Below are 144,179 nucleotides of genomic sequence, written 5' to 3'. Positions count from 1 at the left end.
GTGTGAGAGGCAGATTGCTCGTTGGCCAGTGGCAGACGTTTTACACCCTCCCTTGGGCGGTTGCACATTTAGTACCTGCCGTAACCAAGGCAACTGGGTCAAGATTGAATAAAGTTCATAGAGAAGTGTTGAGATTCAGTGCACTGATGTGTTGTTTGTATAAGTCCATGAATTTGGAACGGTAAACAACACATATCTCCACTTAGCTAAGGCCTGTTATGTGTTCAGCCCAGAATTCTGCTAGCATTGAATCACTGCTGCTCACAGACTGACTGATTGATTGTTTGAGGAAAGAGATTACAGTGATACAGTGGACTTCCCAAGATTCTTCTAAAATGCATCCGTTTATTACTCAATTAAGAAAGTCAAAGCACTTCAATCCAACACTTTGAAACATAAATTCTGAGGCCCACAGAATTATAATCAACATTTAAACTGAGACACGTGTTTCCAGCAGATTTTACACCTAAATGGATTTTGAACACCCATTCACATGTCCATCAGTCCAATAGAGTCGCACCTTCCATTAAATATTTGCTTTAAAAATTCTGAAAATTCTGTCATCATCTACCCACCCTTAATGTAGCTTGAAACTTGAAAAACGTTGTCTTTTTGAACACAAAAAGGTTTATAAATTGAAACTATATCCATACAACATAGATAGACAGACAATCTGATAGACAGACAGATAGAAAAGATAAATAGTTGCATAACATTGCTGGCCACAGGTACATACTCATTCATTCAGTGTAGAGCTGAGATATTTGTTGTCTTGCACTCTATAGCTTGTGTTTGTGTTTAATTGGATGTTAAAAAAACATAATGGGATACATAAAAATGCAGAAGTCCCTGTTTTTGCTGCCAACCGAAACCTGCAGTTACATTATTTGCTGTTGACAATTCTCTCTCTGTTGTTTTTTCTGCTCCATTGAAACAGAAGACAATTCATGTTTTTTTCATACATTTTAATTTCAAAATTGGATTTCTGTGTTTTCAACAGCCTAGAAACTCTTGTTTGGCTGCAAGATGATGACAAAATCTGACTGGAGGTCTTTTGACAGTCACCCAACAATTGAAATATAATGTCACCTTAAGACTGAAGAAGTTAAGATGGCATTTCTCACAGTGACCGGGATTCTCGTTTCTCAAATGTGGTGTAACGGTACTAGCCATTTGGAGATTCATAGGTCATAAAGGGCATTCTGCTGTGAAATTAAATGCTTTTCTTTTTAAGAGAATTGTTCATGCAAATATTACAATAGATTCTTTAAAGGGCTGTTAGAGTTGGCATGGCAAAGGCATTTGTAAACCATGGGCCGTAGAGCCATCAACATGCTCGCCAGACGATGACATCACTCCCATACTGGCATCAGAAAACCAAATGTATCGGTAGACAGGATGAACAATACAATTATGAAACCAGACACTAGAAGTTCCTTTTCCAAAACCTGGCATAATAGCCATGTTCCCAACAAAAAAAAGTTCCAAAAGGTAGGCAGCTTAATTTTATTGTCTTCTAAGATAACTCATTTTAGCCATTTTCAATATAGGCCTACAGTTCTTATAATAAACGATGCAAATCCAAAATATTTGTGTGTACTATATATCTTTTTTGCCTTTTAGAAAATCAATTAGAGCATATACTTCCAAAAAGCACCCAAATTTGTCTGACATTACCTTAGCAACATGCTAACGCCTAACTCTGTTGGAATCAATTATGAGTCGAGTCTCCCATGCTGAGCGCTATTTGTGTGTCACATGATAATCTATTAATTATTAACTTATGAGGATCTAATACTGCCGTATTAGGGAGCTGCCTATGTAGGCAACAAGGCAGCTCACTAGGTTTTACAACAGACCCTGAATTCCCTAAATTTTTGTCATTCAGTTTTGCCTAAAGTGAACCCGTGTCCTTAGAGGTTACTCGGAGTATGTTTTTCACAGCTGTTCCCACTGCGTCTGTGTATGTGTGTATGAGGAGAGACAAAGAGAGAAAGGGGCTGGGGATAAAATAATGGTTTTACATAATTAAGCAGATAGTAGCGATTACAGGAGCTTAGCTGCAGAGCTCTGAACTCTGCACACTCTGGCTCATTATGAAGTTAAATACTCCAAACTGTCACTGATGGTTTAATTACAACTCTGCAATGGAACAATCACTTCAAACCCATCGGCACATTCCACAATCCTGCCCCGAAACGCACAGCATCAGCCCAAAACGAAGCAGCATTTCTCTCACTTCCTGCATTTCTTTTACCCCAGAGATAACGTGTGAGTAATTATATAGTCATTATGATGCACTTCCCCTGCTGGCTGACTGTGCTGCACTCCACTCTGATGGAGGGATTCCTCCACTTTTACTTTCAGCTGTTTTGCATCTCTTATGTTCAGATGTAGCAAGTAGCTGAATATTTGTTATGGCATTAAGTAATCAGGATACAAAAACGTAACTGTATTCCATTACATTTGAGATGACTCGAGATGCTGAAAAAGTAACAAGACTTATCAAAACAGTCAAATACATTAGTCTAATGCATGTTTACATTGAAAAACTATTTCAAACAAAAAAGAGGGATGCAAAAACACATCCTGTGTGAATCGCTAACACAAGACACATGAACAGCTTCTTTCTCAAAGTCCCTACTTAACATATAAGAACTCTACACACTCTCCAAGATCATAATACCCAAACTGTATGGAACTGTACATATAATGTAGCTATAAAGTGATATGTCAAATTCCTTGTAAGAACAATTCAACCTGGCCAATAAATGCCTATTCAGATTCAGAGAAAAAAACAAGCATATTACCATTATATTTCATAAAAAATGGGATTACTAGCAGGATAATAAATGTTAACATATAGAAAGACATTTAGTGTAGAATATAATGTCATAAATTAAGTACTATCACCAATAGTTGATCTTGGTATTGAAGATATTAGCAACTCTCATTGAAAATTCATTGTGACCCAAGTTTTTCCAAGCAGATTTCCGGGTCTTCCAAGCACTCTGAACTCATATAGTTGCCAGTCCATTTCATGTTGGTGGCCACTACTGAAAAAAGTGGTTTCATTTTGTGATTTTTTTATTTTGTGAAAAAAAGTAATGTAATGGTAACATTATTTTGACATACAAAAGAAATGTATGCAATCTAATTGCTCTTGTTTTTAAAAGGTAATTAACAACAGACCTTATTGAGAGCACCATTTTAAATTTTGACGGTAATGAAAACATGACCGTGAAGGACAGATAGGCTTACATGTCTCTTCAGTGTCTTACAGGTCTCTTAGGAGTTATGCTTCTGTTGTTTAAAGCAGTGTTGATTTTTCAGTTGATGAAACGGTGAAAAAGCACCTTTGTTAAACATTACATCACATCTAATTCTCGAGTTATGAGAATTAGATGTGATGTAGGAGCTTTATAAAGCTTTATACAGTGCATGTCTTTCTATGTCTATCCCTCACAGCCTAGTTTTTATTCCCGTCAAAAATCTAATGTTTTTGCTCTGAATTAGGTCTATAGTCACATTTTGTTACTTTCACATAAGCAATTACCAGCATACTGGTTACAGTAGTTAGTCATTTCCTGTTTCCTCCTACCTTATTTCTTGACATTTAATCATGCTTCATTCTCACTTCTATGTTTCTCTTTCAATCTGTCTCCCTGATTGTATTTTAGGTTGAATCCTTGACAGTCACCTCTGGCCAAGAAGCTTCAGTGGTCTGATTGAGCTCTTGGCTCTGGCATCATTTCTCTCTCTCCCCCTCTCTCTCGTCCTATCTTTCTTTCAGTAACCCTGCAGGTATCAGTGTGTAGAATGAAGCATCAGCATTTCTTAAGGCTTGCTGTCTGAGGACAACTGCTGTCTTTTATTCCCTCTGGCATTATTGAATCAATGCTTGCATCCACCTGAAGCTGGACATTGCCCAGGCCATATGTAGATTTAGGCGTTCAGTGTATTACAATACACTGCTGTGGAGAGGGGCATTTTCATTATATCCTCGTACAATCCACAAAAGTACAGTGGGCCAAAAACTATTTGGACACTTAAGCCACACTTAAAAATGTGTAAATGCCATTATATTAGATATCAAACAAAACGTGAAAACGTGACACTTGTTTGATATTTTACAGCCAACTATAGAGCACAACAGTGCCTGCCCACTTTATCAGCTGTCTGGGTTCCGGAAGTATTTTTCCCATACATATTTTGAACAGGTTAATTTAAGTTTTACACATTAACAAATGAATTGTCTTTTTGTGAAGAGTGATCTAAATGGTGCACACTCACATGAGATGAGGACTGTGATCATAATTATTTTCTATATAAAGTGTTTTTATTATTCATGGTGCGGGTCACCCCTTCAGTGTGTTTCACCATTTTGAAATGGCATGGCCCATTGAGTTTCACTAAACGCCAAAGTTGAAAATCCTCGAACTTCTTGTATGTATGTTAGCAATGGACCATTTTCAGCTGTGTTTACAAACGCAACCAGAAAGCAAAGTGTAATTTTATTTTCTTTGTTATCACAGTTATAGTAAGGGTGGCCCATCTACCTCTGACATGTGTTTTTAGGAAAAGCATTTACATAATAGTAGTAATAAATAACTTACTTCAAACTCCTGTCGATTCATTTCGATAGATGGCAGTACAGTGTCTAATAACACCACTGTCATATCGGTACTTAAAGTACAGTACACAAAGAAGAGCAATGCCAATGCTAGCAAGAGAACTAATGTATACCTCTATAAATCCTCAATAAAAGAGTTGTAAGCAATGAGCCAAGCCAACCATCTCTGACGTGAATCACAACATTATAATCTTTGTTTTGAGACAAAAAAGTATTTGAAAATTGGACAAAAAGACAAAGGTACAAGACTGTGTACTTACCGCCTTTTACGAGGGCACGATCTACAATCCCATGAAGCAAAGTCTTTCTAGAAAGTCAGTCCACTGGAGGCCATCTATGGAATGCTCTCAGGATTTCTAGTCATGAAAGTGCAGCTCCTGTCTAATTGAATGGGGGAACTTCGAAATCTCAAGATTACGATCAAAGAATATATTCCAAAATAGAAGTAAAATTGGAATCATAAATTGTGCTTCTTTACCTCAGATCACGCTAAAATACGCAATTTTCCCGACTTGTATAGCTAAGACGCATGTGCGTTCTTGAGTTGATTGACAGGCGATGTCGGTGATTGGCTCTCTAAAGCGGGACTTCCTTGTATAGAAACAATATTTTTACATTTATTTTTTTTTTTTTATATTCCAATATCTACAAATATATGAGTAGTTTAAGATTGAAGGGAGACCAACTCGATTGCATCATTCACAGTGCATCATGGGAGTGGACAGTCAATCTTGGACTAGTTTTGAGGGGTTTGTTGGCCATGGATCCTGATTGGTGAAGCCTTCACTTTTTTACTTACGGAGTCAGACTGTTATGTTCTATAGAAGATATGTACATGAGGCTCATCGACTCAAATGTGAAGTCATACTGTGAGCAGCCCATAGACAAGTGTGAAGTCGCAAAGCAAAAAAAAAAAAACATTTTTACAAGCACTCATATCTTAACTTTTTATGCCACTCTAGGGCCTTTCCCACCTACAGTCCTTGTACTTTTCATTTTGCAACTTCTAGATGAGAACAACGTGGAGCAGAACACATTTACATTTATGCATTTGGCAGACGCTTTTATCCAAAGCGACTTACAGTGCAGTTATTACAGGGACAATCCCCCTGGAGCAACCTGGAGTTAAGTGCCTTGCTCAAGGACACAATGTTGGTGACAGTGGGGATCGAACCAGTGACCTTCTGATTAACAGTTATGTGCTTTAGTCCACTACGCCACCACCACACCTGAGGAGACTTTTCACCCATTGCATTCGCATTTCCAAAACTTACCACCATAGTGATGTAATGTAGTATCGGCCATTTTTCTTCTGACGTGGTTTAAACGCAAAATTCAATAGCAACAACAACAAAATCAAAAACACAGAAATCAACAACACCGATGGTGGATGCCGGGATCGGAGTTACACTTTTGTTAGGGCTGTTTTACATGAGCAGTAGTGGTTCTAGCTTGTTTGGCACCCTTGTATGCCTAAATCCCCCAATGTACATGAGCTTTGGCTGCATCCGAAAACATAGGCAGCTGCCTAATGGTTTAAATTACAGCATTTTTGGAAGAATAGAATTTTAAAGGAAACTGGTCTCTGAACAGTTTATAAAGCACCTTATTTCATCCTACCTCAGCCCCGAAGGCAGCATTTTCCCATTTTCGGACACAGTCTGTGTCTTAAGGTTACAGTTTAAACTGGGCGTGAGAGCTGTGTGTGCTGCAGCAGTAGTGAGACATGAGACAAGCAGTCAGACAACTGAATTGTGCTGAATTTAGAGGACAACATGTTGAAAGCACAATAAACCTTTTTATCGACAATCTTTCACAATAAAGGCTTTTATGACTCAACATTATTTACTGTACTGAAATACACTTGATGCAAGTTATCACACAGTAACAAGTGTGCAATACATCCCTCATGTAAACTAAATTTCATGACGGTTTAGTGTACAATAGAGTTCAATTACCCACTCTCAATAAACATCTGATTATTTATATCTGTCATCCCAGGACAAATTTGTTGTACAATACTGTGCAAATGTCTTAGGCACATTAGATGTTTCAGAAAAACATTTATCTTAAGATGGTTATTTATATATTCAGCTTTAGTGTGCTAATAGGATATAAACATTTTAGACTTCCAAACATTATTTTTGTAAATAGAATAGATTAGAATGGAAGAACAGGGAGCCCTGCACTGAACATCGTGTCAGACTGAGATTACATAAAGAGACAGAAGCAACTGAGATGGCCTAAATAAATAAAAGAACTGTGGTGAATTCTTCAAGAAGCTTGGAACATCCGATCTGCCATCAACCAAGAAAAACTGTGTCCAGGTGTAAGTAGGAGAATTGGTGCTATTTTGAAGGCAAAGGTGGGCACATTTAGCTTTTTTCTGTTTACTGGACTTTACATGACATTTGCTTTAATTGATAAATTAAAACTATTTATTTCATTATTTTTGAAGACATCCTCACTTTGCAAAATTTTTCACAAGTCCCTAAAACTTTTGCACAGTATTGTAGTTATTCAGAAAGCACTTTATTTTTGTATAGTCAAACAGTGCAAACACAGATGCGATGAAATCTCAAAGCATGTCTCCCGATGAAGTTTCACACACACATATGTGAAACAGGGGATCCTCTTTGGATACATTGTTGGTTTTATTTTATTTCTGTTATGTGAATTGTAAAATCCTCTGAGTAGCATGCGAGCAGCTAGTTGTTAACTAATGGCAGCTGTGGCTGTGGACTCCTCTCCTTTTTCAATGCTTTGTGCATCACAGCTTTTTGACAAATCACATGCTGTAGCACCTCCCATAGTCTCCCAAAGTCCCTATAAGCCCCCAAAGTACCTACTCTAGAGGAGATAAAAATCCCCCCAAAACAGCTCAGAGGAACTACAGTTACTTAGGTGTGAAAGAGATAAAAAAAGTACTAGTCTCGGGAGAAAGTGCCTAAAACGGGCTTCACTGCCAGTGGGAAAGGGCCTATACTGGCCGTGTCTTCCCAACACCCAAATATGTTTGGCCCATTTCTTTTTCTTGGAACACAGAGTAGCAGCAAAACAACAACAGTGCATCCATGTTATTTACAATTGGCATACATGCGGCTTCTAGGGAACTTTTGTTTTCAGGTAAGTTTGTTGTCAAATTGACTTAGTGTGTGAGATGACCAGTTTTTTTCTTTCTTTAGCCATTTAGTTGCAGAGAGACAGTACCTAGTATTATTAGAATATGTTACAATTTAGGACATCAAGTATTCACCCTCATATGGTTCCAAACCTATTTGACTTTCTTTCCTTTGGGGAAAACAATATACATTTTGAAGAATATCTATGCTGATGTTTCATTACCATTCAATGAAAGTGATATATATATATATATATATATATATATATATATATATATATATATATATTTGAATTGTGGATTTAGTGTCTAAATACATTTAAGGGGCCACTGTATACACAGCTCCCCCTTCCCTCCACGTAATGACTTCATTAGATAAAAGGAAAACAGCTCTTTCCAAAGCTGCAGTGCAATTATTCAGTGTAGTCGTGCATGGCTGGGAGTGACAAAGCAATTTGTTTTTTCAGTTTGCTGTTCCTGATGCAGATATGGGTTTGAAAAATCTGCAAGAGAAAGAGAAAGAGCGCAAGTGATGGTTCATTGCCCCCAGTGCAGCAAGCTATCAGCCATTATTTACCATGTTTATGGTGTGCTGTGTGGTTCGGTGACTGCCGATCAACTGTCTGCTCAAGGTCTCAGAATGTTGAATGCTGTTGAGTTAAAGGAAGGCCTGCGGTGGAGAGCTTCTGGGGAATGTGCTAGGTGATTCTCCTTGAATTTCAAGGTGAGGTGTTGGTTGTAAAAGATCTCTGAACAGCAGGGGACTGTTAGTGCAGGAAAGTTATTATTTTGCCCCGTATATGATTGTAAGTGAGGAGAGCGTTCATAGTCATTGACTTCTGAATTATCTTCTCTTACCTGTACTCTCCCCGGCCAATCAATATAGGGGGATTTCGATTGGGAGAGGGATGGATGAGAGGTGAGCAAAGATGGAAGACCACAGGACTTATTTCCACTTACATTGTCCCTCTGTCATTAAACACTTGAATTGAAATCCATAGAAGACCTCAAACAACACTCTTGAACATAATGGTTGACTGATGATTATGGTAGACTGATGCCATAGAAGACATTTTTTAAGTTCTACTAAATTTCTTGAGAAAGCTATCTTTGTACTGGAGCTTCACAAAACCCAGGAGAGGTTTTTTTAGCTGGATCTCAGAAAAATATGTGACTGTGGCAACATTTTTGCAAAATGGCATTACATGGTTCATTACAAGTATTGCGGCAGTTCAGAGGTGAAATGTCCCCTGAGGGGCGCTAAAAGTGAGTTAAATGTTCTCACAAATGTATGAGGTTTTTAAGATTAATGCTTTATCGAGTAAATCAACACAACCTTCCTACCTCCCTACCCTAAACCTAATCGCTAGTGTCATAAAAGCAAATCTGAGATAAAAAATGGCAGTTGCTTAAGCAACCACGTCATTTTTAGTAGTCTAATAACACTTTTGGCTCATGTTTTGATTCATATGCTCTTCTGGACTCATCTGGCTGTCCTTTTCTTTTCAAATGCAATGTTTTTAAATTGAAATAAATCGCAACTTGACTGTGCTTGAACAAGTATTTAAATGTAGTTCAGTCATGACAACTCTCTAAATGAATTTAAAAGATGTTTATTAATGATATGACAACTTAGTAGGTTTGGTCTTGACAGACTAGAGCTGCTTATGCTGCTGCTGCTGCATACACAGGTATTCTAAGACAGCAGGGCTGGACTGGAAATCTGGCACACTGGCATTTTTCCAGTGGGCCGACCCACTTTGGGGGCGATAATGGAAAGACTGGCCAGTGGGAGAACCGAGCGGGCCGGTGGTGCGTCCGCAAAATGTGGCGCGATAAGCAAAAATGACCCACGTGTTAAGCAGAATGGACCACAAAATGGCGCCGCAATATGCAGAAAAGGACAGAGAACAAATTTTGGGCCAGTTGCCATGTGAAATCCAGGACTGATTTCTCTTCCCAGTCAGCCCTGTACGACAGCATGTAATATATGCTGTTTCGGCTAAAACAAAACATCCATGGAACCCTGTGAAGCAGATCTAGACAAGTGATGCTGGGGAGGAGGTGGGTAAACGCAAGTAAAACTCTCATAGCTTGCGCAGTGAGACCATCTAATGGTAGCGTAATTCTATGAGAAATGGTTAGGTTTTTTTATGGATTGAATGGATAGAACCAGATCGTTGTTTAGAAGAACCTACACTACCAGTCAAGAGTTAGATTTTTTTTAAATAATGGTAAAATCAAATAATGCAAATGGAAATATGGAAATTATGTAGTGAACAAATATTTTTCATAAAAAAATTATATTGTAGGTTTTCAAAGAAGCCACCGTTTGCCTTGCTAACAACTTTGTACTCATCCATTAAAATGTCATTAAAATGTTATATTTGTGAATAAATGTATAAATAGGCACATTTTTTTATTAGTCTGCAAAACTAACCCATCAAAAGGTTGTTTTTTTTAATCATGAGAGTATGTCTAAAATGTTTTTTTTTTTTTGTCTCCAAAGAACCATAAAGTCAATGCAAGACTCAAGGTTATGCAAAGAATCATTAAAGAACCTTCACTCATAAGAGTGAACAGAACATTTTCGGACTTGACAGTTGAGTCCATAATTATTGTTCTGAGAAGAAAAGTCCATAAATCTCCATAAATTGACGGTTAATTGTGCTAGATATTGTAATCCCCTAGTGTGGGCAGATGCTCAAAAGATGGGATATTATTCTCACAGGTAAAAACCACAAGAATATGCATCTGAAATGCTGTTGTCATGGAGACTAGTTGCTGTCGTGTGGACATGCTGGTGGGGACGGGTGTTGGGATCAATAGGCGATCTGAAGAGAGAATGTTTTCTCTCATTCCTGACTGAGTGCCACGTGGAGTGCTCACTCTACCCTCGACACTGCCCTCTATTTCTGACGGGAGAAGGATGAGAGACCATTTTAGCTCTCACAGCTGAACTAGGGGAGGGAAGACATGTAAGTGCTGCCTGTTTTAGCAAAATTGGTTTAAATTAGCCCCCTTGAAGAGAAAGTCAAGAGAAAGGTAAAGGCAGTAAAGTGTTTTTTTTCTCATTTATATTGGTGCAGGGAGATCTTCTGCCTATTCTTTGGAGTGATATGTATTCACTGTAGTCTGTATCATAAAGCACTCATGGGAACTTCAAATGCCAACTGATTTATGACTGTCAGAGTGTATATGTGAGTAGAATTAGCTATCTTCTGCATATGATTGTGTGTGTGTGAGTGTGTGTGTGTGTTTGCATTTGAGAATGAGAAACAGAAAGAGAGAAAGAGAGAGAGAGAGAGAGAGAGAGATGTGTGTTCCAGTATGAGGAAGGTACTGACCACTCCAATTATCCTCTATTTTCTTTAAACATGGGGAGCTTTTGTGCGCTTGTCTCCTGAGATTCGCTTCCCCCTCTCATTTTCTCTGAGATTCAATTCCACTTCATCCCTCTGTCTTCTACATATAAAACACCTTTTTCAATTATTCTGCTGCTGCTCATGTGTATATTATTTGCCATCCAGGTCCGGTCAAAGGGGCCATTCACCTCATGCTTCTGTCTGTGTCTACATTCAATCTGAAAAAGGTCCATTCTCCCAGCATCTTTATGTTTGTGAGTGAGAGAGATAGTGAACATAAATAAGAACAAAATGGAAAAGTGAAACTGGGTGAAGGAGGAAAGTGTTTTTTCGACGTTGGGGCGGCACCCCTGAATAAACAGCAATCCTTACAGCACTTTGAATCCTGGCAGCCGATTATGTGCTTTTTGCAACAAGCTCTATGCTATATTAAGGATCAAATTGAGCTATAATTACGCCCTGAATGTTTCAGTCAATAAAGCAACAATAGAACATTTCTGTCAGCACTGTTCTTGTCAGCAAGGAACGCTTCGTTTCTTCTTCATGGCTGCGGTATCTGTAAGTGTTGCATATTCTCTAATGCCCCATTCACTCTTTTTATTTAGTGTTTTTATCACTGGAGGTTACCAGTTCACTGTACAGTTGGTTGCAAGTAGGTGTTCCTGCTGTTGGATGGCTTAATGTTATTGGTGAGCTGCATGATTGGCCATAGTTTTGAAAATCTGATCACAAATTAGATTTTTGCCATAAAACTTCTCTTTTAATTTTATTTTGACATTATCTTGCTGCTAAAAATTAACATCCTCATTTAAATGACACCATATTCCATGCATTTTTTTATTGTATCATTGTGTGTGGACAGAAACAAATCAATATGTGAAATCACTGAGAGTAACATTAACTTCTTGCCTACACTGGACTGCAGTATCTTACCAGAGACAAATTACCCCAGCTCCTGTGTCTTCATTGCTGTTGGTAGTCACTACATCCCAGCGCTGCTAATTTGCAAAATTGAACTTCTCTCAGTTTTGTCACATCACTTGACGCACCCAGAACACATCATCAGCGGTCACTCGTGTCACTAGAAATCGGCAACTGTCATTTAAAATTAATGACTTATGGTCACCTTGTCAGCTGGGACAGAATGCAAGTGTCACAAGACATGTTTTTAAATTGCCTTTAACTTAACACGGCACAAGGGTGTAGATTCCAGGGGGGAACATCCCCACCCCACCAATATTTATACCACGATCAATTTGGTGATTCACATTCTTCTCTGCATATCGCCCCCTGCTGGGAAGGGAGAAGAATGTCTAGCAAAAAATAACAAATATAGATTTTTTTCTCACACACCTCTATCATATCACTTCTGAAGATGTCGATTTAACAATTGGAGTCTTATGAATTACTTTTACAGTCTCAGTCACCATTCACTTTCAAAATATGGAGAAAATAACACATTCACTGAAAGTAAATTGTGGCTCAGGCAGACATTCTGTGTAATATTTACTCAGTGTTGCATGGTAGAAAGAAAGACATACGGGTTTGGAACAACATGATGGTGAATTTCCATTAATGATAATAATAATAATAATTCTGTAAAACTTGTTAAATGTGTATTATGCAATGGAATACAAGGTAGATAAGGTCTGTTATGTCTTTTGTGAAAGTAAGTACGTTTGAACATGGGGGGGTGTAGAGTTATTCACTTACTTGAGTACTCTTTTAATTGAATACTTTCTTACTCTTACTCAAGTAATTATTTATGTTAGTTAGTTAAGTACTTTTCCTTCTACTAGAGTAACAATATTTTTAAAGTAATTGTACTTTCACTTGAGTACAGTTTTTGGCTACTATACCCACCACTGGCGCTGCAATATCAGTGGCTCGTGAAGCACGAATGGTTTGCACTCGTTGCGCTCATGTGTTGTTGACTAGCGAGTTGCGTCACACTTTAAGTTTTTAGCTTTACAACAAGTGGTAGATTGGCATGCCTCATGCAGTTGTGAAGGACTTCATGCACTGAAAAAAAAATTGTGGTGAAGAAAATATAGCAGAAAAGCTTAAGCACTTTCTAAATTTTTTATATATTTTTTTCTCTTTTATATTGAGTTGAATGTTTGTTATTGAAAAAGTATATAACATTTAACATTTTAAGATTTTTTTTTAAGATCAACTTTTTAAAAAATAATGTGTGCTGAAACTTATGAAATAAAAATGAAGTAAATCTCACTAGTCATTTCTTTCAGTGTGTAAATAAAATACATACTCCTCTCACTGTTGATCACGTACCAGTGATTAACCCTGCCCTAGGTTGCCGACCCCTAGTCTAGCGCATTACAGAGGACGTCAAGGGATTAGAAATAATAGTTCATCATTTCAGTTCGTTCTGAGCAGAAACTGTGGTGAAAGTCTGGAAAGTTTACTTTGATAAACCCTTTGGTCTTTAATTTCATGAACATGTTTTGGATCAAAATAATATCTTTATTAAATGGTTACCATTTTAAAATAATATTTTCACTTTGTATAAAATTAAAGGAACTTTAGGTTCAGCAAAAAATAAAAAAATAAATCTTCCTTGACCTGTTTAACAGTTGAAATCCCTGAGAAACAATTCTGAAACAAGTGCAGATGGATTCTAAAATGCATTCTGTGTGAACAACTCCCAAGACATGTGAGATTGGGCATGAATAATCAAATGCTTGAATCCTATAGAATCTATCACCAGAGTGAGTTTTCCTGCCTGCTAGACTGAGTTTGAGAAAGCACACATTTCTGGTACGTGATGCTTGAGCCTATCTCTGTCCAGGGTCAGTTCAAAGCCAGAGAGCCTGGATCCATCTAAGGGGATGCCAAAGTTTAGGGAGATAAAGGGATTATGAACATATGTTTGTGTGTTGTTTGTGGGCGTTCATTTATTGCGTGTGTATGTGTGTGTGTTGGCAGTTCCAGTCTGTTTGCTGACAGGTTTCCTGTTAATGAGCAGCTGTCTAGCATCACTATTCATGAGACCTGCCTGTCACACCTCTCACTCAGAGCTGCAACACATGAACCCTCTTGGCTCTTATTACTGGAGTACTTCAGCAATACACACACACACACACACACACACACACACACACACACACACACACACACACACACACACACACACACACACACACACACACACACACACACACACACACACACACACACACACACACACACACACACATCTGTACTCTACAGGAGTAAGTAGCCCATTACAGTTGCACACTTTTGCTACCCTTCACAAGACCGTTATTCACCTTAGCTCAGTTCCAAAACCTCATTAAGGCAGCATTTTTAGGTATCATAGGTGCTCTCCAACTCTAAGGTTCTGAAAGGCAGGAAGCATAGTCATGATACCTTCTTTACGAAGACACATGCTATTGTGGAAGATTGAGATAAACTCATAAGGCAGTATCACATGTACCCTTCAGAGTGAAGACACTCACAAAATGTGTAATGAGCTCAAAGATAAGATTGTTTCCCTTTCATGGTCATTGTGGATGAAAGACATTACAAACAACATCTCTTCGCTTAACCTCAGCAATAGTGAGCGACGATGCTCCCTGGTTTTCACTTTGCATTCTGCAAATTTTTAGGGAGTTTACATTTTAGTGCACTGGAACAATTTTGTGATTGACACAGCTCTAGAAATGGCTGACTCCATGATGAGTGCCCTGATTACTGAACTGGGGAGCTGATGGAGATGCACTGAGAAGATTTAAGTCCATTTCAAGGCAAGACAGTCCACTTGGCGGACATCTTGGGAACACTCCCGGGCAGCTATTTTCAATGGATACAAGTGTGAAGAAAGTACAGCTCCTATCAACTTGAATGGAGCAAGACCTAAATCTCCAAAACAGTTGGTCAAGACCACAATCAAAGAGTATATTTCAAATCAGCAGTAAAATCTGCCAACAATCTTTACCTTGGATCACACTAAAATTGCAATTTATCTAGCTGGTCCAGCTAACGCACAGGCAAGTTCTCAAGTTGACTGACAGGCGATGTCTCTTTCTAAAAGGTGATTGACTCTTTTACCTGTAAGGTGGGACTTCCTTTTCTACACTGGGTTTTCCCATTTCTCCCATTCATTTTAAAACAAATGCTGCACCTCGGGCTAAACAGTCTCTTCAATAAATAAAGTATCTATAATCTGATATTTGTGTGTGTAATGGATTTTTTTGAGAGTACTGCATTGTTAGCTGAGCAAAAGGCTAACATCAATCACCACTGGAATCAATTGTAGGTCAGGTCTAGGGTTGCCGACTGTCCCGTATTAGCCAGGACATCCTATATTTTGGCCAAAATTACTACATCCCGCATGGTATGCTTGATGTTCCGTATTTTAGGTCCACTTTAGGGGGACCCCCATCCCATACTGAAGTGCTCAAAATGCTCAACCGTCCCAATCATCGACTTGAATACTTTGAGGTAGGAAATTAAATGTAAACATAACAAGATGGCGCCATGATTTGTTTTGTACCCAAGACAATACTAGGAATTATTAAAATAAAATTGTATCATTTTTGTGCATTATGCATTATCAGAAAATAAGTGTCGTCTGTGGGGTGATGCATTTATTGCACACTGTTGTATAATACATAATTAATCAGCATATTAATCACTCTCTAATAAACATGACAGCGCTTCAGACACCTAACACGCTGACAGTGTTCGGCACTTTGATGCCTATAAAAACCAGCATTGCATGTGACATTCTTCTCAGGAGCCCTGCACTTTCATCTTAAGAAGCAGACAAGCTCTAGAGACTTCACTAAAGCTATTTTTCCTGATGTCCATGAGGGGACAGATGCACATTTGTGTCACACCCCACAGAATAACCAGTGTGTGTCAGTGTCTGTGTTAGACATCTAAATAAAGTAGTCTATCTGTGAATGAGTTTGTCTAAAAATCCTTGAGCATAAAATTGAATGTGTTTCCAGTCATAACTGAGCAGAACAAAATGCTGCAGTATTGGTGAATGAATTTAATAGTGTACATTGTATAGCAGCTTTTGTCACTCACTAATTGCAATAAGTTGCTTCCAAATCAGTGCAATGAATGGACACACATACAGGCTTTAAAGAGTGAGTGATACAGCAAAGGAATAAAGAGTGAACATCTTGTTTTTTTTTCTCCATATGTGACCTCTAAAACGGTCATGGCTATACTCAGAAAAACGTATCATGTGTTGTGAGATGATAGTACACATCTGTTAGCAGAGGTACTAATTATTTGCAGATAATACCTAGAAAATATATTTTTACTTATTTTATAAGAACGTGTGAGTGGTGTTTTCAGATGTAAAGGTCATCGCAACAATGCTAGGGTTTGTGTTGATGGTTGCCAGGGAATTACTTTGTGGTTACTACTATAGGTTGCACTTGGTGGTTGCTAAGGTTTGTGGCTCAGAGGTGAATCACAACCTTCCAAACGTTGATTTAAAACAGAAACGTATTTTAAAATTGGGCAAAAAGACAAAGGTACAAGATTATGTACTTAACGTCTCTCATAAGATAATGAAGTGCAATCATGAAGTATTGCAATTGACGTAATCAAATTAAAAAAAAAAAAATATAGAACTATTGATAATAATTAGTTGATTATGAGTATTGAAAAAATATAGTTTTCTTTAAAAGTTTAGTGCAAAATATTAAGACATATACAAATGGTGGCTAAGTAGTTTGAGTGGAGGGAGACTTGATTGCGTCATTCGCAGTTTGTCATGGAAGTGTGCGGTCTTGTTTGCCACAGTTTGTTTGCAGCGTTTCTCTGATTGGTGCACACTTTCAGGCTCAGTCTCACACTTCCCAAATAAATCTCATGCCAAATAGCAAGGCAACGTAAGAAAGACTAGCTACATTGATCTAACCAAGGTAATGAGAAGCCATCCATTGTTGTTATGGCCTTGCTATTACAAAGCCAGTTAAACAGTGGAAGAACTATGGCAGGCTAAACATTCATGAGGGCAAGGACAGTGTATGAAGTGGTAAATGTCTGAACTTTCAGGAATTTTGGACAAATTATGGACAATGTTTTCCTCCTGTTTTAATGATGTCTGATATTCAACAAACTGGCCATGATTGCCTTTAGTAATTATGTATTCAGACTTAATGTAGTGTAAATTATTTAGAGCCTGATGCAAGGAAAACAAAATTTAAGAAGGAAACACATTTTCACTAGAAGCACAATCCCAGCTCAGTAAAGTGATCTACTGTACTCATAGATACAGTCAGAATATTATAACTAGCCCTATAAAAAAAGGTTTAAGTTAAATTATTTACAAATTCAATAGGGTCCAGATATACAATGTCAATTTGAAATGCAATTAATTATGTGAATTGGTAATTATTGCAATTATGTAATCAACCAACATTGAGCTTATAGGTAATGTTTGTAGTGGTACCTCAGCCACCAATGAAGACCATTTTTGGACCCAGGAAAAACCCTGGTTGTGCCATAGTGTATGTAATTTTGTTTACATTAGAAAAACAAATTATTTTATGGTTTGATTAGGTCTAGTTATGTTGTTAGAAATTAAATATAGTACTATTATAAAATATGCACACTATGTCCAGTGCCCCGGGGCTTAAACGTTTCTCCTGTAAATTAATGCAACCCTGGCCATGTCATCAAAACCTCACTTCAACCAGGTAATCAAAGTTGGCAACCCTGTTGATGGAATTGCACTGGATTCAGCAGAACAATTTACCATCATTTAACAACCTTGGAGTTTACGGTAGGTCTGTCTTTGAAGGTTTATAAGTCCTATTTAATAATCAATTTACCTATGGAAAAAAGTATGGGATTTTTATTTCTGGAACCAGACTGTTGCACTCTATATGGCTCGGCTCCTTCCTTCGGCGTAAGTCTATGACATTTTTTACACCAGGTAAAAATCTTAAGTCAAAAAGTAATAAAACGCCTCACCTCAGCATACTGCATGATTTGACTAAGTTTTAGCCAAAGTTATAGAAATACTTCAATAATAAAAATATACTAAATACTAAAAATACTAATACTAATAAATCTAGAACTGAGCTCGGTACAATCACTTTTGTCAGTCCTTCCCACTATCATTTATATTAATCCATCCTTTGAAGTAGATTTTTCAATATGCATTCTTTTCCCAAACAAAATTGGGCAAAATTAGATTTCAAATTCAATCCACCGCTCACTGCTGCCTGGTAATAATGATGTATTACTGTAGTCATTTAGGTCACCATCTCTTGTATGCACCAAAGAAATCTTCCTACAAATTACATTTTCAACAAGCTCTTTTATCAAGTTCTCTCTAACTAGGCTCGAGCAGTTAGGAGCTGGTGTCTATTCTAGCACTATGTTGCATATACTGTATTGTCTTGGATACCAGCATGGTTCCTAAATCTTGACTGAAAAATAAAATAAAAAAAACATTTAGATAATTTTGAATATTTAGAGTGCTTTTTACATCATATATTTGTAAGATTTCTGTTCTCTGTTAGTGTACTAATATGTGAAGAAATGATTTGTTACCACAGAGCAACATTGTGCAGTAGAGGTTTCAGGTTATGAAATGTATTTATTTATTAATGCCTAGCTCTTCGTGCTGACCTTTTGTAGCTGATGTGACAATTATCATGATTATTGCAAGGGACATCAACAAATCTTTCCTGGTCCTGACAGAAACAAAAGACATTCTTAGATTTAGCTTGATTTATGGTCTGTTTTACAGCATTTTCTGTCTGTCTCACTCGGCTATAGCAGTGAATGCAGCACAGATCTCCCTGATTAGATGTCTTTATGCATGTAAATGAAAATCAAAGAAGTGTGGGTAGTTTTAATTCTCCCCTGAAGATCAGAGGTAGCCCATTTCTACTAAGACATACTAAAGCCACAAAGTCTCTCTGTCCTTCTACTCCTTTGCATTCAAAGATTTATGGGGAATGTCCCTGCTCTTCTGAAAAGATACCATGTCTGATTCTTTCTGCTAGAGAACCAGCCATGTCATTATTGGTTCTGGGCTATATGATTGGGTTTAATTTGAGATGAAGGTAAATTGGGAGGAACATTGCTGTGAAAGAAGTATGCAAAACCATTTTGAACACCAAAGGTAATGGCTTTTCGATGTATCTACCACATATATTTTCACTTCTGATTAAATATACACAGGCAAATGTCAGTTTGAATATGGCTGTCCGTGGCCTTTACTGGCCAGCTAATTGGTTGGCTTTTTTCTCTATTGTTCCTGCCAGAAACGTTTATTTTTTCTACTGTGCAATATTCATTGTACAACAATTGTGCTTACCATCTCTAAAAAGTGGAGAGAGACCTTAGAGTGCCTTCATTTTACACAAAAAACAAACAAACAATTCTATAGTAACAATAGTTTCCATTTCAGATGTTGTGCTGTAAAACTTTAATATGGGATCTCTTTCAAACAGTGTAAGAATCTTCCAAATCTTTCTGTCCTTTCATTTCATTTCTTTTTTTGATGGCAGTGGTGATGACTAATACTGGTATGCCAGATTCTACACATCCTCAAGGGGTTATGAGCCTATATTCTCAGCAGCTTTTCCACTTTTGTGTTTTGAGCATGGTGAGTAACGGTTCCAGTAGCATTTCCACTTGAGCACAGTTCAGGATGCTACGATTACAAATTGTTCCTGGCCCGGATTTCTCGATGTGGTTAGTTAACCGTATTTAGGACAGAGAACCATGCTGGTGGAACACTTTTTATTATATGGTGACTCATACACTCAGTAAGCCCCAAAGCCTAGAAAACTTGATGAAATAACAGAAAATATAAATACAGTCATCTCTAGCACTCTTGACAGTGTCGTCGCCTCGATTAAAGAAAATTAAAGAAAAAAGCCCTGCACCATGGTACAATGATCACACTCATACTCTCAAGAGAGCAGCTCAGAAAATGGAGTGCAACTGAAAGAATACAAAATTAGAGGTATTTCACGGTGCATGGAAGTATAGTGTCTGTAGCTGGACCAATGATGTGACGTCCAATTTTTATGTCCAAACCCCTTTATGGAGTAAAAATAAGAAAAAGTTTATTAAAAAATGTTAATCTATTAATCTCTGTTTATCAAATTATATGAACATGTAATGAGGGTTTCACAAAGTTTAAAAATTATTGGACATTTTAATCACACAATGTCATACCGGATAACTGTCCGGACCTCATGGTGAAATGCAAAAAAAGCTACAAAAAGTCTTACAAATCAAATAAAACCTAAATCTCTGATACAGGCATTATTGTATGAGTGTTGCCAACAATATATTTCAATCTAAAAAAAAAATGACATCCAGTTGATTATTATGCTTTGGAGCATTCTGACCCAAAACTGGCAGTCAGCCAAAGTCATCCAGGATAACAAGCAATCTGGAGCAATTTTATGAGGCATTTTATTTTGACACGTTATCAGACAGGATGTTACACAATCAGGAAGACCCTAAAGAACCCCCAAACAATGGTGAAAGGTTGTCTCTCTTAAAATGTGTTCAATTTACCCTTTTTGCTCGCTGGTACACTATGTCATACAAACCTGTGTCATTAATGCTATAAAAACATATATAATGTTTATTTTATGCAAATGTGTTTATTTAATATGAATTTACACACTTGGAAGTTGAAGGTCAAGGTTGCAGATTTCTATAGGTAGCCAAAACAACTGCCTGATTAAGGTTCAAACTGAGTTTTACATAATATATATTAATTTGGATAACAATTTTGTTATATAGGATTACAATTACTTTCTGTTAGCCCATAATGTCATCCGTTATACCGGATGGCACATGCTTGACTTTATATTCTTTATATACAGTTTTCAGCTTTTATTTGTATAATTCCATTCTTATCGTTATATTAACATGTTATTATGAACATTGTTTAGATAAATACTAACAAATTATATATTAATAATTACATTTAATTATTAAATTATAATTAAATAAAATTATTGTCCAACCTGTCATATTGGGGAATCTGCCCATTTAAGAAAAGACCATCCACTGTAGTGACAGCCCCATGCAGATTTGTTTCTCTTCAGTGGCGGGAAAAAAGGTGAGTAGCTTACTTTCCTACTGACACATTTCCCATAGGTTTGCTTACTTGCTTGCTCTGCCCAAGCTTAACATGTTAAAACTGTCATTATTGCAAAATATGTAAGTTGAACTAAACCAAATTCTCTTAAACAACCAGATTAGCTAGTTAGCTATTTCCAGTTTGTTATAAGCTAATATGCTAACTAAAGCTCAAAATGTTGACATATGGTCTAGGAGGACAAGGATTTGAGTGTTTTGAGGCTCCTTACTGGCCCACTCGGACCTGGTTCTCAGATCTCACGCTCCTCGCGACAGCACCTTCCTTGCAAATTCCCCTGAGGAAGGACCTCCTTTCGTACGTGCTACGTGCCCAAGGTTCCTATGACTCCCTTCAGGGTTTAGGTTGTGAACCTGCAAGCGAAGCTGCCTCTTCGTTGCTGTGTCCGGTGCGTGCTTTTCGTACCCATGTGAACCGCACGCAGGGCTCTAGATGCTCTGAACAGCTCTTTGTCTGCTTTGGCGGTCATTGGGTTTTTGATGGTATCCCCTAGCCTATCACACCGTGGCCGTGCCCTCCTTGCGGGTTCGAGCACACTCTACGAGAAGTGTGGCATCCTCGTGGGCACTGGCCCATGGCACCTCCCTAGCAGACATCTGCAGAGCAGCGGGCTGGACAACACCCAACACATTTGCTAGGTTCTACAACAGGGGTGGGCAACTATTTTGGTAAAGGGGCCACATCGGGCTTTAAGTAGTGCATGGGGGGCCACATTGTATTCCTTTTGAGATACAATGTTATGCATATTTCTACAATATTTAGTATTTTTCTAATTTAATCGTTTATTTTCTTATTTTTAATCATCAGGTTTTCACTCAAACTGTTATGCTGATAATATCATTTGTAATAAGTAAATAAACGATTAAATTAGAAAAATGCAAAATAGAAACATTTTCAAAAGTGGACTTCATATACATGCACATATACAGTATATACAGCTCTGGAAAGAGACCACTCCTAATGCTTCTTAAATCAGTCTCTCTACACAGGGGCAGACTGTCCTTAATTTTGCTGACCCCTGGCCTATACTATTGCTGATTCATTGTTGGGTCACATTGTATATTAAGTGTATCGTCATTACACATTAAAAAGCCTTAATAAACATTAAATAAGTTCTCTGTGAAAGCATACTTCATCTTACACAGTGAAATTAGTTATTTCATAGCCTAATTAATTTCCTTGAAAAAACTATATTCAGTGTAACTCCCTTTGCACAAATGTATTATTTATGAACATCAATTATGTTTAAGTAGTGTAAAAATAACTATTCATCCTTAAACTCATAAGGTGTCATATTGTTACGAATGGAGGCAGCGAAGCAGACGAGGAGATGCGGATCCAATCGCAGTTCAACTTTATTAAGTAAATAAACAGGCAAAACACAAAACATGGGAACAAAGGAAAAACCCTCAATGGGGAAATAAAACATAAAACTAGAAAACACGGGCAGGGAACACATACCAGGCTAACAACAACATTCAACGAACGACAAGGGGTGAACAAAAAGCAGGGCTTAAATACACAGTGAGTGATGACTGAATGAGATACAGGTGAAAACAATGAACAAAATGGCAGTGAAGATGGCAGGTGGATTCTGGGAAGTGTAGTTCTAAACAATGACAAGTGAACACGAAGGCTAACCAAAAGACAAAAGTGAAAACTAAGGAATGCAAAGGTGGCAGACAAAGGGCAACAGTGAAACAAGACAAGGAATTCCTAACACATATAGAGTAACAATTTTGTGTGATAATGCTGATTTTTTTTTCCCTTTGAGTTGAGAAAACAATGATAGTATGATGCCAAGTACTGTAAAACATTTTCAGACATTTTGCAATATAAATCACATTGCAGCGTTAAAATCTGGGTAAAGAATTTTAACAAGTAGGGCCATGTTTAAAGCAAACACATTATAATGGAAAAAATAACTGTGCAAGTTTTATTTTCTGAGCACTAAATATTATTTATAACTTCACTTTATATATTCATTAAGTGTTATTGATTAAAAAAGTTTTAATATGAGAATATTTTAAAATATATTAACGTCATCCCGTATGACTGGTGTCGTCACATGATTCTCAATTAAAACACTTAAAGTACATTGTTTGAATATAAGATTTTAGTAATAAAGCAATAACATCTGCATAAAGGCAAAAACTACTTTGATGTGCAGTTTTAACCAATTTTAATTTTTGGTTCATTGAAAACCTTATTCGTCACTGGAAAAGCTGCCAGGTCAGCATATTTTAGCAAACTCATGTAAAATAACAACAACAAACCTAGGTGTTTATTCAGTACTGTAGCTAAATTGGTTAGGAATAAAGCCTCAACTGAACCAGATATTTTGTTGCAGCACAAGAGTAAAATGGCAGTTAGCAAGCTGCTTATTAAGAAGCCACAACTTGTTCCTGGAGAACTGGCCAAATATAGACCAATTTCAAATCTCCCGTTTATGTCAAAAATACTAGAAAATGTAGTATCCTCCCAACTATGTTCATTTCTACAGAGACATAGTATATATGAACAATTTCAGTCAGGATTTAGGCCACATCACAGTAAAGAAACTGCACTTATCAGAGTTACAAATGACTTGCTCTTATCATCTGATCGCGGCTGCATTTGTGCTTTTAGATCTTAGTGCTGCATTCGACACAATAGATCACGACATTCTCTTGAATAGGCTAGAGAATTATGTTGGCATTTGTAGACTTGCATTAGCATGGTTTAGGTCCTATTTAGCAGACCGCTGCCGCTTTGTCTATGTAAATGAGGAATTGTGAAATCAAACTAAAGTAAAGTATAGAGTGCTGCAGGGATCAGTTTTAGGGCTTCTGCTTTTCTCTTTGTATATGCTTCCCATGGGAGATATTATCAGGATTCGTGGAATAAGTTTCCACTGTTATGCAGACGATACCAAACTTTATATTTCTTCAAGACGTTATGAGATTTCACAATTCTCCAAATTAACAGAGTGTATCAATGAATCAAAGATTAGATGGCCAGAAATTTCCATCTACTCAATTTCGACAAAACGGAGGTAATAATTATTGGACCAAAAACCTCTAAAAACAAGCAGCTAAAATATAGTTTGACTCTCGTTGAATGTACTGTTAAATCGTCTTCAGCAGTGAAGAACTTGGTGTTATATTTGAAACCAATCTGTCCTTTGAAAATCAAATTACCAATGTTTGTAGAACAGCATTCTTCCACCTAAGAAATATTGCTAAATTGTGACACATGCTCTGTACTAAATCATAAAATGATCATAATATGTTATTAGAGACATAGGAAACATAAATTCAAATTAAAATACTCTGATAACAATGCTACAAACAGTATTTTCTACTTTGAAGTTTCTTTTCCGGGCCGGAATTTCTGTTTATGTTTTGACCTGTGTGATCCCACCCATAGCCCACTCAACAATAGTATTTAGACACAGCCGGGTTGCCAGATTTGAACAAGTTTGTAGGTAAACAACTCTTCGTGCTGCAGCCATGGAAGCCAGCAATTGAATTGGATCAGAGATAACAGATCCAGTTCCATCTTTGGAATGCTCTCGGGCAGCAATTTTTCTATGTAAAAAGCGGAATACAAGTGGAGCTCCTTTCTACTTGAATGGGGAAAGACCGAAATCTCCAAAACTATTGGTCAAGATTATGGTCAAAGAACATAATTCAAATCAGCAGTGAAATTTGACAACACTGGTATCATAAATTTTGCTACTTTACATCAGATTACACAACATAAACGCAATTTTACCAGCTTGTATAGCTGATGGACATACATGTTGTCGAGTTGATTGACAGGCTGTATCTAAAAGGTGATTGGCTCTTTTACCTGTAAGGCAGAACTTCCTTTCTACATCCGTTAATCGTTGGGCATTCCAGTTTTTCCGATTTATTTTAATAGAAGTGGTCCATCTCTGCTAAATAGTCTGATATATTCCACAGATACATGAGTTTACATTTTATTTTATTTTTTTCAATAACATTATTTACACTGGAATCAAAATTGTGGGGAATCAGGGTTTCAAAGAATTAAAGAAACTATGGTTATCCTGCCACATTTTTTCTAGGGTCATAATCATCTTGCAAATATGCCATCCTCCAGTTTTAAATCAGTACAGTTGATACAGTTAAATAAGGAGGGCTGTGATGCTGCCACTCAGAGGGGTGGTGCACCCTTCGTGTTGGAGACTTCATTAAGTGAGAATGACACCAAGATCCCTCGCTGTTAGAACTCAAACAGAAAGCTGGGAGTCTGGGCCCAGGCCTTTCCGTCTCAGAGATAATAATCTGATACTGTCCCTGTCAACGACGCTGTCCACAGGGTTTACTGCTGCTGTGCTAATTTCAGCTCAACCCTGCTTCCTCTGTTCTACAGTGTTTGCTTTGTTGATAATGATTTCAGATGGCACAAAGCCATAGAAATGATTTCTATCTTCCTAAGGCATGCAAATATATAGCATAAAGAAGATAGTAAAGTCGAATCCTGTGCAAACCAATGAGTGTCTTTTCATGTTTATCCACATTAACATTCAGGTTTTTGTCTTCTTAACATCAAATATGATAATAGCTGGAAATAGCAATGACGCGTTTACGCCGTTTTGACATATGGATTGAGACCTTCCAAAGCAGTACCAGCTCTGAATATAAATAGGCATTGCGCTTCAGTGTCATGAATCTGGACCTTCGCACAAATTTGTGGAATTAAAGTGAAATATTTTCCAGCATTGATGGTGACACAGGGGTCTGTGGTTCTGGGAGGCGATGTTTGAGACAAAGTTCCGTGGGGTCTCTCAGATAACGAATGCAGAAGTCTTCTCTCAACCACCCCCATCCCCATCACTTTCTATCATTAATCTGAATGCCTGTTTAATTTGTTCATTTCTCATGTGCCATGACAACACGTTCAGCCAGATTAGAATCAATGTCACACTGAAGTGTATAAGCAGGAGGCAAAGAACACATAATGTGAGAAAAAATGTAGAATGCATGAAATGTTGTAGAGATGTTGACAGAGAATAAATAACTGAAAAGAGGCTCCTTGCTGCTCCAGAAGAGCTTCAGTGGCTAAAACACATTAGCTGAGCTTATACTAGAGGAAAATCCATTCATTCTCACTCTGCTCTGCCCTAGAGCAGGTGTGTCCCCCATAAACTTTGCCGTTGTCATGACAGTTGGTGTTGACTAGGGATCGACCAATATATAGTCGAGGTTGATAAATCAGTCAGTTTTTTATATTATCAGCATCGGCCAATACATTTTCCAGTTTGGTCGAGTAGGTTCTCAAGCTGCAAAATGCACTGAGAATTGCCTGCTTACACACGAAAGAGCCATCTAAGACATGTAAATGACCAATCGCAGTTCTTTTTGTTGTTACTTGCCATTGTGTTACGATAAAAGACCGGTGTTCTACAACATCTCATTTAAACAGTCCGCATATCAGAACGGCGGCAGTCGCGTATGAACATATGATGTAAAAAGTGCTCTAGTGATTCATTTTAAAAGGCAAATATCAATAAAACTTCTATCATATACAATCTGAAAATATGTGATATCTTATAAAAACAGATGTAATTTACAAACCTCACAATTCTTGCGCAAATACAATGTTTTCTTCCTGTGGAGCGCTCTTATCTCTACCTCTGAAGCTCTTATTCTATCAGTCTGGATAAAATCTGTGTCCCTCTTACTCACGAATGTTGCATGATGGTCACTCTGTGACACTCCAGAAAGGTGATCCTTTTAACTTTCTATAAAAGGTAATTATATAGTGTAATTATTTCCTTTTTTAAGATGAGTTTCTCAATATTGAAACACATTACCTTTAAAAGTAATGTTCCCCTGCACAGCTCATCTATCAGATCTCATTAAGAGGCCAGAGGATAATAGCTTGGCTTATATGTGGAGATTTAGGTAAAAGACAAGACTGGATATCCCAGTGCCTGTAAGCCAGAGCTCTTTTAGCATCAGCAATAGAAATCCTACACTACCTACTGATAAGAGATCAGTGTAAGGGACTGGCCAGCTATCAGCCTGTGCTGAAACACGGTACTGCTAGTACAGGTGGAAAAATGCGAAGCTGACACAAGCTGCATGTGGAGAGGCACCTCCACTTCATCGCTATTCTCTGGCAGCCGTGGGGAGTGACCTTTCCAGGCAGAGTGCTTAAAATAGTTCCAATTTGATTGGATTAAAGGAAGCTAAAAGAGGAGAAAATAGACCCTTTTTCTTTCATTGATGCTAACCTTGAGGAGTGTCCCAGTGAGAAAGAGAAACCTTTGTCCATAAGAGATGAGGAGAAGTGAAAGGGGAGAACAAGGGTAGTGAAGTCATTTTACTGCATTTGAACAATATACATACATACCAATAAATGTGAGGTTATTGTAGAGTATACTTGCACTGTCATCACACTACATGGCAAAAAAAAGTGCTTTTGAACATTTGTCCTTCATATTCTTTTTGGGGTCTCAGAGACTAACCCCAGGTCTGGACTGGGAAGAGAAATCGATCCGGGATTTTACATGGCAACTGGCCCTAAAGTTGTTGTGCGGGGGGGTCAGGGGTGGCTGCTGTCCTTTTTCTGCATATCGCGGCACCGTTTTGAGGTCCATTCTGCATAACGCGTTGGCTCATTTTTGCTTATCGCGGCCCATTTGACATGTTTCGCAGATGCACCACCGGCCCGCTCGGTTCTCCTGCAGGCCAGTCCGCCCATGATCAGCCCCAAAGTGCGTTGGCCCATCTGGAAATGCCAGATTGCCAGTCCAACCCTGACTAACCCTGAAGGTATTCGATGAGTCTCAGGTCTGGATTTTGTGCAGGATGGTCACGTTCTTCCACACCAGACTTTGTAAACCATTTTGTATGCCTTGCTTAGTTTTGCTGGAAAAGAAAGATCACACCCAATTCTACTAAAAAGATTTTGTCTAAGTAATTTAATTGATTTTATGCACTTGTTAGTAATGGGGTTTCAGAGCCATCCATCCATCCATCCATCGTCAACCGCTTATCCTGTGTACAGGGTCGCGGGGGGCTGGAGCCTATCCCAGCTAACATTGGGCGAAAGGCGGGGGACACCCTGGACAGGTCGCCAGTCCATCGCAGGGTTTCAGAGCCACACCCATTAATTAGAAGGTGGTGTGTGCACATGCTTTTGGCCAAATAGCATTGTGTCAAAGAACAACTTGACTGACATCTTTTTAAGATATTTAAATAGAAATTGAATTTCACACTTTCATTTCTGAAAAAGTGTTGTAGTTTAAAAGTGATAATAAGATAATAAATAAGGTGCTTCTAGGAAGTGTTTGTTGTACCAATAGCATGAAGGCAATTTATTCACTTTCAAAAGGTGAGCGGGTATCTTTCCCTCAATTCAGAATCCTTCGTTTGTGTGCTTATAAATAATTGCAGATGTTGAGTGTAGAAAAGAAACAATGCATTAGCAAAAACACCGCAAACAGGGACAGGCGAAGGGGAGGTGAAGAGGGTGGGTTGCCAATTCCCTCCCATATTTCATTCTGTCCTTCAACAGATATGCTTAATTCTCCTTGTCTCATTTTCTAATCCAGAGCTATTTCATTATTTACGCACATACGCGCTCACACGTACACACAAAAAGGCTGTCTGCTTCCCCTTCTCTTCTGACTTCCTCCCCTGGGGATGGAAACAAAAGGTAATTAAAATAAATGAACTGGGGAGGGAATCAGAGTTTACTACATCTGCGATGTAGGAAGTGATGTTGATTACAAGTGCAAAGAGAGCGAGAGAATGTAGCTGCAGCTAATGAAGAGGCATGCTTGTTTGTTGGCTTCAGAGAAGACATCACAGTCCCCCTGATCCTTACCAAAAAGAACCGAGAAATTGCTTGCACACAGAGATGATGAACAGGTCTTCTTTCAAGAGTTTTTTAATTCACTCATAATTTTTTCACATATGCAACTGTCAGGCAACAGATTATTATTATCAATCATACTTTAGATTAACTGTACACTATGTAAAATTAGTAGCATAGACACAATACACAGGAGAGGTCAGAGTTCAGGATGGATGGGATTGAAGTTAGTATTGATCTTATTCACAATAGTGCTAGGGCTGCAACTAACGATTAATTTGATAATCGATTAATCTTTGATTATTTCTTCGATTAATCGAATAAAAAACAACATTTTATATCCTGGATTTCATTAAGATAACATAATTTTTTTTTAAGTAGAAATGATAAAGGGTGTAAGGATTTGGTTTGATTTACAGTACTAAATTCATGATTCTATACTCACAGAACGTTGAACAAAGCCTGAATCATGATAATTAACGTTTGAATTTTGTATTATTATTATTACTTTCAGGACATATACAAAACATTTCCTTTCATTACTTTTCTCCCCTTTTCTCTCCAATTTGGAATGCCCAATTCCCAATGTGCACTAGGTCCTTGTGGTGGCATAGTGACTTGCTTCAATCCGGGTGGTGGAGGACGAATCTCAGTTGCCTCCTCATCTGAGACCGTCAATCCGCGCATCTTATCATGTGTCTTGTTGAGCACATTACCGCAGAGACATAGCACGTGTGGAGGCTTCACACTATTCTCTGCGGAATCCATGCACAATACCCCACGTGCTCCACCGAGAGCGAGAACCACATTATAGCAACCACGAGGTTACCCCATGTGCCTCTACCCTCCCTTGCAACTGAGCCAATTTGGTTGCTTAGGAGACCTGGCTGGAGACACTCAGCACGAACTGGATTTTAACTCGCGACTCCAGGGGTGGTACTCAGCGTCTTTACTCGCTGAGATACCCAGGCAACTTTCTTTCATTACTTGTTAAACTTAACAAAAATGACTGTTCATTAAAGAATACAATGATCCATCAGGGATGGAGTGCAAATGGAGCCATCTGAAAAAAACTAAATTATGTTTGAATCATATGCTTGTACACTGTCACGGAATATTTACATTTTAAGTATGCTTATCCAGTAAAATAATGTTTGCCATAGTATACATTTAATTACATTTGGCATTATCAGGACTACCAAATATCAGGATCCTTCAGATTATTATACATTATATTCAGCATTATATACTGTTTGATATAGTACAATCATCTGTAAACGCAGTGGTATCGTGGTATTATGTTGCATGGTTGGTAAACTGCAAAGCACAGTTTAATCCAAATGATTGCGCTCCCTTTCTCCATTTCCAGTAGCGGTTTTAACCACCACGCAAACCATGCAATTGCATGGCGCCCCCTTTGTCGGGGGCCCCCGCCCCGGTAGGAAAGTTCTGCAAAAAACGCTTCAGGGGTGATATGTTGTCTGGGTATACGCATGAATATGCTGTTGTCTGTGGTCTCAGAGCGGTTCACAAAGCTGCTGGGGTTGGGTCAGCAGGATTTTAGGTTCGAGTTTGTAATTTATGAAAAAATGTAAAGGCCTTCTGAACTTGTTTTACCCATGCACTCTCGCTCACAGACACGTGTGAACGGATGAGGGGCCGTTCACTACTGTCGGGCGTGGTCGGGTTGCAGACCTCTAATAGACATACAGTTTCTTCAGTGGGTTGAACTGTTATTTAAAGTTTTCACTAGACACATAACTCCAGACAACATGATTTGTGGAAAATTAGATGCAATCTAGGAGCTTTCTGATAGCTTTTTACAGTGTATGTCATTGAAGAGACCGTACATCTATCCCACAGAGCCTCGTTTTCATTCCTGTCAAAAAAAAAGATGGGGGTACTGTTAATAAAGTCTCGAAGGATAGAGATTGACCGATATATCAGACGATATTTGGCCATTTTGAGATTATCGGCATTGGTAATCAAACCAATAAAAGAGTGCATTTACATGCAAAATCTTACATTAATTATGCTTAATAAGTCAACAATGTAATTTTAACTTCTTAAACTTTTTTTTTTTTACCTAAAACCGATCAGCACGTGTAGATTTTTGCACAGTATCGCGGATTCGCACTGCATGTAAACACCATTACCGCCATTCTTACCAGCTTATTCAATGTATACAAGTGTTATGCACAAACCCGTTTACATTTTGACATCAAAAGAAGATTTTTTGATAAAGCTGTTTTTTTGTTAATTACAGCGTATTGCTGTGCATGTATACACACTCAGATAACCGAACACGCTTAGCAGATAAACAGATTTGCTAGTTCCCCTTGGCTATGTCCAAGAGAATAATAACATTTATTAATTTATAATAAAAAACAAACATTTTTGTTTCCAATATTGTTTAAAATGTGAACATGTAAAATTTTATTTCAGCAATTTTGTGTATGTTTTTTGGGAACATTTGTAATTGCATTAGAACATATTTCCTGTAACGCAACTGGTAGAGCAGAGCATTAGCATTGCCAATGACATGGGATTGATTCCCAGGGAATGCACAAACTGCTTAAATGTATACCATGAATGCACTTTAAGTCACTTTGATAAAGAATCCTATATATATTATGTGTACTACATCAGCATTTAATTGTCCAACCTGCTCTTTAGGCATTGTATTGGCCATTGAAAAACCTATATCGGTCGACCACTAGATTTGCACCATACTGGCTTTATATTACAGCATTAGCATTTCTGAGAGTATTTATCTCCCAGCTTCTATTGGTATTAAGCACCACAGATGTAATTTTCCCTTTTCCTGACTCTGCCCTCTGAGACAACAAACAATTAACATTACATATAGCAAAAAAAAAAATAGCACCACGGTATTGTAACACATTTACATCACAACAATCAAGGTGACATATCAACACATATAAACAGCAAAACAAAAAATAAATCCCTCTGAGGTTCATGATCAGGCATTTGAACTTATCATGAATTCATTTGGATGAGTTTACACAAAAAGGAAGTATAATTTAGCCAATCTTCAGTGTAATGCTTGTATGACACCCCTCTCTCAAAGCAACGACATCATTCTCATTCATTACCACATACATATGAACCAACTCAACTGTGTGGAGCAAAGGCTGATACGCTGGCACCATGGAAACATGGATCACTGACAGGCAAACATACTAGACGGCCCGCTAACAAGACAAGCAGCTTAAGTGAGCGGACTACTTTACATATTAATAAGCAGCTGGGCTCCATTTGAGTCATTCACATAGACTGCTTTGCATTTGGAAAAGCTCGGGCCGTATTTAATATTGTTTATGTATGAGTGTACACTGATTAAAGATGAGTAACACTGCAAGTTTGATGTGACAGAGAATATCCAAGGATATTCTTCTTATATTATGGTTCTTGTCAAAGCTAGTAAAGAGGTATTACTTTGCCTCAGTTGGCATCACATTGCAATCAAGCAGGACATTTTTTTTTTTTTTTTGGCAAATAATTTAAAATCATTACTTTCTATTAAGATAAACAAACAAGAAATCTGCAACAATGACAGTAAATTCAACAAATATGCTGTGGGGGAAAATGGCCTTTACTAAACTAAAATGATATATTTTTTTGGAAACGTCAGGTTCAGCTGGAGCAGTTCTTTTAACTATAAAGGGTCACGCCTCATAATTTAATCCACAGGTGAGTAGAGTACAAAAAGAGACAGAAAATGAGATAAAAAAATGAAAGACTTCCCTTTGATAAATGTGCTTGGTTCTTCCTGGCTGGCATCCCTGAATTGCCACCATGAAAATTGTGGGTTTTTGTAGTCCATCAGATATTCAAAAGTCATTTAAAAATGGTCACAAACCTACCGCTTACATATTCCATACATAATAAATACCGCTTGTGGCTTTGATTCTTTAGTTAATAAGTCTTTCGATGAGGTGCTTGGCGTTAGCCGTTAAAACAGACTGGTCCAATGTGGAATCCAAACTTCTGGTTGTTATTTCCAAAGTCCGATACTGCTATATCTAGGATTGGAAGCAGCTCTGATCGTGGAGAGTCTATCTGCAGCACTGTCCTGTCTTGACCCTTACGTGTCTGTGGGAAGGAAATTGCATATGAGTTTAAAAGAAGGTTTCTGGGTTCGAGTACCTACTTTGAGAGAAAAGGGTTTTAGAGTGTAGTCTTTCTCTAGGATGAATTGCTGAGTGTATCCCTGTGAGGCATTTCTATTGGATAATGCATTATACTCCTGCTGAAATAGGCTTATTTTAGTGCTAATTTAGAATTAGCTGATTGTTTTTAGCTCCTCAGATTGAAGGCTGATTGGGTGAGTCATTAAAACTGCAACAAACTAACTGTGGGAGTTTCTTCTCTTTTGATTAATGAAGTGCTAAACTAATACACTGTATGACCAAATGATTTGGACTCCCAAACTCCCATGTCATTTCAAAACTAGTCCTCCTTAACAGCTTGCACTCTTCTGGGCAGGCTTTTAACTTTATGTTAGAACATGGCTGCAGGGATTCTGACAAAAGAGCATCAGAGCAGTCAGGCATTGATGTTGGGTGATGGGCCTGGCTTAAAGTCAGCATTCCAATTCATCCCAAAGGTGTTCAGTGGGGTTCAGGTCTAGGCTTTGTAGAGGCCAGTCATCTCTTCCATACTAGACTTACTTTGAGCACAGGGGCATTCTCATGCTGGAACTAGAAAAGGGCCCTACCCAAACGGTTGCCACAAAGTTTGAAGCACACAATTCTTAGAATACCATTGTATGCTGTAGCATTATTTGTCTTCATGGGAATAAGGGAGCTAGCCAAACTTGTTAAAGGGATAGTTTATCCAAGAATAAAAATTATGTAATAATTTACTCACTCTCATGCCATCCCAGATGTGTATGACTTGTTTTCTTTTTCTGAACACAAATACAGATTTTTTGGAAGTAAATGGCGACCAAAACTTTGAAGCTCCTAAAAGCACATAAAGTCAGCATAAATGTAATCCATAAGACTCCAGCAGTTAAATAATTTCTTCAGAAGCAATATGAAAAGTGTGGATGAGAAACAGATACATTTGAAATCCTTTTTTCCCCATCCAGTTTTATTTTCACTTTCACATTCTTCTCCTTTCGTTTTTGGTCGATTCCCATTCTATTGCCACCTACTGTGCAGGGAGGAGAATTTGTTGTAAAAAGGACTTTTTTATACAAATAGGAAATAAATAGGAAATATTTATTGTTATCTCACCCACACCTATCATATAGTTTCTGCAGATATGTATTCAATGACTGGTGTTTTATGGATTACTTTTATGCTGCCTTTATGTGCTTTTTGGAACTTCAAAGGTCTGATCACCATTCACTTGCATTTTATGGACCTACAGAGCTGAAATATTCCTCTAAAAATCTTCGTTTGTGTTCAGCAGAAGAAAGTCATATACAGCTGGGATGGCATGAGGGTGAATAAACATTTTTTGGACAAATAGTGTAGTTTCCCCTTAAAAGTCACCTCACCTGACAACCATCATACAGTGATGTGATAAAGGATGATTTGGCTTGTGTCATCTCCTCGTCGTTGCCTCCGCGGAACCTCACGGCATGCTGGTGGCTGTGGCTGGTCAAGTCGTACCAGCCGATGGAGTTCTGGCAGGTGTAGGTGAAGGTCTGCTTGCCTGTAGCACTGAGGAGCTTCAGGAAGGTCAGCTGCACCACGGGCACTGAGTTTCCATCAGCATCAATGTACGAGAACTACAGAAGTGGGCAATTATGGGTTAGAACCACTCGACTTAGCACTTAAACACTCACTAGAAGAAATACTAAAGGAAAATTTTATTTTTCTTTTAAAAAAAAAAAAAAACACACAAAAAGTTGAAGTAAGTTATTGACCTCAATCAATCGGTTGAAATAAATTGTGTTCTATGTAATAAAAACGTATAATATAGAAGATCAAAAGACCCATTTAAGATACAGTTGTTTCATGCTTTTATGACACTGAGGGTGGGGATTTGATTATCATCAGGCAGAAAATGAGCAAATCAGATCAGTTTTGACATTTATAATCTGCTACCAAACTATGGTCTTCCCTTCAGTTAAGAAAACTGTTAATGGGTTTAGTAGGGCCCTATTAAATCCATTGTATTTATTCCCAAATTCTGTGTTTTCCGTTTTGTTTTCTCTAAATTGTGGGTTTTAAAGTTTAATTAAATGTTTTCATAAAAAAAAAAAAAAAAGAATAAAATTCATAGAATTTTAATACAATTAAATCAGAACAACTGCTTTCAACATACCATTGCATTGATTTGTATTAAATGAAGAGCATCTATACTGATCCTCACACAATCCAAAACCCAAATTGGAGTTTTTATTATTATTATTAATAATAATAATATTATTTGATAAAATACAGTGCTGCACAGTAGAGCATCCCAGTATTAATGAAAGCAGTGATGAAACACTTGTTTGAGATATTGCTTAAATACAATGTAATTATTATTGATATATTATTATGATCACTACTACTACTACATTGAATATTGCTTTTATTTTGCCGTTTTGGTGGAGAACCAGTGTCACGTATTCCCTGTTTTTGTGCCTAGTCTTTTATTTTGAAATTCTTGTTTAGTTCCCCGTTCCTGTTTCCTGTTAGTTTTGTAGTCCTTTGTAGTTTTCTTTCATAATTGTTTTTCCCCTGATTGTTTTCCCCAGGTGTTCCTCATTCCCTTGTTTACCCATGTGGAATTAAGCCCTTGTTTCTCCTGGTTTCTTGGTCAGTCTTCACATGTGTTTTCATATTCTGTGTCTGGTTTCCTGTGTTTTGTTTCCTTTTATTCTGAGTTGCTTTGTTTATCTTTTGTTTCATTAAGAGCTGCATTTAGATCCTCATTCCTCATGTGCTTTGTCACAACCAGATGTTTTTGATGGCTTCACTTCTCACCTCCATATAAGCAGTTTGCTATATGGGTTAATGTGCTTATTAATCTGCAAAAGGCTATGATTTATATATAGAAATATATAGTCTGCATGTGCTACCCATTTCACAGTGGATAAAGTGATCTGCTCTTTGTCATTAATATGCTCCAGAGGGCACGTGATGTTCATGATATGGTTAATGTGTAAGCAGTGGCTTCTCACATTCACTTACTGTTGAAACACGCAGCTCATGCAGACTGTAAATCTCACCCCTTTTGTGGTTTGATAATCACACTAGGATATATCACGAATCACAAATTTTTATTTGATAAATTGTGCATTTATACATTAATTTAATTCCAATTGTGTCAAACATTTTGCATTTTATAGTTCATTCCATTTTTATGACTGGATTCTGTGATTCCGTCTGTAAAATCATATGGCCCTAGTTTAGAGAAATGTTCTGGGTTCAGTATAAGTTGATCTCAACCAACAGCATTTGTTGCATAATCTTAATTACCACAAAAATATTTTGACTTTTGTTAGAGCACTTACATATATTCTTATGTAAACAGATATTTTATCAATTAATCTGTAAAGTTATATAAATCGCCATGGGACAACTGTTTTAGGTGGAAGAACTTCCAGTTAGTCGTGACCGCATAATTCCTGTCATGTTGCCAGCACATCAATGAAGAGTCTCGCACCTGGTGTCAGGTAAATATGCGGCATACATTCTTTTAATCAAAGTTAATTCTGTAGACACTTTTACTGTTTGACATCTATCCAAACTTGCAATCTCCTACATTTTAATTTGTAACGAAGGCAGAATGACATCTGTCTCACTGGATCTCCAAACAAGGTCAGATGTCACAACTTATGAATGAGCTCCAAGTGAAATAGGCCTTAGCTGTTAGTTTCAACCATCATGTAATGAGTCAAGACGGATGGAGGTCGCTAGTATGCACTCAAGTTTGTTTGGCCCGAGGCATTTCAGATAGAGCCGCATATAAATTCCATCATATCCCTTATTCAGACCAGACATATACATTTATTATTTTATTTTCATCAAAGACACATATCCATTGAGTTCTTCTTCTCAGTTGATTGTTTGACAGTTTAGAAAACCTCTTTTATCAAGTTACGGCATTAATTTGAGAGCAAAAAGCCTCCACAGCAACTGATCTATTTATTACACCAGACACATTGCAGAAACAAAGTTTCTAACAGAAATGTGTCCTTAATCTGCAATAAACAATTTTGTGAAGAACTGCTATATGAAAAAGCTTCTAGAGCTAAACTTAGAACTCCAGACATGTTGACAGAAAGACAGTTAAAAGACAAGACTGAAACATTTGAAGAGGACTGCACCTGCTTGCCCTTTCTGTACTGGCTGTACCAACTGTCCGGTTTCTCTTTGTTCCAGGCGGCCAGCTTCACCTGTATTGAGACGAGGAGACATATCAGACATGTTTTTCTCCAGACTCCAGAAGGCCTGTTGAACTGGAGATGGCAGGAAAACGTGTGTGGTGTACATGAGTGTGGTTTACGATTTACCATTTCAAAACGTTTATCAGGGTGCAGACAGGTCTCCCCCTCTGCGGTAAAGTTGCACAACACCTTGATGGAGTCTTTGTGGCACCCTTGGTTTGGGTCAATCCAATATTCACCTGAGGGGGTGGATTGCAGGATTTCTTTTAAAAATAATTTATTTACTAATTTGGCATAATACATAAGTGTACTTATTCAACAAATTGAACAATTGATTTGAGGTATCGTTTATGTCCACAGCACAAATGGTACAGGACACAGACAATTAGTTTAATACATGGGGTTAGGGTTCATTCAATTCCCAATGCCAATAAGCAATAGTAAAAATGATACAATAGCAAACACTTCTAATATCTCCCCATATTGCGTCTAAAACGTATGATATTAACTTCTTCTCATGTGATATTGCAAAATTTATTTTGAGAATATTAGGCTATGTTTTGTTACAAAGTAAGATGGTATTTGGTTTTAGCTTTGTGTGTGGATCTCCTTACCGTCTTTGTATTCTGGGTGACACAACATCAGCTCCTTGCAAGTGCGAGCGGGACTCTCAAAGGTCCCAAGTGGCTTTCTCATGAGCTCCACCTCTGTTTTCATTGAGTTGAGTGATGCAAACACCTCCTCCATGCCCTCTGGTTCATCCAATGGCTCGTCTGCCTGTAGGAAGTCCTCCATGTTCAGTTGAATTTCTTCCTCCTCCTCAGACTCTTGCCTGGTTCCAGCTCCTTGTCGATTTGAGTGTCTCCTTCGCTTTTTACGCCCATCTCTAATTGGCAGTGGCTCAATCATGGTGGCTGGCGGGCCCTAGAAGAATAGAATGTTGGGAGACGTGAGGAGAGGTAATGGGCAGAGGACAAACAAAGCAAAAAGGAAAGTAAGGAGAGATCATGATGGCTCACAGGTGGGCCAGGCGGGCCGTAAGGTCCTGTATCTCCTTTTTGACCGATGGCTCCCTATGGGTGAGAGAAACAGAAACACTTTAGTCAGACATCTCTAAAATTGACCCTTCTCTCAAAGAACCCTGCCAGCTCAGCACTTCATATGGCGATTCATTCAGAGGGATAATCCAAGTAGGAGCAGCATGATAGAATTCAAGCACTGCCAGTGTCTCTCACAGATATCATAACAGTAGCAAGTTCTCACTGGTAAAAAATAGTTCTAATACAGATCAGAGTAAACAAATACCACAGAAACATAGATATAGCTCAGAGTTTGTAAAATAAGGCTGTAGTGAAAAAATCTACCAACCTCATCTCCTTTAGACCCTTTCTCACCAATGACACCCTACCAGTTCGAGAGAAAATAACAGTAATGAAAAACAGGTATTATGATGCCTCAAAGCTGCTGCATCTAAACACAATGGTAGCTTAGTACTTTTATAAGCAGTTGTTATTCTACAACAAAGCTGAGGTTTAATCATTAAAGGAGTGAGGAAAAAGTGATATGAAAAAAAAAACAACTCACAGACAACCCAGGGGGTCCCGGTGGGCCGGTAGGGCCAGGGAGACCAGCAACACCCTATTATCAAGAGATCAAATTGATATCATCAATAACAACATCATTAATAGGATACATCCATGGCAATTGTAAAAAAAAATAAACAAATCTTCATAACTAACAGACTCTAAATCTATATGCCAAATCCATCTTGTGGTAAAGAAAACATAAATATGTACTAATGGTAACAGAACCATTCAAATTTCAAGAAAGACTAGATAATAATATTTAATTTTATTCAAAAAGTCAGAATATTACTGAATCACTGTCATGTCAAGAACATTCAAGAAAAGTCTTCCACTAAATAATTTAATAAAATAATGTTATTATTCATATTACATACAGTAGTTTAAAGATTTAATCTTTCAATTTGTTCATACAATTTTTATCTTATAAAATATGTTGCAATGGTCCCTGATCTCACACCCAGGACAAAATCTTCTATGTCAACTGAAGACTTTAGAAAGTACAAAAAATACTGGCCATCCTCCAAACAAATTCTCATAAAGTGAAATGATCCTACTTATTTTTCTCAGGTTTCTGTAGAACTCTACTGAGCATGTGCTGAATAAGTGTCATCACTTTTGCTTGTTTGTGTATGTTTACAATTGCAAATTTACTGGCCCTCTTAATCCTTCATAAAATATACACATACAATCTAAAAGCATTGCTCACACTAGCAATATAATGCTGATAATAAATAAATAAATACATATATATATATATATATGTTTAGAACAGATGTATACATACACCATCTCCTTTGGGGCCTTGTAGTCCCTGATTTCCTGGCAGCCCTCGATCTCCTTTCTCCCCCAACTCTCCTGGAGGTCCAATCAGTCCAATAAGCCCACCATGACCCTGGAAGGCACAGAGAACAGTGGAACTAAGGTATATGGCCAGAGCACCAAGCCATTACAATTTTGCAAACACAAAGACTTGACACTATATCACTGTGATGACAGTGCTGGTAAATTATGCTTTTAGAATTTGGGAGTTATTGAGATGTTTACAAGCTGTTTTCCAGCTGCACTGTTTAGGTCTCATGTGAAGAAAGCACAACCATGATGCAGTCAGGTAATCATACCTCACACTGTCAAGTATTTTGGTTGCTCTCATACCTTATCCCCCTTAATGCCGGAATCTCCTTTCAGCCCGGGTAATCCAGCTGGCCCCTATATAAAACAAAGCCGGTCATATTAGCACTTAAATTTCATTGTGCAGCAGAATGTGCGGCAAGCCCCAAATCATTTGTCTTCTTTTCTTAAAGCTCTATTTGATACTGTTGTAGATCGATATGGGAGAGAGAGAAGTGGTGGAAACCCTACCATAGGGCCAGGGGGTCCGGTTTGTCCTGGGGGCCCATTTAACCCTTGTTCCCCCTGGAGAAAAAGCAGACAGAGTGATCAATTCAAGATAGATTAAGTGGTCAGAGAGGTCGGTAACAAGCGTGGTTAGATATCAGTTATCTACAGCAGACGCTGTGGATAGATATACTGAGACTCACAGCAGAGCCTGGAATCCCACGCAGTCCCTCTGGACCAGGATTTCCAGGTTGTCCCTGAGGCCCCACAGGCCCTGTCTTACCCATCGGACCCTCAGTGCCAGCAGAACCCTGGAGAGGAGCACGTTGACTTGCTCATATTTAAATGCCAGATATGAGAGTTTAGATAAAGCATATTTTAAAAGGACTCACCTTGGCCCCTTTCTTCCCCTGTTTCCCTTCTTTTCCTACAGGACCTACATGACCCTGTGTGGAAGCAACAGAGATTAGTATTGGTCACAGTTTAATAAGACTTCAAACATTGCCAAAATAAACAAAACAGTGGTGAAACCCACCCTCCGTCCAGGTGGTCCTGGAGGGCCAGGCTCCCCTGAGGCTCCATGGGGCCCCTGTAGAATATAGAATATGAATATTAATTAGTTTTCCATATTTTTGATACATTGAAATCACTGATTAATCAAGTGCTGTAGAAAGTAACTTACAGCTTTACCAGGATCTCCATTATCCCCTTTGGCTCCTGGTCCACCATCCATACCCTATAAAAAGCAATAATGTATAAATATGAAGCAGGTTAACATGTGAGTTCACAGTCAAAATGCTTGAATCTTGAATCTATGCAGGTCATATTTGGTGTACTTACATTAGCACCTGACACTCCAGAGGGGCCCGGGTCTCCAGGGAAACCAAGGGGGCCCTATGGAAGGAAAGTTCAAATTAAAATGATTCTTACATTATCATTGCTTTAACTAAGGGGAAAGAGTAGCACTCACTAGGTTTCCTCTGGGTCCATCTGCTCCAGGGATGCCTCTGATTCCTGGGGGTCCTGAGGCCCCAGGGGGGCCAGTATCACCCTTCTCACCCACCTCACCCTTTTCTCCCTTGAAATCAAGACAATGGGGAATTTAGTGATACATGGTGAATAAAAGATTTGGAATTAAGGGGGTGGGGGGAGGGGAGTAGGGAATACGTACGGGTGGGCCAGTTTCCCCTGGATTTCCTGGACTTCCTGCTTCTCCGTCTTCACCCTAGACAAACCATAAGATAAAGAGCAAAAGAGACTGAAAAAGGGAGAGCCTAAGAAGCGATCATACATCATACTTAGACTTACATGTTTGCGTAGTTACAGAGGCAGCACTTTCCAACAAATAAACACAACCTCCCTCATAAATCACAAAAACACTTGTACTTATACACAGAGAGACGTCTACCTTTTCTCCCACCACTCCTGGCTGGCCCACTCCGCCTGGAATGCCTTGAGGACCCTAGCCTCACAGGAAAAAGTCAGTCAGTTTCATACATAATGCATTTGAGGCAGACTGTTGACTTTACAGTGATGAGATTTCAGAGTACTGAGCACTGTCACCATGTATATGTAATCACATTTTATTAAGCTAAAATGCCATATTGCTCTGCTTTTCTAGGCTGAGGCATTTATGGCTGCGGTGCCTGTGAACGACTCTCTTGTTGAGTCTAAACTGAAGTGGCTTCCCTGGTCACTGTAGTCTTTGTGCTGAGTGCTTTTATGTCAGGAGCATGCAAGAAACCAAATGGATGACCAACACATATATACCTGCTTCTTTCCCCCATCTCCTTTCTTGACTACCTCCACTGCCTTCACATTGCTACACAGCAGGATCGCCCCCTGAAGCGCATATCTTCTCATCTCCAACTTTGTGAGTGCCGGCATGCGTGTCACTTCTATGCCTTGGCAGGTCACCATTCTCTCACTTTTCAATTATTAACACATGGGAGATGTTTAAAAGCGGCGATTAATAGAGGTAAATATAACTCTCTCTCAGGGATGACAGTCTAATATTACTTAAGCCTTCATAGAGAAGTAAATATAACTCTAGTAGAGGGATTATATCCTTGTTAATAATTTAAAGCTCAAAATCAGCAGAGGGTGGGCAGAAAGAGATACGGAGAGGACTGAGGAAAAAGAAATGAGGTGTCTGTATGCGACCTCATAGTAGTCTGGGGGGTTGTCATCTTCTGTACATGAGCCACAGTGCGGCCAAGCGTTGATACAACAGGTTTTTGATGGCTTTTGAGTCGAGAAACAGAGGCTGAATGCGAATTTCCGTATCTTCATGGTATTGTACTGAATTCAAGCAAGAATTTCTTGACCATTGATGAGGTGCATTCTGTAGGTATGCAGGTGTATTGGTATCACATATTGTATGGGATAGCAAAGTGTCCACTGGTTACTCACTTCAGATTCTCAGCGGATGGAGTACATCATCTGGGTATTGTTCACCAATTGTATCAATAATACAGAGTATTTCGACATCCTACTCATTTGACATGATGCTTATGGCATACTGTGCAACAGGAAAGTATGCATATTCAGATTTATTATGAGTCAGCAGTGTTGGGATGTTAAACCACAACACAGCCCCCAATCAGTGCTAATCTACTGTCCTGCGTTTGAACCCTACAGCACCACAGTCTGACAGGCAGGAGGAAAACACAATGACACTTACCTCTCCCCCAATAGGTCCCTGGGGGCCACGTGGACCATGTTGTCCTGGAGGGCCCTGATGAAATGGAGAAAGATTAAGCATTTACCACATATCATTAGACATATACTCACACCCCATCTTTCTCTTTTGCTCTCTCTCCCCCTCTTTTTGTACAATCAGCACCTTTCTCTGTGTCAGAGAGGTATTTTTCAGTACATCTCTGACAAGGTGGTGACAGGCTATTACAGACGGGCTGATTTCCTCTCTACGTGCTGTGTCTGGGTTTTAATGAGTACCATCTAACTTCTCCATTCTCCTGTTACACTGCATGGATTCTGAACTGCTGAGGCATCCCTCTTACTTCTGCGCAAGGCGTAACACAAGTCATTAATCTAACTGGCCAAACTCGATGCTAGCAAAGGTAGTGCGCAGCAAACAATCTCCACTGAGAGATATTACTGCTGTGTGAGGAATCCAGCTGGATAGACTACAGTGATGATCAACACCAAGACGGAGTGTGTAGTTTAGAAAGCTTACAAATAACTCACAATCTAGAGCAGTGTTTCCCAGTTCTGGTCCTGAAGTACCCCCAACAGTGATAACTACTTTAAGACTACATGGGAAGCAAGGCTTCCCTTGAATTTTAAAAAGAAAGGCAGCAACGATGAATTTAATACATATACAAATATTCACACTGGTGGCCAAAATTTTGGAATAATGTACAGATTTTGGTGTTTCAGAAGGAAATTGGAACTTTAATTCACCAAAGTGGCATTCAGCTGATCACAAAGTATAGTCAGGATATTACTGATGTAAAACAGCACCATCACTATTTGAAAAAAGTCATTTTTGATCAAATCTAGACATGCCCCATTTCCAGCAGCCATCCCTTCAACACCTTATCCTTGAGTAATCATGATAAATTGCTAATTTGGTACTAAAATCTCTTGCCATTATATCAAACACAATTAAAAGCTATTTGGTTCTTTAAATTAAGCTGGCAAAAAAAGAAACAGCTTTCTCTAGAAACTCATCAGTCAATCATTGCTTTGAGGAATGAAGGCTATACAATGCTTGAAATTTCCAAACAACTGAAGATTTCATACAAAGGTGTACACTACAGTCTTCAAAGACAGGACAACTGGCTCTAACAAGGACAGAAAGAGATGTGGAAGGCCAGATGTACAACTAAACAAGAGGATAAGTACAACAGAGCCTCTAGTTTGAGAAATAGACGCCTCACATGTCCTCAGCTGACAGCTTCATTGAATTCTACCCGCTCAGGTAAAGAAACAGTAAAGAGAGGACTCAGGGGTGCAGACCTTATGGGAAGAATTGCAAAAGAAAAGGCACTTTTGAAACCAATAGAAAAGGTTAGATTGTGCAAAGAAACAGACATTGGACAACAGATCATTGGAAAAGAACGTTATGGATCTTAACCCCATTGAGCTTTTGTGGGATCAGCTAGACTATAAGGTCTAGCTGATCCGGAGTATCTGGACAAACTGACATCTAGAATGTCAAGGATCTGCATGTGGAGGATTTTTTGATAAGCACTCTTTGAAGTAGTTTAAGTAAAAACAATTTTAATTGTAATTGTAAATTTTTCACGTTATTAATGCCCTGACTATACATTGTCATCAGTTGAATGCCACTTTGGTGAATAAAAGTACCAATTTCTTACCATAAGAGCAAAATCTGTACATTATTCCAAACTTTGCTGCCAGTGTATATAAATTAGATAATACTCATTGCATAATTACATAATTTCTGCATTTAAATATTTTATCGAAAATAAAATATCACACATCACTATTGTGCTGTTTGTTCAAGTTATAAAATCCAAGTTTTTTTCTACATGAAAATGTCCATCGAAGTCAGTGGACGCATGGCCTATAGAGTGCTAATAATGCTGTGCTTCAATAGGAGTCTATGGCAGACAGTTTACCTGTATCATTAGATTTCAGGGGATTTAAAGTCTATATTTATTGCACGAGAGGGTCTAAACACGTCATTTTGGGTTCCACCCGGAATCTGTGCTTTCTGGGAGTCTGTGAGAGCTTTAGGAGCGTTATTTGCATTTAATACATTCCAATCAATTCATTTTTATCTCATCTGGCTCTATATGATTATTGGTCGATCTCTCAAAAGGGCATGACTTTGCAACAAATGGCCAATAATTGAAATGTTGATGTTCATGATTGACAGTGTGTGAAATGTAAGCATAATTGTTGAGCACAGAGTGTTTGGTGGCTCAGAGATACATGAGGTAATATTCAATCTGACGTAACACATTTATTTCAGTTTTTATTATCGGATATTTTGTCCAAAACTGTTTTGAGCTTAAGTATTTTGAGCAGCTTTTGGGAGCAACATTGCAGATACCAAAAATAATAGTCTGTGCTTCCCCACTCCTGAAAAGCACCAGCCACCACTGACCCCCAACCATTCTTATTTTTTCCAAACAGAAATTGTAGTCAGTTTTTCGTCATTTGACAAAAAAAGTCCTTTAAATTTAAAAATGTATCATGTCATCCATAACTTTTTGTCCTTTTTACAATCTGACAACATTAGACAGCAAAATATTTTAGTCTACAATAATGCACAAAATGACAAAAACTTGTCAAGCAGTAACAGACAAAACTTTATATTTATCAACATAAAATACAAAATAAATTGTCCATGTGCAAACTTGAACTCCTGAAATAACAGCATATAATGATTATTCTGAAGTATTAGCCACAGTTAGTGTGTACCTCGTGCTTTAAAATACTTTTAAAGTTCTTCATTATTAAAAGATTGTTTAAGATATTACATTAATTAAAATTGCTGAATTATCGTCATGATGCTACTTATGACATGATGAGTTGAATCAGGAGTTTTAGATAAGGCAGATATGCAAAATGTACAGTGTTGGGCAACACTGCTCTAGAATCCATCATAGAAGCTTAACACACACTGGTGCATGCAAAACAGGAAATTCGCTGGCTGTGGATTAGGGCCTGGAAATCCCACGATCCATGGCATTCACACATGGAATGAGAAGTTTCCAGTGAGTTCCTGTGGCTTTGTTTTTGCTCAGTTTGGATGCACTTTATCTAATCGCACAAGTGTGTGGAACCGTTGAGAATCATGTTTTGCATTCCTTCATGGTTGATGAAGCTGCGAGAAGACTGTCACAAAGGAGCGAGCTCATTAGACAGCCCGGGCTCACAGTAATCAGCTATGCTGCCTTCCTCTTCAGAATCAGTACCACTCTCTCTCACTCCTGTCACTCTCTCCTCACATGGACCAGTCACTTATACACACTCACACACATACGTAAATAATGCCTCTGTCTCACACAAGCTCTCCAATGGTCTTTGTCATCCTAATGTATTACAGTTATCTTTGCTGACCTTCATCCTACATACACTCTGATTCCTGTTGAAAGAAATGCTGTGCACCTTTGGAATGCTGGACTGAATGAGTGTTCTGTGCAAGTGAATGACTTTGTAATACAGACCTAGATATTTACAACACTGCTTTCCCATGCAAAACTCACCACTATAATGCTATGGTGTTTTGGGGGTTGCCAGGGCATTATTTTGTGGTTGCTAGGGTGCTCTGGGTGGTTACTAGGAGTTTGCTTACTGGCCCCAGTCAAAAGAGCCAATTCCAAGTCCCTATGAGAGATCTATCAATATCCCTTGAAATGGCTTCTTCAGTGTAAGTCTATTCAGTTTTTTAGTTTTATTGTCCGCCAAGCAAAAATAGAAACTCTGATCACTTAGAAAACTAATAGCATACCTCTTAAGGTATGGATGAGTTAGGTATGCATTTAGGTGCAGGATGAGTTACAGGTGAAACTCGAAAAATTAGAATATCGTGCAAAAGTTCATTAATTTCAGTAATTCAAATTTAAAAGGTGAAACTAATATATTATATAGACTCATTACAAGCAAAGTAAGATATTTCAAGCCTTTATTTGATATAATTTTGATGATTATGACTTACAGCTTATGAAAACCCCAAATTCAGAATCTCAGAAAATTAGAATATTACATGAAATCAATAAAAAAAAAGGATTTTAAATACAGAAATGTCGGCCCTCTGAAAAGTATAATCATGCATATGTACTCAGTACTTGGTTTGGGCCCCTTTTGCATTAATTACTGCCTCAATGCGTGGCGGCATGGATGCTATCAGCCTGTGGCACTGCTGAGGTGTTATGGAAGACCAAGATGCTTCAATAGCGGCCTTCAGCTCTTCTGCATTGTTTGGTCTCATGTCTCTCATCTTTCTCTTGGCAATGCCCCATAGATTCTCCATGGGGTTCAGGTCAGGCGAGTTTGCTGGCCAATCAAGCACAGTAATACCATGGTCATTGAACCAGGTTTTGGTACTTTTGGCAGTGTGGGCAGGTGCCAAGTCCTGCTGGAAAATGAAGTCAGCATCTCCATAAAGCTTGTCTGCTGAAGGAAGCATGAAGTGCTCTAAAATGTCCCGGTAGACGGCTGCGTTGACTCTGGACTTAATAAAGCACAGTGGACCAACACCAGCCGATGACATGGCTCCCCAAACCAACACAGACTGTGGAAACTTCACACTGGTCTTCAAGCATCTTGGATTGTGTGCCTCTCCATTCTTCCTCCAGACTCTGGGACCTTGGTTTCCAAATGAGATGCAAAATTTGCTCTCATCAGAAAAGAGGACTTTGGACCACTGAGCAACAGACCAGTTCTTTTTTTCTTTAGCCCAGGTAAGACGTTTGACATTTGAAGCCCATGTCCAGGACCCGTCTGTGTGTGGTGGCTCTTGATGCAGTAACTCCAGCCTCAGTCCACTCCTTTTTCTTCCACACTTTTCCCTTCCACTTAACTTTCTATTAATGTGCTTTGATACAGCACTTTGAGAACATCCAACTTCTTTTGCAATTACCTTTTGAGGCTTTCCCTCCTTGTGGAGGGTGTCAATGATGGTTTTCTGCACAACTGTCAGGTCAGCAGTCTTCCCCATGATTGTGAATTCAACTGAACCAGACTGAGAGACCATTTAAAGGCTCAGGAACCCTTTGCAGGTGTTTAGCTGATTAGAGTGTGACACTTTGAGACTACAATACTGAACCTTTTCACAATATTCAAATTTTCTGAGATTCTGAATTTGGGGTTTTCATAAGCTGTAAGCCATAATCATCAAAATTATATCAAATAAAGGCTTGAAATATCTTACTTTGCTTGTAATGAGTCTATATAATATATTAGTTTCACCTTTTAAGTTGAATTACTGAAATTAATGAACTTTTGCAGGATATTCTAATTTTTCGAGTTTCACCTGTATGCACTGAAGTTTAATACTGACTGAAGAGTTTGTTCAAATCCTTAAACTTGAGTATGAGCAATAGTGCACATTTTTAGCTACATTTATAGTTAGCAAGGGGATGAACAACTGAATATTTGTTGTGAAATGACAATCTCACCATAGATCCAACATGGCCACTCTCTCCCTTATCTCCAGGAGGTCCTGGCATTCCCTGAAAATACACATTTAAATGTACAGTCTAACAGTAACAGAATAAGAGCCCTGCACTGAACGGTAAAAACTATACAACATCTGGATGAAGATGAACTGAAATTTTGCAAACAAAGTGCATTCATGCATGCAGCACATAGACTATTTTTATCAGACAGATTGTTCAATATGACATGGAAACAACTCAAGACTTAACGTTTAGAATTACAGTCTAGTTCCAAACTTTCTAGGGTATCAAACAACCCTCTGTTATTCATTATTGGGTCATTCTTTGACCCTTAATGGTAGAGCCACATTATGGGAAGATAGTCTGGCATATAAACGGATGTGGTGTGTCTGTGTACCTGCAACCCGCTTGGTCCAGTCCCCCCCTTAAAACCTTGTGCTCCTTCATCTCCTTTCGGCCCAAACATCCCCTGTTGTCCTCGGGGCCCAGGCTCTCCATCCAGACCCTGAAAGAAACATCAGTAAGAGACTGTATACACAAACATTACACACACAGAATTCCAAACAACTTTGTTCACACATGCCATACCGGTAATCCAGGATGTCCGGCTGGTCCTTGGCTCCCGAGTGGCCCTGAAGGCCCCTGCGAGATAAGAAACAGAGATACATTGTTATAGACCTCTGAATATTGAATACTGAATGAAAGTTCATGCAGTATTCATTGGTTATGAAAAGATACAGTGTGAAGACAAACTCACCGCCTCTCCCTTGTCTCCTTTGCCGCCTTTCTGCCCTGGTCCTCCTGTCTCACCCTTAAAAATATTCAAACCCATAAATAACACCTAACATGATCATGTGCACTCTCAGAACTGCTGAGAAAGTAGACGAGACTGTACCTTATCTCCATCCTCTCCAGGTGGACCAGGTGACCCTGCAGGCCCAGGTAAACCCAGAGGCCCTTGTTCTCCATCTCGCCCAGCAGGGCCAATAGGACCTTTCTCACCCTGCAGAGGAACACAGATAATTGGAAATTACTCTAGAAGCCAACACAGCAGTACAGCTTCTCAATTCAGAGTACAATATCTTATTGACTCTCACTGGCTCGCCCTTTTCTCCCATTGGGCCAGCAGGGCCGACGCCTCCTACACGACCTGGCTGCCCAATCGCACCTGCAGATCCAGAAGGCCCTCTCTCTCCCATGGCACCCTGTGAAGATAGACAAATGTAACACTTTTGTTAGGTGAACTATATTACGTAACACCAATTCACTGCACTTGCAGATAATATAAAGGTGGAGACAGTTGCAGGGGTAGGAAGATGAAAAATCGCCTACACCTGTACAGTGATACTGGGGTTTAGGGAGGTGCCACAATAGTCTAGTCATAATAGTTTCTGCCATACAATATTTTATCAGAAAATTATATTCAATAGGTCTATTACATTTGGGGGGGTCTTTACCCCATTGTAACCTATCATATAAAATCATGTTAGTAAACTTATTTACGATATATATTACCTGTTCAAAACAGTCAGATAAAACTGTGTGTGGTTATGTGCATGTGTGCATAAACCCTGTTTGAGAGGAAATTATGCAACTTGTGGGAAAGATGCAGTACCCAGTGAAGCAGATGGCGAAGCTAGAGAACAGTATGGGGCTAGGGGCTAAATTTGTGAAAAAGTGAAATATCTTTTTGGTCATATTTGAATCATAAATTACAAAAAAATATTTAAAGCTGTATAACATCCAGAAAGTCCGAAGTTGAAAGGTCACAGCTGGCTATTCCCATACGGGTCAAAATTAACCCGTTAAGACAATGGAAGGAACATATGTTTCACATTGTTATTCCTCTTAAACAGTTTCATACAAGAATACATTTTAATTTTTAAGTTTGTTTTGATGTTCTTGACAAAGTCACCATGTTTGGTTCCAGTACCAAAAACGTTGCTGTATTTATACTGTATTCTTTACCTCTCCCGGGTCAAAAATGCCCCTTGCAATAGGATAGTTAAACCAGTTTCTCATCAACATAAATCATTTTAATTATACATTGTTTTGTATGTAAACATTTAACAATGAAGGTTCTATATGTTAAAATTAGTTAATGCGTTTCATGGACTACCCATGATTAATGTTTTTTACAGCACTTATTAATATTGGTTAATTTTAATTTATGTAAATACTATTGATCATTAATAATGTTCATTTATAAAAACTTTAATACAAAAAATAAGAGTAGTTGTAGAAATTAGAAATTAATCAAGTTAATTAAATTAAACAAACATTAAATAAAGAATTGAATAAAGAATTATTATTTATTGTTAGTTCATGTTAACTAATGTAGGTTAACAAATAAAACCTTATTGTAAAGTGGAGACATTTTGTATGTATTTGTATATAATATATATATATATATACATATGCAATTTATTCATTTACGTCCTTGTTTCCTTAGCATTGTTTTTTCTTTTATTCACGTTCTCATTTTGTATTTATGATTTATTTTCCTCTAGAAAAGGTACTCAGTGTGGGGTGATAAAATAACTGTTAACAATTCTCAGTGTGTGAATGAGATAATAAAAATGGGCCTTGTGAAACACAAGCAGAACAAATTTGTGTGAAATCATTCATAAGTCCATTCTTAAATTGCCCCATTCAATTCAATGGATAATTTATGTAAAATTTGCTTTACTAACTATTTACACAGAAATTTGTTCTGCACGTGTTTCATTAATAAGGCCTAATGTAAAAAAAAAAAAAAATGTATATAGAAAAACAAATGTGAATGTATATTCACATTTACAAATGAAATATAATTGCAAAAAAAGTGCTTACAATTGGTCCTGCAACTCCAAGAGGGCCCTCCCCACCTTTCAGACCAGCAGAACCCTATTAAACCAGAAACATTAGAAAAGGGGCATTAGAAAATTTGTCAAAACCCTACAACAACAAAGTTTGCTTTCATACTGAAACACTTAGCTATGTAAAGACAGCATTGATCACAGTGGGGCATATAATAAGATATTTTCTCAGAGTACTGAGTCAGATGAGCTGAGGTGTGTTACCGGAGTGCCAGGTAAGCCTCTTTCTCCTCTAAATCCACGATACCCAGCAGGGCCACTCTTGCCTGGCAGCCCGGCAGGGCCTGGATCTCCCTGGGGACGAGAGAACACAGAAAGATGGATCTCTGTTTCCACAACTCGCTCACTCATTAGGAGTCATCCATCACCCTTTATAGGCACTGAGCCATGCTGGGTGCTTTATTCATATTGAATGAGCAGAAACATATGGAGCATAATGAGCAGTGTTACTAAATGAATGTGTTTGGTGTGTTTCATAATTATAAAGGTTATGATGATGATTCTGATGCTGATAGATAACCTTGGTTCCCTCTTTTCCTGCAGACCCTGGCAGACCTTGCTCTCCAGGGGGTCCTGGGGCACCTGGATGTCCTCTGTCACCAATGGAACCAGTTTCCCCATTGTTTCCCTGAGATGGGAGACAAGATGGATTTATTGGCTCAGATCAAACACATTCATAAATGTTGCATAGTTTCATGGAATTGAACGAAGACGGTGAAGCAGGAAGGCATTGCTAATTCAAGCCTTTATGATCGACTCACCTGTGGTCCAACCACTCCAGCAGGCCCGGGGGGACCGGTCTTACCTTGAAATCCCTACATGAGAAAGCATAAATGTAAGTGCAAAACAAAAACATCTTTCTGAAGCAAAACTAATTGATCCTGTAGCTTGCAGTGTAATTAAATAGCTTTTTAGCTGCTTTCAAACTTGCTAGTCAGTGCATCTACTAATGGCAATTCTAGATGCTTGTTTACAATGGCTCGCAAGTTTACGCAAGATTAAGACTGAGAAAAAATATAGATTTTCCAATGCATCGTGATCTTCACTTGAACAATCACGATATTGATTCTTAAATCCCAAGGTTTATCTTTAACTATATGCTCAACTCTCTACAATGCGTGTAAATAACGGATGAGTTATTTATCTCTCATTAATATGAACTCATTTACAGAACTGCCAGTTGGATAGTACCCATTTTTAGCACCTGTTCTACAAATACCTGTAAATAGTATAAATTATGCATTGAACAATAAACATGATAAATCTGTAGGATATTATCTGTAGCGTGCATTGTATGGCACAAAAAACGGTGCCAGTGCTCACGTGAACAAGCAACCCACTGTGAACGAGCTTCTCTCATAGTGGTAATGAATGCGCAACATACGTCAATATTTTAGCTGAAAAATCATACAATTTGTGCTGTTTCTCACCAAAACCTATAATTTGCCTTCAGAAGACTATGTAATATAATGCACTAGCCACATGGACCAATTTTATGATTGGCGCTATTTTAAGTCTATTATAAAAGGAGTTCCTATCGACCGCTATTATATTGAGAAGACAGACTCACCGGCTCCCCGCGCTGGCCTGGATGACCTGGCACCCCATCCTTTCCTGCAGGGCCCTGAAAAGAAAGAACAAATTGTCCTTCTCTCTCAGTCTCACAAAGAGATTTCTTTTGGAAATAGGGGTCACTTACATTGGGTCCCTTTGGTCCCGCCTCTCCATTTCGTCCTTGTGGCCCTTGAGGACCCTGAAACGCAGTGCAGAAAAAGGACACACTGTTATTAACTTATCTCCAACAATGAATTGCAATGTGAAATCTCACATTAGACTGGTCGATTGACCATGTAATATGGGGGAATTGTAATAGATAACACATACTCTGTCTCCTGTGGCACCTTGAGGGCCATCATGACCAGCAGAGCCCTGAACATAATTGAGAGAAATGAACGTCAAATTGATATGAATTTAAACACATTCCTAATCTCAATGATACTATAGTCTAGACATTTTGACCTCATTACTACAAAATCAGGAGGAAATTCTATTGCTCAGAGGTCACTCTTTCCAAACTCAGGAGAATGTTTAGTATCAATATTGTCTCAGATGCATCTTCTAAAATTCCTTAGGAGATGGACATAAATGAGACAATTGTTGGCATACAGTAAGAGTATAGAGCCTTAAAATGAACATGGATGGCATATAGTAGCTCAGATTAGTTGGTCTGTTTTAGTACAAATTGAAATTTCTGACTTTTCATAGCAGATTTTGATCTCTTGACAAATATACGCACAGTTTGTGAAATTGTTCAGATCCATTCTGAAACTCTACAGGAGACACAAGTAATGGCACTTTTCCACTGCACGTTACGGTTCGACTCGACTCTGCTCACTTTACTTTTCTGAGCTTGCTTTTCCACTGCAGTTTAGTGCCACCTCAGCGTGGGTGGGATTATAGGCTGATCGTCATTGTTACGGCACCTCTACTGCCATGACATCATCTTAAACGCGACACAAACATTACTGACCATGAACAATAACACGACTGCTAACTGTTAGCTACTAGCTCATTGTGCTGCATAAAGCAGTTGTTGTATGGTGAATTTACACAAGTGTGACAGTTAAAATTACCTGGTTGTTTTAGAAGCAAGCTTCCAGTAGCTGGTCAACTAAATAAAGTGAAGCTTTCAAGCAGAATATAGAGTTACGTCTGCACCTCGTTTATTGATCACGGCGTGGTTTTGCACACAGCCATTTCTTTTTGCAATTAGAAAGTCGCGTGAACAAATGATACTGCTATCGCTGTTGCTAACTTTAAAACTATCGGGTTGATGTCCCGTGTCGCAAATCCAGAGATGCTGGTAGTGACAATTCTCTCTGACCAATCAGTGACCTGCAGGGTTTTGATGTCACATTTAGTATCGGCTCGGCTCGCTTGGAACCTCGACCGAGGTGGTACTAAAAAAAGTACAAGGTACCAGGTATCCACAGTGGAAAACCCCCAAAAAGTGAGCAGAGCCGAGTCGAGCTGTACCGTGCAGTGGAAAAGCCCCATAAAATTACTAGGGTCATTTTTTTTCTGGAGCAACATCTGAGAAAACAGTTACTTAAGCAGACCTCTCCATTTGTTCTACATTTAATGTCATTGCATTTCAGGAGAAACAATTGAGCTATTAAAGAGTTTTGTGATTTTTCTTTCTTACTGGAATGGCAAGAAAACATTAATAAGTACACCAAAAAATTCTCACCTTGGCTCCAGGCTTCCCTGTCGGCCCTCGTCCTCCTCTTCCTCCACGTGAACCCTGCAGGTAGAACAACAGGACTCGCATATTGGCTATTTGCAACACACTTGTATAAGGAATGTATAATTAAAATGATTGTTCATGTATTATTATTGGCTGTCCACCCATTAATCATTAATGCATGTAGTAAAACAACATTTAACTACAACATTTAAAGCTAAAGTATGTGACGTTTTCTGTTTTTCTGTTCTTTTCGAGATTAAAATGCAGAGACAACTATAAGTAAGCCATTTTGTTAGTTAATTTTTCTGAAAACTGTAAACGCAATTTTAAACACTAATTCACACAAAAATTTTAATAATGCCACAGTTTACTCAATGTTGTTCCAAACTCATATGACATACATAAGGAGATGTTAGGCCGAATTTCAGACTCAGTCATCATTCTCTTTCATTGCATCTTTTTCCAAACTATGAAACTAAATAGTGACTGATGCTGTCATTCTGTCTAACACTTTTGTGTTACACAGAAGAAAGAAAGTCATATGGGTTTGAAACTACGTGAGGGTGAGTACATGATGAAAGAATGTACATTTTTTGGGTGAAATTTGTCTTGAACACTTACATTTGGACCACGTTCACCATCTAGACCAGGCTGCCCAGCAGGACCCTGTAAATATAGAATATAAAACATGAGGAGACACACACACACACACACACATTCATTCAGCAGGGTGTGTGTAATCCCTTGGACAGTGTACTAGACACAGGCCCCTCACCCTCTTCCCTTTCTCTCCTGCCAACCCAGCTATTCCGAGAAAGCCCACCGATCCCTGTGGAGCAACACAAAGGTTAATCAATTATCACATTCCAGTCATTAATCAACCACTACATTTAATTAACCACAAATTAACCTCTGAAGTCCCATTAACATAAGTAAGCCAAATATTAATTGTAGCCTCAGATAAGCTATTAATGAAACAGCCACTAAATGGCAATTAATCATTCTCAGTTAAAATGTAATTTTCAAATTTTAATGATCCATGACTGAGACCAACAGCTCTCAGACTGTAAAGTAAAAATCATCTTATTGTTATTTTTACTACGCTTTACCTTGGAGCCCTGTCTGCCTGGATATCCAGGCAATCCTGGAACACCAAGTTTGCCCTGAAAATAAAATAAGGAGGCATTAAGAAAAACAAAGATTATTGGAATACAAAGAATACCCAGTGGTACTGAAAAAACGGCAGTTACCTTTTCTCCAACAATGCCTGCAGATCCAGACTCTCCCAAGGGACCTGACTGACCCTTCGGGCCCTCTGGGCCATCTTCACCATGATTTCCAGGAGCCCCGTTAGCGCCCTTAACACAGACACATACACACACAAAGTTACTATTAAATATAAATGTCATCAATAAAACTAGATTTTAATTTTTCTGAAGATGATAAACGTGCTTGCCACAATGATTAGGTGTGGGTGTTTCTAGGGTGGTTTTTGGGCGGTTGCCAGTTCCTACGATGTTGCTAGGCCATTGCTATTTAGTTGTTATTATGTTCTGGGTATTCTGGGTTATTATGTTCTGGGTTGTTTGGATGATCTGGGTGGTTGCTAGGTCATTGCTAGGGTGTTTTAGGAAGTCAATTGCCAGTTGCTTACTGCCCCAAATCAAAAGAGCCAACCCCCAGTTGTCTATGATATGGTTTGTTTCCTTTTTTAATGGGTTATTTTCCCAGTTTTGTCATCCATCGGGCATAAATCATAAATCTGATCACTTAGAAAAGTAATAGCACACCTCTCCACAACAAGCCGCACAATTTGAAGTATATTTTGTGCCAGTAACACAAATGGTACATGATGAGTTATGCTTTAAAGTTAAAAAACTTTTAAGGGTTAGAGGTTTTGAAAAAGTAAGAGCAATATTAATAGTTTGCCCTAGCAATCATCACTAATAATAGTTTCAGTCTCAATGGGCCATTAAAGACTCACTCTGTCTCCTTTGATGCCCATGTCACCCTTGGACCCTGGGAAACCATCTTCGCCCTGTTACAGACAAAAGGGATTCAATAAGACAGAAAAACACTCTTCTTCCAATTACTCAACACAGTTGTAAAGCAGTCTATGGCTGCAAACATGAAACACTAGAGACATTATAGAAAATCATCTTTTGATGTCACTATGAGTAGGCACCTTGCCTTATCCCCACTCTGATAAGTGAACGTGTTGACTTGAACAGGAGAAAAATACTTTTCTCTCACCTTTTCGCCTTTGCTACCCTTCAGTCCCCTCACCCCATCTGTGCCCTGTTAGAAAAGAACAAAATGTATTAGTGTGTGCCGTGAGGATCTCCACACAATCTCCAAACCTCAGGGAGGGAATGTTCACCTTAAAAACAGATTCTCAGATATTGATCTCTTGCAATGAGCTCTAGCACAGACTGAATAAAGTAATAAAAGTCACGCCTTGAAAAATGCTGAAGGAAAGACACATCGCAATAAATATGAACAACAGGATGACAGAATCAGTGTTGGGGAGTAACTGAAAGTAACAATGCTACTAAATCAGTAGCTCAACATTACCTCAGCTGTCACAAAATATAGTATAGTGTAAAATAGTGTAGCTTTTCAAACAACAAACTACTTTTTAACATGTAATGTTGTAACGTGACAAAACGCAACATCCCATTTTTTTGTTGCATTGTATTGCACATGCATCTTTCCAGCTGATCGAATTCTCTTTCATATATAGTTATGGAAAGTCTGATTCATTTTAATTTGTTTGTGCATATTAAATGGATTTGTACAGATGGCTCATGCAAATTAACCATATTAAAAAAAGATGTTTGCCCTTTCGCAATGTTTTACAGTTAAATTAAGGTTCTGTCAAGTATTTTACAATTAATTGTATTTATCATAAATGTATCTGTTTAAATGTAATGCTGTCATCTTATCTTAGATCCTCACAAATACTGAATAATTAGAAGTTTTAACAGAAGTTTGCTGCTCTACACCATTAGTGGTGAACCTGCAGCAAGCATTTGGCGACAATGAAGAGTTTGCCGCAAAGCTCAGTTGCATGTGAAAATAATGATAGGCGAATTTGCAGCAAGTATTAAGCAGAAATCTCTATTTTTGTAAGGGCTCTTTTTATTGCGATACACAGTTCAAAAGCTTTATCCTCTTAAAAAGCTTTGATGTAGTTAGCTACATTTTATAAATAACTTGTAGATGTTATATTGCACGCTAGCAGAATTTTGCTTAAGATGATTGAACAGCGACAGCAGCCTTACATCGAGGAAAATATCAGATGAGGATGTGAAACAAGGGATATCATTGCCGTTTTATTGACTATGCAAATACTTTTGACTGTGTGGATCATAACAAATAATGGATAACATTACGAAGAATGGGAATTCTAGAAAACTTAATTGTGCTCATGCTATGTTCGGCTAGAGCAAGGGGATCCTTTAAAATTGGAAAAGGTTTGCAGCAGGTCTGTATCCTCTCACCATACTTATTCAAACTGTATGCTGAACAAATAATCAGAGAAGCTGGACTATATGAAGAACAACAGATTGGAGGAAGACTCATAAGCAACCTGTGATACGCAGACGACACAACCTTGTTTGCCGAAAATGAAGACGACTTGAAACACTAACTGATGAAGATCAAAGACTACCTCCTCCTGTATGAACTATTCCTGAATGTGAAGATGACGAAAATCCTCACAACTGGACCAATAAACAACATCATGGTAAATGGAGAAAAATGTAAGTCATCAGTGATTTCATTGTACTTGGTTCAACAATCATTGTTCATGGAAGCAGCAGTCAAGAAATCAAATGGATATTGAATTAGGTAAATGTGCTGCAAAAGTTTTCAAAACCAAAAGACGTCACTGAAGACGAAGGTGCATCTAACCGAAGTCAAGGTCTTTTCAGTTGCCTCATACACTTGCAAAAGTTGGACTTCAAAGTTGGTGTTGGCAAAGAATACTGAAGATACCGTGGACTGCCAGAAAAACAAACAAATCAGTCCAAGAAGAAACTAGGATGCAAGACTTCGACTTTCATACTTAAGACAGGTCATCAGGAAAGGCAAATCACTAGAAAAGTACATCATATTTGGTAAAGTCGAGGGTCAGCGAAAACGAGGGAAACCCTCAATGCGATGGATTGACACAGTAGATGATAACAATGGAAACACACAACAACAATCAAGAAATTGCCGCAGGACCAAGCAACATTTTGTTCTGTTGCACATAGGGTCACAGTGAGACGTAGATGATTCAATCATAATTAACACGCCAATACTTTTAGAAGAGTAGCTTGACTGTAGTGCGACTACTTTAAATTATGAGTCATTGTTAGCTTGGGAAGCAACGATTTTGAAGTAACTTTCCGTTCACTGGACAGAATATCGACATGATGTAGATGATAATAATCTGGATTAGACCATCATAGTAAATTATGTGCTAGTAGATTTTCCAAATTCGACAAACAATAAGTCATTTTTATACACTTTGACCACTTTCTGAAAGGCATCACAAACCTTCACTCACTTCCTTTTCTTTCTTTTTGTCTGTTGCTACTGTCCATCATGAGCTCTTCGTCCTGTCAAGGTTTTTTTCATGGAGAATTAAAGTGATCTACCTTAGCCCGTCAACTGCCGTTTACCCACAGTCAGACTGTCAATCAAAAAGTCTGTTGCTCAAGACCAAATGTCTTTGAGAGTCTTTGGAGCTAACCAGACAACTTGTGAACTTAAATCACTCTCACCTTCACTCCACGAGGCCCAGGATATCCAACAGGCCCCTGTGCTCCCAATAAACCCTGAATACAAGAAAAAAGACAATAAGCGTGTTTACATGCACAACAATACACCGAATCTGCACAAAAATCTGCTTATTCTAAAAAAAGACAATGCAAAAAATGTTTACATGACATTTGAAATTATTTGGATTTTGCCATCACAATGTACACAATCACACATGGAAGCCACCAGAATGGTGTTTACAATCTGCGTAATGGGCCAAAATCTATTAAACATTTATGACCTTTCCTTAGTAAATGAACATTGTTTAAGGCGTTTACATGACCTTACACACTGTCAGATTATAATGCATAATGGCTAATTGGAGTAAAATCATGCATGAAAACGCACTCAATGTCACATAAGTGTACATACAGTGAAGGGAAGTATTGCACTAACAATGCCCTGCCATTCATCTGTGATTGAACTATTACGGTCCATGTGTGCAGACGACAATACATTTTCACGAATGCTCCGTGATAATCACGTAACGTGTGCATTCGGCCATGAAAATGAAACAGTGACCACACAATGGCAATAGTTTGATTCAAATACGCAATTACTGTGATAGCTTGCACGCATAAAAGCTTGCCGTTATGCTTTGTGAATGGTGATAATTCAGCTACTGCAGCTGGAGCGGCTGTAACAAAAGGCTGGAGGGAGACAGAGGGGACTACAAACAGAGGGCTGCTTTTCTGTGCCCTGCCGCATGTAGACTCTTGGCACTCTGTATTTCCTCTTCAAATTTTACAGCTTATTCAGGTCAGTAGATTAGCCGAGTATGTTTAATTGTAACACACCTGGTGTCCCTTTTCCCCAGAGGGTCCCTCTCTTCCAGGATGACCCTGTGAATTGAACAGAATAAGCAGGTGTTAGCATGACAACAGGCTGATTATGGGACATCCTGTTTCTGTGAGAAAGCTAATGAGCAAGCATGAAAGGCCAGATCTGGTCTAAGGACTCTGTAACATCGCTTTTTCAGTGTGCATGAGCTGGACTAATAAATTGTGCTGTAAAAATGTTTTGTGACCATTTGCGGTTTTAGCATGAGTCACAAATAGTGTATTTCCACTAAGGATGGGCAGATCGATCCTGAAGTATCAATACTTCTGATACTGATGTTGTATCAAAAATATCGATCTCACCAAAATATTCATTGATTAGGCTATATTAGCAAACACTTGTGCAGGATAGGAACTATTTCTTCTTCTACTTATCTTAACATGTATAAATGCAAAAAGACACAAGGAGACATGTTCCTGCATCGTCACAAGGCTCATTCAAACAAGAGGGATCAGTGTCTTGTAGACGTAATGATAGAAAATCAGAGAAACAGCTTCTTCTGGACTAAATTCAAGATAAAATAACAACATATCTAATGGTGACATTTCTTATTATGAGTTTGTGTGTAATAATTGTTAAGTCATAAAAAAAAATAGTTAACCATGGGTTTAAAAACATAATATTGTAGTAAACATGTTTTTATTTTTGGGCTGAAACCATGGTTTTACTACAGTAATATTTTTGTTGCAACCATGGTTAATTGTGTGGTAACTATTGTTTAATTAGATCCCATGGTTAAACTATAGTTACTGTAGTGAAACCATGGTTAAAATTTGTAAGGATAAACAAAACAGAAGTCTAATAATTTTCTTTTTAGGCTCACAAATGTAAAAAACAAATGCATTATGACTAAAAATAATATTTGAAATGACCCATTTTATCCCAAGAAATGGCAAAACATAATAATAGAAAATTATAATAGAAGTATTTGATTTGAAATTATTGTTCCATTTCTGTCACTCACTCGACGTGTGTCGATGTAGTGACACTAGGGGTCGCTCTTAGGAGCCCCAAAACACCTCAGATCTTTGAGAAAAGGCCAATGAAAATTGGTGAGTGGAATTTCGACGGATACTGGCGTATCAGTACAAGGTCCTCCCCTTCGGCCTGTCCCTGTCCCATCGCGTCTTCTTGAAAGTCGCAGAGGAAGATCTTGCCCCATTAAGGGAAGTGGGCATTCGCACACTCAACTACATCGATGACTGGCTGATTCTAGCACACTCTCGAGAGTGGCTGTGTGCACACAGGGACCTGGCACTCAAGCACCTCAGCCGTCTAGGGCTTTGGGTCAACTGGAAAAATAGCAACTCTCCCCGGTTCAGAGCATCTCTTTTCTCGGCATGGAGTTAGACTCAGTGTCGCTGATTGCACGCCTCACAAGCAAGCGTGCGCAGTCAGTGCTGAACTGCCTGAACTCATTCAGGTGCAGGACAGCATATGGCATCCTCGGCAGCAGTCACGCCACTCAGGTTGATGCATTAGAGACCACTTCAACACTGGTTTCAGACTCGAGTCCCGAGATGGGCATGGCACCACGGCACACATCGCATGGCTGTTGTGCCCCTCTGCCACCACTTATTCAGCCCTTGGACAGACCTTGATTTCTACGGACAGGAATTCCCATACAGCAGGTGTCCAGATGCATTGTGGTCACCTCAGAGGCCTCCAATTCGGGCTGGGGCGCCGTGTGCAACGGGCACACAGCCGCTGGTTCCTGGACAGGACCATGGCTGTGTTGGCACATCAACTGCCAAGAGTTGCTGGCTGTACTGCTCGCCTTGCGGAGGCTATTGCCATTGATCTGGGGCAAGCATGTGTTGGTCTGGTCCGACAACACAGCGACAGTAGCGTATATAAATCGGCAAGGTGGCGTATGTTCTCCTTGCATGTCGCAACTTGCCCGCCATCTCCTCTGTAGTCAGCAGCAGCTGAGGTCGCTGCGGGCCACTCACATCCTGGACAGCATCAACACCACAGCGGATGTGCTGTCGTGGCAGGCGACACTCAGCAGAGAATGGAGAATCCACCCCCAGGTGGTCCAGCTGATTTGGAGTCGATTTAGCAAAGCACAGGTAGACCTGTTCGCTTCCCAGAAATCCTCCCACTGCCCACTCTGGTATGCAATGACAGGAGCCCCCCTTGGCACAGATGCACTGGCACACAGCTGGCCCCGAGGGCTCTGCAAATATGCGTTCCCCCCAGTGAGCCTACTTGCACAGACCCTGTTCGCAGCCAGACCCACTATGGGTACTAATATGCCCTGTACTGGGATAAGTGCTCCACAGGTGCTGATTACTCCGGTAACTCACTGTGATGCATTTTCCACAGTATGGTCTCCATGTCAGTAGACCTGTTTCTCCCTTGGGCCTGCCCCAGTCACTGTGTTTGTAGAGCTCCTCCCATTCGAGGCAGGACCTACCACTGCACCTCTTCAATGTGCGGCTGGTGAGCCCATGTGTCGAATTGCCACATGTTGACCTCCCCTTTTGGGAAGGATGTGGTCTCCGCAGGGTTTTTTCTGAAAGACTTTTTAAAAGAATAGGAAAGGAAAAGAACACTTTCCCTGATGTGTAAATAGCGTTAGATGGCCTCAGCCAAATCTAATACTCTGTGAAGAGAAAAGGCCACGGCTGGCATGATGCACCTGCTATTACGCACACAGCAGCTTGCTTGCACCTGCATCAGTAGTTCACGTAACACGGTTCAGCTGTTGTGGCATTTTTCTATAGGGACCCCTAGTGTCACTACATTGACACAACGTCAAGTGAGTGACAGAAGGGAAACGTCTCGGTTACTGTCATAACCTCCGTTCCCTGATGGAGGGAACGAGACGTAGTGTCCCTCTTCCCACAATGCTGTACTAGCCACTGAAATGGTCGGGACCTTGTCTCGGCTCCTCAGCACAAAACCTGAATGAGAGTGGGCATTCCTTCTCCTTTTATACCCGTATGTCCGGGGGAGTGGCACGCAAATTCCACTCGCCAATTTTCATTGTCCTTTTCTCAAAGATCTGAGGTGTTTTGGGGCTCCCAAGGGCGACCCCTAGTGCCACTACATTGACACAACGTCTCGTGCCGATAAAGAATCTCTCTCTCTGTCTCTCTCTTTTATATGAACAGTAACAAGAAAAAAGGCCCCTGAAAATCAAATCGAGGGGGAAATTATTGCAATTATATACACTGAATACTGCCTAATATTTATTTAAATAGTATTCGAAATAGTATGCATTATAAAACCATAAATATTTCTAACAGTAGTATGCTACATTTATGTCACGTGACCTTATAATGAGCATGTTTAGAAGAGCTGTTCAGCCATGACATCTATTTGTAAAGTAGGCGACCCCGGAAGGCTAATTCACAATGGGTTCCTTCTGCAATTTCCTATAAGGTTTTTATATTAGGGTTTGCTATAAGAGTGGTATGGTATTCTAAATAAATCCATTGTTTTGAGAACAATACTTACTGGAGGACCATCAATCCCGGGAAATCCCAGCATTCCAGTTTTCCCTTGAGGGCCCTGTTTGGAAACAGAAAACACACACACATCATCAGATCAATAGTGAACTCCCACTGATCCAAGACACAAAACAAACCCTCTTAGACCAAGCATGCCCAGCTTGTTAACTGCAATCAATATCCATAATCTTTAATATCCTCAGGAACATTTGAGAAAATATGTGTCTATCCATCTGTATCAGTGTGTGTGTGTGTGTGTGTGTGTGTGTGTGTGTGTGTGTGTGTATCTTTACTATTGATTATATGTTAGCTTCCAATGGAGATCTAAATAAAAGCACACAGAGTAGGACATTTACTCAACTATACTCAGCACTTTTTCTCTGATACTCACAGGTCAGTGCTGTAATACTGAAATATTCCTGCTTACCTTCTCTCCTGGCAGGCCAATAGGCCCCTGCGGACCAGGGAAGCCCTTGAAAGAACAAACATTTTATCAGGGGTATGTGATAAATATCTGTTAGATAAAGAGAATGTGACAATGTACATTTGTTTAGCTGGTATGCTTCATTAAGCAGATTTGGTGTGAAAGAGGATGTATGTACCTGCATGCCTGGGTTCCCCTGTTGACCCAGAGGGCCAGGTTCACCTGACGGCCCCTATGAAATGGTAAAGAATGAGAGTCATTATTTTTGCCTGATGATAATCATTATTTTGTAAAGGTTTATGTTCCTAATTTAGTTTGGAAGTTTGGAAGTGATTTTATTATGAGTAAAATGGACATATTGGGTCATTTCATATTTTTCTTTTCTTCACATGAACCTGCTAACTCCCCCTGGATATAATTACCTGGCTAAACCTCACCTGATTTCCAGAGGTGGTGGTCAAGCTACTGTCTATCGCAGCAGCTTACATACAAAAATCATTGACTTGTATGATATTGTTACTTGATGATTCCAACATACATGTACTGACTGCGCTTCTGCCCATGAGCTCAAATTACAATTTAGTACAGCATGTTGACTTCCCTACACACTCTCGTGGCCACACTCTAGACCTAGTCTGTACTGCTGATTTAAGTAATGCTCTGTGTTCAGCTCTCAGATTGGAATGTCTGAGCATTCATTTATTGAACTAAGTTGTGAAACCCTTCTCCCCAGGTTATGAAATCCATTAACCTACCGCAACTTTAAATCTATTGATCCTCTATCCTTTTTAGCATCAGTACAAACCTCATACCTTACAGATATTACTGAATTTACTTGTCCCACTGACATCCTCACTAGATCCAATACATCCATTTCTAATGCCCTTGATTTACATGCCCCACTTGAAAGTAAACTTGTCCCCTTCACTCACTCGTCTCCCTAGTTTACACTTGAACTTTGCACTCTGAAAGCTGCAGGATGCCGCCTTGAGCGTCTCTTTAAGAAAACTGGCTTAACTGTTCACTCATCTGCCTACAATGACCTTATCCAGACATACAAATCTGCATTAATTGATGCACGCTCTGCATATTTTTCTTCCATTATCAATAATACCTCTTCCAGACCCAAAACATTATTTTCCATTGTTAACAAACTCACCAACCCACCTGTGTCTGTTATTTCGGATTCTGCTAAGCTCTGTCAGTCAATTCTTCACTTCTTTCAAAATAAAATGAATTCACTATACAAACTTTTCCTTCCTATTGTCTCTCCAGACGCACCACAGGATTTCCTCACTGACCTCATGATTCGCACATTTTCTGACTGCAATTACGGAGTTAATCAAGAAATCGAATTCTACTTCCTGTCAGTTAGACCCGGCCCGCACCACCCTGCTTAAACATTGTCTGTCTTCTATTTTGGTGCCTGTCTCCCTCCTCATCAACAGACTTTTTAGTACTGGTATTGTCCCTCTAGAACTAAAAACTGCAGCTGTTACCCCAGTTTTAAAAAAGCCCAGGCTAGACCCTTCAGACCTTAAAAAATTACCGGCTTATTTTACATCTCCCTTTTCTGTCCAAACTGATGGAAAAAGTGGTCTCAGCTACAACCGTATCTGGCCTAACACAATCTCTATGAGTGTTTCAATCTGGTTTCCGTCCACTCCATAGCACAGAGACTGCACTCATTAGAGTCATTGATGATCTTTTAATGGCCACACACTCTGGTGCCCTCACCATTCTTGTTCTCTTAGATCTCAGTTCTGCATTTGGCACTATCTCACACAGCCTACTAATTTCTCGCCACTCTGCTATTGGCATTTCTAGTGCTGTACTATCCTGGTTCAATTCTTATCTCTCTGAACGTCAACACTACATCTCTATTCGTCGGTCAAAATCTACTACAGCGCCTGTTTCTCAAGGAGTCCCTCAGGGTTCTGTTCTTGGTCCACTGCTCTTCATCACTTATATGCTTCCTCTGGGTCACATCATCCGCCAGCACGGACTCAACTTTCACTGTTATGCTGATGGCACACATCTTTATCTAAGTTCAAAACCCACTGCCCCCTTACCCATAAACTCCTTATCTGCAAAACTGGTGTACTTTTAGTTGGTTCCACAAATCTTACATCTCACTACTCTGATCAGTCAGTTGATATTGATGGTGTCCTGGTCAGACCCTCCTCTTCAGTCAGAAACCTCTGCATTATTTTTGATTCTTCACTTTCCTTCCTCCCTCACATCTCTTCTCTCACAAAAGCTTTCTTTCACCTCTGTAATATTGCCAGACTACGCCCTATTCTCAATATAAAAGATGCAAAGTCTCTTGTTTATGCTTTCATCACTTCACGACTCAACTAATGTAACGGCATCTTTTCTGGGCTCCCCATAAAAATAATCAATAAACTGCAATACAATTCTGCAGTTCGGGTTCTCACTTATTCCAAGAAATCATCTCACGATGCCCCATTTTATGTAGACTGCACTGGCTACCTGTCTCTTACCATATTCAGTATAAATTACTCCTCACAACATTTAATGCTATACATGGTCTTTCCCCTCCTTAATTCACAGATCTTATTCATCCCTACACACCATCTCTCTCACTCTTCCGACTCAGGTTTACTACTCATACCATGTTACAATCTAAAATCACTGGGTGGCAGTGATTTTAGCACTACTGCTCCAACATTATGGAACTCTACCCCACAATCCCTCCATGACCTCATCACCATACATGATTTCAAAACCCACCTCAAAACATATCTCTTTGAGCTATGTCATTCTGACTCTTAATTGATCTGTTCTCCAGTTTTTTTTTTTGTTTTTTGCTACTTGTAAAGTGACCTTGAGTTTGTAGAAAGGCACTATTTAAAATAAACATATTATTATTATTATTATTATTATTATTATTATTATTGATCATATCATGTCAGTTGAATAGATACAGATTTAATTTGCTTAGGGTAATTCCATAGTTCTTAAGAAATGTGTTACCCTGTCGGCTAGTGCTACAGACCCTCAATGGATTATTTCTCAGTGGTAATATCTGGCAACGTCTGACGTGTTGTTTTAAATAACCTCACTAAACCCCCCATGCTCTTTTTGGAATATATTTGTCTGCAGACATTGTGTAATATATGGATGGAAAACCTCATAGTTGACCCACCAAGTTGCCTTTTGCGCCTTGAACACCATCCACACCTTGAATTCCCTAGAAGCAAAACAAAAGGTTCTGTTAGACAAAGTCAAAACTGTCAATAACAGCATGGCACCTCTATGCATGTTGTGCATTCAAACTAACCATTACATAAATGTGATTGATGGGCAATTGTCTTACCTGCTGCCCAGGTGGACCAGGTGGCCCTTTTGTCCCCACAAGTCCTCTTGGCCCCTGTAAAGAAAAATCATAAACTCCCATTAACCTAATCAAGGTTAAGTTTGTTAATGATTGAATAGCAGTATACAGGTGGTACACTACAGGTGTTATGAGAGTTATGGAAATTTGTTGGTGTTGGTATGTGTATGAGGGTGTTTGTGTACATCTATACACCTGTATTAGTGTGCCCTGATGTAAATACATCCACTTTTCAACAGATTTTCATTCACGACCCAAATTTTCACGACCCAAAAAAGTGGCAACTCCAGTACCATAGTTGTTTATTATAGTAAACAAAATTTGTCCTCAAAATCAAACATCGAAACGTATTAATATAACCATGTACAGCATAGATCTAATAATATGCAATATAATTAACACAACATAGGCTGAATAAGAAAATTAAAAATGTTGTACGAGCAAAAACAACAGTAGAGGTGCATTTTTACCCATGAACCCATTATTAATGCCTAATTTGTCTAGCTTCTATCAAATGACAAATTAATTTGTACCAAAATACTGTAGACTGGAAGCACAGTCTTTGACAGCAACAACAAAAGATACAGTATAAAAATCTTCTTCTCCTCCCTTTTAAAAAATGATGAGCTTATTTATTTTGCTATCCTACTGTAACTATGCAAGAATATATGGTTAGTTACTTAATTACTTGCATTTACCATTGTTTATTCCCTACCCTACATCATTTCTTTGGGGTCACAACTCACCAGTTGAGCACCACTGCTCTAGTATGTATGTGTGTGTTTGCACGGTTGCCGTGTGTGTTTTGTTTTTGTCAGCCTTGGTCTTTGTACGCCGGCCAAGCCACCTGTTCTAGAGACACATCTGTGATCTCCAGGGAAGTGATTGATATGGAAACATAATCATGCAGGCCAGGATTTCATCTCTTTCCTTCACCAATCTCCCAGCTCATCTATCCATCCCCACGTTTATTTCTCTCTCTCCTCTCTGAGCTCTGTGGGCAACGCTCTGTAAAAGCGCTCACTCTGTGCTAAGTCCCTCACTGCTCTGGGTGATCCATTTAAACAGCCCGGGCCCCAATGGATCACAACTCACCTGCCGAGACTTAAATGGAGATTGAGCCACCGTTAATCAGGCTGTGCCAAGCAGGGACACAAGGCTGCCCCTGGGGTGTCAATGACCAGAATGTGTGTATATGTGTGTTTGTCTATCTGTGTTGGGTCGTGTCACTCACAGATTCTCCTGGTTGTCCTCTTGGTCCAACAGGTCCATCTGAACCCTGGAATAGAAAATGTCAATCACCATTCCAGAACTTGCACTAGTTGTGTTCGAAACCTTAAAATTGCTGCCTTCACAAGCAGTATACATAGGTAGAAAGGCACCAAGGCACATCCGAATCAAATATTTGTGTAACATCATGATTAATCAGATGCCTTCATGTGGTTCAGCGGTTGGTTGTTGGAAAGAATAAAATGGTGTCTGACGGAGTAGTTGAAAGTAAATTACTTCATAAATGTCAATTTTTAATGAACCTTTTTCACATTTCTGGGTTTTGGAATGCGAAAGTAAATTAAAGTGGGGTATAGTTCAATAGCATATAATAGATTGGTTTAGTGTTGTGCGATCTTCTCCATAGTCAGATCGTCCTATCGTCAGCCTGTGAGATCGTCAAAACACAATATTATTGCCTGGAGGGGAGGGGCAATTATTTACTTATTTGCTCATTTATCTTTGTCCATCATTTTGCAAAACAAAGATGGAGTTGGTGATAAAGAAAAATGTCACGTCACCTATTTGGCAATATTTAGGTTTTAAACCAGACGAAAAAAGGTGAGCCCATAGATATCACACAGGCAATTTGCAAACATTGTACGCGAGTTGTGCCGGTGAAGGAGTCTCAAACCACAAACCTATGTGTACATTTGCGTGCCAACCACCCTGCTGATGTTGCTAAGCTAGCAACAAGAGAAGCTGTGGCCGGAGTCAGCCATCTATCATCGGAGCTTTTGCAAAAAGTACAAACGAAACAATGAAAGGTGGGCCCAGTGCACAGCAGCTGTCTCCAAGTATATCACGAAGGAGATGGTATCCTATTATACAGTTGAGAAGACAAGTTTTAGAGAACTACTCCAAACCTTTGACAAACAGTACTAGCTGCCGGGGCGCAAGTACTTCCCCAACACTGCTATCCCGATCTGTACAATAAAACGAGGGAGAGCATCACTAAAGATTTGAAAGTGGCTGACTTTGTCGCTTTGACCACAGACATGCAGCATAAACACGACCCCCTACATGTCTGTGACAGTCCATTATATTTTGTAGAATTGGAAACTGGAGGCAAAATGTCTCGAAATGACATTCATCCCGTAGAACCACAGAGGTATGGATGGTTATATACATTTTTAATCATATAATAATAACAGCAGTTTGTTATTGTATTGTTATTAGTATTATTAGTTGTAGCATCATTACAATTTTATGTTAATGTGCTATGCAAAGAAAACGAAATGCTGACAAACGACAATGCCGTTTTTGCCATGGCTCAAACAACAACTGTGCAAGAATGATGTGTCACTTTTATAACAAGCACTCTTGACATAATTTGTGAATATAAGTCTATCACCTTGCAATTTAATTTTGATGCAGGATGTAGTTTTGTAGTCTGTTTTTAAAACATTTTCAGTGTTTCATTTTTATAATCCTCAGACGCGTGTGTCGGTGTCGCAAGTGTCGGTTATATGTGGTGATGTCAATGTGAAAATATGGCAGGGCAAATTAATTGTAATATTAATTTGATAATAATAATAGCCTAATAATAATAATACATTAAAGGGAAAAGAAGCCAAATATCATCTTGATATTGTCAAAGGCATCAGCAATTGGTGATATCTCTTACTATCGTCGATACCTATTATAATCGTCTATCGGCACAACCCTAGCTTCGTTAATATTAATTTCAACATTCAAAAGTTGAATTTGTTATCATTAGTTAATGCACTATGAACTAACAACGAACAATTGTATTTTTATTAACTAACATTAATAAAGATAAACAAATGCTGTAAAAAATATATTTTCATTGTTGGTTCACAATACCTAATGCATTAACTAATGTTAATGAATGACAACTTATGGTAAAGTGTAACCCAAATGATTAATAATGAATATATATATATATTTATTAATTTTTTCCTCTTACTCCTTCATCAGCTGTATTTGAAAACCCTTCGCAGCTGTGTTGACCTTTTTTTTTATTATTAATGTGTGCGTAAGGTAACATAAAAGTTATGTTATAAATATATTATAAATCATTTCAAAATTGAAAAAAAAGTTTCCTTAATTTACGCTGCAAAATAAGGCAGAAAAGCATCATTAAAGTCTGTGAAAACAGTCCAATTTTCCCAACGTGTGATTAATTTTTTTACTGAGAAATAAGCATTGTAGTCATTAAATATTGAATCACTTGAATTTGCTCTAGATCATTAGAGATGACGTTATGGGTCCTTACAAGCCAGTAGAAATTGTCCAATTCACTGACTAGGCAACAAGGCAGGTAGGTTTATTATCCGAGAGTCAGTCTTTAGTGTGTGAGGCAGGATGTCAGAAGAGTTATATATGCAAAAATATTCCCATTCGCTCTCATTCTCGAAAGCTGTGATCAATGTGAATCACTGCTGCATACATTTTGAACTCTGCATAAATTGAACATCCCACTCAGTGCACAGCTTGTCTCTTGCATGCGAAGTACACACCTGGGGCAGTGCAGGGGATCATTAAAAAGATTAATAGTAATCTGATAAAAGACTAATTTTGGGGGTTGCACCAAGCTCTGAAGAACAAAAAAGAAAAGTGGAATCCCCTGCTGAAAAGACTAACGTAGGCCAGTGTGAATTTCCATGCTGGTATGTGCTGGTTTAGAGCTTGTATACTGCACAAGATTTGCTGGTGATTATTTATTCTGGTCTTTTTCAGCAGGGTCTGAATTACCTTGTCACCAGTCTCTCCAGCTGGACCATGGGCTCCTGGTTTTCCTCTGTCTCCCTGAGAAATGTTCAGATGAGAATTACATATGAGATACAGCGCAAAATATAAAGTCTAAATTAGATCAGAGAGCCTATTAAAGTCAAAGCAGAGCGTTTATACACATCTAAATGAGCCAATACCAACCACGCAGTAAACAGACTGTGTAATTTGATTAAGCAGTTCTGTGTTCTCTACTCACTCTGTGTCCTTTGTTCCCTGGAACACCAGGTAGTCCATCAAAGCCCCTGTCACCCTGCAAAAGAGACAAAGATCCATGATCTAAGATTGACAAAACACCCTTTTCAAACACACTCTCCCCCAGTCCACTTCATTAACTAAACTTAACTCAGGCCCTTCCTCGAAGTCATTTGCTTTGCTTCGAACACACAGATGCAAGCAGTGACTATGGGGCAGAGGTGTGTTTGGCATGTGGCAGAGTTTGACAGGCCATCTCAGAGGAACCTTCCCATCTGCTCTGACTCTCAGCCCGCATCCGGTTCTGGGATTTGGAGAGACACGGGAGGACCTCGTGCTTTCTCATCAAACACACTCCTGTTGTGCTAAATAGCTCTGCATGATTTACTTAGTGACAGGTCCCACAGCTGGACAGGACTGAAAGCTCACTATTGTCAGTGTACACAATACAACACAACCCTCAATAGAAAACTGTTCCTTCAATGACTGAAAATAGTAGAATTAAATTCTACGTGTTCACATTCAAAAAGATAGTTCACCCAAAAAATGTAAATTCTGTCATCATTTGTTCACCCTCATGTTGTTCCAAACCCATATGACTTTCTTTCTTTCGTGAAACACATAAGGAAGAATGTTTGAGGCTGACAGCCTCAATCACAAATAACTTTCACTCTTTGGAAAAAGGTCAAATTCTGTCAAAAATCTCCATTTTGTCCTTCTCAGAAGAAAGAAAGTCATACAGGTACTGTATGGAACAACCTGGGTCAGTAAATGATAACAGAATACATTTTTTGGGTGAACTATCCTTGTACTGTAGTGGGTTGCCAGGGTGTTACTATGTGGTTGCTATGGCGTTCTGAGTGATTCTTAGAAAACATTTTTTATGAGACTCCACTGGTTTAATATATGTCTTCAGAAGCGATGCAATCACTTTGGGTGAGAAACAGATCAATATTTCAATCCTTGTTTACAACAAAAAAGTGTGAAAGTGAAAATGGAGATTTACAGTAAAAAGAAAAAAAACTTAATTTACTTAAAACTTAAATATTGTTCTGTTTCTCACCCACACCTATCATATCACTTCTGAAGACATGGATGTATTACTTTTATGCTGCCTTTATGTGAATTTGTTTTCTTAAAAATTCTGGTCACCATTCACTTGCATTGTATGGACCTACAGAGCTAAAATATTCTTCTAAAAATTATTTGTTTGTGTTCTGCAGAAGAAAGAAAGTCATACACATCTGGGATGACATGAAGGTGAGTAAATGTTTTTGGGTAACTATCACTTGAAATATTTTTACAAATCTCTAACCCTAAGTATGAGCAATAGTAATACTGCTGCTGAGGCAGCTGATACATATGGTCAAATACGGTCACATTCCTTATTAGCTTATTTTAATGGGACTATATAGTGACTCACCTTTCCTCCTGTCTCTCCAGGAGCCCCTCGACCTCCATCTGCCCCTGACCGGCCCTGCAAGGTCAAACATAGAACACCACTCTAATATCATATTATATGCATGGCTGTGCACTACTTATGAAATATTCATGAACAGAAAATTTCACAGCACTTCGATACCGTTTACATATTACCCAGATCATTTTATATTCAAGACGATTTATTTCAGGTAAATGGATCACACTAGACCTCTGATATACAATACTACTGATTGTCTTTACACCGTACAAAAATAGGGTTGTAATGCTCAGTCTTATCATAAACTGCTGAATGTCATCTCAAATGCCTGGCTAAATGAGTATAATTTCTGACAAGCTTTATAGCTATTTTTAATAAACTACTAGAAATTGTACAGTCAGCAATCACAATGAAAGCTGTGAATGATGTATGTCTTCCATGTTACAGTAATAAGAATTGTTATTCTAACCAGCGGCAGTTGTGACCAGCGACAAGCGTAAGGACATTTTGTAACACAATTGGTTTTTAATTTCCGCGGCGGTGTCCTGTGTTGCCCTGCCCACTGTGAACTTGCATTGGTCCAAATTCCAGCTTCTCATAATAGATAATTAAATATCAGATATGTTCAGATTGTCTGTGATTCTGCTGTGTTAAACAGCAGTTTAGCGACAGACAGATTGCTTGTCGCTGCAATCTGGAATCGCATTATATCTGGTTAAGATACAGTGAAAATTGGGGATCAAAGTACATTCAGTGTGTGCCACTGGTTGTAAAAATGTTTTGATGTTCAATCTTACCCTCTTCCCTGGTTTTCCATTAAGACCTGAAGGACCTGGCAACCCATGTGGACCCTTAAAAGAGAGGATTAAGATGGTGATAGAGATGGTGAGTCCACTTCACATTGGCTGAGAGGGTTTCTAAAGGTTACTGAATGTACAGTAAAAAGAAAATATAAAAGGAAATATCTTCACCAGATGCCCACTCTCTCCACTGTCCCCTTTTAGTCCACTTGGACCAGGAAGACCCTGGAAACAAACATACAATGTTTATTGTTTTATCGACATAGACTATTCACTGAAGCCAATAATCCCAAAATTCGAAATTTGAAGCAGAGTGCATAGGTTGTGTTGAAAAAAGTTAAAAGACTGAAATGAAATTGAATAAAAAAGATTCCTTACCATTGGGCCTGGCCTCCCTGTGAGACCTAATGGACCTGGAGGGCCCTTCAGTGATAGCTACAAGCAAAGAAAAAAAGATTTCTCCTCATTCTGAGTGTGAATTTGTACTTTATTAATATCCAAAAAGTCCCAAAAATGGCATCTATAATCATTTTTGCCTCTTTAAAAAAGCTGTGCTTCTTAAGAAATGAATTGTAATTCTAAACGTATGTATAAAATCATGACCACTCACATTCCAGTCACATCAGTAATCTAATAAAAAGCTGATTTATTCTACATGGAGAGGGTCCACTCATGGGGGCTGCCATATAAGAATCACATGACCAGCCGAATACTACTCGCTTAATCTCAGTAACAGCCCTGTCATTTGACACTTTCACTCATGGATTAAATTAATAATAGCTTACTGTGAATATTTACATTGGCATCTGTAACTGAAAACTATTGCGTTTGAATGATGGTGCATTCAGGCCACTAGGTGTCAGTGTAAGTCCAACATGACAAGAACAAAAACTTACTGGGTGCACCTTTAAAGATGAGCACAAATTATAGGCAGCCACTTTGTATGCAATAATAATATTGTACTGTTCAGTGTTACACAGTAACTAGATTTTTACATGATCTGAAGGTAATGTAAGAGGTGCTTTATGATGCAAAATCCATTGTGACAATTCTAGGGAGTTGTTGGTGGTTGCCAGGGATGTTGCTATTTGGTTTCTAAAACCCAAAGTATACTTCGGTCAGACGGAAATGCCGAGATTTTCTTGTGTATTCGCCTGGAATTGTTTGAAATAATTAGTGGGTCCACAAGGTGACAACACTCACATTTGAGCAGTTGCTGTCACGAAGAAGCACTAGAAGATGTAATTGCAAGTAAACAACAGGAGACGAATGTGGAAACAACAACAGTGGATTTACACACATCAAGAGCGATAGTGCTAGCATTTTTGGTGGCCCAAGTCAAAAGATCCCACCCTAAGTTTAATACTCTGGTGCCTTGATATGTCTTGGTCACTCTTTCAATGTAAATCCATGGAATTTGTTGCCTTATTTATCATCTGTTTGATCACTAATAGAACAGCTCTCCTCAACAAGTTGGACAATTTAGGCATCATTAATATCTGTAGGACAAACGGTGTGGGACAAGTTACATATCAAGCTGTTTATATCTCTTAAGTACTGTATGAGCAATAGTATTAGTGACGTTTGCCTTAGCAAACCTCAAAGATTATACAGCGCTGCTGAATGAATAAAGGGCACAAATGTAGGTCAGTTAAGTTCAAGTGTCAGAGATAGTTTAGGTCTTACTTTGGTCTGTTGCAATATGGCTTGAGCCTGTGCCTCTTGAGCAGATACCACAGGCCCCTTCTGAGAGTCTCCTCCATAATGGAACTGAGAGTGAAAGAGAGATTTTTCATTAAATATTCATTAAATTAAGTATATATATATATCCATTATAGGGAGCTTTTAAAATGTTTAGTACACAAATTAATAGAGATATACTGCATGCCATTAAGTCTGATTATATCACAGCTCCACCATGTGGCCAAACTGTGTCATTGTCACCAAGGCCCCATGTTTTCAAATGTATAATTTAAATAATTTTCCTCTAGCAAACAAGTCTCAATAATGAGTGTTCAAGTGGTTTAAATGTGTTTATGTAGCAATTGTCATCTTACGGGTAACATCAACAAAGTGCCTGCAGGACCAGGTATCCCATCAGCACCAGGGAGGCCTGGACGTCCCTCTGGTCCCTTGTGGGATAACAAACAATTGTTAAAAATTTACTATTAGAGTATTTCTAAATGGGTATTCATGCACTTGAAGTAAGTAAGGCTTATTATACAAAACAACTACAGCAACTGTTTCATCATTCCCATCAAGTATGTCATTCTCTGGCTATTGCCTACACTGGGGAAAAAACATTTTCTTAATAAGTATTTTTTACCTATATTATCTAAACATCCTTAAAATAAGAAGAATTTTATGAGAGGGAAAATGTCATAAGATATTAAGGCTTTTTTTTAGAAAATATTGTGAATTAAGTATATAGAAGTCTATATTAAGCCTATAGAAAAAGCAAAATAGCAAATAGTTTCTTCATGCTTTATCATAATAAATGACATTTTGTTAGATTTATACTTAATACAATTTAGAAAAAATACACTTAATTTATAGAAGAATTTTTCAGCTCTGAAGGTCCTTTCAATAAAAGTGAATGGTGACCAGACCTTTTAAGCTCCAAAAATCACATAAAGGAAACCATACAACTCTAGTGGTTAAATATATGTCTTGAGAAACAATGCAATCCCTTTGGGTGAGAAACTGATTAATATTTAAGATATTTTTTTGCTATAAATCACCACTTTAACTTTCAGAATGTTAAAGTAAAAGTGAAAGGGGAGATTTATAGTCTAAAAAGGACTTAAATATTGATTTTTTTTTCTCTCACCCACACTCAGGGATGGACTGGGAAGAGAAATTGGCCCATTCTGCACTTTTCGCAGCAGAACCACTGGCCTGCTCGGTTCTCCCGATGGCCATTCCGCCCATGAACGGACCAAAAGCGTGTCGGCCCACCGGAAAAATTCCCGGTATGCCGGATTACTTGTCCAGCCCTCCCCACACTTATCAAATCACTTCTGAAGATATGGATTTAATCACTGGGATCTTATGGATTACTTTTATGCTGCCTTTATATGCTTTTTTGGAGCTTGAAATGTCTGGTCACCATTCACTTGCATTATATGGACCTACAGAGCTGAAATATTATTCTAAAAATCTTAATTTGTATTCAGCAGAAGAAAGAATGTCACACATCTGGAATGGCATGAAGGTGAGCAAATGATGATAGAATTAAAACATTTTGGGTGAACTATCACTTTAATATCTTACGAAAGTTTGCCTCACAGAAAATGTATCTTATTTTAAGGATGATGAAATATTTTTACTGGAAAACAAGACAAAAATAATGATAACTTTTTATATTTTTGCAGTGTAACATTCATCTTCCTTCCTGAATGCGCTATAACACCTTATAATTTTTAAGCCATTGCCCATATTAAAGTGTACTGTGCTGTGTAAAACGTTTAAAAGTTCAGCTAATCAAATCTGTCAGTCACCGGTCCTCTCTGAATAGCTCTTCAGTCTTCAAAAGAAAAGATAAAACCTCCGGCTGGAGTATGTTTCCTTGCCTTTCAAACTTGAAAACGTTATAAGCTCTCTTTAGACATACAAGACCAAGAAGGACTTATAGCTCAAGTGGATGTGCTTTCTCAGACAAACTTGATGATTCACTAGAACTCAACTCTTTTGTGAAGCTGACACAGATGAGAAGTTAATGCAAAACCACCAGAGGCGTTAAACTGAACAGAGACAAAATAATAATGTAACTTTATCCTCACTGTCAGAGGTAAATTATAAATTCATACTTTTTACAGCAGTTGGAAGTCTTCAGTCTGTCTCGCCCTACTAAGGGAACGTGTATAAGAAGTGAGTCACCCTACAGGAACAGACACACTTTCCAGAGCAAATTAGGTCAAACTGTGAGATGAGTCATGGCTTCCTGATGCTTAAGGTCTCAGTAGAGGTCGGGGGTCCCTTAGAGCTGCTCATATGAGTCATATTTTATGTTATGCATTTGTAGATGAGTCCAGAATGTCTCTGTGGATTTGTCTTGTTTGTCCTACATTCAAGGTTCATGCTGGGTCACATGGGTCATGTGAGAATGGGAACACTCACCCTATCACCTGGGTCTCCACTGGGTCCTGGGGGGCCTGTGATGCCAGCAATTCCTGGAAGACCCTGAGGAGTAAACACACACACACACATTAAAATCTGATTAAATTATTATTAAACCAATTAAAATGATTGTGTATTATGTATTTATTTGGTTTGTTTGGTCAAGGACTAATTTTGCCAGACATCACTTACTGTTAACAATAAACATATCCAAATGTACCAAACACTCCCAGCATTCATAAACTTTCATTTGCATCTCCATCACATCTATATGTATATATTACTGTATACAGTATATACATTTCATTTTTGTTTGTTTTTACATTTTGACGGTGCGGCCCGAATTATATATATATATTTTTTCAATCAGACACTCTTTCTGTCTGTGAAACATTTTGCACATTTGAGATTGCTGACATTGGGTTGACTGACATGTCTTTGCAGGATGGGTTTTGGACAGAGACCATGCAATTTAGCAAATTAACAATTGGCAAAGTTAGCAAAATAACTTAAACAGCTAACAGCATCTTTAAATCTGTTACCAAGAGTTGAAACTTTTTGGTGCCAGGTACTGTCAAATCTTTACAGCATTAAGACTTACTGGTGGTCCTGGTGGGCCAGGAGGTCCTTCAAAAAATGTGCCCTGATTAATATAAGATACATAAAGGAGCATTAGCAGTAGCCAAAATACATCAGTGTCTGCATAAGTTTAACTGTACTCTTCAGCACTCACTGGTTCAAGGTTAGCTGGCTCTCCCTTTTGCCCTTTCTCAAATTTGCTGCTCTGAAAGAGAAAGAACAGGTAAAACATAAGCTCTCTGTCACAATTGTTTGGGATAGAATCAGTGGTGTAGCTGTGTCTGAAGAGGTGGGCATACTGTGAATTTATGAACATGAAGAAGAAGAAGACAAAAAGCCTGAATTTGTGTGTTTTTAAATTAATGTATGAGTTTCTAGTAAGAAAAAGCTATATTCAACGTTTTTCCACATTGAAGTGTGCCTTGGACACATTTTTTACTCCTTATTTGTGTGTATTTTAAGTCAGTTGATTGTAGTTTGACACAGAGCAAAAGGTATACCTCTCCATTCCATGTGCCTGCTTTCTCCCTCTCTGCTTGGTCAAAACGGTCCTCATAAACCTCATACTCTTCATATACCTGCTCAAAGCTGTCCGAGCCATTTTTAAAGTCATAATACTCAGTGAGCTATAAATGCACAAAACACATTAACAGCATAGTCAGGGTAATCACCTCAGAAACAGTCCCAGTGTTTATAATCTGAGCTCAGGCATAAACCAGAGACTATACCTCATACTCTGTGATATTGGGGCCAACCGTCACAGTGGAGACCAAAAGTGCATCTTGCTGATCGCTATAAAGGTCTTCACTAAACTCCTCGACCTCTGGTGTTTTAATCGGCCTCTCCTCCTGCACACCAGCAAAGCAAAGTCAGATATAGCACAGTCATGGAAACTGCAACCATGGAGATCCTGGGCACAATTAATGATTTCCATTCTCCTCTAGTTTTGTATCTGAGGAGATACAACACTAAGGCCCAGACATATTGTATGTAATTATGTAAACTCAACTGCTTCTATTCACACAATCTGGATTTAATTTGTTATTGAGTTCCAAAATGTGTCAGAACGCAATTAATTACACATGCGTATGCATTCAATTCTCAACATTGCTGCTAGGGGCGCTATAGCAGGTATTAGCGTAAACTTTCGTCTTCTACTACCATTGCTGAGAAACCGTTTAAAGCGAACCTTGCTGAGCAAGTTAGTGAAAGTTAAACTGTCTATATTTTTATAGCTAGCTACCTGAAAAACAACAATTGCACAAACATTTAAAGGTAACACTACCGCCCCCCTTGAATATTGAGGTTTGTTACTTTAACAGTAATTCATGTAAAGTACATACTACACAACAATAAAGAACAAGCATGTATACAGTATTTTAAGCAAGTATTCGCAGATACAAGTGCTTGGCCAACGCTTTACCGTGGTGGTAACAAACCTCAGTACTCAATGGGGTGATAGTTACCTTAAAAAAACTGTGCCATTCAAATGAATGTGTTATTATTAATGTAAGTTGTTATTAAAATATTGTCTTTAACTTAAAGGGATAGCTCACACAAAAATTTTAATTCACTCCTCATTTACTCAACCCCATGCCATACCAGGTGTGTATGACTTTCTTTCTTCTGCAGAACACAAACAAAGATTTAAGAAGAATATTTCGGCTCTGTATGTCCACAAAATGCAAGTGAATGTTACCAAAATTTTGAATCTCCAAAATGCACATTAACACAGCTTCAAAGTAATCCATAAGACTCCAGTGGTTAAATTTATATCTTCAGAAGAGATATGATAATTCTGGTACCCATTCACTTGCATTGTATGGACCTATAGAGATGAAATATTCTTAAAAAATCGTTGTTTGTGTTGAGCAGAAGAAAGAAAGTCATACACATCTGGGACGGCATGAGGGTGAGTAAACTATGAGAGAATTTTCATTTTTGGGTGAAAATTTCTTAGCAATCTTCTATTCAAACTCTTGCTGCCCCATGACAGTAGTTGGCATGAAAGAGAAAACTCACAATAGAAGTGGAGAGTTCACACTATTGTCCGCTATAGCATCCCTTGCTGTGATGTTAAGACTGCAACATGTACTTGCATCATTTTTTTTATTGCAGTCTTTCATATTTTGAAATGCAACAATGAACAAATCTAAGCTTGCATAGCTACAGTAGAAGCGTTCATGTAATTGCGTAGAGTATGTTTCTGGCCTAACTGTGCTCCAGATCTCCAGGTCACTGCTGAGTACAACAAATGTTAGCGTAATGAGTTCACAGGCATGGGTTATAGAATCATTCTTGTTACGAAGCTGCCTTCAAGTCATAAATTAGATGATTGCTTGCTAAGATGGTGAGTGAGGGGTAGTACCTATTTAGGAGATTAATTAACAAAGGGTGATTTAAGCACGGAAGCCATTTATTCTGGTGGCAGTCGTGACAGCATGAAGGGAAGGGTGAGCAAACATGGCAAAATGATATTGGCATCTGAAGTTGACCTCAGCAAAAAAATTATGATTCATAAGGTAAAAACAACATCTATCAGACCTGTCATTGGTAAATGCATCAAAAAGATGCATGAAAATGGATTGATGCTAGAATAAGACTCATCTTGGGGCAGCCGTATTCATCTTTGTGTCTTGGAGCCCATCTTTTAATCAATAACGCATGCAAGTAAACAGATAAAACTGCAATCTCAGGTTTGGTGGAACACTAGCTCTATGCCAAAACAAGAAAATTATATAAATAGTATCTCATACTCAACTTGTGACACAAATCAAACTGATCTTAGCTGGGTTTGCTGGTCTTGGCTGGTCTCCCAGCCTGGTCAGGCTCGTCTGGTTTGCTGGCTTAAGGGTTTAAGACCAGCTAGAACAGTTGAAGACAAGCTTGACCAGGTTATGAGACCAGCTAGATCTGGTTTCCAACTAAACTTTTTTCAGTAGGGCAGTATCACTATTGAAATGAGATATAATCCATATGCATTTACTAAATCTAACAACTACTTCTACAATATTAACAATTCCTTTGTGACCATGGTGACTCCGTTTCACTATGTTTCAAAGCAGTAACATTATTGGGGATGTTAGAATGGCACAGGCTGGTTAGTACAATGGATGACTGGGAAGAGAAGATTTCGGTGGTTAAAATGAGTCAGTGATTGGTGAGGAGAACAATGGGGAGGCAGGAGGACGTATGGGCAACCACACTGGAATGCTATGATCTACCTCCACCTCCATCTTTGGGTAGTCAGGAAGTGCAGGGGGCGATGCAGTATGGTCGTCAAGATTTGACTCAGGAACCGCAGTGGGCAGTAAAGTGGGATCCTCCTGATAAGCATCAGGTTCGTGAGTAGGCATGTCAGGTATGGAGTCCATCTTGTCAACAGTTATCGCAGGAGTATCAACAGGTAATTTTGGCTGCTCTGTTTTAGGGGGTGTGGGCTGCTCTGTTGTAGCTGGTGGAGTTCCACGCTGAGGTTCTTGGGCCAAATACTCCGGGAGCTTAGAAGACACCTCAAGAAAACCTTGTTCTAGAGCTTCTGCCTCCTTTTTCTTCTTCCGGGATTCTTTTTTGCCCCCTTTCTTAGATGTCTTATCCCTCTTTCTTTTGTTCTTTTTGCCCTTTCTGTCTTTTTTGGGGTGTTTCTTTTTTTCCTCTGGCTGATCTTTCTGCATGACTTCATCAAGGTTATGGATGGGAGTGGCCTTTTATAGATGGGAGAGGAGTCAAAGGTTGGGTGGGGTGTAGGTGAACAAAATTAAAAACTGTGAGACATTTGAGACATTCTGAAGGTTGGAAAAGCAAAAATGGAGAGACATAAATGGTACTGACACTCAAATATAACACAGGAAATCTCTGCATAATTTATCCATTATATAATGAATGTCACTAACTGATTACACAAGAAAATGTATTATTCTCTTCGCAATTTAGGTCAGAGTTCAAGTTGTTTGCAGTTCAGATATGCTGTATTTTATCAGCTTACAGTGGTCGGAGTTGAGCTGTTTTTTGAGCTATTATGATAGGCCCTGAGTGAATGGACATGATGAGGCCTGTTGGGGGGATGGGGGAGGGGGATTATATGAATAATTTGAAAACCAGACAAAGTGTTGAGATGCCAAATCGGCCAGAACAGAATCGGATCAGTATGAGCAGTAGTAATAGGTCAGCTATGCTGATGAATCATGTCATTAGTCTCTCAGCTGTAGTGAGAATGAGATAAAAGCCAATTGGCTCTGTCTTTCACCACACTTGCACACAAATGGGCCTGGGAGCTGCATGGTGAAATTATTGTTTCTGATGACCTTACATGTTCCTCCCAAAAGGCCACAGAAAAATGCTAACCCACTGACATGCTAACACACTGTGCTGACTCACCCACAAGTGCATGTTCAAAACACAATTCATCAGACGCACAAAAACATGATAAAATTCTCCACATACATTTTTTCACATGTTGAAAAGAAATAACCGACTATCTATAAGGTCAAGCTGTTGATTTGAAAGACTATATATTCATGGGCCGTTCTTACAAGATGCCTTCTTGTATTCGGTCAAAGTCCCTTTCAAAGCATGTCAATCCATTCTGTGGTCATCTTGGGAACCCTCCCAGGCAGCTATTTTTTATGGATACAAGCGGCATAGTACACCTCCTATTTAAAATGAATGGGAAAAGACTAAAATATCCTAAACAAAATCAGCTAACAGATTTCAAATCAGCATTAAAATCTGACAACAATGGTCTCATAAATCATGACTCTTTAGTTTAGATCAATCAGCTAATTCACAGGCACATACTCAAGTTAACTGACAGACAATTTCAGTATCTAAAAGGTGATTGGCTCTTTTACCTTTAATGCAGGACTTTCTTTTCTACATCCGCCATATTGGTTGTTCCAATTTCTCCCATTAATTTCAATACAAGTGCTCTATCTCAGACAAAACAGTCTACAATATTCAATATTACAAAATTCGTTCTACAATATTTTAGAATCATTGGTCTATGTACACATGCACTAGAGTGGTGTCTCTGTCTGTTACAGTGTTTCACAGCATTTTTTAGATGCTATGTCAAATAAAAAGAGTACATTTTGTCATTCAGTATAACGTATCAATGCCAGTTTCTTATACTGGATTAATTAGATGAATATGGTGGAGCACAAAAGGTGTCCAGGGTACATTTTACCACAAAAAGAAAAAGAAAGAAAATAAAGTGTACTATAACCATTTTTTGAATACGTTTGAGGATAATTAAGCCAATTTTTTCCCACCAATTCTCATTACTGTACTGCAGAAAAAAAAGATGAGCATACAGTATAAATGTTAGAATATTTACAGGTATACATCAAGGTAGCGCTTTAATTTGCCTTCTATTTGACAATAAAGCAATGGGAGAAACAGGAGATATGGGAATAGGAAAAGAGACACTGGCCGGACTAAAACGTGCATCTCTGCAAGAACACCACAGCTCGTATTTGCTACCAATGTGCCACAGCTCCAACTCATCGTAGCTTTTTGTTTATTAGCATTGAGCACTTCTGGCCTCAGGAACAAACAACTTTATTCGTATGCATACCTGTCCTGTTAATTGGCTTATAGAAATTAGTGCTCTGGGAGCATAGCCAAAAAGAGCAAACAGATAAATGTAAATGTGGACATGTAAAGCCAAGGCATATCAACCACACAGAAATGTTGACAGCGGTCATCACAAAAGAGACAGAGAGGAAAAAAATTTGGTTTTTGTAAACCATTACAATTTATTATTGTCAGGGTAGAGACCAGGAGATCGGAGGTAAGTGGTTCAAATATAGTTTTATTCAAGTATAGAAGGTGAAAGGTAAGTATCAGGTGACTTTTCAGGTGCTGGTTTAGTGAAGATAGTGCGTTGCACGGAGAACAACTGGAAATCCAAATGACTTGGATCGTAGAACATTCACTCTGTATCAGTTTGTTAACTCCTTCTCTTTTCTAGGAGCAATCGGGCCGGTTTGATCAGATCTCAGACAAGGGTTCAGGAATCGGATAAGTGATCTGGAGATGGCAGAACAACAGTGCATAGGGTTAGTATGAATCAGGTAAGAAAATGGAATACTCAGGTTTTCAGGATCGACGGAGATATCAGGACTCAGGGAGAAATGGTCTGTTCCTGTTGGAGGCTTGACAAAGACTGGATACAAGGTGAGTGTTTTTATGAGTTGGCTGATGAGGTGATAAGTGATGACCAGGTGTTTGTGATTTAGAATTCTGGGGAGAGTGATCTTTGAGTGGTGGACTGCAATGAACTTGACTGATCTCTGACATTACCCCCTCCAGAGTCAGCGCCAGTGGACCTAGTACCTTGACGTCATGGGGGTCTACCTCGGGTCGTGGAGCAGGCCTTTCAGGATGAAGTTCGTGGAATTCTGTGAGTAACATGGGGTCGAGGATGTCCTTCGAGGTACCCAACACCTCTCTTCTGGGCCATAGTCTTCCCAGTCTACCAGATATTCGAGTAGACCCCTACGACGTCGGGAGTCCAGGATTTCTCTAACAGTATAGATGGGGTCGGCTTCGATGGGAGGTACTGGGGGTTGTCATCGTGCACTAGGTCTGTGGAGGGAACAGGAACAAGTGGATGATGGGGTTTCAAGAGTGAGACGTGGAATGAGGGGTGGATGCGATATTGGGCTGGTAAACGGAGCTGGTAGGTGACTGGGTTAAGTTGTCTTACAACGGGAATGGACCAATGTATCTCGGACTTAGTTTACGACAAGGGAGTCTTAGACGGATGTCTCTGGTCGAAAGCCAGACCAGTTGCCCAGGCTGATATTCGGAGTGTTACTGCGGTGAATGTCTGCAAAGTGTTGTTGACGGTTCAAGGCTTGTTGGAGATGATGATGAGTTTGGTTCCATACCCTCTCACTGTTTTGGAACCAAGTGTTAACTGCGGGGACTTCAGATGACTCACCGGACCATGGAAACAATGGTGGTTGATAACCCAGTACACATTGAAATGGTGTTAGATTCGTGGAGGTTTGTCGAAGGGAGTTTTGAGCATACTCTGCCCATACTGAGATATCGGCTCCAGAGATGTTGATTCGAATGGCAGAAAGTACTGAAGGAAACGACTGACATCTTGTATTTTTTGCTCCGCTTGACCATTTGCTTGTGGGTGGTACCCTGATGTTAAACTCACTGTAACATTCATTAGTGCAAAGAAGGCTCGCCACACCTTGGAGATAAATTGTGGCCCTCTGTCTGACACAATATCCTCCGGGATGCCAAAATTCGGAAGACGTGTTCCATCAATAGCTCTGCAGTCCCGAAGGCTGTGGGTAAGTTCTTGAGGGAATTAATTTGCAGGCTTTGGAAAAACAATCAATAGTTACCAGGATACATGTATTCTCGTCTGAGGGAGGAAGGTCAGTGACTAAGTCGACTCCAATGTGCGACCAAGGTCGATTATGGGACTGGCAGAGGCATGAGTTTTCCAGTGGGTAAGTGACGAGGGTTCTTGTTCATGGCACAGAGAATGCATCCTTGGATGAAAGTCTTGATATCCTGTAACATGTTGGACCACCAGTATCGAGTTTGAAGAGTGGAATAGGTCTTATTAACTCCAGGATGACCTGTGCCGACAGACGAGTGTGCGGAGGAGATTAGAGAGGTACTGAAATTCTTCGAGTACGTATATCTTTCCGATAGGACATTCTGGAGGACTGGGTTGGTGTTGAGACATTTCAAGCAGTTGTTCGTTTAGGTCCCACTGAATGGGATTGACAAACATTTTTTCGGGGAGTATACTCTCAGGTTCTTCGAGGGAAATTTCGGGGCATGGAGACGGGACAAGGCGTCTGCTCGGACGTTCTTCGAACCCGGACGATAGGAGATCTGGAAATGGAAGCCAGTAAAGAAGAGTGCCCATCTGGCCTGGCGTGGGTTAAGTCTCCTTGCCTCTTTCAAGTACTGCAGATTCTTGTGGTCTGTGAGAACTAGGAATGGATGTTTGGCTCCTTCTAGCCAGTGTCTCCACTCTTCTAGCGCAAGTTTAATGGCCAGGAGTTCTCGATTACCAATATCATAGTTCACTTCTGCAGGAGATAGCTTGTGGGAGAAGAATGCACAGGGCATGGGTTTAGGTGAGGAAGCAGAGTCTTGTGACAACACTGCTCCTACTCCTGTTGTAGAAGCATCTACTTCCACAATGAACATCTTTTCAGGGTTCAGGTGTTGGAGTAAGGGGGCTGTGGTGAATGCGGTTTAGAGATTGAAAGGCATGTTCAGCCTCAGTGGTCCAGAGCAGTGTTTTCGGTTTTCCTTTGAGTAGAGAGGTCAGAGGAGCTGTAAGCAGGCTGTATTGATAAATAAATCTTCGATAGAAATTCACAAATCCAAGAAATCGTTGTAACTCTTTGACAGACTGTGGAGTGGTCCAGGAAGTAATGGCTTTGGTTTTACGATCATCCATCTCTACTCCTCTTTCACTGAGGTGGTAACCGAGAAATTCGACTGAGGTTTGATGGAAGGAGCACTTCTCTGCTTTCAGGAACAGGGAGAATTCACGTAGCCCTTGGAGTACCTGAGAGACATGTTGCTGATGCTCCACCAAGTTTCTGGAGTAGATTAGGATATCGTCTATGTAGATAATGACAAATTGATTCAGGTAGTCTCGGAAAACTTCATCCATGAAACTTTGGAAAACTGAAGGGCGTTGACCAGACCATACGGCATGACGAGATATTCAGTAGTGTCCTGCTGGAGTGATGAATGCAGTCTTCCACTCGTCAGCCTTTCGGATTCGAATGAGATTGTATGCACTTCTCAAATCCAGCTTGGTGAAAATCTTGGCTTCTCGAAGTTGTTCAAGTGAAGAGGGAACCAATGGGAGTGGGTAACTGAACTTGACGGTTATCTTGTTTAAAGCTCTATAATCTATACACGGACGTAAACCTCCATCTTTCTTAGGGACAAAGAAGAAACTGGCGGCAGCAGGTGAAGTAGAGGCCCGAATATAGCCTTGTTTTAATGCTTCTTCAATATACTGTTTCATGGCTTCTTGCTCAGAAATAGCCAGAGAGTAGATTCACCCTTGGGGATGGATTCTCCGGGAATCAGATCGATGGCACAATCCCACGCTCGATGGGGTGGTAACTTGGCAGCCTTGACGGGGTTGAATACATCTGAATATTGAGAGTAGCATGAAGGAATGGATACCGACAAGTTGTCTATGGGGCTTTCAATGGAGGTTGAATTCATCGGGATGGTGTCAGGCAAGTTGGCGATGGGCGATACGGGGTGTTCAAGACTCATGGACGAGCACAGGCAACCCCATTTCAAAATCTTACCCGATTTCCAGTCAATGTTAGGTTGATGTCGTATAAGCCATGGACGGCCAAGGATAATATCAGTCTGGCTATTCTTAAGTACAAAAGGTTCAAACAGTTCATGGTGGGTGTCTTCAATACAGAGTAGAATAGGTTTAATTCGAGACGTGACATACCCCTGATTAATGGTTTCACCCGTCACTGCAAGGATGGCGTATGGCTTGGAGGTGGCGGATTGTTGAAGTTGGAGTTTCTGACAGAGCTGCCCGGAGATGAAGTCTCCTGCTAACCCAGAATCCACAATGGCTGTAGCAGAGACATGGAAACGTGTAGATTTCAGAATCACAGATATCGTTAACGGAGCTGATACAGAGGCGGACGTGCAGACAGAACTCACAAGCATTCTAGGAGGTCGTGTAGGGCATGAACGAAGAAAATGTCCTCCCATTCCACAATATAGACACAGTTTTAACTCTCGACGGCGAGAACGTTCAGCTTGGGACAGTCGATAGTTATCCACCTGCATCTTCTCGACAGTGACTTCGGAGGGTCGCTTATCGGGGTACTGAGGTGGTGAAAAGGTGGGTTGCTGGGCTTCGCGATAGCAGCCTTGAGATCTTTGGTGCACACGGAGAGCTTGCTGTATGAATTTCTCGACCCCAGGCTATCAACATAAATCGCAAGTTGAAGGCGGAGTGCAGGATTCAAACCACGCCGGTAGATGGAAATGAGCTTTTCGTTCCACCCACTGGCGGCGCTAGAGTGCGGAATTCCAGTGAATATTCAGCAACTGACTTCTTGCCTTGGTGTAATTGCAATAGCTTGTCACTGATGGATGAATCATCTACTGGACGCCCGAAAACTTCTTTGAAATGGTTTATAAATTCTTGTACAGAGGACGTAACGGTAGATTCCTGCAGCCACAAAGTTTCAGCCCATCTTAATGCAGCTCCTGATAACTGTTGAATAATAAAAGCAACCCTCGACTTTTCAGTGGGGTATAACTGGATTTGTTGTTCTAGAGCGAGCGAACACTGTAACAGGAAACCGTTGCAATCCTCCGCCCGGCCGGAGAATGGCGCTGGACGGGAACTTGGATTGGCGAAGCAAACCAGAGAAGGAGCGGGGTTTATGGAAGTGCTGGAAGCTGGCTGACTGGGATTAACAGCGGCGGCTGTCGGTTGTGCAGGGTTATCAATATTATAAACAAATTCCATCAGCTGTTCTTCTTCCCTTTTTTCGCCAAGCCTTCTGTCAGGGTAGAGACCAGGAGATCGGAGGTAAGTGATTCAAATATAGTTTTATTCAAGTATAGAAGGTGAAAGGTAAGTATCAGGTGACTTTTCAGGTGCTGGTTTAGTGAAGATAGTTTGTTGCACGGAGAACAACTGGAAATCCAAATGACTTGGATCAGTAGAACATTCACTCTGTATCAGTTCGTTAACTCCTTCTCTCTAGGAGCAATCGGGCTGGTTTGATCAGATCTCAGACAAGGGTTCAGGAATCGGATAAGTGATCTGGAGATGGCAGAACAACAGTGCATAGGGTTAGTATGAATCAGGTAAGAAAACGGAATACTCAGGTTTTCAGGATCGACGGAGATATCAGGACTCAGGGAGAAATGGTCTGTTCCTGTTGGAGGCTTGACAAAGACTGGATACAAGGTGAGTGTTTTTATGAGTTGGCTGATGAGGTGATAAGTGATGACCAGGTGTTTGTGATTTAGAATTCTGGGGAGAGTGATCTTTGAGTGGTGGACTGCAATGAACTTGACTGATCTCTGACAATTATTGGCTAAACTATGTCATATCAGTGATATATATCATAAGATATCAGACTCCCAGGATAGAGGAAGTACAAACCTGTTCAGGGTCCAGGCTCTGGGCACTGTAGGGCAAAGGTTTATCACAATCGGGAATGTAGTCTTGACAATAGTCAGCCGCAGCCTGAAGGTCATCCACGAGCAGTAGCTGCTGAATCTCTCCCTGTAACACAAATATCACTCATATTACACATCTAAAAATAGACATATTTTAACCCTCTGGGGTCTGAGGGTGTTTTGGGCCCTGGAGAATTTTTGACATGCCATGACATTTGTGCTTTTTTCAGTTGCTTAAAAACATATTAATGGCTAAAGTCTGATAACACTGTATTCAGCACAAACTGGGCTAAAATAATATGTGAGCAACATGTGTGTACATGTTTGTATTTTTGAGAAAATAACGTTTATGCATGGTTTTTGAAAAAACTAAAAATTTAAGTAATTGAAATAAGGCCATATAACACATACTAAACATTTGTCCACAATACATTTGAGAACTGGATCTTGTAGCCTAGAGTTTTTGCTACAAAATGATGTGAAAATCATCCTGATCACTCATTCATACAAAACAATATAGTTATTGAACTGTTGTAAGACACTTTTAGTGTTAGAAAGGTCATATGCGAGGAGGCGTGAACTATCATGAATATTGATTGTAATTCACACCTGAGGAGACAAAAGACCCCTTCCCTGGGCCTATCAATGAGGAATATGACAGAAAGAGAATGAAAATGAGGAGCGTTAATGATCAAGTTATGTTAAAAGAAGTAATCTGACTATACATTTTCTTTACATAAAGACTTTAGTTAATTTTAGACCTACACTACCGTTTAAAGTCTCTTCTGCTCACCAAGACTGCATTTATTTGATCCAAAATACAGAAACAACATTGATATTCTGAACTCTTTTTTCTATTTTAATATATTGTAAAATGCAATTTGTGATCAAAGCTGAATTTTCAGCATCATTACTGCAGTCTTCAGTGTCACATGATCCTTCAGAAATTATAATAATATGCTGATTTTCTAATATGGGCATATTTAAAGTGCATTTTACTCATTTACACCTGAACCCATATTTGCAAGCACGAGCTTTGTTGATGATAATGAGGCAGCATAAACTACGGTGGCCGAGAGAGTTCAACGTGCTGCAAACTAAAGAAGATGCATGCAAATAGAAAAAACGCATGCAAAAAGAAAAAAACACCAGCAAATTAAGAAAACATCTTCATCAGTTTCACAATACACGTGTGCTCCAAATACTCACAACACAACCAAATACAGAAACGCGCTGCAAGTAACAGACCACAACGGAAATGTTTCCGGGGGAACCAAATAAGTGACGAACCCGGCTGGGACAATGTATGTGTCCTCTGCAATATATCTTCAATATGTCAATGTCGAGTTCCTTGATGCATGTTATAGCAACATTCAGCAGATTAATTGTCATTCACGATTCAGAAAGATTAAAACATTTATGTGAATCTACTCTTCATAAATTGTTTATGAGATATATGCTCAGAAATAAGATGCTTTCTAAATATATAGACAGACAGACATATGGATGGATGGATGGATGGCTGGACTAGAAATATGTATGTATGTATATATGTAAGTATGTATGTTTGTATGTATGTATATATGGATGGATGGATGGATGGCTGGACTAGAAATATGTATGTATGTATATATGTAAGTATGTATGTTTGTATGTATGTATATATGGATGAATGGATGGATGGATGTATATATGTATGTATGTATGTATATATATATATATATATATATATATATATATGTGTATGTATGGATGGATGGATGGATGGATGTATATATGGATGGATAGACAGATAAACATACAGACAGGCAGTTAGACAGATGGATAGACAGATGGACGGACAGACAGACAGACAGACAGACAGAAAGATTCATGGACGAACAGAAAGACAGACTGGATGGATGGATGGACCGACAGTTAGACAGATGGATGGACAGACCGACGGACGGACTGACGGACGGACTGACGGACGGACCGACAGATGGACGGGTGGATGGATGGATGGATGCATGGATGAATGGATAGACAGATTAGACAGATAGACAGAGATACTGTAGATTGACTGGGTAATATTCACATTTACTGGTGTAATACTTAAGGCATATTCAGGTTTAAACTGATTCCATTCTCTAATTAACAAGAGATTATACTTCAGGAAGAAAAAAAATCTCTTTTCATTTCAACATTTACCCATTGTTTTTCTGGTTTCTGGGCCAAAAAACATCCCAACCACACATGGCTACCTTTCACCCACATCTTGTTTGGACTCACAGTTTAGAAGAACTTTCCTGAATTCCTTTATTGCTAATATACACGAATATTCAGTTTCCTATCACTAAGCTCTACATCCAGCAACGGCCCACTAAGATATTAAAGCTGAATTTTATTAGGCAGCAATGTTGTACCAGTCCCAGAACAAAGCATGGAGCACATGTAAAGAATGAGTCAACATTTCTCACTGAGCTGCACTCAAGATGGTATCTGTCCTATTGGCATGTTTAATGGGCTTTAAAATGCTGCAGTGAGTGAACATGCATGACTGAGATTGTATAGAACAGAGAGAACGAACAGTTCATACTCTAAAACAGGGGTACTCAACTTTTGGAAAGCCGGGGAGCCAGATCACTTTTAGCCTAGTGAGACACACTCTTTTTATTATTATTATTGTGAAAATATATTTTAATAACTTTTTATATTAATGAGGCGAGCAGACTATGATATATGCTATTTAATACATCATAGGAACATGTAATTAACACAAGTAAAATAAAACATTATATATAGATATACTGTATAGCAAAATTCTTGCAAATGTGTGGTTCTTGAAAAAAAATTATAAACTGTGATACTATTTTTAAAATGATCATATATAGGTCAATATGATTTTTGTTTGTTAGTTTTAATACATCCTTATTTTTACAAGTAGGCCACATCATGCTACAGAATGCACCGGTCTAAAAAAATGACAATGTACAATTAAAATGTACATTTTGATAAATGTCAACATCTTTTGCCATATATAAAAAGATTATGATCAGTTTTGTTGTCAAAGATATTATAATATTAATATTAAGAATTACCGTAACTGCTCTATAAATTTGACACCTCAAAATTCATATTTTATGTTATGACAACATCACGCAGGCCACAAAAACATGGTTTGAGGCTAGATGCGGCCATGGCTCTAAAACATGTTTGAAGAAGTCACATTCTTCCAAGGGGGACTCATCACTAGTATCTTGCCAGCACATCCGTGGGTGGAAGCACAAGAGGTCAAGAACGGATATTCCACACTGGTCCAGGATCCACACAAAGTCACTCAACAAAGTAGAATACAGCCAAAATACAGCATTTCTTACAATCATTTCACAGATGTTATCTTTAAAGGAAAATTAATCAGTATACCTGGCCAATGTAGTACACCGCACCGATCCATGCATTGAGCCAACAAAAATTAGAGTCTCCTTCTAAGACATGCTTGACAACTCAATGACTCAATAAGCTAGTTAACACAGTTCTGTATATTCTGTATACAACCACTTAAGACCAGCAGCCCAGACTTGCACTTGGGATTAATAGCTTTATCTGCATCTTAAAGTTCTAAGTCTGCTAGAAAACTGCAGAAAGGCAAAAAGGCGAATTTCAGTTGTGGATAGTCTGCTCTTTGTTTTGTTTTTGTTTGTTCAGGTTCTCCGACTCTTTAGCAATTTGTTGGAATCTGGAAGCAATAGACGCATTAGTCCAGCAGTATAGTCCCCAGACACCTGAGCAGCTCTCCCACGCTGAGGGGTCTGGAATGGAACATTAGCTTTCTGGATTCGCCCAGATCTAGGGCCTGGGAACTGACCTGAGATCGGGTCAAACATTCATATCCCCTAGTGCCAGCCTCACCCTGGTCGTGATGACCAATGACCCAGATATATGTCAATCAGAACCATTAGCTTGAAAAAGAGGACCCAGGGAGAACAGCACATGGGAAGAGTTAGTCATCACAGTTGTCCTTGAGAGCACAAGGATGAAGGCTGAGATATTTGGTCTTTTTTATGGGCACTGGAGGTAGTGGAGACTTTTAATCACAATACCAATGGAGATGTTATGCTGTACTAGTGTGGGAGTGTTGAAGGCAGGGGGTCAAACCTTGGCTGGCTAGCACGGGCTGTAAGCCCTTGCTATTAGATGCCATAACTACACCATTATGTGGGAAAGCATAATCTTTCTCCAATGAAGCCATTTAAAATGAACTGTGCATTCTGACGAAAATAACATTTATACGAGCAACAAATAAACAGCAAATGCATCCCTAGCCTATATTATAGTACATTGGATCTCAACCAGGGTGGGCTCAGCAAACTTCAAAGGGAACTTCGAGATAACTTAAAATTATTTAAAATAAATTATATTTATAATTTTCTTAATACAAATGCTAGAATCCACTAAAATCAAGATATACAACATGCAAATAATTATATTTTAATGTAATTCAGCAACTCCTTTTAATGAGTGTAGTTGTCATTGTAGAACAGACATTTAGAGAAACTTCTAGTATCACAAAATGAACCACGATAATTTATTTTAATTAATTGATACTAGTGGTTTCATTGATGTCAAAAGTACCACAGGAAATATTTTATTATAAATGTAAGATATTAGTATAAAAATAGCATAAATATTCCAAGTTCAGTACAAATTAAGTTTAATTGACAGCATTTTTGGCATAATGTTGATTACCACAAATATTAATTTCTACTTGTCCCTCCTTTTCTTAAATAAAAAAGAGCAAAAATCTGGATCCAGTAAGGCACTTACAATGGAAGTGAATGGGGCTCAATATGTAAACATTAAAATAAGTCACTATTTCAAAAGTACAGCCACAATATGTAAACAAAATGAGTTAACATGATTTTAGTTTGATAAAATCACTTTCTAAACTTTTCTAGGTATATTATATAAAAAATTTTACTTGGTTGCCATGACAATGTAAAGCATAACATAGACTTGTATTTTTCCCACTTACAGCTGCCTTTGACGTCACAGCTCGTACAGCTGTAGGATAGTCACTAGTGAAGGGCTTGGGACTGTGCATGTTGGGGTGCCATCAGCCATTTAATTCTGGGGCTTTAGATTAATTAGTCACATGGCATTTATGACTTGATTTGGTTAAAAATTGTCCCAAATCTGAGTATGCATGACAAAAGATAAACAATAGTAAACGTTGTAGTAAACAGGTTGCATACTTCCAGGAAGGGGTATGCACCAGTTGAGCAACTGCCACAGAGATTAATGGGAATGCAGCCGAATAACTCTACCCAGGAATATATATTATAGACTACCTTGGATGTGAATGATGCATAGTGAAGGAAAGTGTCTTGCTCTTGACAGGATTTGATGAACAATGGGATGTAGTGAGGGGTTGGATTTGGAGGTTAGTATGGAAGTATGAACTCGGGCATTTAAGGTATAACGTTTCTGAAGGTGGGGTTTCGACAATAACAGCTGTGGGTAGGATAGGTTTGGGGGAGACCACATTATTGGATGGGAGGAGTTGGGGAGGGTTATTAAGTTATTGCAGAGGGAAGCTGGAACTGATGTGGCATGTGCTACATTGGACTTGGAGAAACATCTGGTTTCTGAGGTGAAAGCAGATAGAGGAAGCTTAAAAGTCCATTAGACTGACAATAGACTTCCATATATGTGTCTCTGAGGATTCAACTGTGTAAAACCTCACTGGCCGGAAGGTTGGACTGATATCCTGGGGGTGTTAGGAGTCCAGCCCCTTCCTGTGCTCTCTGCTGAAGTCCAGCAGACATATGCCTGAGGATACAGCAGAGAACAGTGACTGGACTTCAACTCTAATGCATATCTGACTTTTAGCTAGAAGCATTTAGGCTATCCAGAGAGTAGCAAAATCAACAATAGATTTGTCATGGAGTTGTAGTCTGATTAGAAATGGTTTAAGAAGGAAAACCAGAAACAAACTAAATGGTGTGCAGAACGTAATATAAACAGGAACAAAATCCCTTTCAATTGTTCCAGAGTAAAAACTGTTGTGTTTTCACTCTGGAACAATTTGAATGGAGTTTGTTCCTGTTTTCAATCGCACTCTGTTGTTACGTGTTACATGCTACTTCACAGACAGCATATAGCCTTTTATTATTATTCAAATGTATAGTAGACGTATACAAATATAAGTCACAACTGCATCTGTTTTTGATTAATTTCAGCATTGATTGACTTGATGTCATCGTTATTTAATTTCAAAGCATATTAGCACAGTATTGGAGTGCTCTCATTTTAATAAGAGTGTTATAAACTGCTTCTTTATTATGTTCTAACTGATTACCATTTGGAAAGGAGGCAGTGAAATTGTCGAAGCCCGCATGTAAAAGCACAGTTTTGGCTCAGAACAAGACAAAATGAAAAATATTTCATTTCTAATTCCTGGTTAATGCATGTTCATCAGAATATCACACAGACACACAGATATTCATATAGACACATTTACAAATGTAAAACTCAACACACACTAAACAAATTACGCAAGGATTATCAAACAGGAGCGTTAAACATCTGCCCTTTGACCCTGTGATTTGAAGATAACGGAGACAGAAGTCTAAAAGTGTGTTGATGCTAGGATAAACCAACATTTAAGAAATACTTCCTCTTTAGAAGAGTCCACAAAATCTTCCATGCAACCTTTTACACATGAAATGTGATGTCTGTAATCGCCACAAATGCAGTTATTCGAAAAAAAATCATATTTGTGGAGTGTGTTCAGTCAGACAGCACTAATTCACTAGCACTTGTTTATTCCTCTCTGAGAATCCAAGACCACAATTTACTCTGCCTCAAACTATTCAATTAAACATGCTGCTACTGCTGCTGCTTATTCCAAGTGAAGCTGATGCATAAACATTATATGAACTGTGTATGACGTTAAATATGTTAATTTGAGAGCCACTGTGACCTCTCAAGAGATATTTCTTGAGAGGTCACAGTGACCTCTAAGAGACCAGCAAATGCTGCATTTATAACAACAGTTAAAGAATGGAGGGTTGGGGGGAAGGAAAGAGGTAAGAAGAAAGTGGATCAGTAAAATTAAAATAAAAACCCTGTTACTGTTTAGCTCATCAATTTCACAAAGCCTGTATCAGAACATGACAAAATGTATTAAAAAAAAGTTTAAATGCTCCATAAATGTTTAAATACTCCATAGAGTATTCATCTATTACCAAGGGGTGTAATATTACCAAGACATTTCTTTGTGAGGTTTACCTGTGAAAACAATCTAAACAACTGTCACCTTTGAGATACATATGTATTTATGATGACGAGAATAATTTCAGAAGTCCTGCTAACTGACAGACAATATACTGTCCATACAATATACACTTTGAATGAGCTCTAAGACAAGTACCACAACTTGACTTTCAGTTGGCTGTGTGCATATGAAACTGACTTTCTATTGTGGAAAGCTGCATTTCTGATCATTTGTACCTCAAACGCCTCCTCGTCTAGCAGTCGAGTCCCGAACACAACAACGCCCTCCGTGCTGACCACAGGACTGTCTCCACGCATCAATTCCAGTGTCTGCACCTTCTTACAGTCCAGGTACAGTGTAACAGACTTGCCCTCCACACTGTAAGCTATCCGATGCCATCTGAGAAGAGACGACAGCAGGGTTAACCAGTGTCAACAATGGAAAAGATTTTCGGAAAGCTTCAATACAGAGGTAGAAAACCAGGGGTAAAAATTACATTTACTCATCACCAGTGCCATGGGTTAGGATAGGTGGATTAAGGGTATGTAGGAACATTTTATGATTTGACACTGCATGGCAGTGGATCTCAACTTTGTTTTGGTACTCAACTAAATGTTTTACAGTATGTTCCAAGAGCAATACACCGATCAGCCACAACATTAAAACCACCTGCCTAATATTGTGTAGGTCCCCCATCAACTCGAATCAAACTCACTCATAATTTTTTATTAGATCCATGTATGTGATTACAGACAAATCATATACAGTAGAACAGTAAAGCTTTAAGTAAAAAAAATTGCCAGCTCTCGTTGAAAATGAATAAGATCTAGTCGTTTTGTCACTGGAAAACACTCCATTTGTACGGGGCTTAAGACACAATCAACATAGCCAAATGATCATAAGAAACATTAAACATATTGTTAAGTTTTAGTGTGTTTCAAAAGGGGTCATACAATATTCTTCACTCACTGCTACTATATACAAGCACTTAAGAAAGCGGCCTTTTGAAACAACATTTAAACACATTCGCCGTTTTCCTTACACTGTTTAAGGGATCGTAGATAGCACACGTACATCTCAGAGATGTGTGTTCTAGATCTTTTCATCTGGAAAGGATAACATTTTAATTAATATCTGCTAAACCTCAGATTTACAAACATTATAAATCATATGGCCCATTTACACTTTGCATTAACATGCGTTTCAAATCTGGACTGTATCTGCATATTCTTTAGCTGGATTGCCTTTACACCTTGCAGTCAGATGTGTCTCCACTCTGATCGGATAGTTATCCGGATAGTTATCCGATCAAAATTACCCACCCAAAATGAAAAAAGGTGCTTACATAATACCCCAGAGGCTGTGGTAACTGAAAATATTGCATCTTTTAGCTCATTTAAAAAACATTATTGATAATTAAAATGCTTTCTGTCACTTTAACAGTCAGGGTTTTGTTTGTTGTTTATGTTTTCGCATTTGAATGGCAGAATTAATAGAAAAAGGCAAGAAAACACAACGCTTTAATAATGGATGACTGTAGCGCAACCTATTACTTGCATATGTGGCAGGGCGGAGGGTGGGGCCGGGTCATGATCCTACACACCGGTCCGTATTAGGCTTATTATGCCTGCGTGAGGGTTAAAGGTTGACTGCAGAGGATTGTGCGGGGGATCTCTCTCTCCCGCACGATCCTCTGCAGTCAACCTTTAACCCTCACGCAGGCATAATAAGCCTAATACGGGACTGGATGTGTAGGATCACGACCCAGCTCCACCCTCCGCCATGCCGCAGCAGAGTACTGTAGTATCCGGATAATAAACATGCAATTGCATTTACACCTTCTTTGAATGTGGTCAGAATCTGTTCCTGAAAACCTCGAAATGCGGTTACAGTGATCCATTCATGATACGATCACAATGCGTATTGGGTGCATTTACACTTTCATTTAATGGGGTCAAGTGCAATCCAATAGCAATCCGATCACTGAAAACGTATGTTAATGCAAGGTGTAACTAGGGTGATAAATGTCTCAATATCTTATTGACACCCCTAAGGAAACGTCATATTACAGATCAGCAAACAATCTAAAAAATATATGTCTTCTGGATTTAAGCACATACATCAAATAGACTATTAGGGATTAAGAGAAAGTGGTATAACACACCTAGGATTCTCCTGGACAACACGGCTTATGTGGTCGAATAAACGCATAAGTGCCATTTTTATCAGTTTTTGTAGAGTGAGCTTGTGTGTGGAAATTACCGGATAACAAAAGTGACATCATAGGATGTAGCACTACATCATCTCAACAGATCAACTTGGTGAGAATTCAACATTTCTGGGGAGTACAACGGGAGTACAATGGTATACTCAATTTAGAAAATCGACTACTTTCTGTCACATCGGTGTATTCAAGTGTGCTGGGAAAATCCCGGAGTCAGACTTAAGAGGGAAGCCCCACTATTGCAGTGCAAAACGGCTGCAAGTATGATGGAAAGTTAAGGAAACAAGCACAGCAACAACTGAGGAACATAAAGCAAATCAATGGGGAATAAAAAGTATCAAAGTCTTCCTTGGATGTCATGTTTGTTATGTACTTCAACGTCAAAGGGAAATTATTCTATAAGAGGTATTTTTTAGAAGGAAACTATGGACTGAAGCTTCCTGTTAAAAATGAAGCATGATGCACACAAGCTACTAGGACAGCATAACAGCATGAAACTTACTTTCCATCAGCCATGTTGATTTTCTTAAAAATTGGGTAGAGATCTGGGGAGGGTTGGCCTCTGTGGTCTTCATAGAGGAATACAGGTGACCGGCCCACCTCAAGCCCCAGCTGCTGAACTCCCTGCTCATCATACAGAGACAGCAGGAAGAACTGAGAGTTCTTCTTTGCCTTCACTGTGGTCATCAGAGAGAAGTTCTCAGGGAACTCCGAGCCTGTGAGGAAAACAGCAAAGAGTCATATTCATTGTTCACATATAAAAAAATAAAATAAAAAAGATGCCTGATATTACTGTTGTACGATTTTCTTTTCATATGACAACAAAATGGCAGACAAAGAAAAAAAACAAAAACACTGAGTAATTTTCGACTTGCTGAAAATAATTTTAATTCAGACATCAAAAACATATTCATCATAGAATTCATTCTTTTTTCTTTATTTATGTAATTTTTGTACGAATTGGTGTAGTAATACTAAGAGAAATACTGTAGATCTGAAATGTTTTTTATATACATATATATGTGTGTGTGTGTGTGTGTGTGTGTGTGTGTGTGTGTGTGTGTGTATGTGTGAGCGTGTATTTATCACTTTGTGGGGACCAAATGTCCCCATAAGGATAGTAAAACCCGAAATGTTTGACCTTGTGGGGACATTTTGTCGGTCCCCATGAGGAAAACAGCTTATAAATCATACTAAATTGTGTTTTTTGAAAATGTAAAAATGCAGAAAGTTTTCTGTGAGGGTTAGGTTTAGGGGTAGGGTTAGGTTTAGGGGATAGAATATAAAGTTTGTACAGTATAAAAACCATTATGTCTATGGAAAGTCCCCATAAAACATGGAAACACAACATGTGTGTGTGTGTGTGTGTGTGTGTTATGCCTATGATACCATAGAATTAACAAAGAAATCTATGGTCTGGTTGTGCAAGAACATTACAAAGTGTCCATACCTGGATAAAGCTGTTTAGTTGGGGCACTGAGTTGAATCTTTTTGTCTATCCTGTATGCCATGTCTGTGTCTGTGGTGTCCTTCCTCTGAGTGCACAGACCGGCCTCTACTGACACCCCCTCCATTTTTTCTGACAGCTCCAGTACCCGTAATACATCAATCAGATTGGCTGCACGAAGCAAAGAGATGATAGACAGGTTAGGCACTCATTGGTCTTAATATTTTGCACTCACAATTTATGCACAAATAATAATAATCAGACATGTTCATTATAGCTTCTTTGTGTAATTATTTATATGCTAAAATTATTTCTCCAAACCAAGCATAATTTGTAGAGACTAGAGCTGGGTATGGACATCCACCACACAATATCATGCATAATGCTATACACATGTTATAATTCAATATATTGTGATACATCACAATACATACATTACGATTCGATATCATGATACATCATGATATCATGATTCAACTCGATTACCATTCACAAGCTTTCGATTCCAATTAATTTGGGTATATATCAGTTATAATGTCCATTTTGCTTAAGAAATAAAAGAAATTATTTTATGTAATAAATTATCTTTCAGCTAATGCTGTTATTTGTTATACAGGGGACCTTCTAACTTTGCAAATTACGAAAATATACATTTATTTTATCATTAGATTTTGGTCAAATTTGAGCTTTTTGCTATATAAAAATATACAAATTCCATGTATTCCATCAATAAATATATTTTCACCAAATTGCAAATATTATATTGCATGCAGTTTAAACAGTATGTGTACATATATATATACACTCACACTCACTGAGCACTTTAATAGGAACACCTGCACGCCTACATATCCATGCAATTATCTAATCAGCCAATTGTGTGGCAGCAGTACAAAGCATAAAATCATGCAGATACGGGACAGGATCTTCAGTTAATGTTCACATCAACAATCAGAATAGGGAAAAATGTGATCTCAGTGATTTGGAGTGTGGCATGATTGTTGGTGCCAGATAGGCTGGTTTGAGTATTTCTGTAACTGCTGATCTCCTGGGATTGTCACACACAACAGTCTCTAGAGTTTACTCAGAATAGTGCCAAAAACCACCATTGATTGGTAGTTCTGCGGACGGAAACACCTTGTTGATGAGAGAGTTCAACGGAGAATGGCCAGACTGGTTCTATCTAACAGAAAGTCTACCGTAACTCAGATAATAACTCTGTTACACTGTAGTGAGCAGAACACGTGAAACCTTGAGGCGGATAGGCTACAGCAGAAGACCATGTTGGTCACTTTATTAGGACCATAGTGTTCCTATAATGTTCTGCATAAGAGAGGCCTAACATGTCTGCAAGAGAAACTGGCTCAGTTTCAGTCTCTCTCGTGCCTCGTGGAAGCACCTATGACTGCACTGAGGAACGCTGATTTCAGATTTTGCACTTATTTAGATGACCTGCTTCTTTATGTAAATACTGGACAAGATATGAAAGCACAGATGGTTATTTATATATATTGATACATGGAACTAAAGCTTCGATACAATGTAATAAGAAAATTTATTGTGATTTATCAATATGTGATTGTATCAAAACATCCCTTGAACTGTAGACAGCTGGCATAATATGTAGAAGCAATTCGTATGCTCATTTCACCTAAATGTGTAACACTGTGATTGTGATGCTATCAAAACATTGCTTTGTTTTTCTGTGCAGCTCATACAGCCTGACATAGAAACATTTGCTCAACCAATGCTGTGAGTTTGGGGAGGGACTATCTGTTTGTACAACCAATGGATGACAGAGGGAGTTTTCTGGAATCTGTTTGACAACATTGATATCTTTGCAATTACATTTAGTAACACAGAAATTACTCCCTTCAACTTTAAGTCACTGTTTAAGATTCCAAGACAAACATAAAATACATTTTGGTAATATACAAAACAGATTTGTTTTAATAGCGAAGAGCTATCAGTTTTATAATTTTTGTCTAACTGGAGACCAAGAAAAGTCTAAAGTCAATTGTGACTTAAGTGTACGTACCGTTCAAATGCTTTGTTGTCAGAAAAACATTCAATTATATATATTTCTTGAAGAACTTTTATTTTGACACCATAAAAAATATTACTCAGCTTGCTGACAATAACGGAATTTTGTTCAAATACAAACTATTTTTACAATGTAAAAATGTACAACATGCATCAAATGGTTGTTTAACATAAATGAATATGACCAAAACGGTAAGCCCTAACAATTAGCTGTATTTAGAAAAATTTGTAAAACCTGTCATTCACTACAGAAAGTAGTCTCCTCTGCCATGTTGCAAGTTTAGGACTCCTCCCATCTCAGAAACTCATGTATCAAAATTATCTCAGAGTTTCCCCAGTCGAGATTCTGACTTGAGGGGTCATTCATGTGCACCTTCCTAGTGGGAAATTCATATTTATGACAATTCCGATAGCAGGTGAAGGCAGTATAAAGACACTGTGAAATTAGCAACAAGAGGTAGAAAATTCTGCTGAGCAATCGGTCTGTGCTTTTCGAAATTTGAACCACTGCCCCCATTGGCCGAAGCCAACCATAAAACTAACTGTCGTGGAGTAAAAATGTAACTTTAGACCAAATTTTTAACACATTTAGCACACATTTTTTTATGTGAACGCTGTTACTTCCTGGTTTTCATGGCACCAGAACCCATGTCTGAGAAGTTGCATGTGGAGTGGTGGTGGTGTAGTGGACTAAAGTGCATAACTGGTAATCAGAAGATTGCTGGTTCGATCCCCACAGCCACCACCATTGTGTCCTTGAGCAAGGCACTTAACTCCAGGTTGCTCCGATTGCCCCTGTGATAAGTGCACTGTAAGTCGCTTTGGATAAAAGCGTCTGCCAAATGCATAAATGTAAATGTAAATGCATGTGACACGCATGATAAGTAGTGCTACATGGAAAGGTAAACACATTTGAATTGATGCAAAAAATGTCTGAAGGGAGATTGTAAGTAAATCATGTAGGATTGCACCCCACAGAATGGGATCAATTTCAGGGTACATGAACAGCAGCATGTCAATGTCCTGTGCGATCATGTTGTATAAAACAGACAGTTCCAGTTAAAAATACGCTAAAATCTGATTGGATGAGCAACGTTTGAAGTCATTGTAAAATATCGAATAAACGCACACCTGTGACCATACATTTTTAATTTTGTATTATTTACACCAAGTTACGTCGCTTGGCAAACACAAACAGCTTTCAGTTTGACTAATCAGCAATATGACTTGGCAGAAAGTATATATTGCTAGAGCCTGATGGTCTTTCAGCTGTATTATTCTCTAAGCCAATCCCCTTCGGGTTTGAGCAGGAATGAACAACAGTGCTGAGAGTTTGGCTGCCGATAGTTAGCTGATTTGAAGCCAGCTCAAAGATTATCTAATCTCCTTGGAAGCTCCAAGATGCAGCCGTATTAAAATGAAGCCCACAGGTGAATATTGATAAGGGTGTCATTATGGGATTGAGTTATGACACAGTCTAGCCTGAGACAGTTAAATACACACCTAACAGCTGACACCTGCCAGCACACCTTACAAAAAAAGGCTCCTATAGTGCCTTTCTACAATCTGATGTTTACGATCACATGAAATGTATTCACAGGAAAGTTACAAGAAAACACTTAAAAAAGACTCAAAAGAGTATTTGGGACACTTGCTGATTTTGTAAATAACTGCAATTTCACTGAATTACTGGTTTAATGAATCTATAATACCACAGAATGAAAATGAGGGTTTGATCTGTTGAGGCTGTAGTTTACTGGGGGGTATCTTTTGAGTAAGGTTTGCTTAACCACAATCCTTGGTATGTGTGGCAGTTTGCAATTAAATGAGGATCCTAAATTTAAATTGCCCCCCTGTTTCCACGGCCGTCCTTTCTCTCCTTTGTTAATTAAACATATGGGAAGAGTTTGTCTGTGCCAAGTGACTGCCTGCTGAAAAAGAGTAATGCATTTTATGGCATAATTTATTTGTTTAGCAGATGCCTTTATTCAGGGCTGACATAAAGCATGGCAACAGACTTGTAAAAAAGGCAGTGCTGAAATACAGGCGAGACTCAAACACAATGGAAAACATCAGGTACTCATTTAAAGGTTCCTCCGAAAGGGCTATGTCAATTCAAATCCTACATATTACATTACACAGGCTTTGTAAATAAATAAAGTTTTCGGCTCAGTGCCCATTGTCACACAAACATATAGAAATGCTGCCACATCTGTTAATACTCACTGGTTTAAGGCACATCACTCTGAATTGAAATGTATTTGACAGTAAATGTATCTATATAAGCAAATGCATCACTGTAAGCTACTGTCATATGGATGATTGGGAGAATACACCCAAAATAATATTTCAAGACTCTCTAATGGCCTAACGAATATTTTAATAATCGATTAATCTAACAATTATTAGAACAATTATTAGACTATTTGGTGATTATTGCAATGATTAATCATTAGTTGTTAACCAAATATTCAGCTTGTGCCCCAACTTAAATAGTTGTAAAAAACATGCTTGCTAACAATAAAGTAAACAAAACATTTACAAAATTTAAATTGGAAAGTTTAATTCAGTAAAGAAATTCACTGAAAAACAAAATCATATTGTGTTTTTGTCTTGATTTCCATTTAAAATGTAAAAAAAAAAATCCTTAAAACAAGATAAATTTACTTGAGAAGCAACATATAAGATTTTCAGATTTGCTTTAAGAAAATGTATATTAAATATGAGTGTATTTTGTACAAGTGTTTTCACTTGGTTTTACTTCTGCGAGTGCAGAAAAGAAAAAAATATATACTTATATTCAAGATATATTCTCTAAGTCTAAATATTTTATTTGCTGCTTCTCAGATGAATGCATCTTTTAAAAAAATATATTTTTTGATATTTAAAAATATTTGTATTTTAATATTATATTCAACATTCTCAGATAAAATTTTTCTTCTGCAGTATAGCTGCTAAAGAATATGTACTTTGTTTTAACAGAGTTTTAGATATTTATAAAACAAGCCAAAACAAATCAAAAACGTATTTTGCTGCAGTGTATAATGGGGTGAAGACTTCTCTCACCTTTCTGAACACTTCAATCCATTTTTAACTCACAAAAAACAAACTCTCTCTTATTAATAAAGCTGCGCATTGCCAGTTTTTTTCACGATAAGAAATGCAGAGTGACACATATATTAGGTATGATTCAATAAATCACGAGCCATCATGTTATAATCTAGCTGCATTAAGCGTGCACGCTCGAGGGATGAGCATCCCCGCAACAAAGTGCGCATCAGTCGGGTGCAGTTTCAATCTCTCTCCCCCTTAGATTGTACAATTTGCGCAACTCATAGTAGAGGTGCTGACCGCACAGAGAAATTACAATTTCGGAGTTTGTAGTTATTTACATGATCTGCTTCCTTATCATTTGACCTTTAAAGGAATAGTTCTTCATGCCTCCTCCACCATGTGACGCGTGACCAACGATCTTACGTCATCCCTCTCATGAGCGCCCATCACAGAGATGTACAGAAGCGAACATTTGTAGTTAAAAAGTATATAAGTATTGTTTTGTTTGGGTTCAGAAGAAACATTATTTGTCGACTGGAGTCATGTGGATTATTTTGATGCACCCTAAATATGCATTGTGTACCGTCAAAAAGAGTACATTCACTTGCATTGTTTAGAGGATGAAATGAAATCCTAAAAATATTAAATTCTGTTTTGATGAAGAAAGAAACTCTTGGATGGCCTGAGGGTGAGTAAATTATCAGCCAATTTTCATTTTTGGGTGAACTATTAGATTCCATAGATTCCGGGGGGGGGGGGAGTAACCAAAACAAGCAAGTACAACCCCCCAAATATTTATACCATGACCAATGGAAACATGTAAGTGCTTCATGCTGCAACCCCTCTAAATGTTCAAGACAAATCTACGCCATCCTCTCTTCAGTCAGGCGCAAACTGCAGTGCTGCTCTCATGCATCATCATTAGAGTTTAATGCAATATCATGTTATGTTAAGTGAGATTAAACGACTATTTGAACTATTTTTAAACAAAATATTTTGTCTACAATTTCTTTGGTCGACATTGTCGATAATGTCGACTAAGCGTTTCAGCCCTATCCAGAACCAGTCAATCATCAAGACTAACAAAAAAATCAATTGTCCCTGACAAAGCCAGTGAAAAATTAAATAATTTGATCATAAACAATGTGATCTAAGCAAGACGTCACACAGAATGACATTCTAATGGATTGTTGTTTAATTTGTGCTGTTGGGTAGCTGACAAATAATCTGCACTGAAAAAATGCCAACCTAAAAATGTGGTAACATCTAAATTAACTGGTTAAAGAAATTATTGTTTAACATCACTGAAGTAACCTGAATACAGCTGTTACACCATCAAAACTATTCCTTGCAGATTACCATTTTTTACAATGTGAGCATTACTTTAACATAACCAGGATGATCTCATGATAGATTGTGTAATTGTGGAAACATTTTAGCTAAATGATATTACATGGTTCATTGCATGTATTGCGGCAGTTCCAAAGTAAAATGTCAATTTATTCCAAAGATATGAGATTTTTTTAGGGTAAATGCTCTATCGAGTTTTAAGTCAACTCCGTACCAGTGTTGGGTGAAATTGGATTACAAAAAAATAAGTTACTGTATTCTAATTACTTTTAGGCACAAAAAGTAGTGTAACACATTACATTTAAAATTATTGTAATCAGATTATAGTTACTGACATTCAATGAAAGTAATTACTTTTAAGTACATTACTTGGGTTATGTAACGATGAGCAGGAAGGCAGACGAGGGGCAAGGATCCAAATGCAGGGTTTTTATTGAATTAATAAGACAACCAAAACAGGAACAAACAAAACATCCACGATGGGAAAAAATAGAAACAAAACACGGAAGACATAAAATGGAACAAAACACGAGAGGCATAAACAGAGTTCACGAGCAAGCATCCATAAACATCAACGATAGACAAGGGACTGGAGAACAAACAGGGTATATATACACTGGATACAAGATGATGACAAACTACAATCAGGTGAGCACAATGACACAAGGCTGGCAGTGATGAGTGCTGGGGATCATGGGAAATGTAGTTTTAACACGAAGACAGTGAAACACGGGGCGGACAACAAGGAAAACGTGACATGGAATGTGAACAGAGACGGGTGAAACAGAAAACACGGGACAGACAACAAGGGATCATAACATAGGCCCCCCTCAAAAGGACTGGATTCCAGACGGTCCTAGAGGGGAAAAGACCCACAAAAACAACAACAAGAAAAAATGACCAAGGAGTGAGGGGGTAGACCCGGGGGAAAAACAGACAGATGAAGGGGGGCACAAGGGACACAGAGACAGACCAAGGAGATACAAGGGACAATTAGACAGACCAAAGGGACGCAAGACAGGCAATCCAAGTGAGCACAGAGAGCAGACAGGCAGTCCAAGGGGGCAACGCGGGGCAGATAGACAGTCCAGGGGGCAACGAGGGGCAGACAGGAAGTCCAAGGGGGCACAAAGGGCAAGGACCGGTTTGGGGGACCTGGGAGGAGGCCACTGGACAGGGACTGGGTCATGGGGCCTGGGAAGAGGCCACAGGACAGGGACCGGGTCAGGAGGCCTGGGGGGAGGCCACAGGACGGGAACAGGGTCAGGAGGCCTGGGAGGAGGCCACAGGACAGGGACTGGGTCAGGGGGCCTGGGAAGAGGCCACAGGACTGGGACTGGGTCAGGAGGTCTGGGAAGAGGCCACAGGACTGGGACTGGGTCAGGAGGTCTGGGAAGAGGCCACAGGACAGGAACAGGGTCAGAAGGCCTGGGAGGAGGCCACAGGACAGGGACCGGGTCAGGAGGCCTGGGAGGAGGCCACAGGACAGAGGCCGGCTTTGGTGGCCTGGGAGATGGCCGTGGGCCAAGGGCCGGTTCAGGGGACCTGGGAGGTGGCCACAGGACAGAGGCCGGTTTAGGTGGCCTAGGAGATGGCTTAGAAGGCCCAGAAGGTGGAGCTGAGGGAGGCTCAGGAGGTGGAGCTGAATGAGGCTCAGGAGGTGGAGCTGAATGAGGCTCAGGAGGCGGAGCCGAGATAGGCAGCGCCGTAGGAGGCTTTAGGAGTGGAGACCAGGAAGGCTCTGGAGTCTCTGGGGGCAGAGCCGTAGGAGGCTCGGGAGGTGGAGCCGTAGGAGGCTCGGGCGGCGGAGCCGTAGGAGGCTCGGGAGGCAGAGCCGTAGGAGGCTCGGGAGGCGGAGCCGTAGGAGGCTCGGGAGGCTCTGAGGGCAGAGCCGTCGAAGGCTTGGGTGGCTCGAGAGGCGGGGCCATAGGAGGCTCTGGAATTTCTGGGTGAAGAGCTGTAGGAGGCTCGGGGAGAAGGGCCATGGAAGGCTCGAGAGGCTCTGGAGGCGGAGCCCTGGAGGGCTCGAGAGGCTTGAGGGGGGAAGCCCTGGAAGGCTTGAGGGACTTGAGAGGCGGAGCCCTGGGAGGTTCTGGAGGAGGAGCCGAGTGAGGTGGCGCCATAGGAGGCTTTAAAGGCGGAGGCCTGGAAGGCTCTGGAGGTGGAGCCGATGGAGGTGGCGCCGTAGGAGGCTCTAGAGGCGGCGGCCTGGAAGGCTCTGGAGGTGGAGCCGAGGGAGGCTCAGGAGGTGGAGCCGAGGAAGGCTCAGGAGGCGGAGCCGAGGAAGGCTCAGGAGGCAGAGCCGTAGGGGCCTTTAGGGGCGGAGCATAGGAGGCTCGGGAGGCGGAGCCGTAGGAGGCTCGAGTGACTTGAGAGGCGGAGCCCTGGGAGGCTCGGGAGGAGGAGCCGAGGGAGGTGGCGCAATAGGAGGCTTTAAAGGCAGAGGCCTGGAAGGCTCTGGAGGCGGAGCCGATGGAGGTGGCGCCGTAGGAGGCTCTAGAGGCGGAGGCCTGGAAGGCTCTGGAGGTGGAGCCGAGGGAGGCTCAGGAGGTGGAGCTGAGGGAGGCTCAGGAGGTGGAGCCGAGGAAGGCTCAGGAGGCCGAGCCGAAGAAGGTGGCGCCGTAGGGGCCTTTAGGGGCGGAGCCGTAGGAGGCTCGAGTGACTTGAGAGGCAGAGCCCTGGAAGGCTCGGGAAGCTTGAGGGGCGGAGCCCTAGAAAGCTCTGGAGTCTCTGGGAGCAGAGCCGTAGGAGGCTCTGGAGGCGGAGCCCTGGGAATCTCGGGAGAAGGAGTCCTGGCAGACTCGAGAGGCTTGAGAAGCGGAGCCCCGGAAGGCCCGAGAGGCTTGAGAGGCGGAGCCCCGGGAGGCCCGAGAGGCTTGAGAGGCGGAGCCCCGGGGGGCTCGAGAGACTTGAGGGCGGAGCCCTGGGAGGCTCGAGAGGCTTGAGGGGCGGAGTCCTGGGGCTCTGGCTCGCTGACCGTGGCAGGCGTGGGCTGTGGCTCGCTGACCATGGCAGGCGTGGGTTGGGAGGCGGAAGCCTTCCTTCTCTTCCTCCTTCGGGCGGACGAAGTTGGCAGCGCCGGCACGTTGGTCCGGGTAGGTAGGGGCTCAGGTTCGACGGCCGGAATCACGAGGGGTGGTTCCTCGGGCGCGAGTTTCCTCAGCACGAGACTCACGTACTCCCCCCACGGGTGGTCTCCGGGTTTCGGCGCTCTCCGCCGGGATGACGGTAACCCGACCCAGTAGATGGTCCTCAGGGCGTCGTCGTCGAACCCGGTGTGGATAGCGACCGTGGAGAAGAGTCGTGAGTACTCGCGGAGGGGAAGATTTGCCTGGGCCAGTTCAAGGAAAACCGCTGCTAGATCCATAGGTGGGTCTATTGTTCTGAAACGATGAGCAGGAAGGCAGACGAGGGGCAAGGATCCAAATGCAGGGTTTTTATTGAATTAATAAGACAACCAAAACAGGAACAAACAAAACATCCACGATGGGAAAAAATAGAAACAAAACACGGAAGACATAAAATGGAACAAAACACGAGAGGCATAAACAGAGTTCACGAGCAAGCATCCATAAACATCAACGATAGACAAGGGAATGGAGAACAAACAGGGTATATATACACTGGATACAAGATGATGACAAACTACAATCAGGTGAGCACAATGACACAAGGCTGGCAGTGATGAATGCTGGGGATCATGGGAAATGTAGTTTTAACACGAAGACAGTGAAACAAGGGCGGACAACAAGGAAAACGTGACATGGAAAGTGAACAGAGACGGGTGAAACAGAAAGCACGGGACAGACAACAAGGGATCATAACAGGTTACAAATATAAAATAAATCTATACATTCTGAGATGATATTCTTCTCACCACAATTGTACAGAGCGGTTATATGAGTTACCGTAGGCTTTGTCAGTTCAAACCAGTCTCTCCATTCTCTGTTGACCTTGCTCATTAAAAAGGCATTTCAGTCCACAGATCTGCCACTAACTGGATGTTTTTTGTTTTTGGAACCATTTGGAGTAAACTCTAGAGACTGTTGTGTGTGAATCCCAGGAGATCAGCAGTTACAGAAATACTCAAACCAGCCCATCTGGCACCAACAATCATGTCATGGTTCAAATCACTGAGATAACCTTTTGTCCCAATTCTGATGGTTGATGTGTACATTAACTGAAGCTCCTGACCTGTATCTGCATGAATTTAGGCACTGCACTGCTGCCACACAATTGGCTGGTTAGATAATTGCATGGATGATTGATGGTACCAAACGGGCTGGTTTGAGAATTTCTGTAACTGATGATCTCCTGGGATTTTCATATACAACAGGCTCTAGAAATTATTCTGAATGGTGCCAAAAATAAAAAACATCCAGGGAGCGGCAGTTCTGAAGATGGAAACTCCTTTGTGGAGGCAGGGGCATGGCCGCGCGCAATGCTGTGTGGAGAAAGGCAAGGGGAGATGAGTGATGAATGATTTCTACCTGTGCTTAACACCTGTCTTGTATTTCAGTGAGGAGGGATGGGGGCTTTTAAGGAGATGAGACAGCGGCAGACGAGAGAGAGAGCCCAGCTGACAAGCTGTCCGTGTGGTGACCATTTGCTGTGCTACCGAAAGCTGCGCTGATTTGTTGCCACCTTTGATTTATTTGTATCTCCATTGGTTTACTTTATCGCTGTTAAGCGAAAGTTGTTGTTCTCATTCCCTGGAGCTAAGGGTCTTGTTATACTGGTGCCGAAACCCGGGATTGAGGGAGGTAGCCATCATGAAGTCCTCGCCATTGGTTGACATCATAAAGACCCTCGCTGACATCTACCAAACACAACACCAGGCCCTCCTGGAGCTTCGTTCCGAACAGGAGCAATGGTTTGAGGCACTCTTGCGAGTCAAATGGAGGTCAGGCGCATGCTACAGAGCTTGTTGCCGCAGGGGGTTAGTAATATGTTGTGGATTATAAAAATGTTTTTGGTAACTTACCCAATACTGATCCCTACCATAAACCTTAAACTAAAACTGCAGCGATATTCATACAATGAGGCATGTCAAACTTATTTTAAACAGTATAAACATGGGCATCAGGATTTTTGGTTAAGATGTATATGTAGAATGTGTTTATTTTAGGTACTGGAACTAGTTACTATTCTTTTAAGTTTACACACTTACTGTATAATCACCTTTTAGCATTTTTGCAGCTTATTTACTTGATGTCATGTGGTGAGGCAAATACATTTTTTAAAAGAGGAAATACTCCATGTAGTCATTCTATTTCATTAAAATGAAATAAAAAAACGACATGTTCAGTACAAAATGTAACATTTTAGAAAATTAATTCTACAAATAGTTTTAGATCAAGTATAGCATATAGTAAGCATATAGCTGTCACTGCCTGGCATGTCAACTACACACTTACAGTTAACACATTAAACTGAAAGCCATAAGAGCAAACAGACCTTGTTTACCAAACACAGAATTAAATCCTAGAGTAAATGGCTCAAACACTGCACTGTTAAATATCTGCCCTCTGACCTCAGAGAAATTCACATGACAGTAATAACAGTGGCCTGGTGGCTTAAGAACAGGAGCTGAAATGCCTCTACTGAGTGAGAAGTCTTTCAGCAAATTCCCAAGATACTCACCAATTCATTGTATGAATAGTCTAAAAACAAAGCATCCGAGACATGGATCATTATAGAACCTTTTTAGAATGCCCAAATCAATGGTGTATCAACATTTATGACATTAAACCAATAACATCCCACACTAACTGCAATCTGCTGTGAAGAAAGAATACCAATGTTTGATATATTGCATGGGGAAACAGAATATTTCACCTCGAAAGCAAACATACTGTAAATGGTAAAAAGAAAATCTATGTGATAACAAGGGTTCCATGAGCAAAGGGATAGGAGAACATAAAATGGTGACATATCCCAAAATAAACTCTGTGTCCCCAGTTAACAAATCCTTTACTAAGTAGGCCCTTCTCCCTCCACTGAGCTCTATCCTCAGCTCTAGGGAATGTTCCTCCTCCAGCGTCATAAAGGAGCCTGGAGCAGGTGGCTGGACGCCATGTTGGAAATCCGGAGCCAGCCCAGAAGCAACATGCTGATGTTTACTCTGTACTGCAGCCAACTGTCAAATTGGAGCCAAGTCTCCAAATCACATTCATCAGGAACTGTGTGACCCAAGGCAGTGCTACCTGTGTTTTATTCACCTATACGCTTCAGCCAAGTGCTGCTCTCACTGTTTTACCTCTAGCTGTATCAATTACACCTGTCCGGGTGTGGCTGTCTGGCATATCTTCGGGCTTTATACAGCAGAGGCTATTTTCAATCATCACCTCAAATAACCACTAAACTAATTAAAGATTCATGTGACGTGAAAACAAAGCATTCTGTTTCTCCTCAATTTGCAAAGAACTGTAGCAAATGCACATTACTGAGAATGTTTAATAAGTGAATCTGCTCACCTCGTGAAAATACATTTTCGGTTCCATGCTCTACCAATTGTGCAATAGAACCAGACTGTTCTCATACAGTGAATTGGTCTATGCTTACCAAATTCAATGCACTGCCCCCAGTTGCCGAAGGTGGAACTATTGTTGAACGAATGGGCACATGTGAGCTCCAGTTTCCCAGTAAAATGTCCACAGATTAGCGGCAAAAGTGAGTTGTTTTTAATTATGTAATGCAGTTAACAGGAATGCACTACTCTCTAACTAAAACCCCAACCTTAAACCTAACCATCAGTGAAATAAAACAAATAATCTTAGAGGGAAAATGCAACCTCATTATTGGTAAGGTGAATGCAATTACTTTCTGAATTTTCATGGGACCAAAACCCAGGTCTCTGGTATCATTAGCACCCCAGAAAAAGATAAACACATTTGATTTAATGTCTGATAGGAGATGGCGCTTGTCATTACCTCTGAAGAATGGAGTCAATGTCAGGGCACTGGAACATTCAATAGAAGCATATTGAGTTCCAGATCATATTGACAGAAATGTCTAGTTGCATTACAAAACCATGTCAGCAATGCTGCCAGCTTTAAGGACTACATTTCATTAACTTTGTTTTCCCAATTTCCTGAAAGAAGTGATAAGAATATTATGACTGACTGTTTATTGTACAATGTAAGATTACCATTCCATTCCATCAAACTCTAAATGGAGTATTATAGCACTGGGTAAATTTGCACAACATCATGTGTTTACAATAACTGCACATATAACATGATACATTTTGGTTTACACTGGCTACATAAGCAATGTTTTGCTAACATGTCCACATTTCTCTTATTGCATCACGTCTTTATTCACTGAACTTGAGTCACTGGGGACGAGAGTCTTGGCAAAATTATTAGTTACAAAATAAACCATAATTTGAGGGAACTCCCTTTAGTATTCATCACTAAGTGCATATCCTCCCACAGTGTAAAGCTCCAGTCCACAGGAATATTTACCACACTCTGAGAATGACTTCTGTGGTCCAGAGATTCTCTCCACAGCTCTCGAAAACTTAATATCACAACCTTGTGTACAGAGCCAGAATCTATTCTAAACAATTAACTTAAAAACAACAAATAATAATTAAAAAACAACAACAATTAACACCTTTCTGAGGCTGAATATAATTAAATTGCACTGACCCTGACCTCTGAACTCAAGGGGCCTGGAGCCTAACCTTGCTGACAGCAGAAGCAGTGAAGCGAGAATAGCGGGGACAATACAATTCAGACACGCCCAATGACACTCCAAAAACATTCTCTCAGCCCACTGTCCCTCAGCCATGGTCAATCTCTAGTTCAGTCATGTCAACACTCTGAAAGATTTAGCATGTTAATGTGGGTATGAAATATGTATAGGATATTGATCTTGGGGGACTATATCTGCTTGGCTGCTGCGGCTGAGAAATTACGGAGACTTGCTACTGCTAGAACATACAAAGACATACTGAGTTAGCTTGTGAACAAGAGATGAAACGGTATGAAAATTTCATATCACGATTATAGTGACCAGAGTTATCATGGTTATCAGTATTAGCGTGGTATTATTCAAATGTGCTGGAAATTTTCAAAAAGCACCGATACACATTGAAATCATTTCAGGTCAGTTTTATATTGAAAACCAACTTTGTAAACCAGTGAATAGGAAATGTATTATTATTAGTGTTGTTATAATATACGCTTGCGGCCAAAAGTTTGGAATAATGTACAGATTTTGCTCTTACGGAAAGAAATTGGTACTTTTATACACCAAAGTGGCATTCAACTGATCACAATGTATAGTCAGAATATTAATAATGTGAAAAATGTATGTGTTTGTGGCAAGTGATTTTCTAGTACCAAATCAGCAATTTAGCATGATTACTCAAGGATAAGTTGTTGGAGTGATGACTGCTGGAAATGGGGTCTGTCTAGATTTTATAAAAAATAACTTTTTTCAAATAGTGATGGTGCTGTTTTTTACATCAGTAATGTCCTGACTATACTTTGTGATCAATTGAATGCCACTTAGGTGAATTAAAGTTCTAACGTCCTTCCAAAAGAGAAAAATTGTTAAAGTTTTCCAAACTTTTGGTCACCAGTGTAATTATTATTATTTTTCACACACACACACACACACACACACACACACACACACACACACAGCCTATCGAGTATATGCAATGATCCCATGCACAATTTACATAAATACAAATGAGTCCTAAGAAGACAGTGATGGTAATTACAATGAGCCCAAAAACTGACATAAATACAGTGGTCTTGTATATATATTGTAGTCTATAGTGTTTCTCCTAATGGAACACTTTTACAACCAAGTTGAGGACTGCCGCATTGTAAATGAACAAAATATGTTGGTTGGGTGACTAAACTACATAAGGTGTTATCGTGTGCAATAGGTGAATGGAGTCTGCAGGCACACGACACATACAGCAGCAAAACAACGTGTAGTGTTTTTACAAGAGTAGGTCACACTGAAAGCTGTAGTTTACAATATTGACAAGCTATTAGCAAGTTAGACAGACAAACCATGATATTTTCCTCCATTCCGAAGTCCCCGCATCATGCATTGACCTTAAAGTTATCTTACCTTGTATTCGCTATAAAGTAGTGGGTGGTGGTCACGAAGATGACTCAAGATATTTGAAGTGTTGCCCCCATTCGCAATTTTTTTCTTTTTTTTCATTTTCTGCAGACAGCGTGACCATCTTCGATTAAGTTTCCCTCAGCCCTCTTGTAAAACCCAAAATACGACCACACTTCAGATTTGGTCCTATAGAAGGCTGAAAAATCTCCCGAGCGCTGTCACTGCCTTCCGCCAAGTTTTCACACACAAAAAAAAACCCCGCTACATGCTGTGCCTACGTCAGGCTGTTGCTTACTTTGGTTGATGCTGGACAGTATTTACCGTGAGGTTTTCAAACCGCGGTAATTAAACATGGTTTTAATGATTATTCAAATTTAAAACGGTAATACGTCGGAAATTTTACCATGGTTTATCTTGAAACTGGTAACCATTTCATCCCTAATGTGGACATGCTGCTGCTGCACAATTAGACAAAATGCAAGACATGCTTATTCGTGCATTTAGGACATGCTGCTGCACAAATAAATATACATTAATATCCTATACAGCAGATCTAGACAACTGGAGCTGGTGTGGAGGTGGGTTTCAGAGAAATGTAAATGTTAGACAAAGAGAGACACAAGATGATTGGTTACCCGTTTAGATGTCAAAGGACCAATAAGCATACACCATGCAAGCCAGTTAGCTTAACATGTCACATGTGAGCAAATCAATTGGCTAAAAGAGAACAAATGAACAAATGAACATATCAGCTTGTGCCGTCAGCCTCAGTCACCATTCCCTTTCATTTGCAATATATGATGAGTAAATGCTGACAACTTTTGGTGTAACTATCCATTTAAACAAGGTCAACACAAAACAGAAGGAAATAAAAACGTTTTGAGATTTGATCTGTGTTATGTGAACTGTTTAATGTGGACAAAGAGTGTTAAAGTGTGTGTAAATGACTAAAGTTCAGTCATGTAACTCTATACATTAACATGAGGTTTGGAACAATATGACGTATATTACAGATCGATCAGTAGATCTCAAAATTTTAATTTGCAGCTCAGTTTTGTGCTGGATCCTATTTAAAATATTTAATCTTTAATCAAAATCTTGGATGTTGTTTATACATAGAAGTCATGAACTGAAATCTCCCAAATGGACATCCTTTAAGTTAACAGTAAATTAAACTGGCAGACAACCGGTTCTACCTAAATTTTGAGCTTGGAGCACATCTTTGATTGAGTTTTGAGACTGGATCGGTTTCAAGCTCATCTCAATGTTTGGCAGTTACTCAAAATAGCAGCAGTATGCTATTAGAAAACTTGGAATCTCCCTCACCACAGCAGCAAACTCTTCCACCATAGGAGTCCCACTCCAGTAAACCCACAATATGGATGGAATGAGATTGAATGTATCCCACCATCCCTCTCAACATGCAACCAGCTGAAGATTAAGGACCAGGGAATTTGTACTTAAAGTATGGGAACTGCTGAGTGGGAGGCATTATTGTGCCAGGGAGTTGAGCATCATTACACAGCACCCTTGGATTTCTGTGTCTCTAAATTTTATTCTGCTGATATTTGCTTACTGTGAGACACCCTGCCTGACCAACTATAACTGTCCACAAAGGAAACACCTGCATCTCTCAGTCCCTCACTGAACACTCCTGCCCTCTCAAACCACACACACACACACCAAACAAAAGTTTTTTTATCTAATTAAAAACTCAAAATGTAATTTTCGAAATGCCCGGTATCACTATTGTGCTTTAACAAAAAGACAAAAGCAGCAAGAGAGCAGAAGTTTATGTGGGTGTCATGATGTAAATAAGTATTTCACTACTCTTAAAAGATTATAAATCCTCTGATGTTAAAATACAGTATATGGCCATATAGGAAAGAACATGAAGTTCTGCTTCTGTGAGCCAGATGTTTGTATTGTTGCTGGATGGATGACAGTTTTCAGAGGGGAGCACAGCACTGATGGCCCAAGTTCCAAAGCAACAGGGAGGCATGTCTGTTTAGAGAGGAAAAAGTGGAAGCTCCAATCCATCCCAAGAGCATGGCCTCTTGTCTTTCTCATACTGTTCTCATACATACTGTTTCATTTGCTTATTTGTCTCTGAATTGTAGTGGGATCAAAAGGAACATGCCTGTGAGTCCACATCAGGCCGTGTGAAAGGTGAGGAACCGTGGAGGGAGAGTGGGAGGCGCATGCAGCCATGGACCAAGCTAACATGATAACCATAAAGAGGAGATACAACATCAAACACAGTCCTTCCATAGCCTTGAAGAGACTCAAGGCCTTTGAAGGAGAGGGGACAGATAGATTGGAAATAAATATGGGGAGGAAGAGGGACAGAAGAATCACAAACAGAAAAAAATGCCTTTGTTCTTTTCGTCAAACACGACAACAAAGTGCAGTTCCAAAGTTCTAGTTATACACATGAAACACATGCCAGACTTTCTTAGAGACATAGTGCAAATATTCAACAACTGACTAAATTAACCACATCCTGCCTTGCCACATATCCACTGTAGAACCAGACGTGAGTGATAAAGTGGGGAAAAAACATACCCGTTAACCCAGTTACACTTTAGACTCAGATTAACAAATGATTCATAAATGTAAGTTATATATGTATGTAAGTAGCCTAATTTATTTTTATTATTAAAGGCTTAGTTCACCCAAAAATGAAAATGATCCCATAATTTACTAGGTGTAGATGACTTTCTTCTTGCAGACAAACAATATCAGAGTTATATTAAAAAATATAAGCTTTATAATGGGAGTGAATGGTACCTTAGATTTTGAAGCCCAATAAAGTGCATCCATCCGTAAAAAAAGTTATCCATACGGCTCCGGGGGGTTAATAAAGCCCTTCTGAAGGGTAGCGTTATGCTTTTGTAAGAAAAATATCCATATTTATAACTTTCTAAACTAAAATCACTGGCTTCCAGTAAAAGCCGTCCGTGCGTTAACGAGAGAGTAGAGTTCCGGCGTATGACGTAGGCGTAGCGTAAGCTCCGGTGAGAAGTGACTAACGCGGAAGCGCAGCGGATAGAGCAAAACAAAATGCCGGTCACAAATTAGAAGTCAACAACAAGGATTTTTAAAGAAGAATGTCAGAGGATTTCGATATAAGAGAAGAGGAGATTTAGTTTTTTGCCCAACCCTTTTTGTTTGAACCAGATATATTTTCTTACAAAAACGCATCGCTTCGCTTCAGAAGGCCTTTATTAACCCCCTGGAGCCATACTGATTACAGTTATGATGGATGGATGTGCTTTATTGGGCTTCAAAATCTAAGGTACCATATTCTCCCATTATAAATCTTGGAAGAGCCAGGATATTTTTTAATATAACTCTGATTGTGTTTGGATGAAAGAAGAAAGTCATATACACCTAGGATGGCTTGAGTGTGAGTAAATTATGGGATAATTAAAATTTTTGGGTGAACTAACCCTTTAAGTGTGCATCATCTTTGCATGCTACCAATATTATGACGCACAATAACATTTCTCACACTCATTACTAAACAATAACAATTCAAAATAGACCCACACTGCCACAACTGTTTTGCATCATTAATGTACTTCTGTCATGTCATAACAAGTATATCCGTTCTTGTTTATTGTCCTAAATAGACAAATAATCCTGACCACAGTAATTCTGTTGAAACCAACACACTCTCACGGCGAAATCGTCAGGAATTCGTACAACTTTTCTAAATTTGGCTAATTCGTATGATATTGTGCGACTGCACTCGTTTGAATTCCTACGACTTTCACTACAGCCAATGACGTCGCTGGACATCGTTTCCATCTAATACAAGACAATTACTTGCTTCTGTCACACACAACAGCTTCCTATCATGTTAACACTCTACTGATTGGTTAAGTTTTGATATGGTGTTTATGTAAGGGCATAGTATTACTATGAAACCATATTAATACTATGAAATAGCCATATGAAATAGCCAACTCGTAAATTATGTACGACTTTTCATGAGATCGGGTTGGTTGAAACTGTTTGACCACAAAAACAAAGCAAAACCTAACATTTCTGGTATGGGTTATGGCTTTTCCATAAATACTACACTGATCTGTAGCACAGTTGGCCAACTGCCGAACAGGAATTTTAATCTGCTAAATTAGTAAGCACCCATTCACCTACAGTATGTATCAAGCCAACGTTAAACTGTTTCACAGCAAAGCGCCATGGGTCACGAGCAAATTCAAAAATGACATCACAGTCTCCTAGAGGAATCCCCCTGCTTATTCCAGCTATATGAGCCAGGTAACTGTGTTAATACACCTGATCAACAATATGACCTTAATACCGCACACTTAGACATCACAGGGGCCACAACTGTAAAATATAGGCTATTCATTATACACACGTTTTGGTAACAATTTACAGTTAGGTTGTATTCATTAACATTGTTCATTACATTAGTTAACATGAACTAACACTGAACAATAATTGTACAGCACTTATTAATCGTGGTTAATATTAATTACAACATATTCTAATATATTTTTAACTATAAAGTTGTATCTGTTAACATTGCATTATGAACTAACAACAAACAATTCTGTTTAAACATTAACCTACATTAACAAAGATTAATATATGCTGTAGAAAAGTAGGCTATTGTTTATTGTTAGTTCATGATATCAGTATTAACTAATATTAACCAAATGTAAAGTGTTACCTAATTGTATTTGTTAAAATGACTTGCATTGTTATTGTAAAGCATATCTTAATAATCTTAATCATAATTATATCATAATAATAATTATATATGTGTGTGTGTGTGTGTGTGTGTGTGTGTGTGTGTGTGTGTGTGTGTGTGTGTGTGTGTGTGTGTGTGTGTGTGTGTGAGCGTGTATTTATCACTTTGTGGGGACCAAATGTCCCCATAAGGATAGTAAAACCCGAAATTTTTGACCTTGTGGGGACATTTTGTCGGTCCCCATGAGGAAAACAGCTTATAAATCATACTAAATTATGTTTTTTGAAAAGGTAAAAATGCAGAAAGTTTTCTGTGAGGGTTAGGTTTAGGGGTAGGGTTAGGTTTAGGGGATAGAATATAAAGTTTGTACAGTATAAAAACCATTATGTCTATGGAAAGTCCCCATAAAACATGGAAACACAACATGTGTGTGTGTGTGTGTGTGTGTGTGAGCGTGTATTTATCACTTTGTGGGGACCAAATGTCCCCATAAGGATAGTAAAACCTGAAATTTTTGACCTTGTGGGGACATTTTGTTGGTCCCCATGAGGAAAACAGCTTATAAATCATACTAAATTATGTTTTTGAAAATGTAAAAATGCAGAAAGTTTTCTGTGAGGGTTAGGTTTAGGGGTAGGGTTAGGTTTAGGGATAGAATATAAAGTTTGTACAGTATAAAACCATTATGTCTATGGAAAGTCCCCATAAAACATGGAAACACAACATGTTTGTGTGTGTGTGTGTGTGTGTGTGTGTGTGTGTGTGTGTGTGTGTGTGTGTGTGTGTGTGTGTGTCAGTTTAAATGTGTATATAGCACAAACTATGAGAAAAGATCACAGAGAAATGTCATGACCCGCAATGAACAAGTTCAAACCGTTGGAACATTCAACATTTATCATAAACTTACTCTCAGTGATAATTTGCCTCATTAAAAGCCTCATTATAAAACGTTTAAGGAAAAAACATCGAAGTCATACATATGAAAAAGCGACTTTCCAACAACTTCACAAGATATCCTCATTTCTAGACCCATTGTTCCAGCTTCTGCGACACAGTACTTAATAACGCGTCTATAACAAGTGCACAGAGGATAAACATCTTATTAAGGCATTAAACGATTATGAACGCGCTACTCAACTAAGAACAGCAAATAACAATGATTTTTGTTTTGTTTGTAATGTTCTTTACCTGCTTTCGTCTTTGTTGTGCACAAAATTAAGAGAAGCAGCTGTAGTGTTTTGCTCGCAGCACTCCTCCTCAACCGGTTCATGTTTAGGACCCGTTACCTCCGCTTGAGTGCTTTATCATACAGACAATAGTTACGACTGATGTACCTCAGAAGCCTTATACATAGACAGAGAGAGAGAGGTAAATTGTCCGGTCCCGGTTTATACTTGCACAAGACGGAGAGGGTTGTTTCTTTGTGAGTATCCTCTCATCCAAGACCACTCAACTGTGTTCCTCTCATTCAGTTTCTTCCTCTCACTCCTTCCCAAACTTTCTCCCCCATCCCATCCTCTCCTCTCCTTCCCTCTCCTCCCCTCCCCTCCCCTCCCAGGATGCGGTTATGTCGAGACTCACATAGCGGTGCCTTCACGGGACACGTGTCACAAATTGCACGACGCTCTAAACATGTTTATATGATGTGCGTTTTTCGATGTGCTGTGACGTTGGTGTGAATTTATTAATTAATGCAAACATAATAATTTCATAACACCACACCAAATGTTTTTTTCAAATGGCCAAAACTGCTATCAAGAGATCGCAGTGGCCAATACAATGAGGATATTTGAGTGTTTCTTCAACTTCGGGTACTTAGGCTCAGGGGTTGATTTTTTAAATGTATTTTATTTCAGATGTTTGAAGGTCACATTTAAACTGACATGGAAACTTTTTACTTGGGCTTAATTATTATTTTTTTGGTACTTTTCAAATACCTTCGTGCATTACTTTTAGCCTCACCCCAGACCCAGACTTTTAATATGAAACTATGAAAATCCCTATGTTTCCTTTAATATGATAATCTTAACAAAGAGTGAAATAAATGTAAACCACTTTAATATTTATTTATTCAAAAAATAATGTGTGCTGCTTGTTCAATTTACTTAATTAAAAAGAAGTAAAGAAACACAATTGTAGAACATTTTGTCACAACTTGATTTTGTTGCGTTCTGTCCATTTAAATTAGTAAAATGGAAGTTTACTTAATCAATTTAAGTTGGGACTACATGAATACTTTTTGTGGTGTTAATAAAGCATTGATGAAACTGGGCAGGGGATTTCCATTTTCCAGCAGTCTTTGCATGCGACTGGATCAACAAGTGTAAAATTAAGTGTTATTTTATGCATTTTTGAGCAAGATAAGAATAGAAGGAAATCTGTTAATGTTCTGTTAAATTGCTATTTAAAAAGAGAGTCTGTTACACTGTAAATCCCAACTTTTTCCCCAAATTTTTGTGTAGTGTCTACACAAATGGTCAGAAATGTCAAAACAACATAAAAATGTTATGTTCACTTAACACAAAAACACATATCATGTTAGTTTGCCATATTTTTAAAATTTTAAGTCAACATGTTTTCATTTTTGAGTTAACTGTACTAAGATTTATAAAGCACATATAACCTAATGTGCTGAAGTTCAATTAACAACAAATATATTGTGCACTTAGCATATCATTTAACAGTCTACTGAACACAAAAAATTTATTGTTTTTATGTATTTATTTTGTTACTTAATAAAATGAATATTTCATTCACTTCACTTAAGTGAAGCTCAGGTGGTAGAGCAGGATGGCCACTAATCACAGGGTTGGCGTTTTGATTCCCGGCCCACATGACTCAACATGCCAAAGTGTGCTTGGGCAAGACAGTGAACCCCAAGTTGCTCCCAATGGCAGGCTAGCGCCTTGCATGGCAACTCTGCTGTCATTGGTGTGTGTGAATGGGTGAATAAGATGCAGTGTGAAGCGCTATATAAGTGAAGACCATTTACCATAAAAAAATGAAATAAATAAAGTTGGGCCAACATAAAAAAAAATATTAAATAAACCTTAGTGAATAGAGTTTGACGAATCAAATAAAGTTGAGTTAAAACTGCTGTACTACATTAATTTGACCTAATCCAACTAAATTATGTTGGCTAAATGAAACTTATTCTGAATGAAAGACATTCAGTTACATGCCAAATCTATAATTCAGTTAAGTAAGGGTAATACATTTTTTGAGTATTCTTTTTTTTAATAAAAATTACGGTTGTTCCACACTTTTGGTGCCATTTCCATCACACCAAACAATTTTACCCTTATAAGTTCCTTCAAAAGTTCATATATTTGTTAACCAAGTTGATAAAAGTGTCGTGAAGAGCATGCTTGAGATATGTAAAAAATGAGACATATTTTCCTTGAAGTAAATTCAATGTAAATATACCTAGTGAGCAAGATATTTTTACTGAGCATCCTTTCCAATCAAGAAAGGGCATTTTACTCATTTACCCATTTACCCATTGACAACGCTGTCAGTAGATACTTCTACTAAGGCAGTCAAGCAGGTATGGTTAAACCAAAATGGCTTTTAAAAAACTATTCAAACTAATTGCAAATGATCTGCATAATAATTCATAATATATTTATGCACAACTAGTTGTATTACTTTAATGCATTTCATGAGACTCTCAGGAGAATGTCCCCAAGACTTGAACTTCATAGTAATAAAAGAATGAGAACTTGAACACCTCAGTCAGTCAATGAAGCGTATTGGGAACAATGAAAAAGGTTATCTACCGATCTCCCTCCTCTAAGACTAACAATGCACCTCCAGCAATTCTTGCAACATGAGCATGGCACCATGATCATTCACAAGATGGACATCTGCCCCAGGACATGCTGGACTAAATTAGGCCTTTCCATGCACATGACACTATTTACATTTACACATTTAGTCATTTATCAGACACTTTTATCCAAAGCGACTTACAAATGAGGATCATAGCAAGCAATTCGTCATTCAAAGTTCAACATCATCTGCAGTAATGTACTGCCAGGTGTTCAAGATGGCTGGAGTAGTATAGGCGCTAGCACAGAAGAAAGAGTCAGCAAAGGAGTTGTTTTTTTATTTGTTTTTTGTACAGTAAGGACAAGTTTAATAGTAAGTGCAATTAGTGTGGATTGGTTAAGTGCTTGCGGAACAGATGTATTTTCAGCTGGTTCTTGAATGTTGAGATGGTATCAGCAGATCGTGTGAAGGTTGTTGGCTTAGAATGAGGTTGGCCTAAAATATTATTAGAATATATTGAATACATTGACTTGAAATTGTTGATTATCTGTCAATTCTTCTTTTTCTCATTGGACACATAAACATTCCACAGCAGACCACATGTTCAAAAAGATAATTACCACCTTTTTTGGAGCAAATGTGCAAGCCTTTGTTGCTTATATTTAAGGCTATTGTTTTGGCCTTAGCACCATACAAACATTTCTTTGGTGCATGTGTGTATTTTTTGACATAATACTCCTTGTTATATTACCCCACAGAGTTTGCTGTCGCACTGAAGCAGTTAGGGCAAAAGTCTGGTGTAGCTTTGGTTTGGACACGCAGAATGACAAGCCTTTGCAAGACAGATTCCTTTAATTGACAAAAAATAATAGTTGGACCCTCATCATAACCCAAGCTATTACAGGCCTTTGTGGAAGAGCCAGCAGTCTTTGCACTCGTATGTGTAAAGAGAAAGAAATGCAAGCAAGAAAGTTGATGCCAAGCCCATTCTCTGACAGTCTCCTCCCTGGGGGAAAAAGACAAAACATAGAAAACAGACCTGGGGGAAGATTGGGACATTCTATCAAATCTAACAATCCCTCTTTTCTTCATTTTTTTCTGCAGCATATCCTGCTTTGCACTCACAGTGTGGCCCTGTACATATTTGTCTTCTCACAAGAAATGCATGTTACTATTAGTTCAGCTTTTATTTGAAATGTAAATGTATATTAATACTAAAGTAATATCACACCAGCAAGAGGGCTGTATGTCCAGCATTCAGCATGGCTGTGATTCGGCCATAGGCACAAGGCCGCAGGTGCCCTTAAAATAAATCTAAACTAGCCACAAAATGTATGCAAATTTGCCACTCATTATATTAAAATGCAAATGTGCTTTTGATTCACCACAAATGTTTGACAGAAGTTTGCAGCTCTTCACCGGTTTTGGTGAACCTCCAGCAAACTTTTGGCAACAATGGACAATTTGCCGCAAGTTTGTCGCAATGCTCATTTGCATGTGAAAATGATCATTGAGGAATTCAGGGCTTGTTGCTCTTCCTAGCAACTTTGGCAGGTGGCTGCAGCCGAATAAAATTTAATTGTATACATCCCGTGTTCAGCGCCTTATAAGCACTAAATATGCTTAATCGCACATCTGTGCACGGCAAATGAATCATGTTTTTGCACGAACTGCCGCAGCGGATACCAGAATGCTCCAGATATAGAGCCAGTGCTCTGAGAAAGCGCAGATCGACTCTTGCATGATTCAGTCGGCTTTACTCGAAATCGTGGCGGCTGGCGGAGACCACAAAACTTTGTGACCCATTTGAATTCTACTGAGAATCTTCTACTTTGATAAGCTATATTGAGGAAGTCAAACCTCTCAAACTGACTAGGTAAAAAGACAACAATGTCAGTGATCAATATCGATTACGAGGTTTTTAAAATGCACCTCTTCACATAGGCGAATTACTGACCGGGCCAATGGTGCCCAAGGGTTCTTGACTATTGGGGCCCAGGGGACCCTGGGCTGCAAGGTCTCGCGTCCCATCAACCTTGAAAACAAATGTTTAAATATGTTAAATATGTGGGCCCCAGAGCTTATAGAAGGCCCCCTCAACAGGTTCCTGTGACTATGAGGGCCTTCAGCCCTCTTATAGGACCCTTTTGCCTTCCTGTTTCTAATACAATTTTTTACCAACTCTTTAACCTTATAATGCTGCACGTTTATTGTGGCCCCTTTAAATATATGCATTTTTTACACATAATGTTTAGAATCTGCATTGAGTTTAAAGTATGTATAACAAACGTTAAAATGGTAGTGTCTCTTTAAAAACTGGCTGTTCAGCAAACGTGTTTCGGTCGAGTGGTTTCTTTACCACATCTGTGCTTTTTGTTTGAATTAATCTGACTATAAATAACAGAACTGGTATTAAAAGAGACTTAAATCAGTTAAAATGTATTGCGTAGATCTCAACTTTAAAAGAAAATTGGCACGGGGGCATAATCTGCCCCTGCCTCATTATCCAAACTAAACAGTTTTACTGAAGTAACACTAACTGGTAACTAGTATAGATGCATATTAACTAGATTAGCCAGATCAATGAGACATTTTTATTAATAATAATTATTCTGCAGCATTCACTCACCTTTATCTTGATCCAAACCCATTGGACTTTTCAAGTTTTTGTCCTGTTCTAAATGGCCGTGTTTGCCATCAGATATTCTAAGAGATTACATAAATCATTAGGCCTGTGTCCTGCTGAACTAATATAATTCTTGCTTAAATAAAATGTCCAAAACAAATGTATGCGGTTAAAGTCTCCAATTAGCTTTATCAGTTTTTATTGAGTGGGGGATTTTGGCTAGTGAAAATGCTTAGGGGCTAGTGACTTTGCAATACCACAAGCCACAAAGTTTATGTCAAGCCCTGGATGAATTTGCTGCAAGTTTGCGGCAAATTTGCCATGAACTCTTGATTTTAGTAATGCTGATAGATGGTCAAAACTGCATGATTGCAAGTGTAATATTACTTTTATACAACAGTTAACAATAAACAAGTAAATAAATAAGTAGGGAAAAACAAAAAATGCTCTTGTGTGTGGAACTACTTTCTTACGCCACAAGATCTGACGTTGCGAGTTCAAAAATCACCATTTCAACTAGTAACGACAGCTGTTTCTAACAGGTTTTTGGAGAAAAAAGGATGTGTGTGTATGTGTATGAGAGAGAGAGAGAAAGAAAGGGAGAGAGAGAAAGTGGGCATGTGATTACCTTGCAGTGATGACCAGTAATGCTGCAGCTGTTAGTTTAACTCTATTCCTCAGCTGTAGTGTGATAGTAATTCACTCTGATTGTGGAGGGATGCTGCCATATGTGCAATAGTGTAAGTAGTAATCCAAATTATCATGGAGTGAGAGATGATTCTGGATAAATTCAAGGAAATTTGTGCACTGACTAACAACACACAGTTTGTCAATATCAGCTCAACTTGCTCAAAGCACACACAAGATGGTCTTTTGTTGCCACCTGCTAGCTCAAATCTTTAATGACACAGGGATGAATGACAATACACACATCTGCACTACTATTACAAATTTGGAATACCAAAAACACAAGTGGAGTGATACAAACAGTGAAGCATCCCAGTACTGATGGTGTGAGCTATCAGCACTCTTGGAATGCCTCTCGTCCAATCAGATTCAAGGACCGGAACTAACTGTCATATAAAGATGATTAATGTTGAAAGGACAGTTCACCAAGAATTTAAAATTCTGTCTTCATTCAATCACCCTCATCTTATTCCAAGTCTGTTAGAATTAAGTTGTGTAATGGTTCTCGGTAAAAAAACAAACCATACGGTTCGCCAACCATAGGTCGATAAGCATTTGCTCCTTGCTCATCGTTGATTATGTAAACGGGATTACTTCCTGGTTCTAATGGGACCGGAACCCATATTTCTGAGGCTGCTTGCCACAGTTCAGTTTCAGCACAGAAAAAGGTAAACACATTTGGATTGTTTCTGAGATATCTGTTGGAAGATGTTGGTTGTCAGGAACTGGAAGAATGGGGTCGATGTCAAGGTGTCAGATCATTTGGTAGCAACATATCAGCTTGCCATGTGATCATATTGCTTTTAATTCAGAGAACCAATCTACATGCAAACTATACATTTGCGTGACAGTCAGACCGAAAAGTCTCCAAGCAATATGAAGGAAAGAGCTACATTTTAGTAAGTCAGACTCATAAAAACAGGTGTGTCCCTGTAGGTGTGAAGATAAATATGGAAATGATTTTGAAAATGTGCAAAGAGAACAGAAGGAATAAGAGCCACAGAGATATTCAGATATATTCACAGATCTTAACTTATCCTCTGTGTAACATTATACCCTCACACGCTCTCACCCGTGCTTGCATTCCTTGTGGTTTTAACAGATAGTTACCAAGAATGAAGATTGCTATTTAAACAGAAAGTGAGAAATTCCGAATTTCTTAGTGAGTCAGAAAACTACTTTTTTTTTTCAGAAGTCAGTCAAAGCATTCCGACTTTGTCTGTTCAGGATGGACAAGCTGAGTTTGCTGATTCTCTCAGAGTCTTCTCATCTTTATCTGTCTCAAATGCTCCACACCTTATTCTGTTTCTATTTAATGTTCTTTTGACCAGCAGTAATGGAGCCAGACCACACACTGAATATATTCAGATGCACATTGTGGTTCGAAAAACTCAATGGAATGAGTATAATTCTTGACGATATGAGGCTAACTCCAATAGAAGTGATTAATATTCTCCATGAAACTGCCTAAAAGTCTGTAAATTTTAGAAAACCCTAAATTCTTACATTGATTGTACACATTAAAGTTATTACACTACCTAACCAATTCCTATCACTGTCTAAGCAAACATTTCTTCAGCTTTGAGAAAGTCGAAACCACAAATTTCTCTTTTCTGGGATTATTTGAGGAATGGTTTGGAAACTGAATGTCATCAAATCCCGTTTCTCTTCAAGTCATATGTTAAAGATTAGATTGTGAAAAGACCTTGCTGAGAGTGTTTAAGGGTTTTGATCATCATATAATTCATGCACTAAACGGCCTGTTCTAGTCTCATTTCAAATAAAGAGCTCTGTATTTATATTTTGCTTATAGGCTTCATGTTGCATTTGGCACTTTTTCTGTGTGCATAAATCATTGAGATGTGAAGACCTTTATCTTTCCGGCACTTTCACAGAACATATGGCACTCTGCGGCGTTACATTAAAGCACATCTGTGATCACAAATTAGTCTGGTGTAACAGAACATAAATGTACAGCAGATATAGGAGCTGGCAGGGAATAAAAACATTCTAAATTTCATTGACGAGGAACACAGAACAGCCACCCAAAGAGTGTGATACAGAATCACACACAAATTGATTTTATATAGAACCGTAAAGGGTTCTATCACTTGCTTCAAATATGGAACCCCTATAAAGATCCATATAGAGCACATTTAAAAATTAAATGGAAAGTACACTAAAGGGTTATGGTCACATGGGATGTCGCCGGCATGTTGTTTCCGAAAATTCTAGTACCCTAGGACCGGCCACATAATGCACTAACTGACAAGCACCATCTTCCATCAGACATTTTTGCATCGGCTCAGGCATGTTTACCTCTCCTTGAGGCTCGACCGGAGACATGTTGTGTCAGCTGTGTAGGAGACCCGGGATCGCATCCTACATTGAAACCAGGAAGTAAAAAATAAATGTCATGTTAGGGGAAAAAATACAACCTTCGAATCATTCTAGTCACTTATTATGCAAGCTCGATTCAGAGATTGCATTTCCCCTCCAAAGATTACATTTTCATTCGACTTAATGTAAGGTTTATGTTTCAGGTTTAGTTTGGGGTAATTTGTTTTAAATATGCATTGCTCTTCACAGTATTACAATCTGTACAGATGAAGCAACTCGCTATTGTCACCCCTCCGTGGACATTTCACCCAGTGTCAGGTTTAACGAAAATGGGCTTTATTGATATAAAAATAAACAAAAACAAACATAAACCACCCCAAAGGTGAAAAAAATCACAGTCTAGGGTGATAATCATCTCGGTTATTGTTGTAACCTCCATTCCCTGATGGAGGGAATAAGATGTTGTGTTGATGTAGTGACACTAGGGGTCACTCTTGAGAGCCCCACAAACCTCTAATCTTTGAGAAAAGGCCAATGAGAATTGGTGAGTGGAATTTGCATGCCACACCCATTTGCATCTTTTATAGGTTTACATGCTTTAATGTTATAAAAACATATTTTTTCTCATATTGTACAATTCTGCTAAACCAATTTTCATCATCTGGCTCAAACGCTCTGATTTAGGTCCTGTCTCTTTAAAGCCCCCCTTTCCGAAAAGCCCAGTTTGCTCTGATTGGTCAGCTGCCCAAGTCTGTTGTGATTGGTCAACCACATAGAGCGTGTGTCGGAAATGTAACTGCCCTCACCATAACTGAGGTTCAGGCTTCCTTAACAGCTGTAAACACTATTGTAACTATGGTAACAATGGCATCGGTTTTTGACAAACCAGTTTGAGTTCCAATCCGATAATGAAAGTTTGGAAGAACAAGCTGATCAACCCAAACCAACTTCTTAAGCGTAATTGAGTAGGACATTTCACAGTGGTAAGTTTTAATTTTGTAGCTTTCTTATAAGTACACTGTTGATTATTGTGAACCTAACAAAGCTTCAATTAAAAGACATGTAGTGCATCTAAGTTAGTCATATTTTGCTGGAATGGGTGTAGCCAAACTTCTTTCGCTCGAGATATGAACAGAGAACAGAGGCTTTCTCCCTGTTGAACATTACCGGCGGAGAGAGTTAGTGAGCAAGTTAGCTGTCGACTACCGTGGATAGCGGCCGTAACATTACATCTTGAATTTATAGAATAATATAAGACTCTTGAGATCGACCATTTTGTTACACAGTTTTAAGTAAATGTCGCCCACAGCTGAATAGTAAACCCATACCAAAACAATAATATTACATTGATTGCAGACGTAAAATGACCATTCGTAAAAATAAATCCATCTCCACACTTGATCAATATTCATGATAGTAAGATTGACAAACAATCTGCATAATTCTACACAATTGTAGGTAATCTGACTGCATCTGATTAGAAAAACTATTTCAACACAATAACATTAGCTAGCAGGTTAGCAGAGGCCTAAAGCTGTGCACTGGGTGTACACCATAGTTAACACAAATCTCTGCATTTGAACTCAGATTGTCCCAACAAAGTGGAAACTGCACCATCTTTTCAACTGACTTGCATTGGTTGTGGTTGTACTGCTAAATAATTCAAATAAATTTGAACCACTGATTCTTACATTTGCATTTGGAAATCCAAACAAAGAGGTTTTGCTTTCACAGTAAAGAAAACAGCGTCTTCTCGACATAGCGACAACACTAAACCAACTCATCCTAGCCTCTGCTATAACTCCGTTTGTTTGAGGGTGGGCAAAAGTACCCCTAAGATGGGCATTATGCAGATGTGTTACATAGTGACGTAGATACTTCATGGAGGAAATGGCTGTACTACAATCCATCCATTTCCTGTAGTTCTTGAGCAGTGTTTTCTGTGGGAGAGTATAACTCCCTTTTGCATGAACTTTGTGATTTGTAACGTTGCAGACCTTTTACATGCACAAACAGCTATGTTACACACTAAAGGAAAGGTAAAATCCCAAAATGCTAAATGCACAGCTGAGAGACACAACAGATGGAAAATCAAAAACATCTTCAAGGTGTAGCTAATACCAGAGTTTTTCTCAAAAACACACACACACACATCCTAGTTTCTCCAGTAACTTTTTGGAAACAGCCCAAGCAGTTGTTACTAGTTCTAAAGTGACATTTTCAAATTAGTAACGGAGGATTGGGCACATTGAATTAGCAACGGCAGATCCTGATCTGTCGCGGAAGAAAGTAGGTCCATGCTCAACTGCTTTTTTTGTGACAGTCCAATTATTATTTTTTTTTACTTGTTCACTGAACTGTTGTAAATAAGCAATATTACATGCTGTATGGCCCCAAATCAGTTGGTGTAGGGCCATACAGCACTCTTGCTCGTGTGATATTAAGTATTATGTAATAGAGTCTAAAGTACTGTTTCATTTATTTATTTTCTTTTATAATTTTTTTAGCCTAAAGAAGATATTTTGTGCCGTTTTGGTATATATATATATATATATATATATATATATATATATATATTTGGAATATATAGAACCCTAATGTTCCTTTATTTCTAGGAGTGCAGTAGGCCCGTTTTACTGGGCACTTGAGTACAGTGCTTGTGCATATCAGCAGCATTCATCTACATCTGTCTCTTCCTGCAGAGTCTCTATGAGTTAGTGATGGAACAGATTGGAGACGGTCATTTAAGAGAACTTCAGATAAGAGTAGAGCTTTCAGAATGACACAGGGGTGAGATACTGCTGGCATCTTAGTGGGGAATGGAAATATAAGCCCTAAAATTTCTATTAATCACAGACAGAAAAAAGAGCATAATCAAAACATTTGGGGAAAACTACTGCTTTCTTTTAAATTTCACAAAGATGGAGCATGCTGGGACAGGACAGCAATCAAACCAAAAGAGGCAAATATGCATCTGATGTTTCAAAGTAATGAAGCCACTGAGTCTCTTCTCCTGCCAATAACAAATTGAGGAATTTTGAAGAGAAAAAAAAGTCTTCGATATTAATCTTCTCTCATTGGAAGTCTTTTATGCCTTACAGAGCATAATCCTGTTATATTATTCACTCCACTCAGGTGTAAAACGTGACAGACATGCCAATGTCATGCATTGTTATTGCAAATTGTATTACTGCAAGTGTGCTTGCAAAAACGTCATAGATGAACCGCAGCTTGGCGATACTTTATGCCGTTTAGGATTGGGGTTAGTTATGGTAAAAGATGTTTGTTTGATGTGCATAATCTTCACATTTGGTACTGATTTTGCTTCAAGACCCAGATTCAACATTGGACATGAAGTAGCGACCCAACGTTTCCATAATTATTTATCGTACAAACCTACAGACCATTTTTTTATTGCATAAAGAATAACAGAATTTGTTTTGTCAGCGTAATGCATGGAACAGGCCAATATGATCATGCGGGAAATTGGCGTGTGTAAGTTCCAAATGTTTTACCACCGATAATCAAGTCCAATGTGCCAAATTCCATGATGCGGCAAATGTTCATGTCCTGGAAATCGCCCGTGCTGTACCTTTGATGTCACATCCTAGATTTGCAAAGAGATAAATTAAGGATGAACACTGTTTTGGTTTTAGTACTGTTATTGTTAGGGTTAGGAGTATATTAATGAAATGACTAGTAAAATGTTTCCCGAAAATTGAACACACTGCGCCTTTCACATCACATCAATTCCAAGTAATTTTTTTCATTTGCGCAGAGCGTCACAACTGTAGTTTGGTTTTAGTTTTTAATCATTTAAATTAGCTTTGTTTGTGTTTTTCAGCTGTTGTTTTAGAACCCTATCAGAACACACCTCTGACCCTTTAATGCCTCACAACCCACCATTTGAAAATTAATGGTATACATAGTATACTCCACAACTTTAAAAAGGCTGTTTTATTACTAGTCTGTTATTACTACAAAAGTCTTAAACATCTGGAAAGACCCATGCATCAAATTTAACGTTACAAAAACACAGTGAAAACAGACCAGAGTACATGCTTGGAATTATATTTCACTGCTGGTTCAGAAAAACAAGCTACCACACACATTATCACATATTATCGATTTTACATCAAGTGAGAAAATGTAGATTTGACAAGCATTCCATTTCCTCAGTATATAAAGGCAGAGCTGTCAAATGTTATGTAGTGAGCTGTAGATCTATGACAGATGTTCTTTGAACTCCCATTCTAACATGTCTTCTCCTTATATGACTCGCTAGAGCAAAGCGTGATGATGGAGAGACGTTTGAGAAAAACAGACCTGATAAAGAAGGTATACCCACAATCATCTCAATATGTCACAAATGAACAATGATTTGAGCAAGTTTTAATTTTTTGTTTTAAATTATATTTACCCTACACCCTAACCTAAACCTCAACACTAAAACTAACCATCAGTGGCGTAAAAAATTGGTTTTAGAAGGAAAACACCCTGCGAATCACACAGACCATTGTTTATGTAAATGCAATTACTTCCTGGTTTCTATGGGACCAGAACCCATCGGTGCGTCTCAATCAGCTTCCTGGCTCATTACTTGTGAATCAGCTGGTATTAATCAACAACTTTGCTGTATAAATGACACTGTCATACATTTTCATTGTAGATATCTAAACATACAGTGTTATGAAAGATAAATGACAAATAAAGAAATACAAATATAAAGCTATGTATTTTTAACATTCTTATAACAACTCTCCCTTTCATGATCATTATGGATGAAAGACATTACAAATAACATGTATTTTAAAAAGAAAATATTCAGCCCTAAAAATGGCTGACACCTTGACTACTGAACTAGGGAGCTGATTGAGACACACCCCATGTGTCAGAGTGAATGTGATTACTTCTTTTCCATGGGACCAGAACCAATGTTTAAGAGATTGTTCATGCAACACTTTATCAGTAGTGTCACAGGGAAAAGTGAACAAGCTTGAATTTATGCAAACATTTCTAATGGGGTTGGCTCTTGTCATTGATTTGAGAGAATGGGGTCATTTCAGGGTAAATGAACAATTCAAAGGTTCATGTCGATTTTCTGTGTAATCTAAAAGCTTATGTTTAAACACTTACAAGGTCAGGCTGCTTCGTAGCAGGAAGAGGGCTAGGTGGATCCTGATCAGCAAAGAGGTCGGGCAGCTCCAGAGCAGCTACGAGGTTGGATGGCTCCAGGATAGGGATGAGGATGGCGGTGGCAGCTGCGAAGAAGACGAAGTCGGCGGCCACCGCTGGGGAGAGGAGGGGACTGGTGGCAGCTGGTTGGGAGGAATAGGGTCGAGGGCTGCAGCAGAGAGGACAGGCAGCTCCAGGGGGGGCTGAAGTGGAAAGGGTGGGCCCATTAACGGAGCGTAGTCAAGCAGCCGGGGTGCATCAAGGAAGGGGCTGGGGTCAGGGTGCCGAGGAGGTAGCTCCAGGAAGGGAGCATGGTCTGTTGGCCTGGGGAGCTGCTCCAGTAATGGGCCGGGGTGCGGTGGCCAGGGAGGAGGCTCCGGTCCTGGAGAGGGGACGAGGTCAGGCAGCCTAGGAGTGGGAATGAGGTCAGGCAGCCTTTGAGCAGGAAGAGGGCCAGGCGGCTCCAGAGCAGCAACGAGGTCGGGCAGCTCCACAGCAGCAAGAGGTTGGGCGGCTCCAGAGAAGCAAGAGGTCAGGCGGCACCAGAGCAGCAACGAGGTTGGGCAGTTCCAGGCCAGGGATGAGCCTCCAAGGGGACTGCAACGGGATTGGACCAGGTGCTTTGGAAACTCTCCTATTTCTCCAGCGATGGCTCACGAGCACGTGGGAACCGACAAGTGGGAACGACAAGGACTGGGAGGTGGGACTGTCAGAGATGTTGTCTATTTCCCAGAGTAGGTGCTCGATCTCTTTTAGCTGGAACACATGGTCGACCTCCTCCTATATGGTCAAATTTTTCTGATTGCCCAGCACATCCAAATCAAAGGGCTCATCGAGTCAAGAAAAAGCTGTATAATGTCGGACACACCAAAATTTAGCACCTGGACCACATCGAGAAGTGACTGCGCATACACCCCAAAGGGGTGATAGTCGTGTTGACAATATTTCAGCCTCGGCCCTTGGGGGACGATTCCTGCTGGACTGATGCTGGGTGAAAAAAAAGTCCCATTATGCTGGGTTGACTGTCTGCAGAGTTCAGTTCTGGTATTTTGTATGGAGAACCAAAGTGCAGACAGTCAAATGCACTTCAAAATTTTTATTGAAGGAAAAAATGCTAAAACAGGATGCAAAAACGAAACAAAAATGGCCAGGACAGTGGTCCAGGGACTGAAAACTCAAATAAAAAAAAAAACCTGACAGCAAGGTCCATGTTAACTTCTTCAACATTGTTTAAAAATTGTCCCATGAAGTTGGATAAGAGGATGTTCAGATGTGCAGAGCTGTAATCCAGGCAAAGAGTGGCTACTTTAAAAAATGTTGGAGACTACATAATGACCATATTCTATTAGTGTTTTTTATATATATAGTTTAATGACTTTCTATTATTTTCAAGTGTAGAAAATAGTCTTAATAAAGAGTGAGTAATATAGCTGTGCTAGTTTCATCTTCCTAATATCCCACCTATTTATTCTCACATAATAAAATAATTTCAAATTAAGTATATTTTTCATGTCCATTTATTTATTTGTTATGTAGCCTTTGCTTCATGTTGACTCGTGTCCCTGCTGGGATTTACTTTACAATAAAGACTGACTGTACATAATCTCTTACTTATTTGAGTAGTATATTAATCTATCATCAGTTTTTGGAATGCAGCCATCAATAGCCTTCTTAAATCCTGGGTAAATTCCCACACAGATTTTCTCACGATCATTTGTCAAGTGTTTGTGGAGAAAGTTGTCAAAGCTATTGAGGGGTCATCTTCAGGATGATGGGTGTGTAAATGTAGGTCTGTATGTGTGTGTGAGGAATGGTCAGGATTCCTCTAGAGAAAATGTACACAGTTGACTGAATACTGTAAATGTATTGCAGACCCAAAACAACTGAAATTACTCCATTAAACATATTTCATTTGATTAGTTTTATTTGCCAATAGTTCAAGCACCCAAGGAGCATAGTGTGTAAGTATGGTTATAAACCATTAAATCGAGGGAAAATGGATACACATCTTCATGCTGTAATTGCATTGACCTCATAAAAACATTTAATACCTCTTAAACCAGAACAACACATGACGCTCTAATGGAAGAGGAGGTCTAAGCTTCCTGTAATAAAGCACAGCTCATTTTTAATGTGGAAAATGCCAGCTTAAACAACATGGACATATTTTTCCAACTCACACAATCCACGAGGGTGAGTTTGAGGGAGGAGTTCTCAGTGTGGTGTTTATTTTGATAATTACCATTGGGGGCGGGGGTGCCTCAAATAATTAGCATGAAGGATAATTTTTAATGAGCTGCTTAATCAATGAACGCTTTTAGATCCAAATGCGGTGTTATCCTCCATCCCTTGTTTAGTCTCTCCTCGTTTCTCTGCCCACATCCTACAACTTTCCTTTCTCTTCCTTTCTTCTGTCCCTAAAAAGGCACATTTTCTTTTCCTTTCTTTCTTTGTTTATGGCCACCCTTCCCTTCCCACCCCCCTAGTTTTTGTGAAGTTTGCATTCCACACTTCCTCAGCAGACAGCACACAAAAGAGCAGAAAGCGCCACTCTTGACCTGCAGCAAACATTCTTGTGAATGTATCTCTCTCTTTATCTCCCTCTCATCAAAAGATTCTCCTTCAGCTGCCCAGAGAGAATAAGCCAGGAGACCTGTGTGCTCTAATATACAGAAGACACATAAGAATAATTTGTCACTCTAATAACAATTTCTCATCTTATGCTAAATATAGTGGCTGGAAAACCAGCTGTGACATAAGCAGGTGCTTAAAATATCCCTTATAGGAATAGTTCACTCAAAAAGAAAAATTCAGTCATCATTTACTCACCCTCATGTTGTCTCAAACCCAAATGACTTTATATCTTCCAAGAAACACAAAAGGAGATGTTTGGCAGAATGTTAATTCTCTCTATCACCGTTCACTTTCATTGTATATATTTTTTCCATACAACAGAATTGAATCGCGACTGATGCTGTCATTCTGCCAATGAACGGGCAGAACTATCGCGCCAACTAATGATTTTTTGCAATTCCGATGTAGTTACACACTTCACATTTAAAATATTAGTAGTACTAGTAGTAGAGCTGTCAATGCATGCAATTAACACATTACATTTTTCTTAATCGCGATTAATGCATTTACCAGTTTTCACATTAGATTTTGACATTTCCTTCAGCTCTGTGTGAGTTCTAAACACTGGTTGGAATAGGGCAGAATCTTTGCCATGTGTCCAGTGGGGAAATTACACTGATGTACACACCTGAAACACACAACAGCGATTCCATCCTAATGATCAAGTTATAGAGAAAGGAACAACCCAGATGGGACTTGTGACAAAAATAACATACTTTGCATCCTTTTTGAGTCTAAATTGACCATGTAATCACATCAAATTTTAACTATCACCTACAATCCAAACACGATAAATGGCACGGATAAGGTACTGCTGCGCAGCTTATTGGATTTGACCCGTGGAGGGTCTGTCGATGCCCAAATGTAATAAAATTTCAAATTTGTCCCTGTTGCTTCTGAGAGTTTAAAGGTGCTAAATTTTTAGAAATAGTTTTTGATGACACTCGTGGCCGTTAAGTGAACTGCAGCTATCTGTTGCTCGTGCTCGCGCACACACTCTACAAGTACACGAGCAAGCATCGACCAAAACAATGACGTAATGTACAAAGAGGCTGAACGTGATTCACCAACATCATGCTGAAAGATGGTATCAGGTAACATAATTAAAATTACACAGTTATGATTTTTTTACTACAAACATGGATACTGTATGTTATAGTTGACTCTCCAGTGCTGGAACAAGTCTAAAACAAAGTGTGGATATAGATCTGACTATGCGAGACTGTAGTTTGAAGTAATCACATTTCTTTGCATGAAACATTGACCGCATTTATACTATAGCCTATGTCGGCATTAGCTAGCTAGCCGGCTTTATCAACAGCTGTTTTGGTGGATGATGACAGTAGCTGTTAATAAAATAATCAACTGCACACTGTAAATATGTTGATACAATTCAGTATTGATGTGATTCCATCACAACTGTCATTTTGATATATCGATGAGCTATTGTTTTATAATAATAGATTGTATATATTTTATGTATAACCAAGTTACATTACACTAATGAATGGAGCTTTTTGCATTATCTTGAACATTGCCTAGCATTCATTTCATATGTTATTGTAGTTTACCTCACTGAATAATTACAGATTTACATTGACATTAACCTGACTTTTAGTATAAAGAGAAGATCGTTTAAATTATTTGAAAGTTACGAAGCAACTTCGTATTATTCTATGGAAGGCTTTGCATAGAAAAATACTAATGAAGCATTATTGTAACATTTAGTTTTTTCTCCTAATAAGGATGTAAATGCACTGTGACAGGAAATGAAGTATACTATTTATAGAGTCTAATTTCAGTTCATTCGACTTACTATAAGTAATCATTTTATTCATAATAATATCTAAATCATCCAAAGTGCCACAGTCAGCATTAAAATAAATTATTTAACAAATAATATACTATAAAATAAAATAACAAAATAAGAATCTGACCTCCTGGTGAATGACTCACCATTAGGCATCTGATGGCATCTATACACTTTTTTCACATTTTCTGCTGTGATTTGGGAGAAATATGTGGAATAGATTTAAACATGAATAAATGTGTCAACCCGATTTGGGATTACAACACTTTTATTGGTAGCTGAAAGCATAATCAAATGAAACAAAATGTTTCATAATCATACAAAAAAAATTATGGAGCATGTGTTTATCTTTGTAAAAGACAGGCGTTCCAATTTTGTGGAAATCTACAAAGCTTTCTGTTGCATTCCATGTGGGCCCACTCAAGATCTTACACTGGTCTATGCAAACCAATCCTCATTGCACTGACATATCTAAGTTCAATCCAGATGATGTCAAATATCCAAATGAAGTTCAAATTTAAATTATGCAGCGCAAATGTACATTTTGTGTATACAGAAGCTGACATGGACATACCTGACATACACATGACAGATAGAAAGAGAGAGAGAGAGAGAGAGAGAGTGGCTTAAGAAACACCGCATGCAGAGGCCTGTACTGCTGCTTATTTATTCAACACATACTCTCCTCTCTTTATCCTTCTCTAAACCTGTGCAAGATGCCAGATAGATAACTTAGAGGCTAAAATTCCATCTTCGGCACCCAGCCTCATCCACACACTCAAACAAACCTGAGCACTTTCTCTTGAAACAGGGAAAGGCAGCCAGAAACACATCATGCACACCCACCCTCTTGCAGTATCTATTCATTTCCCTCATGCAAATTTGGATGCAACAGAATAAATTTGAGCGAGGGAAAGTTTTTCTAGTACTAAAAGCTAAATTTACCAAAACAAACAACGCCTTGCAATTGTTCCAGCACACATCAATAAAACCCATGTAAGTGGGTCGAGTCAACCTGTATAATCATTGTCTTTTCTTCAGTTGAATGAACTGCTAATAAGAAACAAATACCATCGTATTAAATAACAATACCATAGTATTGGAAAAAATTTTCAAAGTAAGAAATAAGAAAGGCTCCAATACAGAGTGGCACAAAACTGCTTCTGCACATCCGGAACACATAATGACACCCTTTAATGTAACCGGAGTGCTTTGGGGCGATCCACGCTGCACTATCAAAAGAACAGAACTGCTAGATTATATTGCAGGTACATATCTATTTCAGGACATCATGTAGTTTAAACGTTTTTTTTTACGGCAAATATTTATTTAAGCAGTGTCAGACAGAGTCAGGAAAAGACTTTAATCTCTCCAAAGCACCTCACAAATAAGGTACCTCCCAGCAGAGGATTTAACATCCGACGGTGATCTTGAAATGTATTGTTCAATGCAGCACTTTGATGTACTGTAACGACAGCGCATTAAAGAGACTAAACTTCTGGCAGAGGGTTGACTGACTGTTATTCACTGTTAAGCACAGCAAGTTCTGATCACACAAAAACACTCTCCAAGAAGTTGTCTCATAATTAATCTGAGAACTGCTTCACCCAATTATGGGGATTTGTTGTTGCTAAATTTCTCACAGCAAGGCTAAACTTCTGTCAGTATGTAGGATGAGGGTTGAGCCTGGGTAGGTCAGGATTCCATACAGGGGAAACTATTCCTGCCCTCAGGAAGAAACTTTAGAAGGTCTGACGGAAATCAGTAACTGCAAACAGAGAGGCCGGTGGTGAAGATTGTTCTGTAAACAATCACATTTTCCAAAGAGCACATACACAATACATCAAACTTGACACTCCTCATTAACCCAAGCTGGTCTGTTATGTTAAATGTGATAACTTTTTTCTTTCTTTCTTTCTAGATGTGTCTGTCTGTGAGTGATTCAATCCAAGAATGACTTTGTTTGGTGGTCTTCCTCTCAATATCCTTCTTCAGTTGCAAACCTGCTTCACCACCTTGCAGCTGTGGTCACAACATAGCCAACATGCCCAGACTAGTATGACATCTGCATTAGTGCTATTTGTTCTTATCATTTGCACTTTGACACCTCTCAGTGATGTCCACATTTTGACTCATCCTCTGATTAATTTAGTCACCTTCCCAAATCCCTTTGTATTCAGTAATGCAGCTATTTAAAATATGTTTCAGAAAAGGAAATTACTATATTTTGACATCTTATCATTATGTCGAAGTTCAGAGTTTAGCATTTCCATTTCTCAGGATTAGATGTTAGCACCAAATCTAGTGTTTGTTTATCTTGTTTTTCCTTTCCTTTCACTTTTATTACTTCTGTGAGAATCACTCAACACAAGGTCTCTTTTAAATACTTATCATTCTACAGCCAACAATCTATTAAGAGTTGATTACCATAGTTCTGTCAACACCTTGCACTTGCATCCAACAAGCTGCTAATCTTCAGTGACAATTATATAAAGCACAGACTGTACAGAGGTGGAATATGAGAACCCAGATTATAGGTTTTGTTTATAAAACTAGAGTAAGACTTTATACTGTACAAACATCAGCACAGATGATTAATGTTGACCGTGATTTTCCCAGATAGGATGTGTTAGTCCTAGCCTAATCCCTAATCCTATCAATTAAGTACTGCTAAAAAGGATAGGTTGATAAGTAAATTGGCAAAAATGCCTTCAACCCAGAGCCCAGCCTAACCCTTTTTCTTATACCTCAAATCTGACTGGTTTATTCAGACCATCTGTACTCTCCAAAATACAAGAAATGCCCAAAGAGGGCCATTTCTATTCTAAAGGACCCCTGTCATAGACAGTTTTCTTTGTCATACTCTTGCATACGGTATCAGAGGATTCAATCAACAACAGAGTATGACACAGCTTCTAAGTGGAGGTATAGTGAGGCTACTAAATGTTAGCATCCACCAATCAATATATATGTTATAATATACTGTAAATATATATACGCTCACCTAAAGGATTATTAGGAACACCATACTAATACTGTGTTTGACCCCCTTTCGCCTTCAGAACTGCCTTAATTCTACGTGGCATTGATTCAACAAGGTGCTGAAAGCATTCTTTAGAAATGTTGGCCCATATTGATAGGATAGCATCTTGCAGTTGATGGAGATTTGTGGGATGCACATACAGGGCACGAAGCTCCCGTTCCACCACATCCCAAAGATGCTGTATTGGGTTGAGATCTGGTGACTGTGGGGGCCATTTTAGTACAGTGAACTCATTGTCATGTTCAAGAAACCAATTTGAAATGATTCGAGCTTTGTGACATGGTGCATTATCCTGCTGGAAGTAGCCATCAGAGGATGAGTACATGGTGGCCATAAAGGGATGGACATGGTCAGAAACAATGCTCAGGTAGGCTGTGGCATTTAAACGATGCCCAATTGGCACTAAGGGGCCTAAAGTGTGCCAAGAAAACATCCCCCACACCATTACACCACCACCACCAGCCTGCACAGTGGTAACAAGGCATGATGGATCCATGTTCTCATTCTGTTTACGCCAAATTCTGACTCTACCATCTGAATGTCTCAACAGAAATCGAGACTCATCAGACCAGGCAACATTTTTCCAGTCTTCAACTGTCCAATTTTGGTGAGCTCTTGCAAATTGTAGCCTCTTTTTCCTATTTGTAGTGGAGATGAGTGGTACCCGGTGGGGTCTTCTGCTGTTGTAGCCCATCTGCCTCAAGGTTGTGCGTGTTTTGGCTTCCCAAATGCTTTGCTGCATACCTCGGTTGTAACGAGTGGTTATTTCAGGCAAAGTTGCTCTTCTATCAGCTTGAATCAGTCGGCCCATTCTCCTCTGACCTCTAGCATCAACAAGGCATTTTTGCCCACAGGACTGCCGCATACTGGATGTTTTTTCCTTTTCACACCATACTTTGTAAACCCTAGAAATGGTTGTGCGTGAAAATCCCAGTAACTGAGCAGATTGTGAAATACTCAGACCGGCCTGTCTGGCACTAACAACCATGCCACGCTCAAAATTGCTTAAATCACCTTTCTTTCCCATTCTGACATTCAGTTTGGAGTTCAGGAGATTGTCTTGACCAGGACCACACCCCTAAATGCATTGAAGCAACTGCCATGTG

The 144,179-nt window shown here is 39.1% G+C and overlaps 2 protein-coding genes across 2 annotated transcripts in view; one reads left to right on the top strand and one right to left on the bottom strand.

Annotated features, from left to right (window-relative positions):
• Nucleotides 1–29,144: 29,144 nt before the first annotated feature.
• LOC127652489 (collagen alpha-1(XI) chain-like) lies at nucleotides 29,145–122,443 on the bottom strand. Its single transcript, XM_052138636.1, has 67 exons — nucleotides 122,176–122,443; nucleotides 100,722–100,889; nucleotides 99,774–99,987; nucleotides 97,284–97,446; nucleotides 89,773–89,895; nucleotides 81,833–82,312; nucleotides 79,337–79,456; nucleotides 79,109–79,234; nucleotides 78,763–78,813; nucleotides 78,631–78,672; nucleotides 78,030–78,092; nucleotides 75,968–76,042; nucleotides 75,597–75,680; nucleotides 74,289–74,345; nucleotides 74,082–74,135; nucleotides 73,908–73,961; nucleotides 73,114–73,167; nucleotides 71,695–71,748; nucleotides 71,460–71,513; nucleotides 68,707–68,751; nucleotides 67,455–67,508; nucleotides 67,284–67,328; nucleotides 64,293–64,346; nucleotides 64,118–64,162; nucleotides 63,698–63,751; nucleotides 60,190–60,234; nucleotides 59,356–59,409; nucleotides 56,837–56,881; nucleotides 56,568–56,621; nucleotides 55,834–55,941; nucleotides 55,693–55,746; nucleotides 55,359–55,412; nucleotides 55,205–55,249; nucleotides 54,587–54,640; nucleotides 53,221–53,265; nucleotides 53,036–53,089; nucleotides 52,907–52,960; nucleotides 52,098–52,151; nucleotides 51,857–51,964; nucleotides 51,541–51,630; nucleotides 51,311–51,364; nucleotides 49,576–49,683; nucleotides 49,374–49,481; nucleotides 49,236–49,289; nucleotides 49,067–49,120; nucleotides 48,876–48,983; nucleotides 48,479–48,532; nucleotides 43,042–43,095; nucleotides 41,767–41,820; nucleotides 41,530–41,583; nucleotides 41,329–41,436; nucleotides 41,199–41,252; nucleotides 41,041–41,094; nucleotides 40,894–40,947; nucleotides 40,751–40,804; nucleotides 40,562–40,669; nucleotides 40,383–40,436; nucleotides 40,176–40,229; nucleotides 39,808–39,915; nucleotides 39,022–39,075; nucleotides 38,806–38,841; nucleotides 38,457–38,510; nucleotides 38,052–38,361; nucleotides 37,564–37,676; nucleotides 37,378–37,446; nucleotides 34,612–34,845; nucleotides 29,145–33,197 (listed from the first exon to the last, which is right to left on the bottom strand). The coding sequence occupies exons 1-67, from the start codon at nucleotides 122,255–122,257 to the stop codon at nucleotides 33,051–33,053; spliced, it is 5,700 nt and encodes a 1,899-aa protein (XP_051994596.1). The 5' UTR covers nucleotides 122,258–122,443; the 3' UTR covers nucleotides 29,145–33,050.
• A 19,511-nt stretch (nucleotides 122,444–141,954) lies between these two features.
• Nucleotides 141,955–144,179, top strand: part of rdh8a (retinol dehydrogenase 8a) — a 19,430-nt gene continuing 17,205 nt past the window's right edge. The window contains exon 1 of the mRNA XM_052138638.1: nucleotides 141,955–142,086. Within this exon, the coding sequence (XP_051994598.1) occupies nucleotides 141,984–142,086 (103 nt within the window). The 5' untranslated portion in view covers nucleotides 141,955–141,983. The remainder of the gene's footprint in view (nucleotides 142,087–144,179) is intronic.

This window comes from Xyrauchen texanus, chromosome 12 (genome assembly GCF_025860055.1).
Source record: "Xyrauchen texanus isolate HMW12.3.18 chromosome 12, RBS_HiC_50CHRs, whole genome shotgun sequence".
NCBI lineage: Eukaryota > Metazoa > Chordata > Actinopteri > Cypriniformes > Catostomidae > Xyrauchen > Xyrauchen texanus.
The sequence above is the reverse complement of the archived record's forward strand: the minus strand, read 5'-3'. Positions and strand labels throughout refer to the sequence as shown.

Coding starts and splice junctions, on each gene's coding strand:
- LOC127652489 (XM_052138636.1), bottom strand. CDS start 122,257: ATGAACCGGTTGAGGAGGAGTGCTGCGAGCAAAACACTACAGCTGCTT. Junction 78,673..78,762: donor AGCCAGCTAACCTTGAACCA/GTGAGTGCTGAA, acceptor TATATTAATCAG/GGCACATTTTTTGAAGGACC. Junction 53,090..53,220: donor AAGGTGCCACAGGAGACAGA/GTATGTGTTATC, acceptor ACTGCGTTTCAG/GGTCCTCAAGGGCCACAAGG.